General features: G+C 39.8%; 5 protein-coding genes across 5 annotated transcripts; 3 read left to right on the top strand and 2 right to left on the bottom strand.

The window, feature by feature from the left end:
• Positions 1–1793: 1793 nt before the first annotated feature.
• prtfdc1a (phosphoribosyl transferase domain containing 1a) lies at positions 1794–15161 on the bottom strand. Its single transcript, XM_040044271.1, has 10 exons — positions 15023–15161; positions 14790–14878; positions 14252–14358; positions 13340–13523; positions 10083–10148; positions 7817–7834; positions 6389–6471; positions 5971–6017; positions 4478–4554; positions 1794–2004 (listed from the first exon to the last, which is right to left on the bottom strand). Exons 2-10 carry the CDS (start codon positions 14838–14840, stop codon positions 1957–1959), a joined length of 681 nt encoding a protein of 226 aa, XP_039900205.1. The 5' UTR covers positions 14841–14878; positions 15023–15161; the 3' UTR covers positions 1794–1956.
• A 1927-nt stretch (positions 15162–17088) lies between these two features.
• On the bottom strand, positions 17089–20016 carry enkur (enkurin, TRPC channel interacting protein). The gene is made up of 5 exons (XM_040044270.1): positions 19831–20016; positions 18693–18838; positions 18374–18606; positions 18123–18269; positions 17089–17347 (listed from the first exon to the last, which is right to left on the bottom strand). Exons 1-5 carry the CDS (start codon positions 19911–19913, stop codon positions 17171–17173), a joined length of 786 nt encoding a protein of 261 aa, XP_039900204.1. The 5' UTR covers positions 19914–20016; the 3' UTR covers positions 17089–17170.
• Positions 20017–20161: 145 nt separating this feature from the next.
• On the top strand, positions 20162–24706 carry LOC120741389 (threonine synthase-like 1). Its single transcript, XM_040044267.1, has 3 exons — positions 20162–20569; positions 21637–23040; positions 23554–24706. The coding sequence occupies exons 2-3, from the start codon at positions 21667–21669 to the stop codon at positions 24355–24357; spliced, it is 2178 nt and encodes a 725-aa protein (XP_039900201.1). The 5' UTR covers positions 20162–20569; positions 21637–21666; the 3' UTR covers positions 24358–24706.
• Positions 24707–31102: 6396 nt separating this feature from the next.
• ptchd3a (patched domain containing 3a) lies at positions 31103–39356 on the top strand. The gene is made up of 4 exons (XM_040043634.1): positions 31103–32452; positions 34552–34673; positions 36829–36974; positions 37202–39356. Exons 1-4 carry the CDS (start codon positions 31730–31732, stop codon positions 38770–38772), a joined length of 2562 nt encoding a protein of 853 aa, XP_039899568.1. The 5' UTR covers positions 31103–31729; the 3' UTR covers positions 38773–39356.
• Positions 39357–44012: 4656 nt separating this feature from the next.
• On the top strand, positions 44013–97859 carry LOC120741543 (probable G-protein coupled receptor 158). Its single transcript, XM_040044522.1, has 5 exons — positions 44013–46856; positions 66679–66784; positions 89522–89624; positions 93665–93891; positions 97788–97859. The coding sequence occupies exons 1-5, from the start codon at positions 45979–45981 to the stop codon at positions 97857–97859; spliced, it is 1386 nt and encodes a 461-aa protein (XP_039900456.1). The 5' UTR covers positions 44013–45978.
• The last annotated feature ends 11642 nt before the right edge of the window (positions 97860–109501 follow it).

Here is a 109501-nt window from a genome sequence, read left to right as displayed (position 1 = left end):
TGTAGAGCAAGCCTTTTTCCCGGAAATCAGGAGCTCAGACAGTAAACATACATACATAATATAAATATGCAGTGATTCTTTGCGGCTCAATCACACTAAAGTAAAAGGCCTCATGAGTAGGAAAAATTGATGGTTACCCGATTTTGTTTTTGATGTCAGACGTCAGATATCGATTACAAGTACTCGCGTTGCCCAGATGTTGAGCTTGTTGGTCGTTCAACTTCTGGGCAACCAGTTTCAATCAGAAGGTGATTACAGAGTTCGCCTGGTGAGAGACAAAGTGTCTCCATTGATTATGGTATGACTCAGACTGACTGCAATCATTCTCAGACAGAGTGGCAAAAGTTTGCAAATAATTGTTGTCTCATTTTTAAATGCAGGTGGATTCCCAACACAACAATTTGAGTCTCTTTTCAGTAAGGGACTCGACTCATCTGGTTGCCAAATGTTTATAATTTGGTTAAATTCCTTTATGAAAGCAAGGCTGCTTTGCACTTCAACTATGACTGGCTGAGGACTATTTTTTATGACTTGTTATTCTTTAGTTTTGAACTTTTGCTTTCAATTCAGGTTTGTCGCAGTTCGTTTCCCGAGTGTGTATGCTCCTTTTAGTTTAGCTTTTTTTTTTTTTTTTTGACCAAGCTATTAAACACTAAAGCTAAGGGCATTTCCTGTATATATATATTTTTTTTATTAAAACTTAACTTTATTTAAAATGAGAGTGCTGGTGGTTTCCCATGATGCACTGTGTGTTTCTCTTTGACTTACCATGAGTTTATACACCACTCCTCATTTATTATTGTAGTTATTCATTAGTTATAATTCATTTTAGGTCCTGTTTACCTTCTCTCATGCCCAACCGGTCAAGGGAGATGGCAAACCCTCTCTGAGCCTGCTTCTGTTGGAGGTTTCTTCCTGTTAAAAGGTATTTTTTTCTTCCCACTGTTGCCAAGCGTTTGCTCATAGGGGGTCATCAATAATTGTTGGGGTTTTCTCTCTATCATTGTAGGACCTTTACCTTACAATATCAAGCACCTTGAGGTGACTTTGGTTGTGATATAGCGCTATACAAATCAAAATGAATTGAATGGTTTTAGTATTTTTGCACAAATATTCCACATGTTATGGTACTGTAATCTTTATGTGGTTAGGTAAATTTCTCATTGGTGTTGGCCACATACAGTTTCCCGCTAATGTGTTTTGGCTTGAGAGTAATGTAAATGTCAGATATGACTTGAATACAAATACACATATTTATTTATAGATTAAGAAAACAAAAATTCATTTTTTCTTTTAGCTAAAGAATTTTTTTTTTTTTGTTAAAAGTCACTCAAGTAACGTAACACTGAAATTACAATTTTGTAGTTTCCAGCTTTCACGGCACTTTTGTCAAGGCCACGTGGACTCCCACGGGCCAAGAAATTATTTTTCCTAATTAGTCAGGCTTGTGCATCTTTGCCTTACGCTCAAAGGTATTGCAACTTTTAGCAAGTGAAAGTAAAAACATCTTCTGTCAAACGCTACACATAAATCATCCTATATAGAGAAGGTCAAACTTACAAAGGAAAAAAAAAACCCCACTGACAGAAACAAGCAGATACAGCGTGGTGTGGAGATGCAGTACCCACTGTGTGCTGTGGGCGTCATCCGGGTACGAGGATGCCAACGTCCATAAGCTCTCTCCATCTGTCACCAGCGTCCTGTCCTGGTGGGCGGCTTGTCTTTCTTTTATTTAACACTTTCTTTGTTGCTGTGTGAATCTCATCAACATGCAAATAAAGAATGAGGCAATAACTGAATTAAATGCCTTTTAATTCACACATAAAAACATTTCACAGTGTCCATCCAGCACTGAATTGTAATGAAGACCAACCCCCCCCCCCCAAATTGTTACAGCAATGGGAGAGAAATATGTGCTGCTGTAAAACTGAGTATAACTAATGGCTTCATGTCTTCTCATATCTTGTACTTCATCTTTCCTGTTCTGCTGAGGACACAGATATGCTGAAATGAGAAGGGGCGATAAAAAAACAAAACAATTAGCTTTGCGATCATTTTTACAAACTTTAAATTCCATTTGCAGCACGAAACCATAAAAACCAGCAAATTTGAAAAGAGTAAAAGTAATCTCCAAAGATATGACTCATTCATTAATCTAGCTTCGGGTGTCCTGGGGATTCAACTCATATTTCTTCTGTGGGATGAGGACAGATAAGAGGGTAAGCTTTAACTCTGTCTGATTATCAGAGCCTAACCTCTACATTCCACAGGTCACACGCCTTCAAACTTTCATAATGAATACCACCCCCCTCAAACATGGACAAGAGCCACACACACACAACCATACAGTACAAACAGTGCGTGCTGCACATACTGTACGTGACTGTGGGAGTCAAGCTTAGTGTTTCACATGAGTAAGAGGTAAATTCGAGGTCACGTTTCACAGATAAAAACAGCAGGGTCCATATAGATTTGAACTTATCGCTTTCAGAAAGACTTGAATTAAACTGAATTCATATCAAAAAGAAAGTGAGAATATTTACAGAGGAACAACAGCCTAAAGAAAAAAACTAATCTAAATAATCCATATGTTTTACTATATTTCCACTAAAAGTAAACAGAAATAAACCGATAGAAAAAGATTGCGCAAATGCTTGTGTAGTAATTTAAAAAAAAGCAAGGAAAATACAGAGTAGTTATAAATTGTGGGTCATGTGCTGAGCTTCAGCAGAAAGAATAATGATATAAAAGCACAGGAAGAGGTAATCCTTCTCAAATTAAAACATGGAACAAAAATAAAATGTATGTACATTATTATTTGAGTTCTGACCAGTGCTTATTTATTTAGCTTATTTCACTACCTTAACGCATTGTTACCTACACGGGGTTTAATATTTTTTACCTTCTGTGTTAAGCACATTGCGCTTACAGTAAGTTTCTAGGAATTTGAACCAAGTGGATGGGGGCTTGGAAATAAGTAGTTTATCATAGGTATAGACTAATTCAACATTAAGGGTTATCTTCTGCTGTTTTTAAGACTGGGTTGTAGTTTGGTGACTATTAAAAATGTGCATTTAACAATGTGCAAAAGATAGATGATATTTGTAAAGTGTGAATGGTGTATGGATTTGGATATTGAAGAGGAAGGCTTTGCAGGTATAGCGCTCAGTTCATTTTATGCTTGAATTAGCAGGTTGAAGCAGGATAAATGATAATGGAAAACAAAGGAGGGCAGAGAAGCTATCCTTGCCTAGAACCCCTGCGTAAAGTGAAGCACTGTGATATTAGTTCATTGGTAATAACTGCTGCCATTGGTGCTGTGCAGTCCACTCTATTCTCCAGAGGAACCTTTACATAGCTTAAAATAAAACAGCAGTCTTCTTAATCCTAACATTTAGAAGCAGTGGATAAATCTGTGTTTTTTGTTCAACTTAAAGCACTTTAGAACAATTTTTCAGATTAATATTTGTGCTACAGTTTGAATCTTGACTCAACAACAACGTACGCTCGCTGTACACTGTATTTGGTACCTCTTGCTAGTACTGGGTTGGACCTCTTTTGTCTTTAGAAGTGCCTTGATTCTTCATGACACAGATTCAACAAGTTCCTGGAAACATTCCTCAGAGATTTGGGGCCGTACTGGCATGATAGCATTACACAGTTGCTGCTGAACTAGACAGCTGCACTTCCATGTGGACGCTATTGCGTTCCACCAAATCCAAAACTTGGATTGAGATCTGGTGACTGTGGAGGCTACTTGAGTACAGTGAGGTCACTGTCATGTTCAAGAAACAAGTTTGATGTGATTTAAACTCTATATTATGGTGATTTTATCCTGCTGAAAGGAGTCATCACAAGGTGGGTACACTGTGTCAGAAAAGAGCTGTGGGCCAAAGTGTGCCAAGAAAAAATGTTCATGTTCGAAGTCACCTAAGAACACTTTCCTCCCCATTTGGTTTGAACGGGTTGTCTTGACCATGGCTTCATGGCTAAACGCACTAAGTTGCTGCCATGTGATTGGCGAATTAGATATTTGTTTTAACAAGCAGTTGAACTAATGTACCTCACAAGTTGGCTAATGAGTGCTGTTTGAGATCATTTTGGGGGGTTAGTACATCAAGTCTGTTGGCTACATCTTCATACAACCCAGTAAACTCACCATTTATGGTTTATCAGGAACTGGAAAAAATAGACACAATACTTCATTCATTTTTATCTTACATGTAAAAAAATCTATTATCTATATCATTCAGTGACTCCTGTCCTGGGTGACACAGACCTCCTTGTGAACACAGACAGAAACCACCTGCTCTGAGCTACTTTGACTACATGTAAAATCTCCTCGTGGCGGGGAGCATACCTGTTGGGTGAGTTTAGGTTTCAGGCAAAGGAAATGTCGTCTTTGATTTACTATGTTTACTCTCCCCTCCTGTCTCTTTCATCCCTTTCTCTCAGCTCTTTGGAGTGTCAGACTTACATTCAGGTCACGGAAGTATTCATTGTAGTCAAGGGCATAGCCAACAACAAACCGGTTGGGAATTTCAAATCCAACATCTGACAATGCAAACACAGACACGAATGTTAAGTATCCTGATTTGTTTAACATTAAACAAAAATTCCATGTTAGTCTTTTGACTAAACCAGGAGTGAGTGGCTGTGATATCGCACATAAGAGCTAGAAATATACATTTTGATGCCTTTATTTGAACTAATTATGAGGTGTAACAAATAAATTTCAGCTCAAATTAAAGATGACTGATAGGTGTTGATGAAGCAGTCTCACCTGAATCATCACATCTGATTAAGCGAACAAGAGAAACAAGTGACACATGTTAGGAGGAAAATCTAACACCCAGAGCTTAAACTCAAAGAAAGAAAATTTAAATGAAAAGAGAAAACTGGGTATGTGACTTTTTTAATGTAGCAGACTTTTAAATTTGTGCTAATACTTCTGAGTACCCTGCTGTAAGCTGCTGTAAACTTTTATTTTTAAATGCCAGTATCTAAAGCTGAAAAGTTAAGCTAAAGATGATGTGAGAAAATCTGCAACACCTCCACTGGCCACAGGAGGCCAGTTCACAGTTCAAAGCTTGGTTCAAAAAAAATTGTTTTTTCATTTGATTTGGACATAAAAGGACTGTCTTTGATGCTTTTTGTGTTTCCAGTGCTTCTATTTTAGTGTGTTAGTGTGTGTGTGAGAATGTTAGACACAGCGCTTAGGTATAGGAAAAAGTGCTTATATGAATATGCATGTGAATGAGGCATGTAGTAAAGCATGTTTTGCTGCGATAGAACCTTAAGAGATCTGTGCATAAGCGAATTACTGCAAATCCTAATGAACAACATTAGCAACATTGTAAAGAAGAGTGGGTTGAAATTCCTCCACAACAAAGTGAAAGACTGATAAAATCCCACATAAAATGATAACTTGCTAAAGATTGTTTTACAAGCTAAAAAATCATGGAGTGTACTTAGTTTTAACCTACTGTTCCTGCATTTTGGCTTAGTTTTTCTACTACACATAAAGACGTGGCGTAGATCATGTATGATTGTTCATATGAGGTTGTATTTAGGTCATTTCAGAACATGCTAAAGACTAGATCATTTTGATTATGTCCTGATATGCAAGGCTTTAGAGTTCAACAAGAGTATACTTTCTTTTTCCCATGACTGCAGCCAGTAGTTAATATTTGTAACCTAAAGCTATATCTTGTTTGTTTAATTTGTTTAAAAACTGACTTCCTGAACTCCAGGAGGTCACTTACTTGTGTCATGTGGCAACACACACTTCTTTTGTATTTTGGGATTAATTATGGGAGGACTATCAGGTCAGGACACTTCCCTAATAACGAACAATTTGCTAAATTATCTCAACTTTGAAAAAAGTGAAAGAATAAGAATAAATGAAAAAGACTGGCAAGTAGGGTACGGTGTGGGTGCTACGAAGGTTAAAACAAAGAGCATAGTTACAGTCTGTCAGACTTTCAGCCATGTTAGGGAGCCTCTTCACAAGCAGCCTGAAATACAAAATAATAACGTTAATTACCCTCAAATGTTAAATTATGTATGCAATATCAAAAAGTTGACTTTTTCAGTTTAATTTCAAGACATTTATTGGTACAAAAACCATGGTGATAAGACAAAGACTTGAATATTTTTAAAAATGTACATTTTTGGAGTGTTTTCACAATCCAGAGGAAATAAACTTTCAACATGAACCATGTGTGAGAGATGTTTATCGTGTTTCTGTGATCTCGGGAATGCATAGGAACAGCCCACAGACACGAGATAGCAGTGACTGTGGACAAGTGATATCTTCTTGTGCTTGTCACACGCTTGGCATTTCCTTTACAGGGGAAAACACAGACGACTAAAAAAATTGGCTCACCCTGCGACCTTGACCATCTTGGGTTCAAAGGTCTCCACATGCTTCAGAAGGGCCTTCATGGTCTTTCCTGTGTCAACTATGGCCTGAGGGGAGGGAAGAGCAAAGGAAGAGAGGAAGAGATTTGGAGGAAAGAACGTGGGATATATGAGAGTAAAAAAAAGATCAAGATACAGTACTATGCAAAAGTCTTGAGCCACAACTGATTTCTTTATATTTTGCTTGCCAGGAGGAGGCAGATTTTTTTGTACTTTTAAAGTTTTTCAGGCTTTATGAAGGTCTTTTAAACTTTGCCTTTGGACATTGGCTGGTTTTCATGTGTTCAGTCCTTGCACACGTCCATCAGAGGAATTCTGAGACAATTTATGAGCAGCCTGTCACAAAAACACTTTTCACTATGAAAAATGCCAAAGATAATGCAATTGAGGTGTTTCCCAAAGAACTCTTAGGAGGACACCAACCTGATAAGTGGACAAAAGAAGAAGAAGCAGGTCTCAAAAAGCTACATATAGCAGATGGACAGAATCTGAAAGTCATGTCATTAAGAATTAGGAAGACAATCCAGCAAAGACTTGACACAAGACCTTAGAGATCCATGTGACCCTTCTGTTGATCCATGCGTTTGTTAAAACCTCGTCAGAAATGGTCACGGTCGAATGGGGAACACTAGCAATATTATAGAAGCAGTGTGGGGTCTTTGAATAGCTTCCTGAAGCCTGGAGAAATATTCCTGAAGACTACTTAAAGAAATGAAAAGAAAGCTTGCTCAAGAAAGTTCAGACTGTGTTGAAGAATGAAAAAAGCAAAAAACAAATATTGACTTTCAAGCTTGTTAGAACTGTACAAAGACTGTTTTTGTGTTATATACTGTATTTTTATTTATGCTTACACAAATCTCAATAAATTTCTGCACCTATTTCCCATTTTCCCAGAAATATAAAAAGGAATGAGGGGTAGCTCAAGACTTTTGCACAGATATTGATCAACTGAAATAGGTAAATGCATTGATGAGCGATTAATGAATGCATGAGTGGCATCTGAGAGAGGATTTCCAGTTACTTAAAACTTTTCTGTTACATTCATTTAAGAGCTAAGACATCGTATAACTGAGAAAGAGTACATTGAGCTTGAGCAGCTGTTCGTTGTTTTGCATCTGAAGCTATCAGAGCATGTTTTTTATCCTGCATGGCCCATGTAACTATGTTCTTATGTGTGTCTGAATCTAGTCCAGAAACCTTCACAACTGGAACATGATCCTAAAGAGGAACAGAATGAGTTTTTTTCCCCCTGCGTTGACATAAACCACAACAACAACAACAACAACAACAACAATGACTTTTCAAAAGTAAATGATGTCTCAAAGGGGGCAGAAATGGTTCTAATTGAAGGGATTTATCCAACAAAAATAGAAAAACATACACACACACTCACCTCAACAATGAGCACACTCTTGGTAACATGTGAAAAAAAAGGAAAGAAAAAGATTAGAGAACGGTCACCTTTGAATTTTAATACTGTTCAAGCAAAGCAAAAATAAAGGCGGTGTTGTGTCTTTGAATTTCTTAGAGATGGTATCTATAGCAGCGATGTTGGCAGTATTTTTAGCGCCTGAACAAAAACACAGACGACTCATTCTCTTCTCCTCAGTAATGAACATCTGTGTCTACAGTGAGCAAAAGTCACTTCGGAGCTGCACACTTTCACTGCTGCACACTTTCAAATGAATTCTTGTTTCCTTGGCTGGGTGTATGGGACTCTTTGTGAGAGCGGTGGAGAGTATCTATGGTTTTGGGGAGAGTGATCGCAGAGAATGCGGGCGCCTGGCCAGTGTTCCCAGTCTACACCTGAACACTCTTGCATAACGCTTAATAGGAACAAGTAAAGAACACAAGAACTACAGCACAACAAACCTGTCTTACTGCCTGCTGCAAACTATGAAGCCAGTTGGTCAACAAATATGCACTGGCAATTATTTCACTGTGTATGGCATCATTGGCTGGGATTTTATGATTCTCCTAGGATCTGTAAATGAGATGTTTTGACTTGTTTTTGTAATTACATTTTTGGGAACCTTGGGAATCACTTGTAATGTTTACCAAGTTAAAGCTGGTAAACATTACAAAGTTTTTCTTTTTTTCTGGGGGGGACAAAACATGTCAGAAACCTGCTAATTGAGATTTTTGCTTTTACTACAGTGAGGCATGCATTCAGTACATGGCCAGTTGGAACAAACAAGGCTTTCAGGTCATGCAACTTTTAACGTTTTGTGATTCAAGTGATCTAAGAGGGAACTAGTTGTCTGCATCTCCTCAAGTCTCTGTTTTCAGGCTTTTGAAAATCCATCCCAGTTGTGTCAAACATACGGCCCGTGGACCAGGACTGGCTGTGCAAAGACTCCAATTTTGCCCACTGGATGGCTTTGGAAAATGTGAAAGAGGGCATACACTTTTGAACTTTTAAGGTATTTTTATATTTTTTTGTTTTGACAAACTGAGATATGCTGTTGAAATTGTGCCATTTCTTATATTAAGATATCTCAGGGATTAAATGTGTGACAGAAAGAGGTATTTCACTTGTCCGATCCACTTAAGATCAAACTGAGCTGTATGTGACTCACGATAAAAAAATTAGTTTGACATCCCCGATTTAACCTGAAGGAGGAGAGCTATATTTTCCTGATTTAGACCCACTGCAATTTTACCTTTCTTAGTTTACTCTTTAAATATTGTAACATCTTTTAATTACCATTAAAAGGAATAAGTGTTAATTTATCACTGAAATAGTGACCTGGCGATGGCGCCAGAGGAAAATTCAGAAACTTAATTGGCTGTGGGTCATCCTGTGCACCAAACTTTGTGCAGATGCCCCCTGTGATGCGAATCAAAGTAGTAGTAGTATCATTAATATTGTCATCTCAGGCACAGCTCTGTGTTCATGTCACCTCACAGATCAACATAACATTTACATCACTGAGCTGACATTATGCTGGCATCATCACAAAGAAACTCATACTCCAATTGGAACTGAGCCTCAGAAACATTTCGCCGAGGAAATGATGATGACTGATGATTAGTTTTGTTGATAATGTATGAGACTTGTGGGAGGCTTGTGTGTAACATTTCCGTCCAGAGGAAGAATTATGACAAGAGCACCAACATTTTTTTCCCCCCAATGATTCATGCTTTCTATGTAAGGTGCCTGTCAGATTTTCTGTTTTTATTCCCTCTGACCTTCTTAACCGAAGTGAAAATACATTGTAGCTAAAGCACATTTTGACAGCTAACTTTAAAGAATTCAACATCAGTGTTTTTTTTTTACTCCAGGGTAATTCCTCACAATGCCACAGACTGTCCTTACAGGCTCCTCAGTCCTCCCTGCCAGGGATTAGCAGGGACAAACAGTCAATAAATCTGCCTTCTTCATTTGCCTGAAATCTCTGATTCATGGCCAGCCTGGAGACTGTAGGACGATATGGTGAGCAAGCCTCAAAAGTCAGAGCATAACGGTGTGGTCTTGTCTAAGACTAAGTCTAACAAATGTAACTGTGTGACTTTGATCACTTGGGAAAAAATTCTACCTAAAGACAGATTAACTGACAGCTCCCTCTTGAGGCTAGGGTAGTTTCTTTTAAAACAGCATGTAAAAATATCCTTATCCCATGTCATTATCCTGACTTTGCTTAATTACAAACACACACCTTTCCACGCAGAAAAGACAGATCTCGGCATCCTATGATGTGCAGGTCCTCTGTTGATTGGTCATTCTGGTGAGAAGACGAAAAGAGGGCAGTTAATTTTTATTTTGCAACCCAGCAATTGTAATTTTTTCCCTTTTTGTTACTCCATGGTTTCTGTTAATTACAATAAATTGCCTTTAACTGTGATTTACAGTCAGGGATATTTGCAGCAACCTCAGTTAACTGCATTGGTTTTCAAAATTTGTTTTTGCTCAAGCCACACCAAAATTTCAAGGCACACCCATTCTCATAATTGCAGAAAATGGCCTCTAAGTCATCTGGAATATCAGCAGTTCTTCATTTGCTGCTATTGTCAGATGAAGGAACTTGCAGGAATACAGATCCTTACATCTGCAATAAATTCCACTTGTATATAACTTGCATCCATCTTGTTATCAGACACTTTTTGGGTGTCTGAATGCGTGAATGAGTGTATCTTAATAACTCCTCTCAGCAAATGATACGCTTGGGCAGAAGGCTGTCATCCCGGTCCAGGTGAAGCGTAGCTTTTGCAGTAGTTTCTTTTGACAGTTTCTTTTGCGGGGTTTTCTCCACACATGATAGTGATTATTTGACTTCAATAACCAGGGCCTCTAATCAGGGAATTTCATGTGTTCTAATATAGCGCATCTAAATTACATTTGTTACTTTTTGTACAGTGACAACACAAATGCTTAGTTGACACAAAATCTAAAGCACACTATTTGGGAACCACTGTGTTAAAAAAGCAAACAGATCCTGACAGGCTTGAAAAAGGGTCAGAAAATATAATAATTTAGTAAAAGTAATGGATAAGCAGTAGAGAATATCCATTGAAAAGAAATACACATTAATGATAAAATTATATGGTATATTAAAGTGATTAAATGATTGTAAAATCTCACTAAATATTTTGCTAACAGTTATAATTATTAGCTAACAGCTAACACTAGATAAAAAATTATCTAAACATTCACACAGATATTTGAAATGCAGTAATTTCTGAAAACTATGAATAAAAAGCTTTTTTTCTAAATAGACTAGCAGCTATATGCTAACTAATGGTATGAATCAACAGCTAACTGCTAACTAATGGTATGAATCAACAGCTAAAATTGCTAGCTAATGCTACAAACAAAATTGTTAGGATAGAAAATAATGAATGCTTGATCAGTAAGCTTAATGAAATGTATCACTATTATATGACGCACCTGCAAAAACAGGGGCGTAAGAACACTAAAAAAATACCGTTCTTGCTAATATAATAGGAACGCTATGGGTGGTTTCAAAAATTTCAATTGTAATCCAAGATCGGTTGAACTCGAACTGGCTGAACTTGGATTTAAACATGAAGGTGTTTTTACTTCATCAGACAGGCCACCATGGGAACATCAGAAAAGAAGATATAGTGATACAGGGATATATATATGTATATAGTTACCACTGTGTGGTACATAACTGCACATAGGGAGACATATTTCACAAAGTCTTTGAGATAAAATGTCCTGAACATAAACAAAGACATGAACTCCGAGGAAGCATGGTATTTAAAGCTTTTAAGAATGAAAGCTTTGAAGTTAGACTTGGGCTGCTATAGATGCATCACTCGGATAAGAGCAGCAGTGATGTGGACAAAATCCTGGCCTGGGGCAGGTCACATGTCTCCATCATGAGCTGCGAGATCGACTAACGACATTATCACTCAAACACACAGTCCTACAGTGCAGTAACAGCAACCGCTACCCCACGCCATGTTGTTGACATCAAAATACAATGATCAGGAATCAGATGAACTTTAATATAAGACTATACTTTTGTATGGTCTCTTAACTTGTCATCATATCTTTTCAGATTTAAGGTTGATTTCTGCCAGTTTTGTACTTTTGTCTTAATTTTCTGTAGCCTTCACAGAGTTAAATAAAGCTCTAGTAAGTTGAACTTATTTTGGTATTATTTAAATAACTCATTCAACCTTGCCCTAAGAAAAATAAAAACCTTATATCGTGGAACATCACAGCATCACTAGGCTGTCCTCGCTGCTTTAACCTCCACGAAAGCCAGTGAATCCTCCCCCGTGCTCAAAAGGGACTAAAAAAATGTGACCACATGTAGAGAAAAACAAATCACATCCTTTCAGATGTGCTGCTTGCCAAAACACACCACAATAAAACAAGTGACTTTGCCGACAGTTGATATAATTGTTACCACTGCTGTGTCGTTCCACAGTTTATGCATTCCAGGTGTTGGACTCCATCATGACATGAGCAGTTTTTCTTGGCAGCAACAGCTGCACCAATTAGCAGACTGCTATTTTCATGACCTGAGCTATGCAGTCACTCCACAATGAGTCGTCCTTGAGTTGCCCTGTGTGAATGTTTCACATTAAACATGAACAACAGTGACATCTGGTGGCTCTGGCTAAAGTCTGCGTTGAAAGCAGGGCTTCCGCAAAAATTGTGGTCATTATCATTTAAGATTTTGTTTTACTTTTATTTATTTAAGGTTAAAATAACAAAAAAGCACAGTAAAAATGCACGTCCCACTTCCTGATAGGAGATTGGAATCCTCACATTGCTTGTTTCGTCTGTTTACACAACATATTCAGTCAATTGACTGATATAAAACTGCAAAGGAAGTCCTCCCAGGTGGAAAGCTAGAACCAAGAATATTTCACTAATATTTGAGCTGGAGTGTATAAGAAGGAGAAAAATGGGACGATGTGATTAAAGCATGTAATATGTTGTAATGTTTTGACATTTGCCACGTGTTCATTAGTTTGTAAATCCTCAGTTTACCTACTGCCATGTTGTTTTTCAGCCAGAAGTGACCACATCTGGATGAAATGATGGAGTTCCAAATTATCAGCCCACAGTGGCAAGCTTGGTTAACAAGGTGCATCCATAAACTTTATGGGTTCATTGCACAGACAGAGATGTCTTGTCATTTGTGATAGCAGCATATGGCTAAAATACTACACCTTTATTCATTTACAGACTTCTTGCCATGTGATTTGGCAGATAGTTACTCCAATGGGCACTTATACCTTAATTAAAATTAAGAGGTCCAGTTCTGAGACTTGACGGAGAGCTCAAAGCTACGTGAAACATTCCTAACTTAAAGCATTAATTAAATGTAAAAATCTAACAGCGTACCTGTCACACCATAGGGTGGAGATGCTGGGCAAAATGCCCTTTGAGGCAATTTATGAAAGTTTTTTCATAGATTGCTGCACTACCCACCAGGTAGCTCTTCAGACGGATGAACTCTACTCGGGTCTCCAGGTACTTGTTGGAGTTCCGGCCGAGAATCTTGATGAACTCCACCAGATCTGCACAGAATTTGAAGCCTCCCTTCAGAACACACAGGACCATTATGTTGTCATCTCGAAAGTCATCCATGATGTAGTGGGCCAGGCGTTCGGTCCTGCAAGAGCAAATCAAATCATACTACTAATGAGAACACTCAGAGATCGCAGCCCCCTCCTAAGGGCAACAGCCCTTTGATGTTTCATGCCTTTTAGTTTGATGTTTTATGCTGTCAGTATTGTTAATATAGAAATCTAGGATAGCATATAATGTTTTCTTGTCATTGTAAAGTAACATAATGTTGTATTGGGAAAATAATAAGCTCAAACAAAGATTGTCCTCTTTTGACCTGTGATGTTGAATGCTACATTCTGAAATAGTGTATTTTATTTTCTTTACTCGTATGCCTCATTAGGGGCGATCGTGGCTCAAGAGTTGGGAGTTCGCCAAGGTTCGAGCCCCGGCTTGAACAGTCTCGGTCGTTGTGTCCTTGGGCAAGACACTACACCCGTTGCCTACTGGTGGTGGTCAGAGGGCCGGGTGGCGCCAGTGTCCGGCAGCCTCGCCTCTGTCAGTGCGCCCCAGGGTGGCTGTGGCTACAATGTAGCTTGCCATCACCAGTGAGTGAATGGGTGGATGACAGGTTGTGTAAAGTGCTTTGGGGTCCTTGGGGACTAGAAAAGCGCTATACAAATACAGGCCATTTACCATACGATTGGAGCAGAAGTGGCTGAAATCTTTTGTTGTCAATAAGCTGTAAAAATGTGACATTTTAACATATATTCACGCAGCGTGTGATTTTACGAAATTTTATGACATCATTGTGATGTTGTAGGCCTTTCTTACCTATTCATGATTACCCCATGTGGAATGTAAATACTCTCGATGTCATCATGATAGTGCTCAGGGTAGGTGAACAGGTCCAGACTGTAGCCTGGCCAATCATCTTTTATCTAGGACAGGCAAAATTATTGTCAGGACCTATTATTGGCAGTATAAACATATGCTGGGAAGATACAACAATACATACATACATATGCTACAATCATTATAGTGTGATGATGTTTGTTTTAATCAATTATTTATATTTATTTAATTTACGTTACTATAAAATTGCTTTGCTTTTTCATTTTAGTTTCATTTAGTTGACTTGTGTGTCTTGATAAACAAAAACCTTTGGAAGTTATATATTTTTTTAAATCTCTGAATTTAAAAAAAACAACTAAAATTGAAAGCAGACAGTTGTCTTTACTGCTTTGTTTATTACAAAACCACAAAAGATATTAAGTAGCAAAAAGGGGAATAATAGCCTCTAATAGCCGTAAAAGTAACTACCAAACACTACTTTAGCACTATAGATGTTTAAACGTGGTGTTAAACATACCACAATTCTTCTTTTTATCCCTGCATTGTCCATCTGTAGCAGTGCTGACATTGTGGCACAACTTATAGGTGAATCCACGTGAAAGTGACCTTAAGTGGAAACACACAAAAACAGCTTACTTCCTTCTGAACAAGACAAAAGCGGTAACACGTAGAGAAACATTTCTTCAAATACGAACTTCACTAACATCCAGAGCAACATCTCTAATCTGTTGTTAACAAATCATCACTTACTGTTACTGTTGCCTTCTTTTCAGCGCCCACTCACAAAGCAGAGAGGGAAAATAGGAAGGCGAGGCATCCAGACGAGTCCCGGCCAGCCTCATGGGCCGTGCGATCACGCTTGAGTCATTTGTGCAAAAGGAAAGCGTTGTTTTGGTTGTAGAGATTTACATGGATAATCAGCTTCATGTGATGCTGTGCTGGCTCGTGGCCGCATCGCAGGCCACTGCAGACGGGGGAAGGGGGAAAGAAATCTAACAACAAATGATTGGTTCAGTACGTAAGCAGTAAATTTTATTCAGTTTTCTGAGGGATTATACTTTTTAAGGAACACAATAAGAAATCATTTGTCATTTAATAAATGCTTAAATTTTAGCTCTGGATTTATGGATTCACAGAAGGAGAAAAGAAGAGCTAGACTTGAAAATCCACTTGAATGAAGGGCTGCTCAGTGACAGCAAAAATTGTAATTGCAATTACTTTGGTCGATATTGAGATCACAACAATGTAATGTGATTACTTTGGGGGAAATAGTGGGTAATTCATCAGAAAAAACAAAATGAGAAATGTGACCTGAAGTAAACACAGCCACAGCCTTGTGGGGGAGTGAATTTGGGGTTTTATGGAGGACACTTGTAAATGAGAGCTAAGGGGCTGAGATCATGTTGTTCTGATACTTATTGAAAGCCAAAATCCATTCATTTTCTTAACTCCTTATCCAATTTAGTGTTGTGAAAAGGCTGGACCTGCTGTTATAAAGTTAAATTTGGGGTGCACCTTGAACAGCTTGCCAATCCATCAAAAGGCTAACAGCAAGAGACAGATCACCATTCAAATGAAGGCCAAATTTCATTTAACAAGCATGTCATTGGACTGTGGGAGGAAGCTGGAGAACCAAAGAAAACCCACACAGAAAGGCACCAAGTGACTGATAGATTTAAACTCGAGACCTCCTTGCTATGAAAAAACTGTTCTAGCCACTCCACTGCTGTGCTGCCCAACTGAAATAAAAACTTCAGTTAACAACACAGTCCTGCACAAGTGTCAAACAAATCAGAAAGTCTGAGGAAAATTTTAATACATGACTTGCCAAGTTTTTTGACGTCACATCAGGCTCAAAAACATGACAGACGAAAGCAAACATTTAGATTTATTGTAAAATGTTTTCCATTTATTTTGCAAATTCATGTGCCACTTTGACTTACATTTAACTTGTATTAAAGTGTCACGTTGCAACTGTCGACTGTCCTAACTTAACTGGAACTGTGAGTAATGGAAATAACGTGAAAGAAAAGTTGTGAATAGAGTCTGATGGTTTAGGATATTAGCTATTTATACTGGGCGACAAGTGAAAATTTATAAAGTAATGACAACATCAGAGAAACACCGTTCAACCATGATATGAGTGTTGACATTGCATTGTTTTCCCCAAAGAGGACACTCTGCAAGTTCCCTCTTGGCAGCTACACAACAAATGCCAGAAAAAGATGTTTATCTTACATGTGACTGAAAGAAAAAAATGTATTGGCTGATATATCAGAATTTTAAATGCCCAAAATAGTGAATTTAGTATTGCTCTTAAAAATCCTGCATCATTTGGGCTTTAGTCATGAAACAACCTTCAAACTCAAAAGGCCAACCGTTGGAAGGGACATGAGCGCAGGAGGGAACAGTCATAGTTTCAGTATTTTAAGGGTTGATCTTCTGCCAGAACTCATCCACAAAACTCAGTTTAAACTGAGATCATGCTGGAAAACAACAACAACCTTGTAATCTACTTTCCCCTGATAGCTTTAAAAGAGCAAGAGGGTTAAAAGAAGTCTGCGTTGAGCTTGTAACCTGATTTATGTTTTGAGCTTTTCTTCCTCTGTTAAAATCTCACAGGAACTAAACAGCAGGGTTCGTCATCATCAGCCAAAACTTTCTCTCATGTCATGAAACAGCACAACAAATTTATGTTTTTGGACTACACATGGAAGTGGCCCAAGTCATAAATTCATGTGAGTGTTGTTTGCCTGAAAAAAATCTTGTATTTTGTATTAGCTTTGTAAAAAAATGAACTGACACTGCAAAAAATATACAGTAAATCAACCAGTTTATTTTCCTCATGAATGGGGCAAATAACAACATTCACTACACTGCATCTCATCTCTGCTGAGTTTAATCATCTTTAGGTATGTAGATGATTTTGAACCTCTCGAATAAGTCGATGTCGTCCTCCAGCTGCTTCATTTGCTTTTCGAGGCAGTCCTTGGTGGCCCTCTGTGACATAGTGTCGATGATGAGGGGAAGGGCCTGGTACTCGTGATGTAGCTTATCCCAGGTCTCCTTCAGGCGCTGGACAGAAGATTTGGGGAAGGAAACGCATCAATGTCACAAGACAGACTATCTGTATTCAAGGCTTTTCTGAGTAAACAGGCATCAGTCAGAGATGTTACAGAGGGTAATTATCTAAGAAATCCTGCTGAGTAAGGAAGGAAAACTGGTATTTTGCAGCCAGAGTTGGCTTTGGTGTATTGTTGTTTATTTTGGCATGTGCAGCAGTTAAGGAGGAGAAATCTCTTGAACTAAAAAACAGTATACACGAATATGAGAGTTCTAATTAATTTGATGTCACATGCACTTTATACAAGTTTAGTTGTGAACATTTTTATAAGTAAACTCAGAAAATGTTGCTGGAATGATCTCAGTTTTTGTGCCTCATACCCCGCACAGGGACAGACACTGTGTCGTGTTAATGGCTAAACATTAACATTGTTCTGTGCCATATGAATCACTGGATACCATATCACCTACTCACACGAGGCAAAGCTTAAACACAAAATAATGATGCCCACATTGAGAAATCAAGGATCTAAAGTTAAATATCGATGGTCCCGCTAGTCTTCTGACTTCCTACTGTAAGTCCTTATATAGAAAAATCAAGTTTAAATGAAAAACTGTACTCTGACAAAGAACCCTCAACATTTACTTTAACTGAGAACAATCTAACTGTCATCCTACAGCTTCACTGTGTTAATGCATGTGAATAATTAAAGTTCAAAACCCTGTATAACTCAAGTTAAATCCACTAAATTGTAAGACCCAGCATGGTTCCACTGCATTTATTTACCTTCAGGATGGCTTGTCTCTCCTCCTCTGTCATGTGTTTCATGGCCCTCTGCTCCCGCTCTGCTTTTACAAAGTTTTCATACTCCTCTCGAGCCCTCCTCTCTGCTTCGCTGCGCTGCTGGAGGTACGCTGGTACTCTACCAAAGTCCTTCATGCAGGGTGTGTTTTATGAGCAAATATAAACATGATATTATTCTAGCATGCCTTATGTTGATATTTAAAAGACTGCAAGTAGCAACTGTAGGAAAATACCTTTCGTGTGATGAACTTTGGGACAAGCCCTGAGTTTTCCAGCACCTGTTTGTGCCCCTTGCTGGTGTCTACGCATGCAGGCTGTGGTTTCATTGGCACCAGTTCAGGTGTTTCCTTTAAAAAGTCCCTCTTGGTGTGAATTCCCATCAGTGGTTTGTCATTCCTTCTGGGGACTGGAGGTTTCCTCTCAGTGAAAGAGCAGGTTTTATGAACATCTTTGGAGCTCTGTGTCTCTGAAAGATGCAATGCCAAGAAGCTCATATTCACCATCTCAAGGCAAACCCACACGCTAATAAAACGGTGTGACAGATGAACTCACGTTCAGGCAGTTTGGGCTCTTTTGAATGCTTCTTGAGGAAATTCTCTGGAGATGGCAACTCCACTCTGGCAGGTCCCATCGTCCTTATCGGCTCCTTCACCAGTTTTCTCTCCAACATAACTGCAGGCCTGAATTTTGATACATACCTTAAAAAAAAGAAAAGAAAAAGCAACACATTAGTTGAAGCAATCACTACAAAAACTTAAAAACAAAATTATTATTATTTTAATTAAAAACAAATGAAAACTATGCTTTAAAAAATAAAAGAAAACTGAATTGATATACTGTACTCACAAAATGTAATATTATAAATCACTATTTTTAGTCTTTTCTGCTGTTATTTTTAAGTCAAACTCGTCAACAAAATAGGTAGTGATGAGTTTTTTTAGTTTTTCATTTTAATTTACATAACAAACTGAAAGAACATTAAATCAACTACATTATTACACAATACTGGATTTTTTTCCCCCTATACTATTTTTAAAATACCGTCCAAAAGCTGCGTATCTGTTTTACGACCTAATCTAAATTTACAGTAGTGTAGAACATCTGACTAGTGGGGGTTTACCATACCTGTTCGAAGCGAACAGTTCACTGCGCATGCACGCAGGAAAAATGTCTAACAGGACTGGGTTCCCACCCCCGGAGTCAAGCTACTTGCATGTAATGTCTCCTCAGTTACACACAGTAAAAGCTTACAAGGAATCACGAATCCAGAGTCTTTACTAAAACATCAAACAAGTATAAAATCTCTCTAATTAACTCTTTACATACGTAAAAGGAAAAAAGAAACCTTTAACAGACACCAAAACGTTTCAATAAAAATGAGCAAACATACTCTAAAAACAATCTCCATAAAACTAAAAGCAAACATTTAAAAACGCAAATAAAAACAAAGCTATAGGATTGGTTTTCTTTTCTCTTTATTTTAATAAAAATTCTCTGTAAAACTACAATTTACTACTTACCCCAAGTTTATTAGTTATTTCTGGAAAACAAAACAAGCAAACAAACAAACAAAAACCCAAAAGACTTTGTAAAACTTTAATGTCAAACTGATGTCGTGATTTTGTTTTGTTTACCCCAAATAACAGTTTAAAGCTAACTGCGTACTTTGAGCTAAGTTGAAGCAATTTACCTGGGCGCTTTTTCCTTCTTTTTGTCTTCCACTGGAAGGAGATTGAAGGCACTTTCTGGAGGATGGACATCTTCAGACATCATGACTAAAGAGGCGATTAACGAAAGACTGCTATAGCTTCTTTTGAAGGCTAATAGCCTTAAATTGTCCAAATTTGTTTGACACCGGCTAGTTGCTAGGAAACAAGAACAGCAGATGTTGCGTTCATGAGCGGTCGGAAAGTGTCTCATTTAGGGTTACATCTTGTTATTTTTGAAAGTTGCAAATGTAAAATGTTTCACGTTATCCATTAAATTGCATAAAATATTCTTCTCTTCTTGCTTTAAGATTACTAGGGCTATATGCTATTTTCGCGTGAAGTTTGTTCGGCGTTTAGAGGGGGGATTTTCGAGGCAGAATTGAAAGCAGCAAAGAGTTCAGATTTTCTCTTTGTTTTGTGGATTTTTCTAGATGTTTGCTACAACTTCGCATTCATTGCTACAACTTCTAAGCTGTTTGGTTACAGTTTAAAACGTCGCTGAATTTATATGTAGTTAAGCATTTTTTCTTTTCTTTTTTTGCTTCCAGTGATAAATACAATTTTGTCCCTCTAGGCTCACCGTAGTTATTTATGGCGACTGTTGTGGAGACTGTTGCAGCAAAGAGTTCATTTCCTTGTGTAAACTAACAAGATCACATAATTACGTAATTTACAAAGTCATTTATTAACAGGGGGAGCTTATGGAAAGTCGTTATTTGCGTAAGTGTATTGCTCATTCAATTTCATTTACGGTCATCTGCGAGTGTCCTGAATAAGCCGAGAAGTTATGCCAGCCTTTTACGATATTTTATCAAAGCTTACAACTGCAGCTGCTTTAAATTCCTCGGCTAACTTCCTCTCTAAACTTCGAAAGCAGAAATCTAAGCATGCTACTGATATCTGTAATTATACCTTAAAGGTCAATTTAAATGAAACAAATTGACCTACGTTAAAAAATAAATAATTACTTTTTTATGCTGCTGTTGAACACTATTGAACTGTACGAATTATGAAAAAAAAAGTCCTTGCAATGAATTCGAGTTTTCTAGTTTGTCCCCCTCAGACTGCATATGGGGTAAAGCACATGTTTGCGTGTGAAGTGTGAAGGTTAAAACTCACATCAGGCATCTGAAGGACAGATGCACTTTATCTTGTTTTATACAAGCTTACCAACTTGTATAAAATCAAAGCGGAGGTTTGTTTTTATGATGTTACCTGATATTTTGTTAACCCCACCTTCCCAGTGATCAGATACTGATATCTTCAGCAGATATTATCTTTTCTTCTGCCTGATAATCATCTCGCTGCCATTGTAAATTAGAGCCTCTCGCTGTGTACAATGAGGGAGAAGGCATAGAAATGCTGTGCCTAAAGTGGGACAGTTTTCACCACATTTGGACATCAGTGCATGTGACTAAAAAAGGGGAGGTGTTCCTGTCAATGCACTTAAATGTACTTGCAATGTAACTGCATATATGCTTGGTAGGTCTATTATTACCCATCTCATGTAATCAGAAAAATTTCTGTTTACATTTACAGCTTTGGTATGGCTTTTTAGGGCCAATCTAAAAGCAATAAGAGTTATTGTCTAAATGGTAGAGATAATGATTTTAGAACGGTGTCTTCTTATCTTTAAGATGTTAGGGTGTGACAAGATTATATAATACTTTTCAAGGTCTGTCAAAAAGCTAACATGCTGACTTGTAAATTTAGGTGTACTATAATCTTAGAATACCATTGTTCTAAAAAAAAAAAGAAAGAAAACTGAAATATGTTCTTTTTCACAGGGGTAAGGGCAGTTGTCATTTAATTCCTGAATGGGTTTACTGAATACAAGCCAGCTTCCAATAAGAGCTGCCAAATGGTGCCTGAGTTCACTGTCTACACAAAAATCATGGCTTTCCGCCAGATCCACCTGCCTGGGAGACAAGAACATCCTGCTCATGGGTCCTCCGGGAGCAGGAAAAACTACGGTGGGGAAGATAGTGGCCCACAAACTGGGACTCCCTGTCATAGATGTTGATGATGACGTCTTGGAGACGGCATGGAAGATGCCTGTTGCCGCTAAGTTGGCAGCAGTTGGCGGAAGGTGTTTCTTGGAGGAAGAAGGTCGAGCTTTGTGTAACTTCTCTGCCTCTGGGTGTGTTGTTTCCCTGACGGGCTCTAATCCTCTTCATGCTGAAGCAATGCAGCATGTCAAACAGAGCGGGCTGGTCTTCTACCTGGATGTGGACAGTGAGGACATCTTACAGAGACTCACCAGCATGAAGGTGAACAGGATAGTGGGCCAGGAGGAAGGGGTATCCATGAGGGACATTTTGCTTTACAGGAAACAGTTTTATGAGAAATGGCTGGATGTGAGGGTGCTGTGTGGAACAGGAGACACAGTGGAGGAGGTAGCAGAGAAGGTGCTGAAAGCTGTGGAGAGATACCAGAAAAGTGATGAAGAAACATTCATTTCAACCCGATGTGATAGCGCAGGATTGTCCAAGCAGAAAATATACTTTAGTGATGTGGTTGTGGAGGGTCTGGCTCCAGATGGAGGGCTTTATGTTCCCAAAAATGGCTTCCCAAAGATAGGCACACGCGAATGGCAGAGGTTAGTTGAGATGTCATACCCAGAGCGAGCGTTAGTTTTACTTGAAAAGTGCATCCACCCTCTGGACGTCTCTGCTTTGGATCTCAGAACAATGATATTCAAGGTGTATGGGTCAAACTTTGCCAGCAAGGCTGTCGCACCTGTAAAACACCTCGCCCACAATCAGTACATTCAGGAGCTTTTTCACGGCCCCACCGCCTCCTTCAAGGACCTCGCTTTGCAGCTGATGCCTCAGCTCTTCGCCTACTGCCTCCCACCCATGTGCAACTACCTCATCCTGGTAGCCACATCTGGAGACACTGGCAGTGCAGTGCTCAGTGGCTTCAGCAGGCTGAGCGGCACTGACAGACACCGCACCGGCGTCCTGGTGTTCTTCCCGGAGGGAGGAGTGAGTGAGATTCAGAAGCTCCAGATGATGAGCTACAGGGAGGGCAATGCCAGGGCTGTCAGCGTCCTGTCAGACTTTGACTTCTGCCAGAGAAATATCAAGAGGATGTTTGGGGAGGCGGGGCTGACAGGGCATCTCGCTGTAGAGTACGGCACAGTCCTCAGCACCGGCAACTCCATCAACTGGGCACGCCTGTTGCCACAGGTAGGTTGCTGATCACCGAGTGTCGCTGCAAGAAGACATTGATTTTTATAAATATAAGCATTTAATTATAACATTACATTTTAATAAGCTTTTTCGTAGCCAACATTGTGATTGCTTTGGTTGCCAGCAGACTTCCATGGTTACCAAAAAAGGTTGTTTCAGAGCTGCAGCCAACATGTTTTAAAAAACTTATTTTGAAGGTGAGTGGTGTCCATTTCTGGTTTGTGCTGCAAGGAAGTGGAACTAAACTTCAAACTATGACCCCAGTGTGCTTGTGAACGAAGCAGTCTTTCTTTAAAATGCAGAAACAGGAATACAACGTTATTGTAAAGTGAAATTTTATTGTGTTTCCCATTCTGTTGTTGTGAAAACACCAAAAGTTTGATCCAGGTGTTTTGCTGTCCTTCAGGAATTCACTTACTTGCTAAAAGTCTGTGATTTTTAGTCAGTCACAATGGCAGTATTATTATGCAACACTAAGTAAAGTTTTACTGACATTTTCTCCTCTTTCAGGTGGTCTATCATTCATCAGCCTATCTGGATCTGTGCAGGGATGGTGTCATCAAATTCGGCGATCCCATTGATGTTTGCATCCCTACTGGCAACTTTGGCAATGCCATGTCAGCTGTGTACGCCAAACAAATGGGCATCCCGATAAGAAAAGTTATCTGTGCATCCAACCACAACCGTGTCATCACTGACTTTATCAAGACAGGCCAGTACGATCTTCGGGGACGGTCTCTGATGCTCTCCCACTCCCCCGCTATAGATATCCTGAAGTCCTCCAACCTCGAGAGGTTTATCTACCACGTCTCCGACGGAAACAGCCATCTTGTCAAGGACCTGTTCACACGCTTAGACAGACAGCAGCACTTTCAGGTTCCCGAGCCTCTTCTTGGCACGATTCAGCAGGAAGTGCTGTCTGGCTGGTGCTCTGAGGATGACTGCTTGGCCGCCATCCAGAGAGTTCACACACAGACGGGCTACGTCATGGACACACACACGGCTGTGGCTAAATTCGTCGCTGATAGGCTGCAGGATGGCTCGTGTCCCGTAGTGTTTTGTTCCACAGCTCACTATGGGAAATTTGCTCCCGCTGTGTTCAAAGCTTTACAAATCCCAAATATTCCAGAGGATCCCGCTGAGCAGCTCAAGAAGCTGGAACTTATTGCATCCAGACCAGAAATGCACAGAGAGATGATAAAATGCCTGAAAGAAAGTGCCAAGAGGAAACACAGCATTTGTGAAGCAGAGTACAGTGTGCTGGTAGACCAGGTGGAGAGCATGATACAGGACTCCTTCTTAAAAGTTATGTAAAATGATCCCAGCTTTTGTTGATGTCCAGCTTCAAGTAATTAGCCAGAAATTACAAAAGTACTCTTTTTCTTTGTCCTCTTTGTTTCATCCACTTGATTTTTACTGCAAACAGAACACATTACCAGGGACTGCACATAAGTGGTCCGCAGGTGCGCATTCGCTGTCAAAATAAAAGACGCGCACCAAATAAGAAGTTGCAACGCGCATTTGCGTACATAAGATATTCTGGAGGAGAACAGACATTTGTTTCGAACTCTTAAAGATGTCGAAGAAGCAAGCTCCTTTAAGCAATTACTTTGGTGTTCCTTGGAAAAGTGGTTGCAGGAGGTGAGCTGGCTTCAAACAAATGATGAACGCACAGAGATGTGTTGCAGAATATGCCGTGAAAATCCCTCTCTAGCAGACAAAAACACTGCCTTTTATATGTACGCATGTACGCAAACGCGCGTTGCAACTTCTTATCTGGTGTGCGTCTTTTATTTTGACAGCAAATGCGGACCACTTATGTGCACCCCTGCACATTACAAAGGAAAAAACCTAAAATCTTGATTAACATGTCAAAAAAAGGGAAACAAATGAGCGAGCAACCTCGTGAAAATGCATTTAAAGACAAATTAAATAGGTAAATCTGTCTAAGCCCCCAGGATTGAGAAAAATGAACATATTTTACACAAATTATACTCTAATAGAGCTTTAAACAGCTTTATTACTCATTTTATTGATTATGCAACATTTGTTCTCATGAAAGTCTGGATTCCAAGCTCACTAGATGGGGATGTCTACCCCTTGGCTACTGCTGCGTTCATTAACAGTATATGGATGTAGATGCAGGGGGAAGGTCAAATACCAGTAAAATATGGTGTAAAGTCAATATTGTTACTTTAATCACACATTTCTGCAGTAATAAAATCTGACTGTTAAATCATTTTTTAATTATAAAGTGATGTTTTATTCACCTCATCTTTTCTTAGTAATTTGCGTTTTTTCCAGTATTGACCATGTAAACCTGGAGGAGTTTAATAGTTGCTCGATAAGCTAGAAAATGCTTTTTTTTGTCATAAAAACCAGACTTCTGACATATAGAGCACCGTGTAAAAGTCTTAATCCATCGCTTGATTCTTAAATTTGTTAATTCCAAGGAGCTAGACGTTTTTGCAGTTGTTTTAAAAGTGGTCTTGAGCAATAGTCCTCCAACCTTTCTGAAGGGCTTTCTAGGATCTTTGGTAATTGACTGCTTTTTCACCCATTTTCAGTCCAGTCCTTGAACATGACCCTTTTCAGAATGTCTACAGGCATCTGTAAAACATGATGGTGGCTCTGTCATGGTTTGGAGTTAGCATTTCAGTCAAAGGTGGCGATCTTGTCAAAACTGATTTGTCAAATTTTCTCAGATTTTGATCCACCATGGATCTGAATAGTGTCTAATTATCAACGGCTTAATTTATCAGCATGACAATGGTCCCAAACACACTGCCAGTGCAGTAAAAACATACCTGGACAGAAGAAAGAACAATGGAGCGCCATCGATCATTAACTGGTGTCCTCAGGGCCCAATCATCTTGACTGAGAACAGAAACAAAAGGCAGCCAACATCCAAAGAAGAGCTGTGAATGTCCTTGTGAACTATTCACAAAGGCCACTAAAGTTTCCTATTTCCTTGACAAAATATCACCAAACTACAAGTGGTCAAAGACTTTTTTACTGTATGGTATCGTCGTGGATTTTGATGATAAGAATGCAGCACGTGAACTTGTTAAGGTGGTGGTTATATAGGAATGAAACAACTTACAGTTATTCTTCCCAGATGCCTCTCACATGAGAAAGAATAGAAACAGGTCTGTGGGTAATTTCTCCATCCTCAGCTGTCACTATCAGGCGTTCAGAAATGAGTCTAGTCATTTAAATCCAGGTGCTGCCTCAGCAGCTGTGGCAAGAGGAAGGGGGAAGATACGTTTCATAGATCTGCAGGATTGCTTATGGCTGCAGTTGTTAAAATAGATGGAAAGTCAGGCCGGATTTGACAAAGCACTTTGCTAGCATGCCCTCTGATCTGGATCACTATCTCTCTTTGCAGGAAGTGAGAAGAAGTATTTTCTGTAATAGTAACTGGTAATCTGGTTAACACTTTAATATCACAGGTGGCTGTGTAGTACCTATTAGGTCTTCTAGAGCTATGGTTTATCAGCTCATTTGATTGCCTTTTCATTATCCATTAACTGTAGTTGCTATTGTTTGTATTTTACATGTTTGTGACTGTCATGTTTATGACTGTCTTGTACTTCCTACACTCATACTTTGAGAGTGTATAAAAAAGGGGCAAAACACACAAATTTAAAGCCCCTAACTGTATTCCCCATTCAAATTTGTATCAAACATCATACATCAATAAAACCTTCATTTTTATTTATTCTTTTGTTATTTAAGGGAATGTCGTAATTCATTATTAGAACCTTTAGTCTTGCATTGGTGTTCCTAACTTGATCCCACTGTTTTTCAATCAGAAAAGTCTAACCGAGTCAGTATTGTTTCTTAACAATCACTTTGTCGTTGCTTACATTGTGTGTGTGTGTGTGTGTGTGTTTGTTCTTCCACACTTACAGGATGACTGATCGCTTTTCTATGCATGAATATATTACAGAACACACTGCACTGATTCTGTGCGTCACCTATGTGTCTGCGGTTTGTATCGCTCTGAACATTGGCCTTATAAAGCTGCTTGGCAGGTGAATGTAAAGAATGGGTGGGAAGGAGTCTGGAACCACATGAGTGTGGTGTGCAGGTGTGTGACTGTTAGTGTGTGTGAGTGGTGGAGGGAACGAGACAGCCAGCTGTCGCTCAGCACCTAGTGACCCACGGCTGGGTGAGCAAGGATAATTGCAGGTAGCAGCCTGTTCCCATCTCCTTAATGTGAACCACTGGCATAATGGAAACTCCTCTTTAACAGTGAAGGGAAATAGAAAAGAGAAGAAGAAATGAATGCATCGCAGGAGTTTAGAAAGAAAATCCAGTGGACCATGTTGAGATTGTGCTTCTGCTTCTAGCTGCTTGCTTTTATAAAGATTCTTTATATAACCTATCAAACAACAGCACTGCCAGGTAATTTATTAACCTGTGGTGTTTATGAAGAAGTGTTGCACGACTGCAGTCAGCTGTAGTCGGTTTGGGAACTGGGATTTTTCCCCGCCAAAAAAAAAGAATACATACTAAACTAAACACAACTAAAAATGATAGAATACGATTGGTGAAGCACTGGAGCTACTAAAAAAAACAAAAAACAAAACACTTCAAGGAGGATCTCAGCAGGGCCAGGCCAGACAGATCAGCGGTGATGTTGCCCTTTTGCCTTCAGAGCTGCCTGAATTCTTAATGGCACAGACTCAACGAGGTGTTAAAAACCTTCCTCAGACATTTGTTCCCTTTTGACGTGATCAGTATCACACAGTCGCTGCTAATTTGTCGGCTCCACATCTACGATTCAAATCTTCCTTTCCCAGACATCCCAAAGGTGCTCTGTTGGATTGCTATCTGATGACTGTTGAGGTCATCTGAGTAGAGTGAACTCATTCTTATGTTTAAGGAACCAGTCTGAGATGATTTAAACTTTGTGACACAGCGATCAGAAGATGTGTACACTGTGGCCATAAAAGGATGGACATGGTCAGCAATAATATTCAGCTAATTTAATTTAATTTAATTTAATTCAAGTAAGATGGTGCAAATTGTAGGCTCAGTTTCCTGTTCTTAGGTGACAGAAGTGATACTCTGTGTGGTCTTCTGCATCAAGGATCAACATGTTGTGCATTCAGAGATGCTCTTCTGCATACCTTTGCTGTAACAAGTGTTTATTTCAGTTACTGTTGCCTTACTGTCAGCTGTAAGCTATCTGCTCACTCTCTCCTGACCTACTGCATCAACAAGGTATTTTTACCACCCACTGAGTGTTTTCTCTTTTTATGACCATTCCCTGTAAACCATAGAAAGCATTGCGTGTAAAAATTCCAGTAGATCAGCAGTTCCTAAAATATTCAGACCAGCCCATCTGGATTCAGCTACCATGCCAGGTTCAAAGCCAGTTAAGAGATCCTTCTTCCTCATTCTGATGCTTGGTTTGAAATTTAGCATGTTCTCTTGAGGCCATGTAATTGGCTGATATGATATTTACAATAGCAATTCTAATGAAGTGGCTGGCAATGTGGCACAGTCAAATTAAAACTGCAAGCCTTTCCATGGTTGAGTTTAATGTGTGTAAAAATATCGAATGTTTCCCCTGTCTTTTCAAATTTTACACTCATTTGTTGTATAAATGAACTGCAGCTTCAAACATCCCCACAGAAAGTCATTAGCATTGGTTCAGTGTCATTTTACTGTCCCTTGATGCTTTGAATAAATGCTATTTCAGAGTCTTCTCCACTCTGCCAAGAATAAAACCCACAGGGGGAACAGTTAATCCTTGTCCATCTTGGCACATTAAAAAAAGGAAAGCATTGGCATATAATTCTGGCACTAAATATTGGTACTGAAGCAAAGGTAAAAACACTCGCCCACCATTGCAAAGATCTGAGTTAAATTCTTGGCAGCTGGCCGCGTGCTTTGGTGAGAGTGTTTGGGTGGAAAGCCATTAATAATAAAGTTTAATATAAACATTGTATGGGTTTAGGAGGTTTGGGTTTTCATCTTCGTCATTTGATTTTCGTTAATGATACGATTATGATATTACAAAGGTCGTCATGACTGGTTTAGAAATGTTTTTTCTTTGAAGGGTGCCTGTGCTCTCCCTTAGAGGTAGGGTGAGGAGCTCAGAGTAGAACCATTGCTCGTCAACATCAAATGAAGCCAAGTTTTCCTGGTTTTCTGCAACACATTCACTAACACAGGAGGGAGAGAAAAGCTAATGAAAGTGTCAACTTTTACTCACCCATCTGAAGATGGTAGCTTTTGGAGTGGAACAACTCATTTGCAAACTGATGCAAACTGAGAGCTAAAGAACAGACACCAGTGTTTGTGTCTATTGTTTACGGTCTTTAATAGCCTTAAAGACAAAAGGCAAGTTGAAGAAAAGATTTGACTTAACTGATGTCTCCAGCAGTCTTCTGCCAACTGTCTGCTAGAATCACCAAGAGAATGAGAAATTGATGACCCCATGAAGGACCTCTGCAAGATGAGATATGAGCTGTGGCTCGAAGGCAGGGCTCTGACTGACAGCTGAATGACAGGGGTTAAATGATATCAATGGAGACAAGCTTGGAAGTGTAAAACTAATCCTCCTGGATTTTCACACCTTGTGTCTGTTGCTAAATTCCAAACACATTTTTATAACTGACCTTCAGTTGTCCCTTGAAACATTATGGGGGAAATTATAGTTCAGTGGTGGTAGCACGTTGGCAGTCCACGGCATTTTGTGCCCAGCTAGGAACTGCCTGTCTACCTGCTGAACATCTGTTGTCAGATGAAGGCAGCATCTATAACACCGTTTATGGTGCAACTATTGAATTTAAGTGCTGTTGTTGGTCCATCATGGAAAAGAGCAAGGTTAGAAGACATAAAGAGCTGGAAGGAAAGTGACTGGAACACTGCCTGCACGTTGTTCGCAGAACATTTTTGATCATCAATTGTTTTTTTTTTTGTTTTTTTACAATTTTCCCATTCCTGGTGAACTTCATTGTCAATTCCTTAACTGTTTCCTGTTGACTGATGCCCAGTGCCATCCACGTCGAGTGAGGTGCATTTGGACTGCATGGAAGCATGTTTGCATTGGTTGAGAATCACTCTCTGTAGGCAAATACATAACAAAATCCACAACACTGCAGTACAGTAAATTTAGTGTGAAGCTTAGGTTACAATCAGGTGTGGTTAGCTGGAAATCCAATGACCGAATAGTCATTCCTGTTATAGTTCTATGATGTTGACTTGAAGTACACTGCCTGGGGTGCACGTGCAGTTGAATTATAAATATATTATAATGAATTACAATCAATTAAAAATAGTCAGAGGACGAGTCTGTGTGGTCACAAAAACTCCAAGTGAACCAAAATGTGTCACTACAAACCACGTGATAATGTTCAGTCTGGTCACTGGCCAGATGTGTTTGGGTTGGGAGCAACAAATGTAAGTACATGACAAAGGTACTGTGTGAGAAAAGTGTGAATTTATGTTAATTTCACAGCTAATTGCAAGCCTTCATACACCTATAGTACATTTTGAGATACAAAATGTATTGTAGAAGTGTACTATAGACCAGAGTACCACAAACCAGAGTGTTTGTGGTAATTCTGGGGATTTCCAGCATCTGGACAGTTTGACATAGAAGTTGATGTTCCCTAAGGTCAGTGGGTACAAATGGTCATAGCAGGAGATTTAGGTTGCATCATAGCAGCAGCAATGGAAGGTTCAAGTAGTTCACAGGGAGTTGACTTTAATCAATCAATCAGTGAAATCAATCAAGGCTTTATTCACCTCTTCCCATCGTTTCAATCCCAGCGGGCAGCCTTGTGGGGGTTTGAACAGCCGGTTTCGCTTTCTTAATTCTTCGATAAGTCAGGGCCAAGCCAGCTCCGATTCGCCAGAACCCTGTTACCATGGTTCCGAATAGGTAGATATCTTCAGCACTCAGGCTCACTCAAGCCCAAACTTTTCGTTGAGAAAGGGGTGTCAATTGCATTTAGGGACCAGTTGATCAAATCCATAATTCCTCTTTTAGGTTTTAGAGAACGGACTGTGAGAGAATGTTCCAGGGATAAGTAATACAAAAAACACGAGACTAGACAAGGACATAAGAGGCTAAGCAGGGAAGCTAAGGGAGAGGAGGAGAGGAGCTACATGCTACAGCTTGGTAACAGAAATGCTTTGACCACTCATTTTAAATTTCAAAATGTCAAAAGAGTCTTCACAGAAAGGGATACTTTGATATGACTAACTAATTTAAGAAGTAATCAAATTTTTTTATGAGCTTGTTTGTCTTCAGCATTGAGTCTTCTTAAGTAATTTTAGTGACATGACACAACTACAAAGTAATTTAGTTATAAAGTCACATAGTTATAACACAGTTTTACAGGTATAGTTGCAACATAATGTCATAAAATCGGATTTTTCACCGCCCTGGTTATTTTCATTAAGTCAGAGCAAGGTCAGCATTTGGTAATCCTTGTCTAGGTTCACTAATTAGCTTGTTTCCTTTTATCATTCTAAAGGCTTGCCTTATCGTTTTACTGTCACAGAATAAAAACTGAACACTGAATAATTTGCATGTCATCTTGTTTTTCCTGGAATAAGGGTAGCTCTTCCCAGAAGCAATAAGTATTAGGATTAAGCTTATCTTGACACCCTTTATAAGTGTGCAGTCACACCAGATCCGTGTCACTGCCCTGCAACACTAATGATGGATTCTAGACGCACTGACTGCCTGACAAAGCCTCTGTCACGGCTTTTTGAAAATCTTGGATCAAAAGTAGGATCCTATCCATTATATTTTTTCATTGTTCCTGTGTTACTCTCAGCAGCACTCAGCGGGGGTTTCATTTTTCTCGAGGGAAGACAGGACAATAGTCTTGAGCGCCAGTTTACGCCAACTAAAGGACCCTCAAAGGCAACCAGAGCCTTTGTGAAAGAAAACTTTCCCTACAATTACTCCATGTTTTCTGAAGACAGGCAGTATGACAAGGGCAGCTTTGCATCCCTCATTGCTGTGGCCAGGAACAGCCGTAATCTACTGGACACACTTGTTTTAGAGGACATCATCTCACTTAACAATAAGATCCTTGATATCACTGTGGACAATGGAAGACTAGGCTTCAATGAACTGTGTGCCAGAGCCAACGGAGAGTGTGTTTCAAACATCATCCTGGAAATCCTCAGCTACAGTCTAACCAATCAGACCAGCATCACCTATCCAGTCCACATGCACAAAGCTACTCCACTCTTTCTAGGTGCAGTGCTGGGTGGTGTTATTACAGATGATAGCGGCTCAGTCAGAAATGCTGAAGCTGTCAAACTTTTCTACTACTTAGATGATCGGGAAAGCACAGCTGAAGCCTCAAAATTATGGCTGAGAGAATTTAAAAAGCTCCTATCAGACAACACAGACAGCGAACACATTTATGTGAGTATCACATCATTACTCATGTTTTTATTATTCATTTTCTTTTTTAAACTTTAAAGTTGAAGCAAGTAACATAACCTCTCTGAATGCTTAAACGCAAACAGAGATTCTTGGGTGTATTTATTCGATGTGCATTTACGATGAACTATTTTTCACATGACTGATGAAATGCTTTGCAAAAGCCACAAATACTTTTAACAATGCCATCAAATGATGCTTTTTGTGTTTGGTAATGAGTATTATTATTTTTTTAATAAATCTTTCATAAATTTTGAAAAATAAAAAAGTTTTGTGCAGACTTGTGCTTCTAGCCCAAACTCTTCCAGTCACATGGTTGCAAAAATTGGGGCAAAAACAATGACCTCAATCACAAAACTAAAGCAACATAAAATGATCACAGAAAGATACATTTGACCACAGACCGACTACAGAAAGATTTTCTTCATTGGAATGTGCCACCAAAAGCTTTTTGACAAAAAAGAAGCATTGGAAGCATTGTGCGGTTTAATGTTCTACTTGAGTTAAAGACAATTTGGATGAAGGTCAAGTACGTGCCATCAGCAGTGGAAAACTACCAGCCACACTAAGTGGTTGTTTCTTTTTTTATTGTCCTTTTTTATGTTGTTTGTTCTCTTTACCAACAGCATGGAAAAACTCCATAAAAATACCAAAGTCATGCAAAAACACCCCCACAAAATGTCACGTTACAGTGTTTTTAATTCATAATGCCATTATCAGTGATGGTTTAACAGCTTATTGTAATGTAATTCTAGTTTTAAGCTTCATTTTATTTAGTTAAACAAAATATGATTTAGGAATAACTACTTTACTTTTATGTTGTTTGACACTGACATTCTCTCACTTTATGCACAAACTAGTTCATGTCTTCCCCCTGTATCTTTTTGGAAAATAACTTTTTAAATCTTCAGTGGGCCAAGTGGAGTCCTCTCTTAAAGGAAGCTCTTTTCTGCCGCTTGTATCTGCGATCTCGTTCTTTCGGTCACTACCGACAGCTCGTGACAATAGGTGAGGGTAGGGACGTAGATTGATTGGTAAATTGAGAGCATTGCTTTTACTTTGGGTTCTCTCTCTTCACCACGACGGACCGGTACAGCGTCACTGCAGCCGGAGCACCAATCCATCTGTCAATCTCCCGCTTCCTTCTCCTGTCACTCATGAACAAGACCCTGAGATATTTAAACTCCTCCACTTGGGGCAGGATCTCATCCTTGACCCGGAGTGGGCACTCCACCTGAGGACCATCGCCTCAGATTTGGAGGTGTTTATTGTCATTCCCACCGTTTCACACTTGGCCACGAACCATTCCAGTGTGAGCTGAAGGCCATCACCCTGATAAAGCCAACAGAACCACATCATCTGCGAAAAGCAGAGATGAGATTCTCAGACCACCCAAGTGAAAGCCTCCCACCACTTGGATAGGCCTAGAAATTCTGTCCATAAAATTTACTAACAGAATCAGTGACAAAGGGCAGCCCTGGCAGAGTCCATCATGCACTTGGAAACGAGTCTGACTTATTGCCGGCTATGCGGACCAAGCTCTTGATCTCATGATGAAAGGAAACTACAAAAATGGAATAATCACAAACTGAGCCATTAAGAAAGTATTCCTGAATAATAGAGTCATTTATAACCTGAAAATGGTTGTAATGTGAACTATGCACACATTTCTTGTAGTTGCCAGATGTGTTCCAACATTAAACATGCTCATAACAAGGTCTGAAGATTTCCTTGTTGAACTAACATTGTATGATTTGAAGAACAAAAACATTTCTGCTGGGTTTCTTTTAAAAGTACTGTACTGCTATCACATAGTGCCATTATATTCATGAGAAGATAGACTGTTTGGATTGAATTGCCCAGTTTTTGGAAGTAAACTGTAGAAAAGTCTAAGTGGAGGAACAGGCAAGCATTACAGGCCAGAGGAAAAATCTAAATATTTGACTTTTATGGGTGAACTGCCCTTTTAAATCCAAACTGTTGAGTAACACTGATGTAACAGCTGCCAGGACTTCCATGTGCAATCATTTTTTGTGACTTAAACGCTCAAGCTGACTTCCTTCTGCTGTGCTCTTTTGTAGGTGTCTTACTACACCTCGAAATCCAAGCAGGATGAGATTGACAGCCACACCACAGATGGCTTCCCCCTATTCCTCATCGCTTATGCCTGTGCTGTCACCGTCTCTGTGATATCCTGCCTGAGGTAAGAAGTGATCAGCAACCGTCACGCAGTAAGTGGCAAAATCCAGGATGCAGAGCGCTTGTCTGACCCAGGTCAGGTTACATGTAGTGCAGTACAATTAACTTTTTTTTTTTTTGTTTTGAGCTATTTTCATGTAGATTAAGAAGTTTGAATTCATAGTTACAGTTCTAGTAAAAAGAAATAGACCTTCTTTAAATTCTAAGGACAATAAAACTAATCTGGTCCTTAACAGTTATGGAAATACAGCCTGAGGTGAAGAATAACCAGGATCTATATCAATGTATAACAGTGTCTTTATTAATTTAACAAACAAAAAGCTGAAGTTGAATCTGAAGCAATGTGTGGAAACCTAACTACACCCCCATGATTCAGAAGCTTGTAAAACCACCTTTAGCCTTAATAATCTGAAGTAACGTGAGCAATTGTTTTACAGCGTTGCTTCAGCTCATTGAAATCTATGCACAGCTCTCTTAAAGTCCCACCATTTCAGTCAGGTTGAGGCCTGGATCTGGATGTCTCATGATCTAGTTTCAGTTTTAGCTGTTAGATGGCCTCATGTTTGACTCTAGAATAACTCCTCCTATAGAGGAGTTAATGACTGATTCAATTACTACAAGGTGCCCAGCTCCTGCTGCTGTAAAACAAGTGCAAATTATCACCCCTTCTATTAAACACTGATAAGACTCACATGCTTGGTTGTTGAAAATCAAGCTACAGCCAGAAGCTTAGTCAAAGAGAGAAGCTGCTGGCCTAGTTTTGTCTTGAGGTAAAGAGTAATAATGTCTCACTTAAATCTTTTGTACTTGGAAAAGTTGTTATTGCACTTTGATTTATGATCCAACTGAAGAAACACAATCTCAATTACCGAGCTTTAGAGCTTCAGAGTTACACATCGGAGGCATTTTTTTTTTACCTTTATCAGAGCCAAACATTGTTTCCATTTTTCATATTTAAAGCAGCTGACGCCTCTATCTTCAAACTGTTTGAAGACATAAGAACGTATGGTGAACAGTGCTTTTAAAAACAGTTCATGTCACATGAAATGTCCTCTATTTTCTGAGACTGACACCCTCCCCACTTTTAAGATTAGGTTATAATTTTCCTTTTTGACAACACGTATAGGCAGGACTTGATCAGGTGTCCCTGAATCCTCCTTTAGTCACACTGCTAGTTCTAGGCTCCCATGATGCATCCAAATATTTAATCTTTACTCAATCACTCTGTGTTTATACACAACACTGCATTTAATCATTGGTAATATTACTCTGACTCTCTTCCGCAGTTCTTCCCCATCTGGTAACAGCAGATGGCCCCGCCCCTCCCTCAACCTGGTTCTGTCAAAGGTTTCTTCCTGTTAAAAGGGAGTTTTTTCTTCCCACTGTCACCAAGTGCCTTCTCAAAGGGATTTTCTCTGTATTATTGTAGAGTCTTTAAAAGTTTCTTGACTTATTATCACTAACAACTTCAATTAATCAACAACACGCTGTGCACTTAATCAGTAAAATTCTTACTTACTTTTCAATTTACATAAAAATATTATTAGAACATGGTCTTACATGTTAGGTTAACATACAACTACCCATGTTTACCAAATGATTATTTTCTGAAGATACAATTTAAAAAACATTTATGAAATCCTCCATATTTTTCTTAAAAAAATCTACATTTCTATATTTAGCTTAAATGTCGATTTTTTATAATCTTATTCCACAGATTTTTAAGGCGGCACGTATCTTTTTTCCTGGATATTTAACCAGGTAATAATTAACAACAGGGAATATAACATATAACTTGGGTAACAGGGAAAGATAATAATTAACAATCAGGTCAATATATTTACCTTCTGTTTCTCTTTTTATGACGGGACATTTTCAGAACGTGTGATAGCTATTGTTTATCAGGTTTATGGCTCAGATTGTGTCAGCTGTTGCCACCTCTGTATTAACTATGAACAACAGGCTTTTTTTTTACAAGCTTCACTTTACAAATTGTAAGAACATCCACAATAAAAGGTCATATTTAGGAAGTTGTTTTGTTATAAAACATCCAACAATGATCCTTTACAGGCTGCCCAGAAAAACTGGACCTTGCCCTCAGTTCACTTTTATCTTTATCATCTGTATGGATTTAAATACAATTTATTCCTCCTTGGCAGGCTGGACAATGTGAGGAACAAGGTGTGGGTGGCTGTCTTCGGTATCCTCTCCGCTGTGCTGGCAGTTCTGTCTGGCTTTGGCCTGCTGCTTTACATCGGAGTGCCGTTTGTTATCACCGTCGCAAACGCCGTTTTCCTTTTACTTGGTGAGAAAAATTCACTCTTGGCTTCTTTCCTTCCACACTTTAGTTTTAGCTTTTAGCTGGAAGTGCAAAACCAGCCAAGTAATTAAAAGTGTAATAAAAGTAATAAAGGTGACAACATAAAAAAAGTTTCAGTGGTGTTTTATAAGGTGGTGACTTTATTCATTTATAAGCATGTGAGTCATGTGAGTACCGTAAAACTATCATGAACTGTTATCACTTTTTTCCAGGAATTGGTCTGAACAACATGTTCATAATGGTGTCTGACTGGCAGCACACACATGTGAATGACCCGGTCCCAAAGAGGATGGCTCACACTTACAAAGAAGCCATCATGCCCATCACCATCACCGCTGTGACCGATGTTCTCAAGTTCTTCATAGGTGTCAAGTCTTACTTCCCATCCATGCAGGCCTTCTGCTTGTACACCAGCACCTCAATCATATTCTGTTACATCTACACCATCACCTTCTTTGGAGCCTTCTTGGCTTTAAATGGGCGGCGGGAAGGCAGCAACAGGCACTGGCTGACCTGCAAGCGAATCCCATCAGACAGACCTAAAAATCGCTCTGAGCTATACAGCATCTGCTGCGTGGGAGGTGACTTTGATAAGAGCACTGGAGCAGAGAAGATGCAACCAGTCAGCTATTTCTTTAAGGATTACTACGGCCCATTTTTGATCAAACCCTGGGTCAAGGGAATGGTGATCTTCTTCTTTGTGGCATATTTAACTGTAAGCATTTATGGATGCCTCCATGTACAGCAGGGGTTTGAGCTTCACGACCTGGCAGCTGATGACTCCCTTGTTAACACATTCAACAGGAAGGATCGGCATTATTTCTATGATTATGGCCCATCTGTGATGGTTATTATCAGTGAGCCTTTTCCATACTGGGATGAAACCAAGCGGCACGAACTCCAGGCATGCGTGGAGGACTTTAAAGGGCTCCGCATTGTAGATAAAGGCATTTTTTCATCCTGGCTGGACTCTTATTTGTTGTATGGGCAGGCAAATAATTTAACCCTTAATGATAAAGATGCCTTCCTCAAAAATCTCCCTCATTTTTTTGAATTATTCCCTTTCTACCAGCAAGATGTGAACATCACCGGAGATGTCATCCACGCCTCCCGAGTTTTCATACAGATGGTTGATATTGACAGTGGCAGCATGGAACTTTATGCACTTAAAGCACTTCGGTCCACCTCAGCTGATTGCAGAGCAACTTCTTTATTAGTCTATAACCAGAAATTCATCTTCTTTGACCAGTATGATGTTGTAGTGAGCAGCACGATCAAAAATGTTGGTGTGATCGCAGCTGTGATGTTCATCGTCTCTCTCCTGCTCATTCCTAAGCCTATCTGCTCATTTCTGGTGACTTGTTCGATTGGTTCAGTGACTGTAGGCGTGACCGGCTTCATGGCGCTCTGGGACATCAACCTGGATTCCATATCCATGATCATTTTCACCGTCTGCATTGGCTTCACTGTCGATTTCTCCGCTCACGTGTCTTACGCCTTCGTCTCCAGCAAAAAGACGGATCCTAACGCAAAGGCTGTGGATGCTCTCACACATCTGGGGTTCCCCGTCCTCCAAGGTGGCTTGTCCACCATTTTCGGGGTGTCAGTGTTGTCTGTATCAAAGTTTAACACCTTTAGAACATTTTTTAAGATTTTTTTTCTTGTCATGTTTATCGGGATGGTTCACGGCCTTGTTTTCATCCCAGTAATCCTGACAATATTCACACGCAGGTCAGAAAAGGAAGAGCGCAAAGAGAACACTGTGAAAGTCACCAAACTATAACCAAAGTGGCTACAGTAAGGACTTTTAGTCAGATTCAATTTTAGATGATATTAGAACAGCTGCTTTGAAATTAAGTGAATTCAGTATAAGTTAGATTTATTCAAATAACAACCTTACAAGTGAAAATAATTTAGACTTTATGATGTAAGATATTCATTTATGAATGTGTTGTATTGTCTAAATTAGAACTCCAAAATCTGAGACAGTGCCCCTCCCAGTTTATTTATTCTTTTTTTTGACACATTGCCAGTGGCTAAAACAACCTTGTTTGATCTTGTTTGAGATGCTCCACTGATTTATTGACAAATGTAAACAATAAAATCAAGTATGAACACTTAAACTAAAGTCTTATTGACATTGGATCTCAGCTACAGTGAATATTTTTCAGTGCATTATATGTTTTGTCTGCATTGCATTGTGGGATCCTTATGCTGTTACAGTGTGTTACGGATTCAAATATTGGGGATGGACACAAGAGGAAAACCCCAAAGAACAACACTGGTCCGGCCGGGTTGAGTCAAACAATGATTTTAATGATCACACGAGTGGGAGATGGACATCGTACGCAGACAGCCTCAGATCTCGCCTCAAAAACCACATTTCCATAGTTTTATGAAATCAGGGTATTAGAACGCCCCTTCATGCGTAAGACAGGTGCAATACAATCAATGTTGACAGTTTATTTAACACAGAAAAGAACATTCGCTCCTTCCCGAGGACAGGCACTGACTCCCACCTGTCTCCTGGAGCAAACTGTCTCCCTGCGGAGACACAACATTGCAGCTACAAGGATTTCCAAATTGATTAAGGTGATCAGTGTGTAATGCTCTGAATCAAGTATGTAATATTAAATGAATATTGCTTAATCAACTGCCCCTACTTAAAACATAACAAAAGATATAACTGAATACAGAATCACAACGAATAACATTATATCAGTGCTGTGTAAGCGCGTGCGGCCTTCTATGCTCAAAGCCTTTCCCCTCCATAGATCAGCCAGACATTCGCGCTGACTGTAGCTTTTAACCTTTATTAACTTGAGCACAACTCTATAATGAGCAACAAACTGCAATATGTGTGAGATGATCATGGTTACACCTGCAATGAAAGATCATATGATTATTCTGGTACCTGTAAATAAAAGATTAACCTAAGGTTATAACAATCACTGTAATGTAAAGGTTAATGTAAGGTCAAAAGCTTCAATAAATGTTTAATGCAAAGCTGATTATATGATTCTGATGAACTAATAATGCAGATAATAAAATAACAGAAAAACATCCCCTTTTTATCCCACAAGTGTCCCATGCATGCACATTCCAGGAAACAGTATGCATCTCACTACTGTTGGGTGCATCATAAATGGTGAACAGACTGGTTCTAATATAATGCTTTTCTTCGCACTTTTATGTCTACTTGAGCGCTTAAAGCGCTTAATACAACATACCGCAGTCATCCATTCACACACCCATTCACGCAAGCATGTTATTCTATGTCCAAGTGCCTTCTGTCTAACATTCACACACATTCACACTCCTGTGTATGCACTGGGTACAACTCGGGGTTCAGTATCTGGAGCAGCAGCAATTGAACCGCCAACCTTCCAATTAGTACACAAACTGCTCTACCTGAGCCAGAGCCACCCCCCTGCATAATAAGGTCTTGAACTATTAAAACAAAATCTCACAATGTGCACCGTAAAAAAAAAGAAAAAAAATTTAACAAAAAAATCCTTAAAAAATATTCTGGGAGCTAGAAATGTTGCAATAATGAAAATGTGATTTTCAAGTTGACGCAATATAGACTCAAAATCTACAAAATACTGAAATAGTTCAGCTGATGCCATTTTGTAAAGGCAGAAAATTCAGAAAAACCTCAACTCTAAACATGAGGTTCATTCATTCTATATACTCAAGTGTTTCATTCTATATTTTCAAATTTCATTCTATATATGTATATATATAATCTTTCAGGGTTTTCACGTAAATATAAGTGTAATTTCTGAACATCCCTAAAACGCATATGGTGCAAACTCACCTTTTCACTAGCCCTTGACACCAACAAGTCATAATGAATCTGCCGAGAGAAAGAATAACAAATGTGGGAACAGGGGACACTTAAATAGGTAAATAGATAAATCTGTCTAAATCCAAAGAGGCATACTGCTTAATGCTAATTATTTTGTACAGGTAGCTGAAAAGCTAAAACGGCTAACATCACCTCAGCCATTAGCATTGCTAGCAAGTCTGCTCTCCTCTTAATATCATGAGAGGGAAGAGTTGGTTCAATAGTTTCTATTGTTATTATTTTACTAAACTTTTACCAATTTTGGTAATATGAAATACATCAACTGTGAAATTAGCGTAATGATAGCTTTTGACACAATACTTGCAGACTTTATACACTCATAAAAAAACATTGATACAATTTTTCCACCAGTTTTGTGGTGATAACCTCTGTAATTTCACATGTCTGTTAATGAATAAACAAACCAATGTAAAATTACAGTAAAATTCCTTTTTCCTCTGTCATTCTTTGTGTTATTTTCCACTCATTTCATCACATTCTTGATATGTTTGTACAGCATAAAGCTAGTTTTCAGTAGTTATATCTTTTAAATAAAGAAAGCATCTCAGCATATTATGTTTACATTTTTTTCTGTGTAAAAGTAAATAAAATGTTTCCATAGAAGAATTATTTTACGTTAGAAACGTCAATATAGAGACTATTTTATTTTTGTAATTTTACTAATTGATAAACCAAACTAGTTTGATGTTTTTTTAAAAATACGTTTTCTGCATTTAGTGAGAAGATGTAATTTAAAAAAAATCTTGAGACAAAAACTTTGCATTGTTTATGGTTTGTTTAAAATTGAGGAAGGCAAAAGTAACCCACAAAGACACTTATTTGGGATGTAAAGGAATAGAAGAGTTGCATGATGGATCATACGCAGCCAGCAAATCAAACTGTATTATGATATCATGTCAGTATGGACCAAAGTCTCCAAGGAATGTTTCCAGCACCTTGAATATATGCCATGAAGAATTAAGGCAGGCGAGCGTGTGATGTTGTCTAAAACCTACCAGTTAAGGAAATCCTGATAGTTATCTTAATGCCATTATTTGCATTAAGATAATCAGAGAGATAAGATGACTTTTATCTGGATAAATCGCTGCAAAAGTTAAATGAATGTTTATGAATTACTAACGTGAATGTCTATTTTTCTACTCTTTTTATCGCTGCCTGGTTAGACAGTAAAGAGTGGCATTTATATTGTGCTTTTTCCCTCTTATTAACCACTCAAAGGGCTTTATACTACAAGCCCCTTTCACCCACTCATTCATACAGACCCTTATTTATCACACTCACACATCGATAGATACATCACGGACAATCTGGGGTTTAGTTTCTTGCTTCAGGAAACTTCACCATGCAGACTGGAGGAGCTGATTAGTGGATGACTCTAACTCCTGAGCCACCACTGCCAGTTTGTGGCTTTGAATAGTGCCCTGAAATACCATTACATAGATTTCAGAAGCAATCGGGACTCAAAAACAATTGCAAAGCTGCCACAATAGTCCCCCCCCCCCCCTTTACTTCATTTACATGCCATTCAAATGTCACATTATTCCAAACTGTCCATAATTAAGCTGCACCACAATTTCTCAGTTTCAGGAAGTGGTGTTGGTGGCATATTCATCATAATGGCCTCCAACTGGCAGCGCATTAAAAGCAAGAACCCATACAGATGGCTCACACCTCAAAAGGAAGCGTTATGTCCACCAAAGCTACCACCACCATCCTTGTGATCATGACTGATGTTTAGAATTTTTCTATTGTTTCAGTTGCATTCATTTGTAGCATTTTGCACAGAACTATAAACCGCTGGAGACCTTGTAAAGGAAAACAGAAAGGAAATAACTTAATTATAGATATGCTTCATGCTTGTTGCTGCAGATAGGTTAACATTTAGTGTGCATATAAACTTTAAATATTAGAATGTAAATTGTGAGTATTCTTATTTGAATACTTTCCAAAGAATAAAACAACACACTGAATTGGGACAGATAAACTGAATAAAGTGGTTCTTACTGCTTTTTCCCCTCTAGGGTAATGCAGAGTGAATGCTAATCAGATTGCTTAGGATCAAGTGTTTTGTGTACAGCGGTGCTGCAACGGTAGCTGCCGGTGTCTTGTTGTCGGCTCTTTACTTGCAGATATGGAGAGTTTAACAAAGAGGAAGAGAAGTAAGGAGCCTTGGATTCAGCTTTACTCTAAGTAGAACTTAACCCCACCCTCCCCAAAAAAGAAAAGTCTTCTGGTTTTAACTTTCTGCATCTTTCATGGCTGCTGCACAGCTCTGTCACCCTCCGTCATGCCTGTCTTCCCTCGCCCTGCTTCCTAGGCGAGATGCCTCTGGACTGCACAGCATGACATGAGATGGCCCTACACCCAGGACGAAGGCAGAGATGGAGAGAGTGTGGGTGTATGCAAGAGCATCAACTGATAAGAAGAGGGATTGGAGATAACATAAAAAAACTCATCATGTTCCCCTTTTTCCTGTGTAGTAAAATCCCACATCTGTTAGTGCACTTTTACATGTCTAACACTAGTTTTTATTAGAATTTATAGAAAAAAAAGACAACTTATTCTCTCATAAAATAAAGCACCTAATTATATATTTAGAGATGCAACTGGGGTGTTACATGCTAAAGCACTACTACTGTATGATGCTTATTTGCACTTGAACCTCTGGTGAAAATTTTGTACCATAATGTTAATCAAAGCTCTTAAAAAGTGGGTAAAATTAGAGGCAGGGGGACACATTAATTTATATATTACATATATTTGTTATTTATTCAGATGTGAACTGGTATTTGCATAGCACTTCTTTAATTTTAACCAAAGCTTCAAAGGTTTTCTGATCTCACATTTGATTTTACTGCATGCCAATGTGAATGATAGGTGTGTCTACATGCCTTATTAATGTGTGCATTCAGAGATGTCTTGAGTATGCACACCATGCAAGGCTTTGGACATGCATGTTAGGTTGGCAGGGAGACTGAAGATCTCATGAAAGTTCAACTCCAGAATCTTTTTGCTGTTACCTTCTGCACCACTGTGTCACAGAAATAAAGACAGAAATACTGCAGAAAATATTAAATGCTTTTCATTCAACTTACATAACCAAAATGTGTATTTTTTCTAATTTCTTTCTGTTTTTACATTTTTTTTGTTTGTTTTACATTTTAGGTCAGGAAAAGACTGAGAGGAACAGACTGAGGAACACACAAAGGAAATTGTCCAAATATAGAGTTTTTAGAGCTTGGGGACATTTTATTGCCCCCCAAAAGTTAAACACAGTTATCTCGTGGTCAGTTTTTGTACCTACAATTCAGTCGTATCTCCTAAACTCATCAAATGTAGGTAAACACAAAGTTATTGCTTTAAAAGTGCGGTAAGGATAGATTCACTGTGTGTGTGTGTTTGTGTGTGTCTGTGCGTGCCTGTCTAAATATTAACAGTGAGTGACACAGACTGACTTTTTATGTAAATTAAACCCAAACATACCAGCTGTATTTTAGAGGAACCAGTTTGAATCTTAGAACAAAAGAGTGACAAAATGTTGGAAAAGTCAGAACTTTTCTACCTGCTCTTACTTTCCTGCACAACAGTGCAGTTTTGGACCAAAAGGCGTGATAAAGAGGGCATGGATCTTTTTTAGACCATAAACAAAGTTCAGAAACAAAGTAAATCCAAAAACTGAAGATCACACAGTTGGAAACCTAACAGCTGAGCATGACGGATGCATGCTGTGCCCCATACTGAAGGGAAGACAGGACTATTTATACACAGAGGGCTCCTTGGAAAGATTACTGCAGGCATATAAACAACAATGAAACCAATCAGAAAACACACAATCATATATTAGATGAAAACAACTCAAAAAAGAAAGTCTTAAGCCAACACAGGCATCATCACAAGGTTTAAGTGAGCAGCACGTTGTTGTTGTGGTTAAACTGAGATTGGAGGCTTGGCTTTAATTTCTATTGTAGAAAAACCTTTAGCCAAAACCTGAGAACCTCTCATCCAAATGACTTCAGATTTGGTGGTGCACTCATTCATCTATCCAACAATACACCAGCATATTTTTAAATGTGAAGATCAGGTGAATTGTTGTGGAAGCAGGTGAAAATCAGAGAAACGCAGATAAATTCTTAGTCAGAAGCATTTCAGCTTTCAGATCTGAAGATAGCAGCCTATAGCAGATGACATGTTTTTAAATTTAGAAAGAAAAGATGAATCCAGTCTGCACCTTGCTCCAAAAGTTTACAATCATGAATCAAATCGTATTTAATTAAGCTTTCCCCTCACTGATGATAGAAAAAAAAATCTTAGTCTCCGAAAATTGATCTAAAATTAAGTGCTTGATTGTGATAAATCGGCGGAGGGTGACTTTGTCTGTTTCAGCGTCGGACAGCTCCTTCAGTGCTTCATCGGTTTCAGCGCCGGACAGCTCCTTCACCGCTCCACCAAACACCGCTCCGAGATTGACAGAAGAAGCGGCCACACGCGGATCAATGGCGCTCCTGGAGCCCCTATGAGACGACGAAGACGACGGGCTTTGAAAGCGCACGGATCCTGATGTTGCTTCTTCGTGGCTTTTATAGGCCTGCTTAATGCTTGCTGTGGTCGGAAGAGGGCGGAGTGCGTTTGCCATCCAAGTGAGAAGCTCCTCGACTCGGTGCCTCCTAAAAAAAGCATATAAATATAATAATAACCGCCCCTTACCCCTCCCTCCTCCTCGTTTTGATTCAGTCTGTGTAGCCTACACGCAGAAGGAGAACGTCCGCGGCACAGCAAAGCCAACACAGTCTTGTCTACAGTGTGTGAAAGAGAGGGAGAGAGAGAGGTGGGGGGAAACAGCTGCAAGCGGATACTCAACATCAACAAGCTGTATGAGGCATCTGTGAGGAAGGAGAAGGCATTTGACGAGGGAAGGGGTTCCTGGCGGGTTTCCCTCTTTTTGTGATTTCAAGAACAGAGGCGTGGAGCTCAGAAGAATATCCTACAAGTGGTGAAGCGATGGTTTAGCGGGGCAATTTGATAGGTTCTCTGTGTTTTTTCTACAGCACACTCGCCCGACGACACTGTTAATTCCGAGCAGCAATCCCCCAAACATCTGTGGTCGCTCTCTTGAGGGAGATGGCTGTTTTCCGGCTGTCGCTGCTGCTGCAAGTTGGATTTGTGATCGGATCAAACCATAAATACGCGGAATGGTCAGGGCACGGGGAGGATAACGGGGCACGGGAGGCGATTCACGGCGCTCAGACGCACCGCTGGCAGCTGGCGCATCTCCGTGCGCCTCATCACGCTGCCGGGGAGACGGCGGAGCTGCCGCAGAAGACAGACGAGCTTCTACCCAGGGTCGTCACGGCTTTTTTACACACCGGGGACTCGACCACCTTAAAGCATGCCAACTGCTCGCGAAAGTACGAGCTCACCTCTCTGCGGGGAAGGTCACACGCTACCCCGCATTACTCCATGAGCAGCGTGCTGGATACGGTGCTGCACGCCACAAACTTCCTCAACATGATCCTGCAAGCCAACAGGTCCAGGGAGCACAACCTCCGGCGAGACATTGAGTGGTACCACGCGTTAGTCAGGAGTATACTGGAGGGAGACGCCAAGATTCACCGGGCTGTTGTTACTTTTAGCGGGGATTCATCCTTCCCGGGGCCCTCGGTGCTTCTTCAAGCCACCAGGGCCGGCGGTGAAATAGTACTCCAAGACCTCTCCAGCATGGCCCACCGACATCTGCACAACCGCACGGCAGAGACAGAGTGGTACCACGAAATAAAAGACAGGAAGAACCCCAATTTCCATAAAAGAGCGCTGAGCCAAGATTTCAGATCGGTGGACAATTCAGTGAAAAGAGGAGAGAGTTTTATTCCGGACAAGACGCACGTCAGATGGTCTGCGCCCTACTTGGAGTGTGAGAATGGGAATTTTGTTCCCCGTTGGCTTTTGACCTTATCTGCTGCCTTCTATGGCCTGAAATCCAACCTGGCTCCTGAATTCAGGTAAGCACAGAGGGTCCAAACCTGAGCTATGATGTGGAGGAACACAATATATATGCAACACAAGCTCTAAATATATATATATATATATATATATATATATATATATATATATATATATATATATATGTGTGTGTGTGTGTGTGTGTGTGTGTGTATGTATGTACACTGTATATTTCTTTATTACCTTTTAAAACCACATTTCCAAAGCCTAACACAAATGTGCAGCGCCTTCACTTTTTCAGCAGAACAATATATTTATGTAACAATGACTTTTTTTGTCAACCTAAAGGTGTGCTCAGGTGAGCTTACCCTCCACTACATCTCCAAACCTGGATAAAGCTTTATAAGGTGATCATACCTGCCTTACAGCTTCCCACTAGCCTCCTCTTGTTACATGAGGGTGGGGTGGGGGGGGGTTTCTTCTCTCCTCCAGTCTGACAAGACGGCGGGATGCTAAAAATAACCCAGGGTGTTACTGGATGTAACAGCGGTGGAAACCTCTGGCTGCAGGCCCTAATTCATTTTTCAAACTCACAGGGGATGCACTCAGGAAATGCCTTGTGCCCTTTCTTTTACCTTCTTCAAGAGAGGAGGCTGTTAAATCTGCAATGAGTTCCGTAAGAAAAACAAGCTCAGCAGCAGCAGCAGCAGCAGCAGATGAGGATATTTGGTTGAATTTCTCCAAACCATAAAACCTCCTCGGCTGCAGCTCAATGCTATAATGAGCCATGTTTTATTCCAGCAATAGTGACATGCACTGAGAAAGTCAAGTGTTAAAGCTCCATAGGATCCCGACTAACATCTCCTCAATGAATATTTAATCCAGATCACTAGTTGTGTTTGTACTGCCTTCAATGAATCTTTCATTGATACACTCTAGTTGCTCACAGGCTGGCACGGATTGCAAATGAGCAAAAACCTTCAGTGATTATACTGTAATAGGCTATCAGCTACCTGGTGTTATCCCACACTAAATCCTCTCAGAGCAGCTTCACAGCAAAGCTCAGACTCCCACTAAAGCAACCTGAAGTCAAACCTGTCTGACACACCAACTCTAGTTTATTAGTGAAACCAGACTTTTTGTTTGGAGATTTTTTGTCCCCAAAGGATCTGAGTTACAGACATTTTTATTAAACCAGTTCAGCTGAAGCCTTCTCCATAACCCACTGCAGGCGATGTATAGGTATTTGTATTGTGTAATATCCCTGAAAAGCTGTCTGTAAAGAACAGTAAAGAAACAGGAGAGTATCTATACCATAATTTACAGTTAAGTGTTTTACCAATCAGAATATTTACATTTTAGTGCTTTTCTTGGTTCTTGGAGCATTAAAATCTTCTAAATATCTCCTCATACTCTTAAAGTAGACATGAAACACTACATGTATAAAGGCTAATTTACACGCCATTTGTTCTCTACACCCTAACTGACGATTAAAAATCAGGGTTTCAGACTTCAGCTTGTCTGTCTGGTGAACTATCAGTGCACCAGACTCAAACAGGCTCTCCCCCACACAGTCCTCATTTAGAAAATGCTCTAAAAACCCTAAAATTATGGCCAGTAGCTGGATTTTCCCATTTCAGTGCAGCTAGCAAAACAGCGAAGAACCACTTAATGCTAAAGAGACTGGAAGTGAACAGTGTATCGTATTTGTTTTTATTATTTTAATTATTATTATTGTTATTTATTTATTTTTTTTACAAAACCCCATTGCTACAGTCAGTTGCAGTCCAAAAGTGGCCTCCTTAGGCTGCTTTTTAGTTTTTGTGTCCTTATTTTCCACTGAGGTATCAGACTTGTTTCAGACATTAATATAAGTTAAATATAAATATTCAAATAAAAAGTAAAGTCTCCCTAAAAAAAAAGAAGAGTAAAAATAAGAAAAACTAAGGAGCTTTAAATATTCCAAAGTTAAAGTGCATAGGTTTGTGCTATTAAAGAACGGATTTAGTCTATTGGTTAATTCCACAGTTTTCAACTGCAGCGCTGTTTGTTGGTCTTAAACCAATGATGGACTTCATGCCACTCCGGACTGCCCTCATGTTGGTCTGCTGGATTTTCCACTCCAGTTTTCTCCTGTAGTTGTCCATGCCTCCTTGATGGATTTCTTTAGGATACTTTAAGCTTCTCTCTCCTCCATACTGCCAGCTCTGAAGGTCCTCGTTTTCTTTTTAAGGAGTGCTTTGATGTCCTTTGTTACACATGATTTGTTGTTGTTCCTTTGGAATTATGGAGTCGGTGCAGAAATTTATGTAGACTGATCAATTTTACGCTCCCATCAATGTCCTCTCACTACGACTCACAGAGGACTGGCCAACCATTCCCCTCAGAGCAGCCTGGCAGGGCCACAAAAGCATCCTATGACCATATACTCACCATCCGTGGGGTCAGAGGCTGCTTCTTGACTAGAGGGACACAGTAGAGGGTTAGGTGAATCAGGTTGCGATCTGAGCTACCAAGCAGGATGAAGTGGGAGGAATAGTATTAGTCCTTAACATTTGCATAAGATCTGTTGTTCTTTCATCTCTCCTCTCCTGCTCTGAACATAAATATGTGAGAATAGTCTTCTCTCAAAAATCCATGCTGCTTTTCTGATTGATACCAAGCCATATTAAATCAAGCCACATAAGCACTTTTAATCAATTGTGTACTTTCAACTGCATTCAGTGAGGTTCAGATGAATTTTGCAGACCCAGGCTAGTGGTTTCCACCTTTATGATTAGTCCGGTTCATTGGCTTCTTGCAGTGGCTTTGTATACGCTGTGTAAAAGTGTTGAACTACCCCATTACTAATGAAGTCAATACTCACCAAATCTCATTTTTTGCCATGAGAGGATCTCAAAGATTGCATCAAATGTGTGCTGATTCAACCTGAAATATAACAGGACACATGGAGATGAGATGAATAGTCCTAGGAGAAATATTGCAGTAGAACTTTTAAACCTCTCACTATCCTTTCTGTCTGGTTTCCTTCTCTCTCTCCTGTTGACCCAAATGTTAGAAAGAAATTTAAATTGTTAAGAAAGGACATGCTGTTCTCATTAATCACTGGTGCGGTCTTGAAAACCTTGACAGTCACAGCTAGGTTCATGTGTACCACTTGGCTTTGAAATACATATTTTTGTCACGGTCTGGCTGGCAGACCGTGGGGAGATGGGGAAATAGGACCCAAACGCCGGACTCTTCAGTGCAACAGTGTTTATTTACAAGGTGGTGAAGTAAACAACATTAAATCCCCAGTTTCCCAGACTCCCGTGTAGTGTCTTCTTCCCAAAAGTCCCCGTGTAGTGCTCTCTGCCCCAGTGTCCCTGCACTCCCCGTGCTCACTGCTCCTTCTCGTCCCACACTCCTCCTGAGGGGAAAACAATAGAGGCAGCCGTTACAACTTATCCCAGCAGGCATACACTCACACTTGACTTGCTTGAAGACTGACGTGTAGTCAAACGCAATAATCCAGCGTCGGTGGAAGCTCCATCGCTCATCTAAATAGCTCCCCCGACGAGCCCAGATGAGGAGCAGGTGTGCGGCCAGGACTTCGGGTGTGGCCAGCCCTCAAGTTAGGCCACGCCCCCAGGGCTGAAGGTGCCTGTAACTTGGCCACAGCAGAAAGGCAATACACACACACACATACCTGCCTACATACAGATGTGCCAAGGGGCAGTGCAGACAACACACCAAATAACAATAATAATAATAATAATAACAACAATAACAGTCATAGTCCCCACTGCCCATGGACCCGGAGTCCCCAGAGCCGGGTCCGTGACAATTTTGCACAGTCAAGCTCAGTGTTGGTCAAGTTACTTGAAAAAAGTAATCAGTAACTAATTACTGATTACTTCCCCAAAAAAGTAATTCCGTTACTTTACTGATTACTTATTTTACTTATTTTCAAAAGTAATTAATTACTTAGTTACTTAGTTACTTTTTAAAAACACAATTTACAACCTGAATAGGTGATAAAGCGATAGATCTTTCAGCCCAATTCTACATTTTCTACATAATCCATCATACAAAATGTAATCAAATGGAAAAGTCTCTTTTTTTAAACTTGTTTTATTAGTTTTAATCTTTTAACTTTATGCATCAAGCAAAAATTTAATTATATACAACATTCTCTGACTGGAAGAAATTAGTTTAACATTTAAACCTATTTTCTGCACATTCCAGCACATAAAATAAAATATTTTTTGTGTGTGTTTACACTAACTCTTTCAAATAAATGCAAGTAAAACACAGCAGAAAATAAATAAAATCAAAGACTAGCGGTCCTTTTGCTCTGTTTTCACCTGTACAGCAGGAGTATGGTAGGCGGAGGTTTACCCTGGTGCAGGTGTGCCGCAGCGGTCAGTGGAAGAATCCGCGAGTTTCTCTGTGAATTTCACATTACTCGGTGCTTGCTCGGAAGTTTAGGGGTTTTCTTCCCACGCAGTGAACAACGGACGCTAATGTTTTTGTCACTTTTTACGGACTCAAACTCAAAGTAAGGTCAGTACTTCCACGCTTTAAACGCTGCATGCTCATACTGTCTCCGCACTTGATATATTATCCATTGTTGATCTGCACACAGCTGTTGCTACGAACGTTGCACTCGCTTACGTCATTATCATGAGACACTCTCGCAAGAAAATCACGGTTTTAGTAACGCAGTAATGCAGCGTGCTTACGGGAAAGTAACAGTAATCTAATTACCCTTTTTGCAATAGTAATCCCTTACTTTACTCAAAAAAGTAATCGGATTACAGTAACGCGTTACAAGTAACGCGAGATCTCTGGTCAAGCTCTTCTTTTTTTCCACATTGTCGTGCCCTTTTTCCAGGTTTGTATCTTTCCTCTGACGCTTGTATCAGAGTAGCAGGCGGCTCACCCTGCATCCTCCCAGCGCCTCAGCAGCCTGCCAGATAAGAAACAGGAGAGGAAGGGAAGTGCTGGCTAATATAGCTGCCTCAGACATCAGTTCTCCTCCGCTTCCCCTCCAGATGAATACACAATCAATACAACAATGAATTAATAATGAAAGATGTAGAACAACAACCCTGCACGGGCTGTCTTTATTTCCAGCCTCAGTCACTTCCTCTTTAGGGTGATGATGTTGCAAGCAGCAAGGTGACTCGTTTGGACTTTTTCGTGCCTCTGGCATATGGAAATTAACACAAACCGAGACTACCCCCCCCCCCCCCCCCCCCCCCCCTTTTTTTTTTTTTGCTTGTTGAACGTGCAGGTGCTAAACAACTTATGTGACTTGTCGAAGCAGAAGTGTGCGGACGTTCGTTTGCGATAGATCGACCTGTTGTTTCTGCGAAGGTGCAAGAAATCGCACCTCTCGCACTTCGTCTCTTTCCTTTCCAGTCTGTCTCTTCAGCTGCGCTCAAGGCACAGGGGAGACAGCTTAGCCCGCACAGAGAGGATTGGCTGTTTCCAAGTGTGCAGTGTGTATCTGTGTGTGTGTGTGTGTGTGTGTGTGTGTGTGTGTGTGTGTGTGTGTGTGTGTGTGTGTGAGCGTGTGAATGCCATTGGTGGAGGTTCAGACATTCTTCAGGATGACACTTTGTAGTCCTAATTGGCAGATCACTCTAACTTCAGATAGAAACTCATGACAGCAGAGGCACAAATAAAGAAAAAAGTGTTAGAACAAACAAAAGAAAGTAAGGGAAGGAAAGTGAGGCAGGCGCATTACTTCAAGCTCACCTTTCACAACACAGACCTTAATTGCTTTGAGGCTGGAGTTCAGGCAGTTTCACCGGCAGCAGCAGGAATAAGCAAGATTAAATGAAGCTTAAAAGCAAAACTAAATGGTGAAAAGTATGCATTTTCAGCTTATCTCTCAAAAAGGCCAAATAAGTTCTAACTATATGCAGGATCCTCTACGTTTTTGCTTTGCCTCTCATTTTACTATTAATGCAGCTCTGTCTGGACAGCCCGAGTGCTTTGTGATACCCAGCATGTAACAGAGTGGGAGGCCTGGAGCTCCAGGAGGAGCCAGCAGCATCTGCTTCCATGGACTCCATCCAGAAACAAATAGGAAGAAAATCCCACAATTCCCGAGGCTAAATGCAATAATGTTTGATGCTAAACTGAGATGAAAGGTGGTAGGAGTAAAAAAAAAATGCATCCAAGAGGTAAATTAGATTTGCAGCTAAGCTTACCAACAAGGAGAAAACTAAACTGTACACACAGAAGGAAGCTTTTAAACCCGATGAGCAAAAACGAGTCCGACCTTGTAGATTTTCCATTGAGTGCGACCTGGAGGAAGCAGGGGTTAAATATCCCCGAGGCGCTGCTTCTCTTACTGCTGACGTCAGTGGGACTCCGCTGCTCAGTAAGGTGGCCTGTCAAAGCCTTCAGCCAGTAAATGTCAACATTAAGGAAAATCGAGCTACTCAGGTATTAAAGAGTGCTGTTTGGTAAAAAATTTTTTTTGCTAATAACTATGTAAGGTTATCTTTAATGACCTGGTCTAACAGAGTAAGGACAGAGTGCTGTGCTGCGTTTGGAGAATTTATAAAGATTTGGACTGTTGTTAGATTCCATAAATTGACAAAAATTCAGGAAGATATTACAGAAGATAACTTATAATAAACATGACAATTACAATGACAACATAACCCTCAGCGAAGACGACAAATAGAAGGAAATGCAGCTTTAGGATAGGTGATATGTAATACACAGAAGTGCTGCAGCTGGTCCTTTGGTGTATCTCCCCAATATTGCCATGGAATAATCGCTCCAGTTTCATCTTGTCTGTCAGGAAAATGTTCATGTTTGTACAATTTGGTACATATTTTTACATAGAAAAGAAAGGTACCCAGAACTGAGTAGTTCATTCAGTAAATCTGTTCTGTAGCTCAAATGCTTTATGATCATTTATCATCATTTATTCATAATCGCTAACATACCTCCTTCTTACTTTGGTTTGGTCATTGGAAGAAGGGTTTTAAAGGGGCAGTTCACTGCAAAATTCATCAAACTATTCCTGCATTGGTTTTGAATCTAGATTGCTTTGGTGTGATTTGCACAGTTATGGAGATATAGGAGAATTACATGGCACTGGTGGTAGTCGATTAACCAACAATACATTTAGAAAAACTCAGCAGCAATGTCTCTTTCCAAAAATTATGACTTGGTTAGTTAAAAAAAGGTGGATGTGGACACTAGAAAAAATAGTTCCTATATTCAGCCTGCAATATATTTATAAAGTATCCAGTCGTGATTTATGGAAAGAGACGCTGCAGCTGTATTTTGTTGTTGTTGCTTTGAGCACCACAAGGCAAGAGTCATTTACTTCCATTATATTCAAGAGAAGGTAGACATCTCTACGGCAAATATATTTCCAAAACTGGGAACTCACACCAAAACAATCTAGATGGATAAACAGCGCTACAAGCCAGAGGGAGAAAAAAATACACAGAAATTGGATTTTGGGGTGAACTTTTCCTTTAATGACACGAGCGTACCGACTATAAGAGAAAGTGCCAGCACTCTGAAGAAGAAGCAGTCTTTATTCACTTTCTGTCACAGCCACTTCCCCGCAGGCGCTGTGTCTTTTTTGATGACCAGAGACAGGACTCAATAAAATAACCCAGGTTGCACTGAAATAATGGTAGACAAGCAGCATCGTGCCCGGCGGCTCGACTCACGTTTTCTACGTGTCCTGTCAGCTTAATGCATTTCCATCACGTAAGGGACATTTTTCCTTGAGAAAGCTGCACGGGTTCCTGCATTGTGATGGTTCCACGGCATAATGCACAAATTGTGCCCTCCTAAAAGGACAGCACCGTGTTCTTGTCGAGACCCGGAGTAGGAGATGTGTGCATGCAAGTTCATGCAGGCTTGCAACTCCTTTGGCTACACTGCTAAAGGATGACTTTTAAGCTTTTGTGTTTTCATCTCTTTTGCATTAACTTTGGTTTAAGGGAATTTTTTGCTTCAGTTCCAGACAGTATGTGAATACTTCCATCGTTCAAAGTTGCACTTTGTTACATGTAGCACAGGTCTGCTCAAGATGTGTTTTGTAAAAATACTCAAAATATTTACCTACATTAGGTGAGGGTGCCACGTGGATAGAGCATGCAGAAGGCAGTGTACAGCATGCCCACCGATTAAGTCATTGGACTTTAACCTCCACAGAATAATCAAACACTGATTTTTTTTTTTTTTTTTTTTGCTAGGGAACTGGGAGGTTAAATATCACTTAATTTACAAGAACCAGTTTCAGCTTCATAACAAGCATCCGACAATGCGTATAGATGTGATGTACAGTATTTATTAACCATTACCAGTGCTTTATCAATAAACCTTGCAACTGTACAATAACTGTCCAGATAACTGTCTATAAAGCAGTTTTAAAACAATCAGTAAACTTTTAAACTATTGATCACTAGCTTCTTAGCTAAGAAGCTAAGAAGCTCTTAGCTTCTTAGAAGCTAGATCACTAGCTTCTTAGCTAGTGATCTAAATAGTGAAGGGATAGTGTCTACACATCTGAAACAAGGTGCTTTATGAATTTATGGTACCTTCCAATTGGCTTGTATTTACCATGAGAAGGGTAGATATTGGAACCCAAATTCTTGTGTCTTGAGTTTGACCTTGAATTTTTTGGCAACAGTTAGCTGTGCTAAGCTATCAAATCATGGATAAGCCTCTTACAGAGGCATTAGGCAGTGAAGAGCGTAAATGAGATCTTCTAGAACGTGAATAGAAAGTGAATAACGTTCTGCAACTTCAACTCACTACGGGCAAATAACTGCTGATGATGAGAAGTGGGCAGTACCTAAGATAAACTTTTCACAACTTTAAGGTGAGTAACTGAAGCAAATGCCAGTGCGAGAGAACAATAATGTTCTTTGACATATTACTTGGTAGAACAAATGTGAGAGGATCACATAGGCAACCACAGCCTGGAATGGCGCCATCAACTTCAAAGCAGCGTGTGATAAGTAAATCGTTTCCAGTGTGTACACAGCTTAATGGGTCATTTTAGCATTTTAGTAAGTGGTTGATAGGCAACGTGATGACATCATACCCATGTGCCAAATGTAATTGCTCAGCTTCTGATTGTGTAGGAGGAGCTTGTAGTAAACATTTAAAATTTTAACCCTGCACAATGAAAAGAAGAGACTTAAATATATTAAATATGTTTTTTTTATTCTTTACACATTTAGTTAAAAAATGTTAGCTAGCAGTTAAAAATGTTCAAACAAAGAAATTTTAGTATTTGAAAGAATAGGAGTGAAAAAATAAGAGGATGTAGGAAACTGAGAAATTAGCTGTAACTGTAAACTGAAGACTTAAGCGGGGGTGTCGAACTCCAGGCCTCGAGGGCGGGTGTCCTGCAGTTTTTGGATCTCACCCTGGGTCAGCACACCTGAATCAAATGATTAGTTCATTACCAGGACTCTGGAGAACTTCAAGACATGTTGAGGAGGTCATTTAGCATTTAAATCAGCTGTGTTGTATCAAGGTTACATCTAAAACCTGCAGGACACCGGCCCTCGAGGCCTGGAGTTCGACACCTGTGATTTTAGGTATCGCAGTGCTTATATGCAATGAACACTTACACCAGACAGCTGTTAAGTATAAGTAACATTTCACATTTGGTAGTCTATCAATTTCCCATTGTTTTAACATAACTAAACATTTTTTTAAAGTAGGTTTGTTTTAGGTCTGTGTAAGGCCCTAAACTAGCTAAAGTTGTTATATATTGCAGCATCCTGTCCTGTGACTAAACAGGCTAATCAGTTTCAGAGTCTATTTTCTGCTTTGAGACCTATAGCTCAAAGCATACGAAATTCAGTGTTCACTGATGAATACATCTAAGACTGACTTGTAACAAAGAGGACACAAGCAGGCCTTCAATGCAAGCATCTTTTGATGAATATCCTTTTGTGAATATAAGCTATTATGCAGATATATCTACAGTCAGCTTCTTAATGTTTGTGCAGCTAACATTAGCTCAGAAAGAGTCAGTCAGAAAGACTCCTGCTGGTGGGATGCTCCTCTCTTTGCTGGCCTGGCCTTTAGACCCACAAAGAATGGAGGATGAAAGGAGAAAGCACTCTGTTTCCTTGGGCACCTCTATCTCTTGCTCTCTGTGATAATCCTGTCTTTATGCCCGAGGGCCTTGATGGCCACCATGATGGCTCTGCCACATGCTCCTCGCTGCTGCTCTCAATTACGACCCAGTCTTTGTGCAGCACATACCCAGTCAACACCACCGTTTCCAACATTTTCTTCTTTCTTTTTCCCCCCCAAAAGCCATTTTATACACCATATGTCCTCTTTGACTGGGAAGCTAAAGGTTGCCTGGGGAGTTGGGAGCAGAAGGGGAAAAAAAGAGAAGCCGACTGCAGACTGTTTTCCTCTTTGTGCAGACTCACTTTTCAAATGCAAAACCTAAGCAAATGTTAATACTTCAGTTGCCACTGAAACTAACGGTTTCACGAATCCTCCATCACTAACAAATCGGCGTATTCTTGTGCGTCTGCTGTGTTTCAGTGCGACATTTCCAATCCTTATTACATAACAGAGAATTGCATGTAATTTCTCACACGAAACAACCAGCAGTGCAGGAGAAAGCAGCGAGGTCAGTTTGCCCCAAGGCAGGACCAGAGCAGCAGTTATTAATAACAGAGGTACAGGCAAAGAGAGCATTGCACTCACCTGGTGTCCACTGGGAACCGGGAATAGTAAACCGCCTCTTATACACCTGGAGAACATGCCAGAGCAGCAGTATTTGTGTATGCGTGTACATTATTATTTTTTATTGCTATTTTGATAACATGAATATATTTTTTTATTTTGTTTTTTTGGGACAAACAACTAGTCTATTCATGCACAGGGAAACACCAGTGCAACACATCCCCAAGTTTTAGCTGCTTGTTTTGACCCTAGAGCTTTTACTTACTATGCTAAATAAGTGATAACACTCTAGCATGGATTACCAGATGGACAAAGACTGCTGTAGGCCTGCTGAGCCTCCACAATGTCTCATACTGTGTGTCAGTTGTGGTAATTTGATTTGTTTGGAATCCCGGCATTAAATGAAACCATCAAGGCTCGAAGATGGCCTTAGCATTATCACTTGTCATGTTTACCAATGACAGTTTACGTGGCCAAATAAATAGATAACAACAAATAGATAATTCCCTAAATAAATTTGAATTATCTACATGATGGACTTTAGTTTGACTTAGTTTAGCTTACCCCACTAACTACAAGGATATGCACCTGTCTTACTTTATGACAGGTGGGGTGACCTTCTGTCCCCGAGTACCCTGAATCTGTTTAGTGGAAGAAAATGGAGGGAGGGATAGTTAATTTCTTATTTAGCATAGTAAGTTCATTTCTTAATATTAGGCTAAAAAAGATTTGGTTGTTGTGATACAATATTAGATACCATGTTTGGAACAGTAACTTATTCTAAGGGTTGTTTTATTAATGTGTAGTAATATTCCCTCCTGTTTATTTTTGATATTTCTTTGATTTTTTTTTTCATTTCATGTTGTATTGTTTCAAATAAGTGTGTGTGTGTGTGTGTGTGTGTGTGTGTGTGTGTGTGTGTGTGTGTGTGTGTGTATGTGTGTGTGCTGAAGAACTCTTGTGTTCGAGGACTCAGATGCAGGAAACTGGGACACAATGGGAATCTTTCATCCAAAACGGGCAGCGCTCTCACAGTGAAGAAGTCAGTGAAGCGACTATTTCCAGCAAGGGACTTACAAAAGTCCAGAAACAAGCAAAGGTCATACATGAGGAAGAGATTTAACATGAGAAAGGGGGAACTGAAGGGTAGCTAATGTTGTACATACTGGGTTTCTATCCACTCAAAGTCAGCCAACCAAAAATTAAGAATTGCCTGGCTCTGTTTGAATTGTCCAGTTTTTCACTCATATGGCGTTTGGACTAACTAGGGAACAAGTGCAGACAGCTGATGATACATTTGCTCCAGATATCTGTCACCAAAACAATAGCAGAACATCTGCATCATACTTGGGGCCAGGGATAACTCAGGATTGCTATGTCTGAATGATTGCACAGTGCAATTGAAACTTATCTCCCCACAGCATTTAAATAAAAATGATAAGAACTGTATCTGCTCACAAAAGCATAATAGAACCTGCGTGGTACGTGTGATGATTTTGTAGTGCACTACAGTGGAAGTTTACAGATGAGATTTTGAGCACCACTATAAAATGGTGTGGGCATGATATAGGGCACTATATGGTGAACAGGTGGACAGTTTAATGACACAGATGGAAATAATAAGACTGTAAGCCGGTTACAGTCCTGTGATAAAGCTGCTAGTTCTGCCTGTCTTTTCTTCTGCTATGACATTCAGAAATATCCACAGTTTTTTTTAACGCTTATGGATCAGTAAATTTTGCCTTTCCTTTGGTACCTGCTGCTTCTCCCACTTTCAGTTTGTCACAGGTGCAGTTTTTTTTTATTGCTTTCTGTCATTAGTTTTTTGTTTTTTTGTTAAATTACATAAACCATGAACTCTGTCTTTTATTCTCCCCAAAAAGTGATATGTCAACATTGACGGCATTTTCTGCCACCTGCTGTTTTGTGTATTGTTTAGTTACAGCAAGACATGGTTCAACCAAGGTGTTACTATGGAAACCACACTTTTGCCTGGTCTCAAAACTGAGCAGTATGGGACAAGGTGTTTGTATGAGTTCCAGCTCATGTGAGCACAGAGTATGCTAACTGCCATCTAGGACTAGTTTGCTAATGTATGAAGCCATAACTAATTTTACATTAGTCATCAATCTAAACTACATAGAGATCTGTAACCTTTATAATATATCGTATTATTTAATTAGTTTAGTCTGTTACTCTTACTGTGTTGGAGCAACTGTAACCCACATATTTTCCTTAAGGATTATTCAAGTATTCTGATTCTGATCATTAGTGGTTGGTGCACCTCTACTGTATGATATGATGGAAACCACAGAATCGTACCAAATATCTAATCAAGTACTCTTTTACATACAGGTTTGTCATCAGTCAAAATGCCTTATTATTAACGTTAAATTACAAAAACCAGTTGAATAAGATGTGAAGAGGGTTGTTCATTTAAAAACAGGCTGCAGATAACAGTGTTCTCCAGACCATGACACTTTAACAAAGTGGCACCAGGGGCGAAATGCATTAACAAATCACTGGGCACTAATTAAAGCCTTAATAGCCAATGATCATTAGCTGAAACTTTCATCATCTACACCCTGAAACAGATCTCAGTCATGAATCACCAATCAGCCACAACACTAAAATAGATGAGGTAAATAGCTTTGCTAGCATAGCTCCTGCCAGTTAAAATTTAAAGCCAAATTCTGACATGTAGACAGCTGAGGTTTAGAGCATACCCAAAAGGTCTTGTGGGGTATCTTTGCTATAAAGTGATTGTAGCTTTGGAGGTAGAGCAGGTCATACACTAACTGAAAGGTTTGCGGCTCGACCCCGAGCTGCTCCAGTCTGCATGTTAGATAGAAGAAGAAAAAACAACAACGTAGAAAACAGTGCTTGTATGAATGGGTGAATATGGATAGGATTGGATAAGGTTTGTAGAGTAGAAAACCCCTATATAAGAACCAGTCCATTTACCAAGTGGAAACAGAGACAGCATTGGTGTTGCGCTGATACACATCAGAAATAAGCTTGTAAAATAAGATAATGACATTTTAAAATGTTAAAGATACAAAAATGAACTACATGTGCACTCTACAGCAAATGATAAATAAATCAGTGTTTATATGAAATCAGATATAATTTGTTGTTATGTGTTTTTATGCATGCACAATATATATCAAAACAAAGACGCAATGGCGGAAACTGCGGTTGTCACAATTCATCTGGCTAAGCTTGGTTCCCAACGTTTATGTAGATTTTACTGACTAATATTAACTCCTTAAGCATTGACGCAGACTGCGTGCATTTTCCTGATGGAAGAGGCGTACTGCCGCACTTCAAATATTCTTCAGGAATGGTTAGAAGACCATGACAAAGATTTGAAGAGGTTAACTTCTCAGACCACCACACCATACAACTTTCAGGGCTTAAAAACATCTACTGTGAAGGTTAGGTGCCTGATACTACAGAAGAAATTCAGAGGTGTTGTAGATTTCATTGATGGTGTCATAGTTATTTTGGCAGAATTAGGGGGATTTCTATTAGGCAAGTTGTCTAAATTGTCCCTCCGTTGTCCTGCTGGGAGACTTCAATGCTCACGTGGGTAACGACAGCGAGACCTGGAGGGGCGTGATTGGGAGGAACGGCCTCCCTGATCTGAACCCGAGCGGTGCTTTGTTATTGGACTTCTGTGCTAATCACAGTTTGGCCATAACGAACACCCTGTTCGAACATAAGAGTGTTCATAAGTGCACGTGGCACCAGGACGCTCTAGGCCATAGGTCGATGATCGATTTTGTAATCGCATCACCAGACCTGCGACCATGTGTTCTGGACACTCGGGTAAAGAGAGGGGCTGAGCTGTCAACTGATCACCACCTGGTGGTGAGTTGGATCAGGTGGCGGGGGAGGACCCTGGACAGACCTGGTGCACCTAAACGCGTAGTGAGGGTGTGCTGGGAACGTCTAGCAGAGGCCCCAGTCCGCGAGATCTTCAACGCACACCTCCGGCAGAGCTTCAACAGCATTCCGAGGGAGACTGGGGACATTGAGTCCGAATGGACCATGTTCAGTGTCTCCATTGCCGAAGCTGCTGCATTGAGCTGCGGCCGCAAGGTGGTTGGTGGTAATCCCCGAACCAAATGGTGGACACCAGAGGTGAAGGGAGCCACCAGGCTGAAGAAGGAGTCCTATCGGGCTTGGTTAGCCTGTGGGACTCCGGAGGCAGCCGACAGGTATCGACAGGCCAAGCGGAATGCGGATCGGGCAGTGGCTGAAGCAAAAACTCGGGTGTGGGAGGAGTTCGGAGAGGCCATGGAAAAAGACTTTCGGACTGCCTCGAAGAGATTCTGGCAAACCGTCAGGCGTCTTAGGAGGGGAAAGCGGTGCTCTACCTGCACTGTGTATAGTGCTGGCGGAGCGCTGCTGACGTCGACTGAGAAAATTGTCAGGCGGTGGAAGGAATACTTCGAGGACCTCCTTAATCCCACTGACACGTCTTCCGAGGAGGAAGCAGAGTCTGGGGATGAGGGGAATGACCCGCCAATTTCCGGGGGCGAGGTCACTGAGGCAGTTAAACAACTCCTCGGTGGCAGAGCCCCTGGTGTTGATGAGGTCCGCCCCGAGTTCCTGAAGACTCTGGACGTTGTAGGGCTGTCCTGGTTGACACGCCTCTGCAATGTTGCGTGGAGATCAGGGGCAGTACCTGTGGACTGGCAGACCGGGGTGGTGGTCCCCATCTTTAAGAAGGGGGACCGGAGGGTGTGTTCCAACTACAGGGGGATCACACTCCTCAGCCTCCCTGGGAAAGTCTATGCCAGGGTGCTGGAAAGGAGAGTTCGTCCACTAGTCGAACCTCGGATACAGGAGGAACAATGCGGTTTTTGTCCTGGTCGCGGAACACTGGACCAGCTCTTTATCCTCTCGAGGATACTTGAGGGTGCATGGGAGTTTGCCCAACCAGTCTACATGTGTTTTGTGGACTTGGAGAAGGCATTCGACCATGTCCCTCGGGGTGTCCTGTGGGAGGTGTTGCGGGAGTATGGGGTGTCTGGCCCATTGCTACGGGCCATTCGATCCCTATACAACCGCTGTAAGAGCTTGGTTCGCATTGCCGGCAATAAGTCGGACTCGTTCCTGGTGGGTGATGGGCTCCGCCAGGGCTGCCCTTTGTCTCCGGTTCTGTTCATAATTTTTATGGACAGGATTTCTAGGCGCAGCCAAGTGGCGGAGGGCTTTCGCTTTGGTGACCTCAGAATCTCATCTCTGATTTTTGCGGATGATGTGGTTCTGTTGGCTTCATCGGGTGAGGGCCTCCAGCTCGCACTGGAACGGTTCGCAGCCGAGTGTGAAGCAGCGGGAATGAGGATCAGCACCTCCAAATCTGAGGCCATGGTTCTCAGCCGGAAAAGGGTGGAGTGCCCACTCCGGTCGGGGATGAGTTCCTGCCCCAAGTGGAGGAGTTCAAGTATCTCGGGGTCTTGTTCACGAGTGATGGGAGAAGGGAGCCGGAGATCGACAGACGGATTGGGGCTGCAGCTGCAGGAATGCAGACGCTGCACCGGTCCGTCGTGGTGCAGAGGGAGCTGAGTGTAAAAGCGAAGCTCTCAATTTACCGGTCGATCTACGTCCCTACCCTCACCTATGGCCACGAGCTGTGGGTAGTGACCGAAAGAACGAGATCGCGGATACAAGCGGCAGAAATGAGCTTCCTCCAAAGGGTGGCTGGCCTCTCCCTTAGAGATAGGGTGAGAAGTTCGGCCATCCGGGAGGGGCTCAGAGTAGAGCCGCTGCTGCTCCACATCGAAAGGAGCCAGCTGAGGTGGTTTGGCCATCTGACAAGGATGCCCCCTGGGCGCCTCCTGGGTGAGGTGTTCCAGGCATGTCCCACCGGGAGGAGGCCCCGGGGCAGACCCAGGACACGCTGGAGAGATTATATCTCTCGGCTGGCCTGGGAACGCCTTGGTGTTCCCCCGGATAAGCTGGAGGAGGTGGCTGGGGAGAGGGAGGTCTGGGCCTCTTTGCTTAGGCTGCTGCCCCCGCGACCCGGCCTCGGATAAAGCGGATGAAGATGGATGGATGGATGGAAGTTGTCTTAATTCTCTGATGAACTCTGGGCTTGACTGTGGCTCAGGAGGAAGAATGAGGCATTTACTAATCAGAAAGTTAGTGGTTGAACATTGGCTCCTCTAATGTGGATGTTCTTGATCTTGCAAATGAGCCAAGTTTTGGCTGATTGTGCACCACTCAATTTTTGTAACCTCTGACGTTTTGCTGTAGGTAAAGTAAAGCTGGAGTTCATGGTGTGATGATGTCACCTTTAGTGTACAAAGCCCGTAGTATAATGTTATAATAATGGCCCGCCGGTATAACGGGACCCTGTTTAGGCAATATACTAAATACTAAAAGTGGTTTGGCATAAAAAAGAGACTTGAGTATGAATGTGTATTAATAGACAAATGAGGCTTGCATTAAGAAACTACTTTGACACTTTTGTAGCACTTTTCTACATCATTCGAGCAATTGATCAAACCATCCCATCGTTTCAGGAGAAAGGCAAAACAGACTTTTTTGGAAAAAAAAATGTTGTAAATGATGTTGTGTCAGTATAAAAAAGATACAAATTACATATTTTAATTGCCTAAAGTCAGATTACGGGTTAGGGTTAGTATTTCGATGACAATGAGAACTTAGACTTAGGTGATTAATGCGGTGGTATATGATGTACAGTATATCCATACTAGTTCAGGGTCAGGGTCAATAGTTTAAAATCTACACCAGCGGGGTTTTTTTGTTTTCCTTTAAACGCAAAACACAAATCCTGGAAACTGGGAGACCAAAGTTTCCTGTTAATCCTATAACAAAATAAACCCAGTGTGAATGTCAGTGTTCAAACGGGCATCAAAGGAGTTAAAGGTCAGTGCAAAGTCGGCCGCTGATTTATTTGCAGGGAAGCAGCTGCAGGTTTTGCCTGATTAAATAGATAACAGCGCTGATTCGCCCGCTCACTTCAGAGCAGGGTTTGTGTTTATATTCATCCTGATCAAATAACAAAGTGTATATTTGGTGATTTTGTTCGAAAGCTACACGGCAACGCTCGGTTTTTTTTCCTCTTGTGTCAGCTGGCGTTTATGTAAAATGTTGTGTGTGAGAAACTTGAAGGCTCTGAATGCTGGATCAGAGAAATACCTTTTTTCATATGTGCACATTATCTTGGTGTCATGACACTCGTCCTACTGAGCTATAACTCTCCAGAGCATGTCTTCCATAAAGTTTAAAGTCGGTATAGATTTTCTAACAACACTTGCCTCGGGCTGTGCTCCATTTTTAAGTCTACCAAGAGAGAAAGCCTGTAAGTGGGCTGAGGTCGCTGAGAGACAGTTTAGAGTTTCTTGTGGATTTGAAGTATTTTGTCAAGCTTGTTTAGTTTTTTTTCCTTGTATAGTTACGCATATAGTATACAGCATTATGTAACTGTCTGTTGGTTTGTCCTGTGAGCTGCACTTGTGAAAGGGACATATGCCACACCAGTGAAAAGATTTGTCAGAATCAAAGGGGCTGACCTTCAAAATCACATACAGTGACCTTCTCTTCACAGAGCTTCAGAAAGCTAAGTAAGTCTAAATCCTCAACAGCTCCATTAGAAGGTCCTGCCTGGCTCAGCTGGTCGAAACGGAACAAAGAGTCCAGCCTCTTGCAGAGTGTCTCGTTGTGATGTAGTGCACGGCTAATTGCATCTCTGTCAGACTGATTTCTTTCTTAGGAAGAAGAGATGAGACATGAGGCAGACAAATGTCTGTTTTTGCTTTATAACATGTTAGAACCTATTAAAATTTCAGTTAAGATTCCAAGTACAGGTTTGTGCAATTACATGTTGAGGATTTTAAGGTAGTGTAACTCAGCGGTCCCCAACTCACGGGCCACGGACCGGTACCGGCTCAGTGGCCGCGAGAGTTAATCCTCGGGTGTGAAATTTATGGTTTTCAGGGGTTTTATCGTTTTTTAGCGTTATTCTTTAGAATCCTTATCGTTAACTCAGTTTCCCTGGGTCTTTTCCCATGTGTTATGAATAAATCTTCCTTTTTTTTGGTACCGGTACTGGTTTTATTTTGTTGGATCTATCCGCAACACCTTAAAAGCCGGTCCATGAAAATATTGTCGGACATAAACTGGTCCGTGGCGCTAAAAAGGTCGGGGACCGCTGGTGTAACTTTACTGTACTTTTAAGTGAAATTTGTAGATCAGACAATAACATACAGCTCATAATGTACTTGCTTTATCTACCTTCCTCAGTTCAACTCTTTTAATTTGAAAAGCTTCTATTTAGAAAACCATCCAAAAAAATCCCGTCTGACACAAATCAATCAATCACTCAATCAATAAATCAACAAAAGGGTAAATGACTTTCTTCAACAGCGGGTTTTAGTTGGCTTTTCTACACTTTGTTTACTCTGTGGTCTTTTTGTTGTTTTCGGGTTTTGATTTCCTTGCAAATATAATTGAGTTTAGACTTGAGGTTTTATTGTTGTTCCAAATGTTTCAAGTTTTGATTTTTGTGTTTGTTGAATGTTTCGGTTCTTGTTTTGATTTCTTTATTCTAGCAGATTACAAGCTTTATTTTTTGTGTCCATTTTTGAGTATTTGCTTCCTGTTGTTTCTTGTGTTTTTTTGTAATGCCAAGTTTCAGTTTTACATCCTGTGTTTTGGTTCATTTCATTGTTTCTTTTAGTAGTTCCCTCAGTGATTCTTTGTTTTCTTTCTGTTACTTTCTGATTTATTTGAAGATGAGTTTTCTGTCATGTCCTTTGTTAGTTATACCACGTGTGTTCTACTGTCCAATCAGACCTGTGTGCATAAATAGTCCAGTCGTCACAGGGAAGCGTCTGTTGTGCTTCCTTTTTTGCACTTGATCTTTTTTCATGTGTGTTGGTTTTCACATTTATGTCGTGAACTTTTTCTGCCTGAACTAATGGCCTTGTTTTGCATTCAAACCTCCACACTCTCAACTTTTCTGATATACAATATGCTTAAGAAAGAATGATATAATTTCAAAGTGCTTCAATTCCACAGCTGTTCACCATAACAATCAAATCGCGAAATGTTAGAAAATCATGTAAAGCTCTAGTTGAGTCCAAGAATAAAAACATGGAGGTAGAAATGACCCTAATAGATCTCTTTTAATGTCCTTCCATCTTGCAGGGGAGTGGTTCGAGTGGACATTAATCTACAGGATGTTGATATCGACCAGTGCTCCACTGATGGCTGGTTTGCTGGAAGCCATCGATGCAACCTGACCACTATGGAGGTGAGTGTGCCAAGCATAGGGGCTAGATTGATTTGCTCAGTTAAACTGAACTGTAATCCACACCTACTGTGTCACATCTACACAAGGCTCCAAATGGAAAACCAGTAAATCTGTATGTCTTGTGACAAATGTGGGGATCCGATTCACCTTTAATGATACTGCTAACAATATAACCACTAAACTGAAGTGTACAGTGGATACAAAGCATCACTTGATGTTTATCTATGCGAATATATCCCACAGCGTGCCAAGGCTGCAGGGAAGATTTATGTTTTTGTCACACATGAAGCTTTGTCAAAGGCAGCTGCAGCTCGTCTCAGCTATTACCTCTGTCAAGGTTGCATTGTCATGAAATATGATGTGTTTGTCTGACACTGAATGCACAGCTTTGCGTGAAACTAGGTAGACAGAGATGAGCCAAGTCATTTTGTAGTCATTAGCCAACTGATAAAGTACACAGACCCTATTGGTTCAAATCTTGAGGGTTTCCTTCCAGGGTCAAGAAATATATTTAACTCTAAGTATAAGTGCCTGGAATTGAGACGGAGGGTTATACTCATGTTCAGCATTGGCAGAGTAGCTCTGGTCATTTTTAAAATGAAAAACGTCTTGTCTCAAGGCCTACTTGGAAAAGATGATAAAATTCTCAGTACTGTTATTTTTAAGAGAATGTCAGACATCCACATTCACCATTTTGAAAACTATTATCATTAAACACTGAAGTTAGGTTTTGGGTCAGATAGTTATATTACTTGGCTTGTTTTGGACAACTTTTTGATCTGTAGTTTCTAATTGCACCACGTTCTTCAAGTTAGCTTGATTAGCTCTGCATCAGTGTGAGCACCTTTATAAAAGCACAACGCCGTGTTTAGAGAAAACCAAACATCTTATGCTAGTCAAGCGTGGTGGTGGAGGGATGGGCTGGTTTTGCAGACATGTGAACTGGGCACTTTGGCTACGTTCACACTGCAGGTCTTAATGCTCAATTCCGATTTTTTGATCAAATCCGATTTTTTTGTCTGCTTGTTCACACTACAAATAAAATGCGACAGCAAACGCGCTCTAGTGTGAACGCTCAAAGCGGCCCGCATGTGCAAAAGAAGACGTCAAACACAACGCGCTCTGTTTAGACCCAGAGCAAACAGTATTGTTTGATTGATGGCTCTTAATATAAAGACTTCGGACTTTACGTTTCCCAATTTTTGCTTAAGTTATTTTGTTATTTACATAATAATGTAGATAACCTAATAATGATCCTTATTGCTGTTTTAGAGGAGCGGTGCTTCAAAGGATAGTTGCAGATTTCTGTCAGAATCTGCAGATTATACAGTACAAATAAAATGTTCACGTTTCTCCAACGTTGTCTTCCCAACAGTTTCACTAACATCTACACTGGATGGCCAGGAAGCGTTCACGATGTCTTCTCTGGAGCTGATAATTGGCGTCTGTCTTGTGTCGGTGACGTAAAAGACGGATTTAATGCGACATGACCGTTCACACAGCAGTCGCTTTCTAAAACATCGGCCATGTATCGGATTCAGTACCACATACGAAAGTGACCCAGATCGGATTTGAAAATATCGGATTTGCGCTTTCACACTGTCATACCAAGATCGGATATGGGTCGCATAGGGTCCAAAAAATCGGATTTGATGCGCTTTCGCCTGCAGTGTGAACGTAGCCTTATTCTGGAGTTAAATATGAGACCATCCGTCCAACAGCTGAAAGTGGGTCATGCAACAGAACATTGATTACCTATTTAAACTTAGGTTATTGCTGGTAAAAATGGTTCAATAACCTAGTGGATGACCAGTTTAAAATGAGAAAAGTATGAAAATAAAAGTGCAAAAGTAAAGATTTAAAGTTTCACTAATTAAATAATTAATAATGCCATGTTATGTGCAGGTCATTACATTTTTATTCCTGCTGTTAATTGCAGCCCTTTATTTACCTGTCCTGCTGTCTACCTAGCAGCTAGTGTCCTGTCCATTTCAGCCTCATCCTTAAGACTGATAGATTTTGAAGAGGTGCCGTAGATCAGGCTGCTTCATAATGCATGTGATGTAATGGATTGCAGTGAGCCTCTTTGAATAATTAATCACTCTCTTTGTCTGAGCACTTGCACCTCTCTGTGGACAGTCAATGCCAGAGACATTTGACATAGTGCCTCTGTGTCGGGTGACTGCGAGGAGAGAAATGCTTGGTTAATGGCATGGATTTTAGCTGGGTTTGCGGAATAATGTGTGCTCACACCGCGGGAGCATGTCAGGAGCGTGCTTGCTCAGAGCTGAATGATGAAAGCTGTTGTGGTTGTGGCACACTACAGGATGTGTCCTGTGTTGCTTGACAGCTTTATCGTCATGCCTGCTAGATAAACTATGTGGACAGGGAGAGCAACTGTATATGTGGACGTACGCTGACCAAGAGCAAGAGCAGCTACAGCCACCTCATTATTAGTCTTTGATGTGGAATGCAGGGGTTGTAATTCATATGTTTTGCAAGAAACTAAAAAGCAAAATCTTTGTGTCTGTTAGAGCCTCTTTCTGGTCTTAAAGTGCATGGACAGGCAATTTGGGGCTGATAGAGGAGGCATAGAAAGCATGACTGAAGTGTAATCAAGTGTTTTAGGATTTTTTGTGTGGTAATGCTGTAAAAAACACTGAAAGGGTTCCCCTGTATTTGCAAATAGGCATTCATTTAGTTTTATTGACTGTTTTTTAAGCTGTATAGGTATTCCCTCTTTATGTGCAGCAATTTGAATGGGTTTCTTTGGGACCATTTTAAGATCCATGTAAGGCGTACTTTCTTTGTTTTATTGGAAACAAAGCACTTTGTTATGATGGTGTTAGGGTTGTTTATTTATGTGCAGCATTCTCATTTCTTTTCCACCCTCAGATGCTCTTTATAGCAGCATTTACAGCAAACCCGTCACTACTACTTAGTGTCCTTTATGCATGCATCTCGCCATCATTATTCGCATAACAACTACGACTTCCATGCGTCGCGCATCCGCTGTTTTTCATTTGCATCTTAGGAGCTGCTTAAGTGGCACCATTCCAGCAATTGAATTTGACAAAATGCAGTCGCTTCCAGCCGCCCTGCCGGATTTCCAGGCCTCTCTTTCCTCTCAAGCTGCTGTTTGTCCAGCCGAGCGTATACAGGCAGCCCAAACTCAGATGGAGGCAGATGACATGGATGACTGATCCAACAGGCGCGCACACTAAGGCAAAGCACAATGAAGCTCAGATTATTGACAGGAAAAATACAACAACCCCAACAGCATCCAAAGCCTGTGGTTATTTGAGGGCAATGCTGTCTTAAAATCTGTCAATATTTGTCTTTGATTCTTTAGTTTGTATTTTTGATTTCTTATGTTATATTTGAAATATGTTAAATTCTTGTATTGTTATTATTATTTGTTGAGTTTTAGTCTTGTTTGTGTTTCACCTATGTCTCCTTGTTTATGAGTCTTTTTCTGTTTGTCATGTGTTATCTCCTTGTCTATATAGGTTCCCCCTGTGTCTCTCTCCTCTGTGTCCCTTTCCCTCTCTCTGTCTCTTGTGTCAGGCTTGCAACTTGCATCCCAGTTCATGCGTCTCCATGCTTCCTGTTTTATTTTGAAAGTATTGTGTTTACATGTTCAGTGTGTTTAGTTTTGCTTCCCCCATGGCATCTTGCTCATTTGTGTCAGCTGTGTCTCCCCAGGTGTTTCCACTTCCCTCATTGCCCTTCTGTGTATTTAAGTCCTCTGTCTTCCTCTGTTCAGTGTTGGTGTGTCTGTTTTCTTTTCTTCATGTCATGTCTTCAGGAATCTCATGATTCTGTTTAGGTTATGTTCATGTTTTTCTCATAGTTTCTCATATTTACCTGCTCAGAATCATGATCATGTCTTATTGTCATAGTTGTCATAGTTTAGTTTTTCCCAGTCTAGGTTTTAGTTTTAGTTTTCGTCCCGGTGTGCTCTGCATTGATTTGTATTCACGTTTTTTGGCCAAATAAACGGCTCACGTTTTGTTACACCTTAGTTTTTGTCTCTTCCGTGTCTGCGTTTGGGTCCATGCCACAAACGCACTGGCCTGCCCAACGGGACAACTTCATTTTCATTTCACCATTTCTTACAGATTTCTAAACTGTGTGTGAAATCATTAAACAATACCATTTTGTTGGAAAAAAAATATTATTTGACAAATGAATATCAAGATGTCACCAGCTGCTGTGCAAGCTGAAGTTGAACTGTGTATGACATAATCTCTGGGGAAGCAACTGAGTGATATGGAAGACTCACAAAATAGCAACCTGCTCAACCTGTTAATACACAGGATTCCTACATAGAGATTGTGAAAAAGGCTGAAGTCACACCTTCTCTGTATTTTCCTAGAAAAAGACCCCTTGCTGCTGATTTTCAATCCAGTTTTGGGTTCGACCATTATTCCCCTGTTTCCCTTCCATAAGAATGGCTTCTTGACAGCTACTCTTCTATTAGGATAATCTCATTTAGGTTAAATGGATCAACTAAAAAGGTCAGATGCATCTCTCAGGTCCTTTGTCAGGTCTGTTAAGTCATGACTTTCAGATACCGTTCTTCTGCTGTAGACAGAATTTTTTTTAAGCCTGCCACTTCTTATTTTGTCATCTCTTTTGGCCAATTTCCTCAAATTTTTTAAAGACACATTGCACACCATGCTGAACTATACCAGGTTCAGTGCTAATAGCCTTTTGGAAATCACCTCATTGGTGCAAATATGCTGCACTATGCCTTTTCAAGCTATGCTATCTTGGGCATTTTGTAATAGTGCCAACTAAAGAAGGATGGATGGCTTTTGCACCGTACAGTACATTACTATACACACATTGCCTCAGGAAATATCAGTACTCAAGCACTTAAAACCATAATGCGAAATATAGACATAAAAGAGGAAAGGAAACAGTACTCGACATAATGAAGTATTAATATTTTAATATTTCATTTTATTTATCATAAAAATACATCTTTGTATTTATTTATCATTGATCGGTGATATTTTAATCACGTGCAATGATGCATTTACTGGTGCAGGAAAATAGCACAAGTGATGTTTCCTTATATTGCCAATGAGCTCAGGGTTTTCTATGCAGAAGATTATATGCTAGGCATTACACATACATCACCATCAGTTTGCAGGAGCAGGCTTGTCACTGTGCTGCTGTCAAAAAGTAGTATAGCAATCAATTTAATTATAGACTGCATTTATTTAGCTAGGAGCAAACACTGCAGTTCCTTTGATTAGGGATGCAGGTCTGACTTAAACCAATCACGATGAAACTACACGAATGAACAGAGACAAGCGCAAAGCCCATGGATGATCAACCCCAATCTTACCTTCATTTCCTGTGGAAAAAGTGTACACACTCTTGTTGGGGTTCTCGTCCCTCCTCCTCTCATCTCTCACTAATGGCACTTCCATTAGTGCGTTTCAATGTTCTCCAAAAGTCTAGGACTTTGCTGCCTCGGGGTCAGCTTTCATAAGAGAATGTGGCTGTGGATGATGATGAATGTTTCAATCAATTAGCTTATTGCTGGGAACAAGTGGTGGGGCCCAGGGGGATCGTAGCCTGTGAAAGGCAGTGACACATTACCTGAATGATTACGCCACCCGCCGTAACAAGAAACCCTGACTCTGTTCTGTGCCGTTTCTTTTTGAGGGATGCTGAGTAAGATGAGTAACCTCTCACTCAGTTTTATTAACTGGAAATAGTAAAAAAAAGAAAGAAGAAAAACCTAAAATACAAACACACACAAAAAACTCCACAAAAAGCACTCCAAGGGCATAAACCTCCACCAAGGCATTTCAGTCTCTGGGCAGCATTTCCTTTTAAAGGAATAGTATTGCATTTGTTGTTGTTGTTGTTCTTTTTAAATGCATTTTAACCTCCTAGGACCTGGCGTCCACATTTGTGGACATCACGTTTTGGGATGTCTAGACCAAATACCTAATTTTGCTCTACGAGGGCCTGATATCCATTTACGAGGACATTATGCTGCCACTGTTCTAACAAAATTTAAAACGAATGTCCTCATATGTGGCTCTCATTTTTCTCAGAAACAAACATTAGGTAAAAAAAAAAAAATCTGGTTATTCTTTGTTTTTACATTCATCAGGTCCCAATCAGCCTAAATAGCCATCAAAGAGTTCTGGTCTTAGGAGGTTAAATTTGCACTTGTTTCGACTAAAATATAAAATGCAGAGTTTTGTTATTTGCTTTGTTGAAACCGATTTCAGCACACCTGATTTACTTTTATAATGAAGTATTTTTTTTATTGTTTTGTAAAATGTATTTAAACATTATTATTAACATTATAAATAGTTCTATATAGCACTCTGACCTTCAGATCAATCTATCAACCTTGAAGGAGAGGTCAGAGGTCAAATGTGACATGATATTGAAAATCTTTATATGGTATTTTCTATATGTTAACAATACATACCATACTTTCAAGGGTCATCCAGTCTACAAGGGTTTTTGTCAATTTTCAACCAATAAGTCACCAAGTTCATCTTGAAGACTGCGGTGGATGTAAGCCAAATTGTATTGGATCGTTACCATGACTCTGCTCTACACCACTACAAGGTTTTACCAGAATTTATTTAGTTCTTGAGCATGACATGCAAACACTACCAAAAACATAACCTCCTTGGCAAAGGTAATGACAGCAACTCAAACTTTATATTGGTGTATTATAATATTTTTGTATCTGGGTTTCATGATTTTTAATTTAAAATTAAAGCTGTGAAGTATATATTACTTAATTACATTTATTTTTTTATATGAGAAAAAAGGAAATAAACTAAACTAAATTAGTCAGCCAGTTTAAAAGGCTAACTCTGCTTTTTCCTATCTTAACTTTTTTTGTTAAAGATATCTCACTCCAGACACTGAAGTAGAAATTCAAGTTGCTGTATGTGCTTGTTTTGACAAGAAATTTAAATGGAACAGGATTTTCAACAAAACTTTTTATTATATCAAATAAATAAATAAATAAAAAAGCTTTCCATTTGGACGCGCTGCATCAACCATCCTGTTCAAAACATACATAGCACATCCATGAAAGCACTCAGAAAACCAAACCGCTGCCTCGGTGACGTTTCAGGGTGACGTTGCAGGGTGACGTTGCATGGCGTTTTATGCACTCAGCAGCGTGTGCGGTTTATTTTTGCCTCACTGTGGTGCTCTGTCTGCTGTTGAAAAGCTGAAATGGTTATTTGTGCTCTGTCTGTTGAATCACTGTTTCATCTTGACCTTGGATCACAAGGTTGTCCTGGCCCAGCCTGTTATCATCTCAATCACATGCTGATTCCTCCGCCGTGCACCCAGCACTGCTGAATTAATAACGGCATCAGTGTTAAACAACTGCTGCTCCGTCTTATCTCACCTTCTGTCCCTCCCCCTGTCCTACACATATGTTGTCCTCACATTAGGACATTACAGTGGCTTCCATTTATTTCCTGGGGGCTCATCCACTATGACCGCGTTGTCTCTCTCAATCTCCCAAACTTACCACAATATAAATTAAAAACTAACCAACATGTTTTAGTCCAACAATGAATAATTAACCATGCAAAGACCAGATTTAATTGGTTTCTTCCACAACATTTTTTTCCTAGTATAGCCCAAAATAAATATTTAACGTCATGGCTACAATACACCAGTGGTTCCCACTTGCAGCTGATAGTTGCTTTGGATCGATGCCCAATCACATTCTCACCATAAACAAACTGTACTGGAGTTTTTTGAGGAGGAGGTTTGTGTCTGGTTCCAAACAGAGTTCAAGTATGGTTAGTTTGGTGTGATTACTGTGCACAAATGAACTGCACCAAGGAGGAAAACAGACCAGAGTCTGATTCAGATGGACTAAACAGAGCAGGGATGAAAACACCCCGAGTCATCACCCTAACCTTAACCTTAATAGGAAAGTTTAAAAGTAGTTTTTGAGTTTTGTCCGTTTGAATGATAATTTTCTGTGTCCTTGTTGTCAAGACTTTGGAGGGAGAACAATTGTCCCATTTGTGCTCATCATTCTCGCAAATAGTGCCGGATCACATCGCTGGCACAAGTTGCACTTTTTTTGCAACCTCGTGTGTATTGATGACACACGTTTAAGACCGTGTTGGTTTTTCCTGCGATTTTAATGATCTCAGTACACAATCAAAGATGATTCATAGATTATACAGAGGAAGATGTTGCAAGAGTTTCAAAGACTAAGCTTTCTAAAAAAAAACAAAAACCTTGTACTTGCTTCTGGTTCTGTTTTTTAGTAATACCAGCGCTGATGTGGAGTTTTCGTTTAGGCGGTGAAACCTATCATTTACGAGAATAGTGCAGCTAGTGCTGGTAAAAATGGTACATAACTGTGGCGACATCACTGTTTGCGTGTGAAGCGACTGATGTGGCGAGCATAAATGGGCCATTAGACTCGGAAGGTTTTTGGCCCTGCAGTGGTTTTACAAGCATACTATATTTGTTCTCTTCAGCATGAACAGATTTCTATCCTAACATTACGATTAATGCAAACACATCCTGCAGTCCCAACAAGCTTGAAAGGAAAACAGCTGATTGGCCCCAACAGTACAACACAAGCCATCCATGTCATGCATTGTTTCCCTGATTTACATCTCATTGGCCAGCAATCTTTCCTTGCAGCCGGACTATAACTTACCAAGATCAGGCAAGAAAAAGGCTGCATATTGTACTGGCAGCTATGATAACGTGCCCTTTATTTGCATGGCAGTGGATGCAAAAGAACATGCAAATCTACTGGGAGAGTTTACTTGAAAACATGAGATACAGTCCCTTAATTTGGCTCATCTATTCATTTAACGTTTAAAAATGACATATGACGGGTTAAACTGATGGGGCTCATTTTAAAACACTGACATTCATTAGTCAGTGTGTCACAAATAAGATTGATTTGAGTTGTATTTGCATGCAAATGTTTTAGACCTCATTCTATCCCATAATGACTTGTCTTTTGTGCTTGCAATCATTCGAATATGCAAAATTGCCATTTTTTTCTCCCTAAAATTCACCGTAATTGAAAAACTAGTGTTGCTACTTTTCTCCTGCTAAAATGCCTGTTCAGCCCAACACTGAGAGCAATTAAACATGCAATTAAATCTTAGTTTATATTCAATTTGTGTAATTTAATAGTTTTATTGCTCATTTAAGCCTGACAAGGGGCTTGGGAGCACAGAAAAAAACATGTACTTTAAGTGTTTTATGGCGGGTTAAGTACATTATTGCTGGTCATAACTGGTAATATATCCAAATATTCCATTTATCCATTTTTTTGACACTCCAAAAATATATAAAGACATGGATATTTAATGCTGTGCAAAGAATTGGTGTATTTTTGTGGTCATTAAAGGCGCTTTACATGGCCTACTTTTGAGTTACATCCAAACATGTCCTTTTTTTCTCCACTGGATCTTCACATTTCACTCGACATGGCGTACACTCAGGAAAATCCCAGAGTCCCCTGTGGGAACGTGATCCACATTAGCTGAGCAACATTTATCTGCTTGTTTCTCTGACAGCTTTCCCATCCAAGTGTTCCCTCTGCACTCATTCAGCAAAAACGCTTCCCTCTTCATCTGCAGGCCTCCCGTGTATTGTAAGATAAAAAAAAAAGCAGTTGTTTTAGCACCTTGGGAATTCCCCTGGTGTTAGAGACTCGGCATCGTTGTGGGGCAGAGATTCCCTCAAGACGCACATGTCAGGAATGGTGTCACACCGGGCCACGGTTCTTTCAACCTGTGCATTCTCGGTGAAGAGGAGCAAGTTTTAATTAATTACATTCCTTTCTTGTTGTTGCTGGTGAAAGAGTATGTTGGACGCGATTTACAGGGTAATTGATAATTATCTACAGTGATCTCAGCAAAAGCTGTGATTATGCTTCAGAGTTGATAAGATAGAAAGGAAGTCTGGAAATCCTTTTGTGCTGGTGAGGTATGCATCATTGTAGCAAAGGAGGAAGAACTTTAAAAGGTAAAAGATAATTCAACTCTCTTTCCACTGTTGAAAGAAAGATTAAGGAGTTTCTTAAGGATGAACAGCGATTTAGATCCATCTGCAGCTCTGCAGATGGAGTGTTACATAGTTTTGTGCTGGAAAAGTAGTTTCATGAGACTGATAGCTGTATTTGGAAACTGGTATGACCTATTGTCACATTAAAAAAGTGCAATGTAAATTGTGCACTGTTGTCAAAATGGGTAACATAGACTTTAGATTTTAAATACATGCTTAATGTTGTATAAAGGGCATTTCAAGCCAAATTACAATTTTCTCCCAAATACCCAAACAGCAAAACCTAAAACTATGACTCAAACTCCTGCCTGACGTTTAGGGGTTGGTGTGCCACCGAATCCAGACTGTTTTAGGAACATGTATATGCTGCTTTTCAGGGGGTAGAAACAAGCCACTGATACAACTGTTCAGTTATAGGACTTTTCAGTTTCTGTGATTTCCTTATTCTCCCTGTGCTTGTATGTGTATAGGTTTTCTCCAAGTACTCCGTCTCCCTACCACAAACCAAAGACATGTTTGGGTTTGTTGGGGTAGGCTCTAACCCTTGGGACCCTGAATTGGATAACTGCTCAAAAATAGCTGATATCCTGCGATAGGTTGGGACTAATATCCTGTTCTTCCTAACTATTCACCTCAAGAAGTATTTGCGTGGATGTTTTCTCCTTTGGTTTCCAAGAACTCTTTCACTACACAGTATCATGTGCCTCCAAGATGTTGAAGGCCCTTCCTCCTAACCCCTGTTAGGTCACCACCTTGTTTTGGTCAAGGAGCTTGCATCAGTGATCCTTAGAGTTATACCAGGTAGGATCACCCATACTGGCAAAGTTGAAGGGTATAGGCCAAGCAAAAGACTGTTGGAGGGTGGGCATAAGGTTAGCACCCATATTCTGTAAAAAAAATTCCTTTGCTTCATAAACTTTAACAGAAGGATCTAACATAACTAATATAGTCACAAACATGAGTACTGGGTCTCAGAACAAACAGACTCACTCAAATGATTCACAATTCCTCAGATATTTACAAAGCTCCTTCTGGAAGCACTTTAAAAAAAAAATTATTACACTATATATTGAAAAACACATTTTTACATTAAAATACTTGAAGCAAGGCTGCAATTTCTTTACTGTAAAAATTTCAGTGACTATATTGTAATTTATTCAAGTTTTTTTTATTTGTTTTAGAGGACAACACAATAAGAAGCATACAGTATTATATCTAACGTTAACATTCACATTCCTTGAATGACCATGATTTAGTTGACTGAGAATCTACACAGAGAGCAATAATGTCATTTCTATAGTGTGTATGTAGCGATTCTCTATTTTTACAATATTTATATAGTAATACTGTAATTTCTACTCTCTGTTTACATACATATACAGTTTATTTTAAGAAATAATATCGTTTATGGGGGGGAAATCTACTTTTTTCCCCACATATATATGGAGGGAAAGTAAAGTTTTTCCCCATATATAGTTTTTCCTCTTTTTTTTTAAACTGCAAATTTTAAATGGTGAAGTTTCTGTTTTCAGTATTCAGTTTGGAAAAGCATGCAACATTAAAAATAACCCATATCCTCAATATTGAGGATTCCGTTTGTTTTTCTGATATCCTGTTAACTCAGGATAAATAAAACCGCTGATGAACAAAATTAATCTCCCCACTGGACACAAATAAGATGCTCTGTGGGCCACAGTGTTTTCGCTTCAGTGGTGTTCAAGATGACAACATCAAGGTAGAGAGCTGTTGGCCATAATGCACAGTGAGGAGAGATCACAAGATACTTCTGGTGTTAACTGTGGCTCCCTGCCCCCAGCAGTGCAGGCCTCTTTAAATGCTGTCGCACTAATTGGCTATGTGAATAATCCTGGAACTCTGAATTTACGTGGAAACACTTTGAAGGCTTGAATACAGTTGCCCCCGGGCAAAGTCTTGCATCCGCTCTACCCAGCCGTAGCAGCACGGCGTCAGCTGACGCAGAAAGCAAACAGTCGGCCCAGAGAGGATAAGAGATGGGTTGAAAGTAAAGGTAAAACATTTGTCTAGGGACCCATGAGATTGGATGTAAAATGAGTGCAGCTGTGTGGCTACAAACAAAAAAATTGGGAAAAGAACAGTGAGGGTGCACGGGCAAAAAGATAAGGTAGTAGCAGTGACAATGACTTGGCAGCAGGCTTCTTTTCACCCACGTCTTTTACTCCTGAAAGATCCTAATATATCGATGAAATGTAATTCCTCATCTAGGTCTGCCAAAGGGTGCCTGAGGATTCTCACTGCTTTTATTCACATTCCTTCAGTTGCTGCCTGTCAGCCTTGTATTAAGAGAATATCGGAAAAATCACAACACAGAAAAATTACATTTCACTCAATTATAATAGTTCAAATGAAGACCTGATGAACTAGAGATGCTCAGCTAACAAGCTAAGGCAGGTACAGAACAGCCTCTGAAATATATCAATGAACAAAAGCAGCAGACATCCCAGGCATTCATGACCTCTGTCCCTGTGCCCACTGACGATGCTTACAGTGCTTTTTTCAGTGCTTATGTGTGTGTTCGTGTGGTGGACGGTCTGCTGCAAGTTGCAAGAATCACTTGCATTGTACAGTTTGGATAAATTTGCCTGGCTAGTTTGTTTTGACACATACATAAGCTGCAAATGTGATTATGAAAGCAATATCCATGCAGTGTCTGTTGTGTGCACTAAGAAGCTCTATGTGTTTACTCGTCTCATTCTGATGGCAGTGTTAAGCTCCCCGTAGGCCAGACTGTTTATCTTGCTGGTGTTTAGGCTTTGGTCTTTGGACTGTACCCAAAGCGAGGCCTTGCTGTCAGTGCAGCTCCGCTCCGGTTAAACTCCTGCTAGTTGACCTCGTTTAAAGGCCTGGCTGCCTGTCTAGCTGTCCCTCTGAGCAGGGAGCCACAGTCATCCAGCAGTCTGCAGTGTCACTGCCTCTGTGTAGACTTGGTGTGTGTTGCCTCTGTGTTTGCTGGTGAGTCTGCACAAGCCTTAAATTGCATAGCCATAACCAGTGCCAAGATGCATTGCCCCATCTTTGCCCTAAAAGCTAAAAAAAAAGAAGAAGAAGAAAAAAGTACAATACTAGCCCGAAGCAAAAATAAAAATTGACGTCAGACACTCTCTTCTTTTGACCTCTCTGTTATTCTCTCTCACAAAAAACAGACAGCTACAAAATCTGTGAACTATATTCTTGCTACTCTAATTTAATTTATCTTCTCATCATTAAAGTGGACTGTTTATGCTCATTTCTAGCTCTATAAGTAACTTTGCATGATCTTTAGCGATCAAAATAATCCTTATTTATCTTAAAATGGGCCACGTTGCTGCTCTTCACTTCATCTGCTGCTTGAAAACAAGCCATCTCATATAGCTTTCTCCTCTCTTGATGCCAAAATGTTTGTGCAGGTTCTCAGTCATCCAGGTTATGGTAATCTAAGGAGCTTGGAAAGAAAGCGACTGGACTTCTTTAAGTTTCATGACAAGGTTTCTCCTCTCATCCAAGAGTTTCAGCTCTAAAGCCAAATGGTGGCGAGTCCCAGGTATTAAACCCTACTTAAGGTTGTCCCTTAAAAGGGTTGTTGACCCACTATTGATTATGTGCTTCATCACATAAGCCAAAAATAACCCATGACTTTTTTTCAAACCTTTAGAACTGAAGAAGCTTCTCAGATGAGAAATGTCTTCACGAAACTCAAAGAAGTCCAACCTCCTTAGACCCCTTCAAGCCAACTTTCTTCTAACTAGCTGCCCCATGCAAACAGAAGATTTAAAGAGCACGTGGGAAGCGACCCACACAAGAGACTGGATGGGAAGTCACTTGCATGCATTTTTTTTCAGAGCTCTCACTGAAGGGTGAGAAATGCAACAGGATGCCTGAGTGTTCAGCACACCGCGTACAACTTCCTTCAAAATAAAAACAAACATGCATCGTCTAATTTCCCTCGTGCCTGCATACACATCTCGAGCTGATAATTTACTGCCTGCTCTGCACACACATGCAAACAGGATAAATTGCCCTCCTCCTCGTCCTTCTCCGCCTAACCTGCTTTCTGTGTATTCTATAGTTCAGTGTGCAATGATTGGATAAAAAAATTTTCCTCTGGGTTTTTGCTGAACTGCAGGATCATTACAAATATCTACAGAGGCTAATTAGTGCTTGATTAGGCGCTATGCTGGACTGGAAGAGCGTGGGCTATTTCAAAATGAGGAAGAGTCCTTGGCAGGCTCTAATTAGCTAACAAAATTAAGGTAGTTCTGGTTTCCCATTCCGGTAGAAGACTCCTGGCCTCTGCATCAATTAGAGAAGATAAACTTGATTTTAGATTTGTTTTTTGTTTTTTTTACTTTCATGCTTTATGCCGTACAGAGGTGAGGGAGGAAGACTTTGCCTGGACAAAATAGATGTTGAAAGTGTACACAATATTATACTGTTATAATTACTCTAGTTACTTAATAGTTACAGCTAACCCTATCTCTTCTCAGACCTATCCTCTTCTTATTTGGTACCTACTAAATAGTAAAAAAAAGAAGTTTACAATGGATTTGTCAAGATTTGGATGTGCAGACAATGTAAGTGCTCTAACGTTTGTCACCGTCAATGAAGTCCACACTGTGTGATAGTGTTAAAAATGCAACTTTACAGAATAAAAATCAACCAAACGTCATTATTAAGCGATAATGAAAAGTTTCAGCTAACCACAGTTCAAAGAATACAAGGAACAATGAAAACATGAAGACAAAGCAGAGAACGTAACAAACACCACACAGAAGACTGGACTGTATATACACAGAGGGCTGATTAGGGAAGTGGTGAACAAGGCACAGCTGAATATAATAAAGACAATCAACTAACAGGAAGTAAAGCCAAAAACAAGATAAAAGAGTGAACTACTTAACAGAATAAAGCAGGAAATGAATAACAATCATAAGTGGTGGCTGTAGCTTGGTGGTTCGATTCCTGGCTTCCCCTAGTCTGCATGCCAAATATCCTTGGGCAAGATACTAACCCCAAATTGTATGAATGTGTGTGAATGTTAGCTATAAAGCACTTAGAAAAATGTGCTTGTGCGAATGGGTGTGAATGCACAAATTGTGTAAAGCGCTTTGAGTGCTCAGATGAGTAGAAAAGCGCTATATAAGAACCAGTCCATTTGTCATTTACCATAACTGGAACAGGGAGATGCTGTAGCATCAATGAGTATTCAAGGGGGGATACTCAGAGAACTAAACACAGACATGATAACAAACTCAAAGTAACCCAAAGATAAAACAAAAAACTAACAGTAGAAGAGTAAAAGCTTAAAGCTTCTTTTAGTATAACCTTAAATGCAAGAGATGGATCTGCAGATTCTTGACATCCTCCTGGTCTCAGCACCACCACTCTATGATCTTACAATTATTCAGACTCTGTGAACACTGACTGGTGGTCAAAATGCAAGATTACTTTGAGCAACAAAAAGAGAGAAACCAAACAGACTAAACAACTAATCATCAACACAGGTCCAAACATCCTAAAGCAACTCAAAACCCTAAAATAAAATTATGTTGATTGATTTTGGTATTGCAGAAACCCCATGAAATGTAAATAAGTTAGAAAAATTGCATTACCAAAGAAAAATCTAGTATCAACAAACGATACTGTATGATTTCTTTTTTTGTGCCAATTATTTAAAAAGGTTTTGGACCATAAGGATTTGTTTATGCCAAACAGAGGCCACGCATTGTTTTTTTTTTTACAACTACCAAAGAGACTACTTATGGGGTCACATGAGTAATAATTTATTATTGCCCATGGGTATGGAAAATGATGGTTCTAATGCTATAAATCCACTGACAGTAATAGCCACAATAATGATAATAACTTACTTGTAAAAACCATTTTAAAACCTGAAGTGGCCTGATCTGAAATGAATACAATTGAAGTGGTGTTGTTATCTGACCCTGCTTTGCCCAAATGAATTAGTCTCGAGTTCAATAATGCTCTCTATTCACTGTTAATGCACAGGTCAAAGGTGAGATACAATGTGAGGCCTTTCAGGGTCATTAAAAAAAGATCAACATGGATTCAGGTGCAGCTGTGCACTGCTATGAATCTGAAACATGGCGGCAAAAAGATTAATTTTAGAAATAAACTGTAACTATCTTTGACAAAAGACCCCTACCACAGAGCAGACGCTTAGATTCTATTGATTTTAATACACTAAGTTACCACGGAAACATCCACCAGTGTGTAAACCTCTGCTTTTCTGGTTCCTCCGGTTTTGGGCTCTCCTCCACATTTTTGGATCCTGGCTGCAGGAATTTGATCCCATGAGTCACAAAAGCATTAGAGAGGCTGGGTGTCGGTTGATAAGGACGTATCAGGACAGAGGTTCTGACACAAAATCTTATTTATTTATTTATTTATTGCATGAGAGCATTATTGTCGTGCTGAAACAGGAAAGGACAGAAACTGCTGGAGGCGTTCTTTTGTCTAAAACATCATCCCACATAAAGCCACATAAGAAATCAGAAGCGATGCTGTTTATCCAAACTATTGAAAATAGTCCTTAATAAGAAACAAACCACAAATTCTCTGTGTCCAAGTCAAGAGTAATATTCCAAGGTATATTATTCAAGTTAAATAAAGCTTGAGCTGAGCTTAAATGGATTTCTGTTTGGTGCTTTTTCAGGTCAAATTTGAATTAAAATTATCACAAAAAAATCAGACATTAATGATTAAAATGTGGTCTGTTAGAGGCAGCGCAGAGAGAGGGAGTCTGAGTGTGGATGTGAAGCATGCCGCCAGTTGTGTGTACGTACCTGTTGTAGGCAGGCCATGTTGGTCTGAGAGCACAATGCACTCTAACACAAAAGCACCAAGTCACCATGACAATTAGCGTGTCAGAGTGTGCGTGACAGACAGCTGCCACAGCTGGGAGGTAAACAACAATGAGCAACGCTGATGGGTAAACCTGGAGTGTCTGAGGCACTCACTACAATACAAGCGCTGCACGTCTCTTATACACGCGACTGTCGTAAAGAATAAATCTATTTACTCACATCTTATTCTGGGATCATTTCAGAAATAGAAATTTGATTATTTACATGGCTGGAATTTGCAAGACTGTCTTTATATTTCGTGCTTCCTGGTCTGAAGCTCCGCGTTTAGCAGGGAAATATAAATTAAAATGAGAAGAAGCAACAGAAGAAAAATCAGAACAATTGCAATAGGGTTCCTGCAGCTTCCCTGCCTGGACCATAATTAATAGAAGATGTCATGCATATAGAAGTAGGTCACTGCCTGTGTGTGCTTCCTTTGAAATACCATAACACTGTGTTGTTTTATAAGCAGAGAAGATTTAGCCTACATAACAGAATGCAGAATAGACAATGGCAGTGATATATTTATATTTGAAAGCCTCCTTTTATTGATTTATCTGCAAATACTTTCCTCCAGCAATCAGTTGTTTAGTCAGTTACATCATAAAACGTTCTACATCACAAAAAAACCCTTGAAACTCGAAAACATTTCAAACACATTTGATGAGATGCATGTACATAATGCTTGGTATTTTAACTAGATGATCTTCAATTTGACTAATTGTTCCAAGACTTAAATTTCAAATATACTGCGTTGATCTTAGACAATATTCTGTCAGTGATAGGCTCAGCTAATTTTTTCTTGCTAAAAGTCATATTCTTGGTAACTTAGAATTGTGCACATCTCCATAAAACATTTTGAAAGATGTGTTCATTTTCACTCATTTTCAGTTTTACTCATAAGGATGACTTTACTCTATGTGAGCGTCCACCATTGTAACAGTGTATATAAGGGAAAGAATTATAGCCCCATGTTAAGCTTTTACAATATTCATCATTATTTACAAACTTAAATCTTGCTGCACAGCTGCTTTGTTGGTACCAGATTGAACCCCTCCAGTCTTGATTCTTCATTGGATAGATTCAACAAGGTGCTGGAAACATTCCTCAGAGATTTAGGTCAATATTGAGATCAAAGCTTCACACAGTAGCTGCAGATTTTTTGGCTGCACGTGATAATGCGAATCTCCTGTTCCACCACATCCCAAAAATCCTCTACTGGATTCAGATCTGGTGACCGTGAAGGCCATTTGAGTACAGTGTGACATGTGTGGCATGGTCATCAGCTCATCAGAGAGTCCAGTTTTGGGATTAGGTTGTGCAGGGAGTGACACCCAGTGTGGTCTTCTGCTGCTTGTGGTCCATCTGCTTCAGCTTTAAATGGGTTGTGTATTCAGAGATGCTCTTCTGCAAACCTTGGTTTGCAACGAGTGGTTATTTCAGCTTGATGAAGTCTAGCTATTCTACTCTGACCTTGACTGATAACACATTTTAGCTCAGAGACCTGCTGCTCACTGGATATTTTCTCTTTAAACCCTGAAGTTGGTTGTGTTGGAAAATCCCGGCAAATAAGCAGTTTCTGAAATGCTGTTTAAAAGTCATTTAAATTACCTTTCTGCTGCATCCTGATGCTCAGTTTGACATTCAGTAAGACATCCTAACTATGTCTACATGCCTAATTGCACTGACTTGCTGCCGTGCTATCGGCTGATTAGATATTTGGATTAACGAGCAGAGGAACAGTTGTACCTATTGTCAATATGGTTCATAAAACAATGTAAAAGATACAATTACTGTTTTATGACTAATTTTCTAAGAATATTATCTTGTTTTTTTAAGATGAAAGATTTCTTGTGGCTTTGCATTTTACAGTCCTTTGAAATGTACCAGTCTTCTGCCTGAGATCACATGTGATTGATGGCAGGTAGCTCAGAGGTGGACTGCTTCTCCCTTCAACAAACTCCACATCTGAGCCCCTGCATCAGTCACCACAGCAGGCAGGAATGGGATGTACTGCCAGGGCTATTCCTGGCTCCCCCTGTCACACACACTAAAAATATGCATGCTGGCACACACACACACACACACACCTGTCTCTGACAGTTTCTCCTAGTGTCTCCATCAGGTGGGAATATTAACAGTGGCAGGCAGTAGCTGTAGCACGATGAACCTGTCCTGAGGTAGTGACTTTTGGAGAATCAGTGGGGAAATCAGTTACCAGACTTTTTGTTGTTCCACAGTCCTCATTTAAAGCAAGAGCAGGTGGATTCAGATGAAAGATGGACAACTCGCCAATATGGCGAATCATCTGCTTTACAGATTCAATTCTGTGATTTTTTTGGTCTCTAGACAGTGCGGAGCTAAAACTATCCAGTGAAATCCAAACAGCTTCCTAAGCACCTTATTTATGCGCTCATTCATTTTACTCATCAATGTCCAATCTGAGTCTCTGGTTTTGAGTGACTTGGCAGTTTGCAGTTACCTCTGGCTGTCATTTCAAGCCAATAATAAGCAAAGAAAAATCAGGTCCATAAGCTGCATAAGCCTCCATTTTATTAAGTACAAAACAAGGTATCAGTAAAATGCAGTTTTACAAAAGAAAGTAATCAAATTCTGCATCTGTAAGACTTTTATAATAATGAACTATATTCTTCTCCCTCATTGGTCTCTAGAGTATCTGTGCTCTTGTTTGCATATGTTATTACAAGTTAACAAGTTTGCAAGATAATGGAGTGGCATATTAAGATAATTACTCATACATCATCACCATTCAAGTGTGTTATTGCTCACCTATGCTTTTAGCAGCATAAGCCTTTATTTGGAGTCACTTCTCTGAGTCAGACCTGATGTACTTAACTCCAAAACTGATTCATAAGCTCCTGCAGCACTCTTTACATGAAACACAACAAGTCACTAACTCTGTTCATACACTCTTTGGAGCTGCACAGATGGACCTCTAGAACTTCTCACTAAACAACCACACTGAGCTAAAGATGCTAAAATGCTGTGCAGGTTGGGTGATAATTCTGTGTGATCTTCACTGTAACTAAATTTTACAAAATATACCTGCCTTTCACTATAAAATAATTTATTTCTAGTGAGGTTTAAAATATCCTTTAGTCAACAGTATAACAACAAACCCACAGACTGTATATAAAGGATGGCTGAGGAGTCGCACCTCTATTGTTGCTGACCAGCTGGGGGCAACTCCTCTGGCTACATAAAGACTGATGGTCACTTTTTCTATAGCCACACTAAACACTTTGCTAATGAACATTTGGTCTATTTTCTTTGTGGTCACTAGTTTCAAATCTTACTAAATATAACATGATGTTTATTGGGTAACTAACGTTGCTCTTCAGAGAGAACCAGATGACAGCAGCAGGGAATGCTTTTGGGCATGGCTACTTTCTGAATGAGAAGTTGCTACGGTATGAGCATGCAGTGTCAAACTGTAGTTTGACAGTCAGCTCTAGCTTCATATGTCTGTTTTCAAAACAGAGTGTTTAATACTTAGTTTAAGGCTTCCAGATGGGGCTTCACAAACCAGTGAATCATATCACTGTGGCTACACCCTTCAATACACAGTCTGTGCATAAACAAAAATTAACAGAAGCTACTGTAAAACTTATTTTAAAGAAAAACTCTGGGCTTTTTTATTCCCCATGAACATGACTGGTGGAAGAGCGCTTAAAAAAGCATGATGGGGGAATATATTCAAAGCATGTGACACTAATAGCATAAAATGTATAACAAAATGTCAGCGGTTCTGTTAGTGTTCGGTTGGCTCGAGTGTTATTTTCTGCTTTCTGCGTTCCCCTTTATCTGTCGTGATGCCGTGCGGTTAATTAGTTATCTTTTGGTTACTTCCTGTTTTACTTTGAAGGTTTGGTTTCTCAGCTCTTTTATTTCCTGCTTTTGTTCTTTTCCCTCCTTTCTGATTGTCTGCTTTTGCTTATGTTTCATTTTTGTTTCAAACAGTCAAATGTGCCCAGAAAGGTTCCTAACTGTTTGGCAGCCATAATACACCTTCAACAAGTCGCTATGTTAAGCTCACAGCTGAACTATGAACATTAGGCTCCTGTGAATAACTCTGCTTCTTATCAAAACAGATTGTTGTCATCTTTGAAGATTCAGGTTGTCATTGTATTTTTAGTCTTTGGGATTGCCTTTAATTGATTTCCTCATCCAAGCACGTCTTCCTTTTCCTTTAAAATTCCAGCTGTTGGGATAAATTGACATTTTTCACTGGTGGTTCTTGTTTATATGGCCTGGCTCAAACAACAAAGTGAGGTCACACAGGGTGTGCATTTTCTGTTGATGCTGCAACACAGATGAGATTTGTCGCCATGTTGTTACGGATTCTAAAATATAAATATACTATAATATACTAAAATATAATGCTATGTGCATATAACTTTATACATTTCTTGACATTTTCCAGGTAAATTGATTTGGGTAAAGGAAGTGGGAGGACATTTTATAAATACTAGACAGCACCCAGTGATTCTGTTTTGTTTTCTCTTTCGGACCGTGTGTTTTTCTAGCCGATAAAGACATGCTCTCTAATGATTTTTACCTGCATTTGGGTCGTCTCTCCGCCAATACTTGACAGATACGTGACATAGAGGGTATGTCTTGAAATAAGCATCTACTTCGTTATGAGCCGTGTGGGTATTATAGTGTTTGAGTACAGCGGTGAGGAAAATCACTCTACACAGATTCACGGGTGTCAGATTGAGGGTCTTTCTAGGGTCTCACCACTAAAACGACAAGTCGTCTTCGACAGATTAGTGAAGAGTCACTTCATATACTTTGGCCTCTTCAGTGGAATTTACTTGAGGAAGTTGTCCACTGAATAGTAACCTGGTAATTACCTTGGGCTTTTGAGTCCTGGCTGGCCTCTCAAGGCTTCGACTGAGGAGTGCACACTCTCGGACTGAAAAATGCATTCAGCCCTCACCAAGGACCTTGAGAGACAGTCAGAAATAGCAGCCTCTCAAGACATGCCGAGTCCAGTCCGCTGTGAAGAGCATCACAGTGACTGGTGCTTCATTTTGACGTTGCCACCGGCCTTTCCTCTAGATCTCTCAGTCAGGTCACAAACACTTCATAGCGTGTCAAGTGTCAGCTAAAGTACCGTTGCTATTCTGGGCCTCTTGTTGTTTCTTTGGATTCATAAGTCATTATCGTCTTGGTTTAGAAAAACATGTTCACGTTGTGTGGAGAAAAAAAAACAAACAGTAAAGGAGTTTTTGAAGGAGAGCAAGAATGAGAGGGGAAAATGTGTTTGTACAGGGGAGATGATGAAATCTCATTCCCACAAGAAATAGAATTAATGGCGATTCTCTAATCAGGCAAATAAGTCTGTTCTTAATTTAGCTATTAATTATGTCTTGTAATTTGGCAAACAGCACACAAAGTCTGCCAAGGGTGCCCCCTGACGCCCCTCGTGTATTTCTCTGCTCTTCTCAGTCTACTTCCTATCACACGTTCAATCAAATGGAAGAGGCTTTACTAATTTAATATGGAGAGACGACGAGGCACAGTTAGACAGAAAGAGGAATCTCACAACTTAAATAATTAGACCCGTGTCCCTCCCGCAAGGCACTTGATCTCAGTCTGTTTGCTGAATGTGGTTTGCGGGCTTTACTTTTTGCTTTGGTATTGACATATTTTAATAGTTTTCACGTCTGTGTCTGCATTACAAGATGTCACGATTAAACGCTGTTGATTGTAAAACTTATTCTAGCTTAAACTGCACTCATTTTTGTCTCTGGTCTTCTCTTCTCAGTGTTTGCCGATCCGTGGTCACGGATTTGTCTTGGACAAGTACAAGTGCCACTGCAGGAAAGGTTTCTATCATCCCAACAGAGTAGCTGTCAATGGTTTTACAAGTAAGTAATGGCAAATCAGTCACTGTAAGATGATTGTTCCTTGTATGCAGACTTTATTCATGTGGCTGCGTTTAAGTGTTGCTAAACATGCTAACAATGAACAACCCTACAACTTAAAGCAGGGAAATCACAGGTGGAAGTGCGTACATTATAGCCAGTATGTGCCCAATTATACCCTGGCTTTAATTCACCTTTGTTAAATATATTAGTTACTTCTGTGCATATCAAAATGTTTGATGGCATTTAATATTTTCTGGAAATTGTCTGGAAATTTTCTTACTGACTAAACGCCACAGCAGTCCATGAAACGTGGCTGAAAGATCTGACAAATGTGAGTAAACTGAAGGATTGGTAAGTTGTTTATCATACTTTTTGATTTGCAACGTCCACAGTTAAAACCTTTATTGTCCTGGACTGAGGTGAAGAGAAGAAGTGAGTGCAGAATGTAGAGTTTGGTGGAATACCAATGAAAAAGAAGTGGCTTAATTGGCAAAAATCTGAAAAATAAACAATGTCCACTGCAGTCACTGGACTAAACAGGGCGTATCCAGACACTAAGAACCAGTAAAACATGGGGGGAAAACTGACGTCTTGATCAAGGTGAAGGGAGGATTATATGTAGACACACAGGACTGATTGCACAATGAGAGGCAGGTGAGAACAGAGCACAGGTGGAAACAGCTAAGGTGGGGTAATTCAAGCGGGTAATTAGCGGAACAGGAAGTAAAAAGCACAGGAGACACAAAGGTAAAAAATTATTATTTAGCATCAGATTTTTCAAGCAGTTTGGCAGCAAATGTTTGGAAATTTTAAAATGTTTCCACATAATCATCCTTTTTTCTCTCACTAAAATAGAGCAGATGAATTAACAATAAGTTCATTTTATTAATTCTGACTCTGCTAAAAGCTGCACTTTATGACGAGGACCGTCAGCTATTTGCGATAACCGTATCCGCCCTGTCTGAAAATTGAAGTAGCCCCAGTACCTGGGGAGGCTAATCTGGTTCGAGAAGGGAAATATCTTTTTAATGGTAGCGACTTTCTCCAGTTTATTCTGTCTGCTGTGAGTTAATTAAAAAAGGCTTTTGCAGACACAGAACCCCAGTGGTTTTCACCTGCCCTCCATCACTTTCTGTGCCATACTTTCATTTCAATCCACTTTCCCTCCTGCCTCATCCCACTCAAACCTCATACAGCGTGTTCTCGTGCGTCTGTTTCAATTTTACCCCCATTCTCATCCATTTCCCTCCCCCTTACCTTCCTTCACTCAGATTTTTCCACCATCTTATTGCATCCATTTTTTACTCTAAAACGTCACACTTCGTGCACAGAGAGCTAAATATATGTTCTGTCTGATTTAGCCAATTTGTGTTGTTTGCTGTGCTGCGAAGGCACACAAACTTGCATGTGCAAGTGTTCAAATCTGCATGAAAGCTCAGTGTGTGTGCATCTTTGAGAACCCAGCAATAGAGAGGAAAAGCAAGCCTGTTAGCGAGGCGTTGTGCTGCAGTTTGGCCCACCATGGGGCCAATAACAAGCCTGTTAATCCACAAGGGGACATCACTGACACTCCTGCAGAGGAAGCCTGTGCAACTCTCTTCCCTTTGTCTCACAGTGATCTTACATTGTGTATCTCTCATATAAATATGGGAGAGAGGTTACTGTAGCTGCGTTTCCTTTGACTGTCACTCAAACGTAGCAGCAACAAACCACTGAGAATGAGCTAAAGGAAATGACTCAGTGCTACCGAGATAAGTACTCCTTTTGAAGGGATCAATGATGTGCCGAGTCATAGCTTTGAAAAATAGGCCAGTTTCTTTTTAAAGGCAAAATCCCTGCAAATCTCTGAGACAATGCCTGCTTCCAATAAAGCCTCTATAAAAGCTCTATAAGTCCAAAATGTGTTATCTATCCAACCACATGGGCATCTCTCAGGGGATTTCTATACAAGCCAATAACAAGTCCACTTCCTCCTTGTTGTCCCCCTGGGTTTGTTTAGTTTTTTTTTTTTTTTTTTTTTACCTTACTTTACCCTGAGAGAGAGTTTTTTTCTTAAGTTTGCGTAAGTTTTTGCTGCTTCCCAATGTGACCAATGTATTTGAGCAAATAAAAAAAACAGCTACTTTTGAAGTGGTTATAGTTAGTTTATACTACGCTTCATTCAAAAACATTTCACAGCTTGTCTGGTCCTGGTAGAATAAACCAAAAAAGTTTTTAAAAAAAAGTCTTTGTGTGTTTTTTATTAGGGAGCTGAAGTCATCAGCCTTGTATGATATGCCTGTGACTGAACAGGGTTGAGCAGTGTTGACTTTCCATGTTCACACACAGAGATCCATCTCCCTTTTGTTGACACAGTGTCGATGACTTCTTGTAAGGTCAGAGACGAAGAAGAGTATATATACAGTCGGGATTCACTCTGCCACTGACGCACTTCCTCTGGACAGATCTGGAGGAAAATTCAATAACAAGGAAATTTAAATGACAGTTGCTGTACCATCTGTTCCTATCTTCTTCAAAATATGATGTCGAATGTCAAATTATTGAGTAAAAAAACAAAAAAAAAACACATATACAAATCAAACAGATTTACAGGTCAAGGGTAGTTGTGTAAAACCTAATTCAGTGAAAGTAGATGTTACAGTCTTTTATCTTTATATTTACCTATAACAAAGCGATCAAACCATTCAACCAATATTTTAACTACACTATTGATTATTGTTTCAAATTCATTCATTCAACTTTAGCAAAAAATTTCAACCAACTGGCAAACTGATTTTCTAGTTCTGTTTCTAGCTAACTAACTCTGTCAGATTGTGTTACCATATTAATAAATGTACTTTTTTATATTCTGATTTATTTTATAGTGCATGGGTATTCTATTTATGTGTTTTCTATTAAATAATTTCTATTAAAGGCATTTGTTTATGCACAGCTCTCTTAAGGCCACGGCATTACCTTGATTTCTTTTCCAGCTGTTCTGTTGTAGATTTGCTCATCATTGTCATGTTGCATGAACAAATTTGGACAAAGCTTTGTAGTTCTTGGGTTTTTGGAGTTTCTCTGAGCATTGCACAGTCTGATCTAGGGGTGAATTTTCTTGAATGTCCACTCCTGGTAAGAAATGGCAACTGTCTTGAATGTTTTTCACTTGTGAATAATCTTTCTTAGTGTACAATGATGGCCTTCTTTACTTTATAGAGCTGCTCAGACTTGTTTACGATGATCTGCATCTGATTAGCAGAAATGCTATTTACCCTCTTGATTCCTATGGATGGAGGAAAGGTGTACATAGTTTTTTCACACATTCATTTTTTTGTTAAATATTCTGTAACATTGTGTAATATGTTGCCCTGTTGTTTATCTGAGGTTATATTTAACCAGTTTTTGAACCTCTTAAGGACCAGATGATCTCTTTTTATGTCCTGATACGTAAAAACGTAAAACTTGAGTGTGTACTTTCTTTTTCGCATGACAGTTTATCATCTAGCTCATTTATTTTAAGTTAACAACTTATCAGTCCCACCATTAATTCTAGCATTTTTTCAACTGTTGATCTTTCTTTTGTTTTCTTCTTTTGCTTTATAAACTAAGAGTACAACGTTTACTTCATTATATTTCATAATTCATTTCTATTGTTAGCCAACTGAATAAGCTAAAATTATTTGTCATTTTATCCATTAAATATTTATCCGTAACTTTTAGCTGTTGGAATTGCATTTAATATTTCAGAAATGTATTTATTCAGCACATTATGCTCTTGAATTCAGATATTTTTTAGTATTTTTAATTTTTATTAAATGCACTAATTTATGTGCTACTTTAGCCTAAATGAACTTCAGTTGCAGAAAATTGTTGGCGGGGTTATTGTGTCAGTATTTCGGGCCGTTTATTTATTTTTTATTATTATTAAAAATGTAGCTATAATTGTCCTGGAACACACAAAAAATATGAAATCAGCCTGTGAGATTTTTTATTTAGTGTTTGTTTCTTTGAGTATTTAAGATTTTGGGACTTCTTCTTTTCAATGTTTTCTTTGACAGGAATGGGGAGGAAGGGAAAACCTGCAGATAGCAGTCCCAACACAGAGGAGGGATCTTCCAGTGACTGCCTGCCTTGCCAGCAGGGTTGTGCCTACTGTAAAGATGACACCCCCTGTGTGGTACAAGAGGATGGCGCTCTTCGCATGGCTGTGGTCTCTTTCCAGTGCCTCTGCATGCTGATCGTCTTCATTAGCATGGTCCTTATATACCACTTTCGTAGGAATAAGGTAGGTGTTATAATAAAACAATGATTTTCCAGATACGTCATCTTGAATTGGTATTAAAGGGCATCTTCTTCTTTAATATAATCATATTTATGTGTTTTAAACCAAGAATGTAGTCATTAATGCCATGAAGAGCTAAAGTTTTGTGACTCAACAGTGGATAAGAGAGATCTACACTAATTTAATTCACAATTGCAACATCACATCAACATGTTTGATGTTTTATAGGCCATATGGTCATCAAAGCCCGCTCGAACTAATAAACAGTAGTTCCAAATGTGGGTGGTCACAATAAAGCTTTGAAATGATTTCAAATGAATCGAACACTTCAGATCAAGTCAAAATCACCACCTTGGATCACGACCAAAGTTTGCAAACACAAAAGCACATTTACTTTGATTCATACATCAGACCACTCACCATTCAATCTGTTTAATCTTTTACTTATGATCCGTGGTTTATATGTATATTTGAATGATGACACCTGGTTGAAATCTCCTGCTTAATTTAGTAACTTCACTAAGTTTTACATTATTTACATGACCTTGAGACCATGCACCTTTAAAAAGAAGAGTATGAATGTAAGATGTGATGCAAAGTAAAGATTGAGATTTAGCTCATGCAAGAGTGCTGCCTGTGGTACGGTGGGGTCCTATAATCAGTCACAGAGAGTGAATGATCAGCAAACGTGGAGAATACTGTATTTTACTCGTTTCTTACTCGAGCATGGCATGAGTTTGCGAATTAGTCACGTTTATTTTTGTTTTTGTGTTTGTCTGGTTTTTCTTTGCCTGAATGAGCTTTTTCATTTGACAAGCCCCATACCTACTTTCAGCTGCTCCCTTTAGGGGTCGCCACAGTGGATCATTCTCCTCCTAGTTCCATCTCATTGTATCTACTGTATCGCCTTTCTAGATCTCAATTTCTATCTAAAAAGTGAAAAAAAAAGAAAAGAAAACAGGCTGGATGTGCTGGTAGTGGAGGAATTTAGAGACTTAGTCAGGTTTGAGATTTTAAATGGACTTAAAGGCTTGAAAAACTATTCTGTTAAGTTTAGAAAAAGATTGTGGTTTGGGTTCAAATAGAACGGATGTCCTTCTTTTTTGCCTGGGTGAGGATACCTATACAAATTTTGTGGTTGATCAAAAGAGCTCATTCATTTTTTCATGTTATTGTGATGTAACCGTAACCTCTGACTCTAACCCCCTCTAAGTCTATACTTTCCTTACATGAAGTAGTACATACTACTTACACGAATTACAAATTCAGTCTAATTCGTAGCATCTCTTTGGTGATTCTTTTGTTTCTTGGATCTACGTAACTACTTTTTTAAAAGTGGGATTTGGCTTTTCAACTCAATTCAATTCAATTTTATTTATCCAGCGCCAAATCACAACAACAGTCGCCTCAAGGCGCTTCATGTTGTAAGGTAGACCCTACAATAATGCATACAGAGAAAACTCAACAATCATATGACTCCCTATGGGCAAGCACTTTGGCGACAGTGGGGAGGAAAAACTCCCTTGTAACAGGAAGAAACCTCTGGCAGAACCAGGATCAGCGAGGGTCGGCCAACTGCCGCGACCAGTTGGGGTGAGAGAAGGACGACAGGATAAAAGACATGCTGTGGAAGAGAGACAGAGATCGATCCTCCAGGAATCAGTCCTGGAGTTTTCAAGTACCAGAATTAGACTAGCGTCAGAATGCTGTGGAGGGCATTGAGTTACATTTGTTAGTTATCAGCAAGACTATATTTTAGTCATTTACTAAGCAGCACTTTGATGACACAGATTCCTCATCAGTCTAGCAACTCAATGTGTTGATGGTGTCTGAGCATCGCTGCTCTAATATGCCGGAAAATGAAACATGCATTAGAAACAGAGTGTTTTATATATTAATACTAATATTCAAAAGCTTTGCAACTCAAAACACAGAACTACCTCAACACACACTCAGGATGCTACACTTGCTGGGATCTGCAAACCGTAGCAGACAAACAGGAGATTCAGTTTCATTTCACTACAGGAGCCAACTCAGGTGTGAGACCCTACAATGTTAGAGAGAAAACCTCAACAGTCAGACAACTCAATCAAGTAACCCTTCTGCGACAGTGGGAAGAAAAAACTCCCACAAAAAGCAGAAGGAGGCGGGGTGTGTATTGTGTACTTTTCCAGGATAAGAAAAAGTGAGATACCATATGGGGAAAACTGCGACTGCTCCCACTGTTCAGTGTTACCTGAATACACCGTACAATGTCTCGTGTTTTGGAACAAAAAAATAAATATATATTCATGTCAAGACACAAAACTTGATTTTGTATGGTTAATATTTCAAACATTTTTTCTTTAGTTTAACGTCTACCTAATTAAATCTCTGAACTTTCAGCCTCCCATTGCTCCCGTTGTTTCTGTCAGTTAAGTGTCTTAATTACTAGCTTGAATTGAGCATCAAACATCTGAGGTTTAGCCTGAAGATGCTCCACATTCCTGACAAAGGAACTTCTAGCTGCTCTGTCTTCCACACCCGAGGACTCTGCCATTACAACAGCTAGAGTTCATCAAAGGATCATCCCCATTATTAAAGCAGATGGATGTTTCAGGTACTCCAGGGCTTTGTCATAATTTAAAGGCTACTTATATAATTCCAATTAATGTCATTAAACTAAGTTTAAGATTTTGTTTCAAAGTTCTTTGCAGACTTTTCAATTACATTCATGCAATTTAATTAAATAAGTTTATTCTGGTGCACCAAGAGAGCCCTTTTGCTTTCTTTTGCATGTATTTTTAAATGGGTGGACACAGCTGTCCTCTGCTCTCTGAAAGCCCCCCTCAAGCGCCTTGTCAATTAGAGGACGATATGTTGCTAAATATCTTACACAAGAGGTGCACACAAAGCGCCTGCAAATGGTGGATGCTTCTATAAAAAGTGCTTAAGGAGAGGAGCTTTGCTTTGCTCTTCTCTTTCAAGTAACAAGGAACAAACCTCCATCCTCTTTAAATCAGCCTTGAGTATTTTTGACATGCTGTGTGATACATTTTAATGTGAATAAAAACTTTTTGGCTTACAGAATTGCCTAAATGATACCCTGTTTCTGTTATATCTTTTAAAAAGTGGGGCAGTTCTGTACATGTTATTTGGTTTATTTCTGTTTACGATACACACACATCACAATTAAAGCTGTCCATTTATGTTTTTATATTAAAAACCGAAAACTTTCTTCTGCAATCTGTTTGTAATGTAATTGAAGTTGGTCATAGTGACAAACCACCCAACACTACAATTGCTCTTTATGAAGCATTTGAGTCTCTTTGACAATCACTGTTTTGGTGTTATGGCCATTGCATGGCTTTGAAATGTGGTTGTTTGGTGGATTTTTCTTCAGTGAAAAGGCCCCAATAAAACCTCAGTAATAGTTAGTTAAGCCTTTGGTCCTTCCTGGAGGATCGGCCAACGACAATTTTCCACCAGCACAGTCTCTCCTGAGCTGCCTTATCCTTAATGGTTGGTTTTATGGTTTAATATTGCTCTGTCCACTGCTACAAGTTGATTTTGCTATTGCTATATTTTCTCGTCACCCAGGACTGAGAGTATTTGGCACAGGTACTGAAAGAATCAGGACTTGGCTGCTGTTGTGGTTCTCTGCATCTCTGCTTTATACAGATTTCAAGTTAAATAATCATAGCTTGATGTGTTGGACTGATCTCCCTGGGGCTACAACAACACCACTAGTCCACCACCCTGTACTAGTAAAAGATGAACAAAGCTTGAGCTTGTGAATACAAGTCCTTGATACCAGTTGGCTAAACATATTATTCCTATTTTGTTGCTCAGATTTCTTATATATTAAATGGTCGATAAATCAGAAGTTTAATAATTGTTGTGTGTTTGTGTTCCCACAGAGTATCAGAGCATCAGGTCTTGTCCTGCTGGAGGCCATCTGTGCGGGGCTCTGCTTCTCTACTTTCCGGTAAGCCTGAGACTCTTGTTGAGCTTGTGCATGTGTCGCCGTGCAGCCTGGATCTCTTCATGCAATCATTTTTGAAGTGTTAGCTGATAATCTACATTTGCCATGCTCCTTGAGCTGAAATAAAAAATGTTCTCCTTGACTGAAGGCTGGCATTCAGCTCGACCTTCACTTCACACCGTCGCTCATTTATCTAAAGCAAAATCACATATCTGAGAACAAAAGTTTCATATTCTGCAGCAGCGGCACAAAGTGGGATTGTTTGCCTTGTCAGACAGTGCAAACCCCAGTTCATAAATCACACTGTTCAGGTGCTTTTTTGGTGGCAGCTGAATGGAGCTGTGATAAGCAGGGATTTCACAGCCGAAGTGTGCATGTGATAAAACGGGACTGGCAGAGACTAACATCCCAGGGCTTGTTGGTGACCCCCTGCTAACTGTACACAGAGCTGGCCAATGAACCCAGCAGCCTGTCAACACTACCATCTGTTGACCAGCCACTCACGCTGCTTCATACGCATTGTGTTAATTTAAAACCAGCACACAGAATTTATTTTACTGTAACCTTTTAAAGACTTTATTATTTATATTTATTCTTAACACAAACTACCATCATTTGATCCAGTTTCTTTAGTTCTGAACTAAACTTATCATTAATAGTGTCTTGATTCAAGATTTATTTTTATTTTTAAATTCATTATTTAGTACTTGAGCTTCTGCTACGTCAGCCACACCCAACCCCTGCTGCACTCTCCCTTTAACCGATTCATTGATCTATTAATCCATCAATCTACAGATCAATTCTTTCTTTCTTTTTTCTTTGCTTCACACATACATTTAATCGCTTTGCTTTAAAGACACAAGGAATCAAATAATTGAGTAGATACTGTCAAAGAAGACCTACGTGTGTTCTTCTCCACCTCCATATTTCTAATCTTGGAATCTGCTGCAGCGTCATTGCATAATTAACAGTTAAAATTTGTTGTATCTTTAGTATATACAGTCCTGCAGTTCATTCTCTGTCTGAACAAAACCAGGCTCCTGTCTCTTTAATCTTCACCTCCTGAAAGTATCTTCTAATTGGCAGCCCCTTGCCTGGCTTCTCCAAACAAAACTAAGCCACGCCTTCACGTCTCAGAAATGCCCATATAAGGAAACGAGCTAATCCAGAGCGATGTAGGAATAAAATAAAACAAAACTGACCATTTAGAGCAAGGGTGGCTTGATATTTTTCCTCATGCGACCTCACTGATTTTGATAAAGTACAAAAAAAAAAAAAACACTGCACTGCGTGCCCAATCAAAAGAATGATAAGTAAACAGCTGAATATGTTCATTTATATATTATATATACCTGCATCAGTGAATGAATATAACATAAAAATTCACAGATACAAACCGAACAGATACATGGTCATATTCATGAATATGAATTAAATTGTTTAGCTGTATCACTGACGGAAAAAAACAACTAAATAAGTAAAATTTAGTATATACATATTTAACATTTATTTGGGCCGGCTTCCTAAATATATACTAGACAACCAAGTATTTAAATATATATTATTATTATGTTTATTATTAGATATAGATTTACTTCCATTTGAGACACTGATGGGATCAATATACAATTGGGCAATCCCCACACTTGTATTTTAGCACTGGTGAACTCATCAGTTTTCTACTGTGGCAGGATCTAACTCCACAGTCCTCGGACTGCAGCTGCTGGTATTCCAATGATCTGGTCTGACACTCCAGAACGTGCAGCTGGCTGAAACTGTTTTAATGCTGGTAGTTTACTGAGGCTTCAGATGTTCACTTCAGATATGTCTAAGCTGAAATAACAATGTTGGTCCCCTCAGTCCAATTGCATTTACCAATTGCTGGTTCAATACTGATTCGCCCATACCTACAGTACTGTCCAAAAGTCTCCTCTTCTTTATGTTTTGTTTCCAAGGAGTCACTTTTTTTTTCTTCATTTTTAAAGTCGTCTAGAGCAGTAATTTTTCAGGCTTTCCAGAGGCCTTTAAAGGGCTTTTTTGGACATTGTCTGATTTTTTGATTTTCAGTGTGCTGTACCTGGTATGGTTTTGTTTTTTTCAAACATTTGAGTATTTCCAAGTAATTAGAAGCTCCGTGGAGAGACAACTGATTCTGTTACAACGTATATTTTGTATGATTTATTTAAGAAATATGTGTCACCCACAAACCACAGACCTAAACACTCTGTTGAAAGTGTGGCTTTTATTGGTTTTTTGATTGGAGGGGTTTTTAGTTTTAGGACTCAGAGTCAGATTGAGCATGGTCTCTCTAACCCCCGTTGCATATTTTAAGCACGTTGGTTTTAGAAGTTTTTGGCTCACTGGAATTCTTTTGACCTGATTGTTTGAAATGGTGTCCATTTTTAAAATGAACAACTTAGACTTTAAAAGGGTATCAATGTGACAGCAACTAAGGGATATAAATAAACATAATGATCCTATTTTAAGATTTAAAGCTTCTTCAGTGTGTTAATGGGCTTTGGAAATGGATTTCTTATAATTCAGGGAGAAATTGAAGTAGAAAATAAGAAACATATTGGATTGTCACTTGTGGTGTAAGTTTTGAATAGTGCTAAATAAGAATAAATGTAATTCCACCCATGTAAAATATCCACTGAAGCTGTAAGCTGTGCGACAGATTAAGGCTCTTTCTTTATTTTACTTACCAAAAAAATAATGTCTAACAGTGTTATGCAATCTATACCAGTGAAAATCAATTCAGGTTTATCAGTGACACTGTTCAGCCAGCTTCTGCAGTACCTCATTATTTTTTGCAGATGAACACCCACATGCCATTGATTTACATGAAACCACCATTATGTCTTTCTCCCAGGAGCACGGGGCATTGGCTAATTGTAATTTAGTCGCAATCACGTGGAGATATATGCTTAGCGAAGCAATGCAAAGTAAATGTAATTAAAGCCAACTGATGTAGAGCCGAATAATCAATGCAATTTGCTGTGACAAGATCCTGGAAAGTAATAATGTTTGAAATCTGCGAGTGAAAGCAAGCCCGGGAGTCAGGTTATTGGTTAGTGAATGAATGAATAGCAGATGATATTCTTGCATCCAGCTGGAGTAGTGATGGCAGCGGAAGCTAAAAATAGATGGCTTGTAAAGAGGCTGTACAAAGGAATTTGACTTTGTAGCTCACTCTGTAAATCCTACCTCATTTAGAGATTACAATGCTTTGAAATGTTCTTGTGGAATAAATGCAGGAGGATTCAGTTTGATCGTCCGCCGTCAGCCTGAACACGACAGAACTTGTTTTGATAATATATGATATATTGGCCCGATGTGTGTGTGGTGTGTTCGTGCAAGGGGAAAGACATCTTTCTGCATTTTACTCTGCAGCATGCTAGATTGATCTCCACCCTGATGCATTTCCATGTCTCCCCTGTGAATCCCACATGAGCCATGGCTGCGAGGGCGAGGCACATCACTCCCAATCTAAATATAGATTCAGAAATATTCCACCGTTGCTGCCGCTGCTCCTATTTTAAATATTTCCACTGTTATTAAGCAGCAGGAGAGCTACATCTCTTTCTGCTCCTGTGGCATTCAGCTTTGTGAAGTAATGCGATTTTTCCCCCTTTTTTTCTCTCCTGGGTGTGTCACATGCAATAACTTCAGTTTTCCCCCCCACTCCCTCCTGCTTTGAGATGAAAGGGGAGGAGGGAGGGACAGACAGTGCAGAGGGAAAGAGGCAAAACTATGGCAGTGCCAAAACTGACTATTTCTGTCTGGCTGCGGAGATGGAGAGATGGACACGCATTTGTGAATCACAATGTGATCCTTGGATGAGCTCGCCAGTTTGCGTCTTTGTGGCTTCTTATTGACGCTGTTGGTGAGGCTTAGATTGGAGCAAAGTGACTGTTTGGATCGGCGCGTTTTCCTTTCAGGTGGAGCCAGGAACACATTCAGATAGGAAAACTTGACTTGTAAGGGAGATAGACATGGAATACAGAAAGCTGCTTTACTGAACATGACTTTACTTATTTTAGTTGTCTACAGCTCCAGAAGAGAGAGACTCATCCACATTTGCCTCACTTGTGCTCCATTTACTCATGTTTTCTGTGTGTCACTTTAATCCTTGTTGATGTTCCTTCACTTGTTGTTATTTTCTATCTACCTTCTCGCTTCTGTTGCTCTTAGCAATGCACCTCAGTACTTGTGATGTCAAATATTCAGTACTTGCCTACTCTTTTCCTGGCTTATGTTTGTAGTATGTTTAATTACCTAATAACTTAAAGGACGTCAAATTAACAGTTTAGGAGATTTTAGACATTATTTTTGGCCCGTTATTTTCCTATGATCGAATTCATGGGAAATTTACTTTTAGGACTGGGGATGCTGAAAAAGTGGGCAATCCCTACTGAGCTCTATAGATGTGAAAAATTAAGGCCAAGGGACACTAAAGCTCTATAATAGCTACTACTGATCCAAAGAAACAAACATATCTTCATGATCAAATTCAGTTTATTTACTTGGGTTGAATTAAATCTACTTCCTTTAATTCTTCCACATCTCTGTAGTCAGTTATGGAAAAAATGCACATGCATATGCATACACACATTATAAATCACCTTTGCCAAAAATAAGGTTTCCCCTGCAGAAATCACATCCTTGATTCCTTTACCCACTCAATGCAGAGGAAACCCAAAGTCTCCCATTGGAGGAAAAAAATAACAAAGCACTGCAGATAACCAGTAACAATCCATGTAAATGCATCATATGAGGCCTCCCAGGCCCTTCTTGTGTGCACTCCACTGCAGTCTGCCCAGAGACAGCCCTCGTTGTTGCTCTCTTCCTCCCACCACCCCCTGCGCTGGCTGCTCATGCATTCATAAATGTTAACACATATGTAAAAGTGGTATAAAGCGATAATATCAAATTTACTATTTTTGATTTTGGTCAGTTCACTTCCCAGAGATCATGTCTTAATTAGATTTTGCCTCTTTTTTTCCCCCTCTAAATAACCAGGCAGCTGATGAGTTTTTGTTGTTTTCTATTCTGTGTTACCCACTTTACTTAATTTTCGCTGCCCACCAAAATCTTCTTCTTCTTCATATTTATTTATATTGCCCAAAAGTCATCGCTTGTCTGCCTTCATGGATAACTTGACATACATTTTTACTCTATAGGAGTTAATATGATGTCAGCCCACCTTTGCAGCTATAACAGCTTCACCTCTTCCAGGAAGGCTTTCCACAAGGTTTACGAGTGGGTTTATGGCAATTTTTGGACTTGTATATTTGTGAGGCCAGAGACTGATGTTTGACGAGAAGGCCTGCCTCGCAGTCTCCATTCTAATTCATCCCAAAAGTGTTCTATCAGGTTAAGGTCAGGACAATCAGGTGCAGCCAGACGAGTTGTTCCACCACTAAAGTCGCTCATATAGGTCTTTATGGACTGGCTTTGTGCACTGACACACAGTCATGTTGGAACAGGAAGGGGATGACTTATCTGCAAACACTACCCAACTAAAACTACAAGTTTCACTAACTAGCAGGAGTGAAACTGCCATGCTGGTTGAGAATGTATATCTTCAGAATGAAAGTTGTGCCTTATCTCTGCAACCAACATATTTCAAAAGGTGCAACATTTACTTTAGCAAAGACAAAGGGTCTTTGTTTAGTGTTTGCACTGCACTTCTGCACTTTTCAGTTTCAATACTGCTCAGTTAGTATTTGCAGCTAAGTTGGCATCTCGAATGCAAACTATAGACAACTTTAGCAATCTAGAGAACCAATCAAATCCAAGAAGGGTTTTTGGTGTAGCACTGTATACCTTCTTGCAACCAATTTCATCTAGTGACAGCCAACAACAACTTGTCAAGCCGTTGTAGGGAAAACACTTTTTTTTTAACAACTGGTGGTTGCTGACTGGTCTCCTGACCTATGTGACTGGGGTGTTACTTAAAAAAAATCTGCCAAATCCTCACTGTGAAAGTTCCAAACGCTTTTCACAATCCAGTTGTAAAAGAGTGTCTCAAGAGTTTCACTTCCTGACTAAATAAATTAAAAGAAAAAAGAAAAAGAAAAATGTGTTTAACCATAATAGAAGAGATTATAGTCCTCTACCTTCTGCTCAGTCATTTTGTTGGGGGCAAAGTAGAGAATATAGAGTCCCCATGTTTTCCACCACTGGTCTTTTGGGTATTACTCCCTTTTCCCCATCCCTGTCTTTCCACCTGTCCAATCTCGGCATTGTCTTTGTGCCAAGGAGGGCCAAGGTGCTGCCTCATTCCAACTTAGGGGTTTTGCCATGCATGGCAGGACGAAGCCATGCCTTCACAGCGCATCAGGGGGCTAATGAGAAACAGTATGGCCAGAGGATAATGGATCCTGACCTGACAGGCCATGAAACACAGTCTGCCACCCGTTAGTCTGCCTTTCTCTGCTCTGCCTGCCATCCAAGCTGCGCTGACACTTTCAATCTGACTTGAGTGGATCTGGAGAGTTGTTTTGTGCATGTGCAGCCTTCCCTTCATACTCTACTTCCTTTCCTCCTTCTGAAAAATCCAGAGTCTCCCAGAGCATACAGAGACTAAGCTGAGGATGCTGTAGCTCAAGTGCTCCTACTTGCTTGAGCAGAGAGACAAGAACTATGAGAGAGTGGGGGAAAAAAGGAGTTGTATGACATGCAGGCAGGCTATTTCCTGTATGTCTCATTGTGTCCTAGCAAGATGGGAATATCTCTCTCTGAAGTTGTAACTGGTGATGAGAAGGGAAGGGAATGTGGGAGGTGGGTGCAAGTCAGCTCCAGTCTTGACTGAGCAGAGGCTGAGCTGGATGTAATTTACACTCAGCCCACCTCAGGGAGCGGCGGGAGGAGAAGAAACCATTACCTCCCTCCAGAAAGCTGCCCTTCCCATGTGGCAGTGTCAGCTTTCATATAAAAATGGATCCATTGCTATTACAACACTCCACCTCTCTTCTGCTTCCACCTCCCACCGCAGCTCCCTCCCACTCTCTCATACTGAAGGTGTTTCGTAGATTAGAAATAGAAGGGTCGGGGAATGAGCAGGAGATGATGACCGGACAAAGTGGGGCATGGGCGGACCGCATGGCTGTCACCATTTCATGTCAAAACATTAAAAGTAGCGTGAGAGCTTTGTTGTGACAGAATGATTCCCGAGGCTGCACAATCCCATTCTCTACTCAGATGGAGACAGACACACTAAATGGCTGAAAGTCATTTTTCTCCCTTTTAGCTGGTAGCAGTTTCCAAAGAAACTGTGATAACAAAAGGCTGAAATTCGGCACTGTCTGTTCTTTTGACTGGAACTGGCTAATGTTTTTAGCGCTTGGTGTTAGTCGTTTTTGAACCTAAATTGTGATGTTTTATACTCCATAATTGACAGATGACTAATATATGATGTTGTATTTCTCCACTTTCATTTCGGTAAGTGCTCCATTAGGATGATGTTGCTCTTATACCCGTCATCGCTGGCAACCCTGAAAAAATTCAAACTGTAATTTTGTATTATGCAAAGTTTGTTGCAGGCTATTTTTTTTTTTTTAAATCTGTTAATAAATAGTAAGACCTTTACAGTATGAAGCTATCTAACAATGATTCAGCAAACACTGCTGTGACTACAGTAAAACTGCTCAAAAACTAACATTAACCTCTTAGGACCTGGCGTCCACATATGTGGACATCACATCTTGGGTTATTTAGACCAAAATACTCAATGTTACTCTACAAGGGCCTGATATCCACTTACGAGGACATTATACTACTACTGTTCTATCGAAATTTTAAACAAATATCCTCATATGTGGAAACAAAAATTAGGTTAAAAAAAAAAAGGTAATTCTTTGTTTTTACATTCATCAGGTCCCAATCCCATTTATCAAAGAGAAATTAAAAATGCATGCCGTGGAAGAGTTTGGGTCTTCGGAGGTTAATCTTCATGTGAGATTAACATCAGCTGATGGGTTGGCTCTTATCTCTTGATACCTTTACACACAGTCATGTATAGCGCTTTAATTAAACTGCTTCAGCTATGCAAAGTTGCTGTGCTCTGCAAGCTGGTTTGCAACATACCATGTTCCCAGCGCATATTTCATTCTGCATCCGATGGCGTCTGTTGTGATTGATATCTGCTCAAGTTTGTGCTGAGGTATTTCCTGGAGAGACAGGAGGTCTGAGAATGGAGCCATAGCTCTAATACAAATATCTGAATTTTATTTAATGTAATAACTATGGAGAACAACAGGTTATATATCTGGTTTAGTCGTAGTCCTCACAGGTCTCACTCGGGCAAAATGTCTATCCATTCATCCTTTTTCTTAAATGCTCATCCAATTCAGGTTCGTATGCAGACTGTGGAGCACCATAAAGAGGTCACCAGTCTATCACAGGTTAAATGACAAACAGGAATTAACAGGAAAACACAACAAAAACTACATTTAAATAGCACACTCCATAAATACTAAACTAGAACTGAAGTAAGGACCCACTCAGCTTAATAATAACAATTAGGAATCTAGAGTTTAAGAATATGAAACACAAACTAGGAGCACTTAAACGTGAAACAACCCTCAACAAAGCCCACGAGACCCACAGACCATAACAGTAACAGACAAAATATTGTGCGGTCTGAGCCCAGCACATATGGAAGCTTTTTTCCACTACTTGAATTTAATAGTTTTTTCCATCTGTAAGTCAAAATGTCAGGTTAGTATGTTGAAATTTTGACTTACAGTAATAACTAATGAGATACTAACTCATTAAAATTTTGAGTTCTATCACTTTTTTGGGCAGCTTCAGTTGCCTCAAGGTGCTTTGTAGAGGGTGTGTGTATGGTCGCTACAATACTACAGAGAAAACGCCAACAATCAGATGGCCCCTTATGAGCAAGCGCTTTAGCGACAGTGGGAAGGAAAAACTTCCTTTAAACAGGAAGAAACCACTGGCAGAACCAGGCTCAAGGAGGGGCGGCCATCTGCCGTGAGCAGTTGGGGGTGAAGTGAGGAAGAAAGGACAAATTTACAACAGGAAAAAATGGTGATCATTTAGTTGGTTGACTGTGTGAGTTACTGTGAGCTACAGAGCACCTTAGTGTCTTTTAGCTCATTGTTTTGGTTTTTATAGTCTCATTGATTTAACCAGAATCCAACAATCAGCAGTTTTTATACAAACTGCTCATAAACCCGTTTATGGTTCCTGCCCCGCGTAATGGTGGGAAATGCTAGCAAAATGCTAGTGAACATATGGGCAACCCAGCCGAGTCAATGCCGGACTTACAATGATCAGATGGGACTCGCAGTGCGTGCTATGTTGTGTCATGTTTGCTGAATGTGTAAATAAATTTTTGCTAACATGCTAGCAATATCCTCTTTACAAGGTCACGTTATGCAAATGTGGAGTTTACAGCTTGTTTTTCTGTCTTGAAATGGACAAAAATAATCATGTTATATTGTTATAACATAAATCATGTATAATGCATGTTATAACACAGAAAGGGTAACTTCACATGTAGAAAAATGACTTTAGATTCAAAGGTGATTAGTGTCACTGGTGCTTTCTTTATCTTCTCAGAGCACAACCGATCAATGTGAATGTGTCAGTGTTTTGCACGGTTGCTGCCCTATAACCTGAAAACTTCCTCTAAATGCTTCATAAGAACTCAGCTCAGTAATAATTTTTCTCTGCATTTAAGCAGCCATTATTTTGTGAAGACAGAGGATTTTAAAAACATAAGAAAACAGACCACAGTTAATTTTTGCTCTCTGCTCTTTAGTGAAAGCAGTATACTGATTTAATGGCACAAAGGGAGAGGTCTGTCGTCCCCTGCGATCAATATCCTGTGGCATCCTGACCTTCACAAGAAGGTGGATCTATCCCTAAAGCTTTCACCTTTTGCACCAAACACCCTGTACCTATGCATTTGCATTTTTATTGTCTGCACATAACAACTTAATTACACACTGCTGCTTCTCGGAGTGCTTCTTCTAATTGCATTAGTCTGATAAAAGAATCCACCCACTTCCTTTTTTTAAGTGTTATTTGCTGAATATCCCTTTTTTGCCCTGCAGCGAGAGCTAATTATCCAAAGCGTCCTAGCACTAAATGATTTTTGCTACACTCTGTGGCGCATCTAGTTTGGGTGTCATCTTTTTGTTGTGGGTGTACAGCCATTCTTACATGAAGCCTTCAGGGAATGAAAAGTGCTAAAGTTTGTGTTAAAAGTTTGCTATGACAGGTTCTGTTTACATTTACAGGATAAAACTGACTTCTTCACTTAAGGTCACATTAAGGTCTGAATATCCAAAAGCAAAACCTGAGTACCACAAAACCTATTGTACAGTAACCTGTACAAATGGTAGTAATGACATATTACATAATAATGTTGTTTTTGTCTTATTTTAACAAGACTTCTCAAGCAGTTTCTAACCTGCAGATTCATTTTCTCCTATTGTGTTTTTTCTACTCAAAATAACAAGACATTCTTCCCGTTTAACCCCAAATTATAGCCCCTTTTGCAAAAGTTAACCTCACACGTGAGTTCAGACTCCTTTGTTAAATTCTTTGGATTTTATTGAAGAACAAATATCACACAGACTATCCGCAGCTTTTGAGCGGTGACACATAACAAAACTTCAAAGAATGTTAAAGTAGCCAACATCACAATAGCTCCCTGGAAAGCTGATGTTCACACCACAGCTGGCCGGCTTGCGTCACAGTCCTATCAACAGGGACACTTTCTGGTGGGTAACCAACCCAGTGAATCTCAGTGTGGAAGCCAGCTGGTGGGTGCTGAAATGAGAGATGATTAGGAATGAGAGATAACCGCAAATTAAGTGACTGAGTGTTGATTGAATCACTAAGTGGGTGAGTGAGTGAATCTTGCTGTCATGTTTGTCTGCGCTTTCAGTCTCCCATTGCTCCTTACTGTTCAACATAGATCTTCTTAGTTCAACATAGATATAATATATAATAATATATCATATATTTCGTCCCATGCCTGTTTCTATTGTCATTTCTTATTATTTTTCTATTTAATCATTATAATGTTCTAAATAGGCTTTTAGGAGAAATGTGCTGCCATCAACATTTAAGTGGAAAAGAAAGAATAAAATCTAGATATCCTCAACTGCATCAAAAGGTAATCCAAATAAACACAGTTCACAGTGGCGACCGTGGCTCAGGGGGTTGGGAATCGCATCTGTAACCGGAAGGTCGCCGGTTCGATCCCTGGGCTCTCTGTCCTGGTCGTTGTGTCCCTGGGCAAGACACTTTACCCTACTGGTGTTGGCCAGAGGGGCTGATGGCGCGATATGGCAGCCTCGCTTCTGTCAGTCTGCCCCAGGACAGCTGTGGCTACAACTGTAGCTTGCCTCCACCAGTGTGTGAATGTGAGAGTGAATGAATAGTGGTATTGTAAAGCGCTTTGGGTGCCTTGAAAAGCGCTATATAAATCCAATCCATTATTATTGACCATAAGGTTGCTCTCTTCCAATTCATTTCAAAAGCAGACCCATAGCCTCATCCACCGTAACTGAAAAACTCAAAAAACTGTTTTAGTAGTTGTTATGAATCATCTGCCTTGCCCTTACTAAGGCTACGTCCAAACATACACAGGTATTTTGGAAAACTGAG

This window comes from Simochromis diagramma, unplaced genomic scaffold (assembly GCF_900408965.1).
Source record: "Simochromis diagramma unplaced genomic scaffold, fSimDia1.1 OVJJ01000602.1, whole genome shotgun sequence".
NCBI lineage: Eukaryota > Metazoa > Chordata > Actinopteri > Cichliformes > Cichlidae > Simochromis > Simochromis diagramma.
The sequence above is the reverse complement of the archived record's forward strand: the minus strand, read 5'-3'. Positions and strand labels throughout refer to the sequence as shown.

What these genes read in the sequence shown, in the direction of transcription:
- enkur (XM_040044270.1), bottom strand. Translation starts at nt 19,913, where the DNA reads ATGATGTCTGAAGATGTCCATCCTCCAGAAAGTGCCTTCAATCTCCTT. An exon ending in AAGAAGGAAAAAGCGCCCAG is followed by an intron (nt 18,839 to 19,830) that starts GTAAATTGCTTC and finishes CTTTTTTTTAAG; the next exon opens with GTATGTATCAAAATTCAGGC. An exon ending in CAAAGTTCATCACACGAAAG is followed by an intron (nt 18,270 to 18,373) that starts GTATTTTCCTAC and finishes CCCTGCATGAAG; the next exon opens with GACTTTGGTAGAGTACCAGC.
- prtfdc1a (XM_040044271.1), bottom strand. Translation starts at nt 14,840, where the DNA reads ATGTCAGCACTGCTACAGATGGACAATGCAGGGATAAAAAGAAGAATT. An exon ending in TCCGTCTGAAGAGCTACCTG is followed by an intron (nt 10,149 to 13,339) that starts GTGGGTAGTGCA and finishes TCTTCTCACCAG; the next exon opens with AATGACCAATCAACAGAGGA. An exon ending in AAGATGGTCAAGGTCGCAGG is followed by an intron (nt 6,018 to 6,388) that starts GTGAGCCAATTT and finishes TTTGTATTTCAG; the next exon opens with GCTGCTTGTGAAGAGGCTCC.
- ptchd3a (XM_040043634.1), top strand. Translation starts at nt 31,730, where the DNA reads ATGATGGATTCTAGACGCACTGACTGCCTGACAAAGCCTCTGTCACGG. An exon ending in CAGACAGCGAACACATTTAT is followed by an intron (nt 32,453 to 34,551) that starts GTGAGTATCACA and finishes GCTCTTTTGTAG; the next exon opens with GTGTCTTACTACACCTCGAA. An exon ending in CGCCGTTTTCCTTTTACTTG is followed by an intron (nt 36,975 to 37,201) that starts GTGAGAAAAATT and finishes ACTTTTTTCCAG; the next exon opens with GAATTGGTCTGAACAACATG.
- LOC120741543 (XM_040044522.1), top strand. Translation starts at nt 45,979, where the DNA reads ATGGCTGTTTTCCGGCTGTCGCTGCTGCTGCAAGTTGGATTTGTGATC. An exon ending in GCAACCTGACCACTATGGAG is followed by an intron (nt 66,785 to 89,521) that starts GTGAGTGTGCCA and finishes TTCTCTTCTCAG; the next exon opens with TGTTTGCCGATCCGTGGTCA. An exon ending in ACCACTTTCGTAGGAATAAG is followed by an intron (nt 93,892 to 97,787) that starts GTAGGTGTTATA and finishes GTGTTCCCACAG; the next exon opens with AGTATCAGAGCATCAGGTCT.
- LOC120741389 (XM_040044267.1), top strand. Translation starts at nt 21,667, where the DNA reads ATGGGTTTACTGAATACAAGCCAGCTTCCAATAAGAGCTGCCAAATGG. An exon ending in GGGCACGCCTGTTGCCACAG is followed by an intron (nt 23,041 to 23,553) that starts GTAGGTTGCTGA and finishes CTCCTCTTTCAG; the next exon opens with GTGGTCTATCATTCATCAGC.